Source organism: Lotus japonicus, chromosome 6 (genome assembly GCF_012489685.1).
Source record: "Lotus japonicus ecotype B-129 chromosome 6, LjGifu_v1.2".
Classification (NCBI taxonomy): Eukaryota; Viridiplantae; Streptophyta; class Magnoliopsida; order Fabales; family Fabaceae; genus Lotus; species Lotus japonicus.
In genome coordinates this window covers 20,419,314-20,541,338 of record NC_080046.1, presented here as the reverse complement: position 1 = coordinate 20,541,338, position 122,025 = coordinate 20,419,314, and the positions used below count along the sequence as shown (strand labels likewise).

Genomic DNA, 122,025 nt, shown 5'->3' with positions numbered 1-122,025 from the left:
CACGAAACCAAATTGTTGATCAAAATAAGATGTTGTTACTTTAAGAACTCAACGTCTCAACCTGTTGCACCACCTTATCTAGATGTGACATTAGCCTATTTGACAAACATGAATAAGGATATTCATACCTACGTTAGCCTGTTTGCATTTCTAAATTTAAAATATCCAACATCCGATATGTCAAATAAACTAATGTTGGAGATAAAATCAATTATGAGCTTAATTTTCTTAAAATTACATTTTCAGTATGTGAGCTAATTCTAGTGGGAATACCAAGTCTTGTTCTCCCCATATAATTTGCATAGGCTGCATCATTGAAAAGTTAAGCCATTAAAACGTTAGACTACAAGAATGCATGTCGTAAAATTAACTCAATAAAAAAATTCAGAAGTAATAAACAAACCTGGGTTATCTAAGAAAGATTAGACAATTTTCTATCTTTATGCAGTGCTTGGATTAATTTCTTCTTCTCTTGCCGGTATTCTGGACACATCACCTCACCTGCAAGGGAATAAGGCCACCTTAGCTTCAGAGAATTTTACTAAAAGGGTAATTCCATGTTTGTGATATCCACATATGGGTAGACTAGACAAAAATGTAATAAATAAGTAGACTATAACTATATGCATAAAAGTATTCTAGAATTGATAGACACAATGGAGAGAAGCTTTTATGAGCGGTGGATTGTTATGAGTTTTCGACCGACCGAGATGGTAACGTTAGGATGATGCAAGTAGTTTGAGTTTTCGGCTGACCGAGAGGGTAACGTTAGGATGACACAAGTAGTTTGGATTTTCGGCTATCCGAGAGAGTAACGTTAGGATGATGCAAGTAGTTTGACGAAATCCAAAGAGAGACACACCAGCAATAACTCAACCAGTCAGTGGCATCGACGTCTAGATGAATCCCCTTTTGACCTCATTAGTAAGTCCCCTAATTTCCTTCCCAACATAAATGTAATCATACAATTTTCTCTCTCATGCATAATTCTAATTTCACCATCCTCTCCTTCACAAAGGAGCTCTCAAAACTTGTCTAGAGTGTAGACATGTTGATAAGAATTCTTAAGGCATAGTAATATATATTATGCTTATCAAGTTTTATCTTTATAACTTTTTTTTTATAAACAAGTAGCTTCATGAAGAAAGATAAATGACACCCTCTAGGAATTGATCCCTCGACCTTCCTCTCCCCAACCCATATGTCACTCGCTCTTCCCACTTAAGCTACCATTTGGGGACACTTTCTTCCATAGTTTAGAAAGAGACTTCTTCTCACAATCTCCCACTTTTTTATAATAGTTGTGAAGACAAAGAAAAATGGAGGAGAAAAATCACTATGACAATTATGCGTTTTAAATTTTTCCAGAATTTAAGTTTATTTCTAATTTACAGTTTCAAGATATACCGGTCAATTGGCTTGCAAAGAAGAAAGAGATGGAGAAAGGGTCATATGATGTATGGTAAATATTAATCCGAGGCTTTAATTTCTAATAAAATCAATGGTTTGGACTTTGGAGCAAGTTAAAGTTAATCCTAGAGTTAATTTTTTTATAAGCACTCCTACCCTCACGAAACCAATTGTTGATCAAGACAAGATGTTGTTTTAAAAACTCAACTTGTTGCACCACCTTATCTAGATGTGACATTAGCCTGTTTGACAAATTTGAATAAGTATACTCAAACCTATGTTAGCCTGTTTGCATAACTAAATTTGAATATCCAACATCCGATATGACAAATGGACTAATGTTGGAGATAAAATCCAGTGAACCTCGAACATTGTACCCAAGGAAGAAGAAAGCGGAAGAAAACATAATAGAATTGTGTGAGAAAGAGAGACACATTAACCCCTATATGATGAAGCATAACCGTCAAAATTGTATTTTACATGTGTGTTTATTGGAAATTTGTAGTTTTAAAAATTGAGAGTTTCACAGTTTGATGTCAAATCGTCCGGTGCGAACGACACACTTTAAAGTGCGAAACAACACCCTAAAATACGTAACATATGCATTTTGGAAGTGCGAGCAAAACAAGTAATAAAGATTTTTTAAAATTTTACAAATTTAAGAGTGACATGAATAAGGTCCCGTTTGGGAAAACAACTTAATTAAGCGCTTATGGTCATAAGCACTTATGATTATTCATAAGCTATTTTAAAAAAATTATTGAAATAAATTGAAAAAAAACTTTATTTAAGCATAAACTCTTTTTCATAAGCTACTCATTTCATAAGCTATCCTGTAGCTTATGAAAATAAGCTCAAAACAGCTTATGCTAGGCTATAAGCTGTTTGCATAAGCCCTCTTAAACACAAACATAAACGTATATGCTATTAGATAAACTCTTCCAAACGGAGCCTAAATGAGGTGAGACCCATAACGAAATTGTCGTATTTATTTGTATGAGCGGGCACGCGCCTGCCCCTCACTTCACTTTGGCTTGTACCTGCTGGCTTTGATCATGTCATTGTCGTTCCGCCGCGAATGAAACAAGACCGCACGTGTGAAACCGACTCCCTGTTAACAAACAAATTCTTATGCTGAACTGGACTCCACAAATTCTTCAGCAGTGTAATTAAATTAGATAAGATAATTAATAAACTAGAAGAAAAATGGAGATTAATTAATTGATTAATTAGTAAGTAGTATATTTATTAAACTCTGTGTGTGTGTTTAAGTTTGGTGTTAGTGGAATGGAACAGCCACCACGAAGGAAGGAACTCAAGTACTGAACTTAGCAATCATGAAGTACTGTTTCTCCTTATCCTCAACTCTCCCTCTCTGCATTCTCCTCACTCTCTGTTTTCACAGGTATTTCTCAATTTCTCTTGCTACCATTTATTTGTTTGCGTGTTTCGATCATCTTTTCTGGTTAATTGCACAATTCAATCCAAAACACATGCTGTTGATCTTATGGTGGGTTGCTTTTTCAATTCTAAATATAGAAACTATCTCAGAACACTGTATGACAAAAGCTGGTTTGAATGCTTGTCATATTTTTATGGTAATCAGGGTCTTGGTCTCACTTTGTCTTTAGGGCTTTTACTACATGAAGTCAAGTCCTCAAGCATAAATGTTATTTTGACTTTGATTTATGGATTTTAAGAGGCAGAAACTCTGTATAGAGTGTGTTTGGTTCTTTAGTTTTTTACTGAGAATAATTGATTCCAGCATCTATCATGATTATCATCATATATATATATATATATATATATATATTGAAGTTTGAATTGCTATATTAAGTAAGGTGATGTCACAAGATCGAACCCCAGAAAGTCATTTGTTGGGAGGGACAGTCACCGTATCCCAAACAAGTTAACACGTGCAAGGACAAAAAAATGACAAACCCTTCAATTTGGAACTGTGTTTATTGAGTAACTTTATATCTAATAAGAGTGCTTCAATTCTGTCCAAACTGATAGATTAAATTGAAGAATTTAGTAACTGTACATTGATAGTCTAAACAAATTTTACATAGAATATCTTGCCTTCTTGGTCCTTTTTATTTCTTTTAAATTTTAACTTAATTATAATATGACAATATAGTCAAATACGATGGCGTATCGGTGTAAAACTTGTTTACACTGTCAATTTTATGGTTATTAAACTATAAATTGTATCTTTATTTGGTCCTGTTATTATTTGCATGACATTAGACAAATAAGTTGATTTATGTCTAAAAAATTGTCAGTCTGTGTTATTTCAGTGTGTCATCTAAAAATGTATCTGAGAGTGACCTACAACAAGCTACCATCCCACCAAGAGGTTGGAATTCCTACGATTCCTTTTGCTGGACAATTTCCGAAGAAGAATTCTTGCAGAATGCCGAAATAGTTTCTCAGCGTCTCCATGATCATGGATACGAGGTATAGGTTCTCTGAGGAACCTTATGTTAAACATGTGAGCACTGCTTTCATTTAGATATACTCATTGTAACTTCGCTTCAAACATTTGTAGTATGCTGTGGTGGATTATCTATGGTATAGAAGGAAAGTCAAGGGTGCTCATCATGATTCTCTTGGGTTTGATGTGATTGATGAATGGGGGAGGATGATTCCTGACCCTGGAAGGTGGCCTTCTTCCATAAAAGGGAAAGGGTTCAGCGCAGTAGCTGATCGAGTACATAGCATGGGTTTGAAGTTTGGTATTCATGTTATGAGAGGGATAAGCACACAAGCAGTCAATGCAAACACCCCTATCCTTGATACAACAACGGTATTGCTTTGTTTCTGCTATACTTGTTTATATTTATTTCTTGCTTTTTATTCAAGGTAGTTTAATTTAATGGATGCCCTATCTTGCACATTTGATCTAAATGAAACATTACAAGTAAGATATCAGGATATTATTTTACCTTAATCCAAAGCTTCTTATCGACCTTTGGTTTCCTCCTCTTTTGATTTCTTAGGGAGCTGCTTATCAAGAATCTGGTCGAGTGTGGCGTGCAAAAGACATAGCAATTCCGGAAAGGGCTTGTGGATGGATGTCTCATGGTTTCATGAGTGTAAATACGCAGTTTGGAGCTGGGAAAGCTTTTCTGAGGTCCCTTTATGAGCAGTATGCTGCATGGGGTGTTGATTTTGGTACTTCGACAACTATTTTATAGTCTGTTTAGTATATTCTATCACAACAGATTTATGTGATTGACAACAATCATGATGATTTTAAACAATATTGTATCAGTCAGCTTCACCAACTTTGGTTAAGTGAAGCATTTTGTACTTTCTTTTGCACATTATTTCTACTGTTTCACCAACAGTGTAGTTCTTCCTTCCTTTCGCATTAAACTTGAAAGATTTTCTACTTCCCTTGCAGTGAAGCATGACTGTGTATTTGGCGATGACTTGGATTTAAATGAAATAAGTTATGTATCTGAGGTATTCTGCAGTTCTGCCTCCCCTCCACCCTCTTGTTATTCTCAGCAAACTTAGGGGGCTAGTTCGCCCCATTGAAATTTGTTATATTATGGAAGATTCATCAGCAAACTTTCCGTATGACACATTATTCCAGGTTTTCAGGGAGCTAGGTCGCCCCATCGTATATTCTTTGTCTCCTGGAACGAGTGTGACACCAGCCATGGCCAAGGATATTAGTGGACTGGTCAATATGTACCGTATAACAGCGGATGACTGGGATAATTGGGGAGATGTGAAAACTCATTTTGATGTAACAAGGTGGTTAAATTGTTGTATTTTAGTTTAAAATACTCGTATTTTAGCACCTTGCAATTATGTTGCTCTCAATCTGTGATCTCTCACCATATCATATTAATTTAGTTCATTTCATTCTGGATCAGGGATTTTTCAACTGCTAATATGATAGGAGCTAAAGGTTTAATGGGGAACTCCTGGCCAGATTTGGACATGCTACCCTTTGGATGGCTAACTGATCCAGGTAATAAGGCTGTGCTGCAACTTTTGCTCGTACATGTATGAATATCATGAACCTTATGCTTTTAATCAGTTAGTGATACTGTGAAGGTTCTCAATTAGGGGTTTAAGGTTCAACAATCCTAACAGATAGTGACCAGCAATGTACCTATCGACCAAATCACTTCACTTATTCATTATTCATTTCTCTTTTTCTATCTTCTACCCATCTTTATTATTCTATATATTATTTCATGTGAAACAAAAACCCCTGGGATTGTGAATAATGATCTTGAGCTATACCATGATTCCATTCTATTAAAATGAGGACATTGCTGGTGCTGTGGTGCAGTAAAACTGTTTGCTCCTCGATGATGTTTACAATCTCATATCATAGAAATTCATAAAAGCTGTTTGAATTTGAACTTATGAGATATGACGCTGCATTTTCACCTCTTTTTTTGTGTAAAGGCTCAAATGAAGGTCCACATAGATACACTAATCTCAATCTACAAGAGCAGAGGACACAGGTACTCATAAAAGCATAACTGAGTTGCTTTTGCATATATTCATATGTTAAATGTGCTTATAATTATTATCAAAACACACTGAATGAATGTATTCGTATCCCTCAGATGACCCTGTGGTCTATGGCAAAGACTCCCCTTATGTATGGGGGGGATGTACGGAAGATTGACTCGACGACGTATGATCTTATCACAAATCCTACCCTTCTGGAGATTAATTCTTTTAGCTCGAATAATATGGAGGCACGTGATCTATATAACCTTTTTTTTGTGTTGAGAGGGGGGATAATAATGTTTGTCAAATTAATATCATATTTCTTTTGCTGCATTGACAGTTACCTTATATCAAAATCCTGAAGAGTGAAGATCAGGATCTTGGAAGGCAAATGAGAAGAAGCTACAGAGAGAAGGAAACATCATACAAATATTCATTAGGCCTCACTAGCTGTTCGGAGTCAAAGGCTAGTGGTTGGACCAGTGAAAGTTATAACGGATATCTTGAAAGAATCTGCTGGAAAAGGAGTTTCAAAAACAAGCATCTTGCCCCTTTCTGTGTTCAAAAGAGAGAACTTAACTTGACCTTGTAATCTTGCTTCATCTCTCTGTTCTAATTGCCTAACTTTAATTTGAGTATTTATGTTGTTTTTAATAACAGAAATTGTTATATTGATACTGATATAGCAAAAAGGAGAGTATGTATCACGAGGATCGTCAACGTGGACATCATTTAGTTGCAGCCAACCGGATAAAGTTTTGCTTGGATGCTTCTCCAAGACGAAAGCTTAGTTCTCTAGAGTTTAGGAGATGTACATTTTCTCCCTGCAGATTGGATTCAAATCAGGTATGTTATAATCAGCTAGCCAATGTGTAATTTTGGAGTTCTTCTCCGGGGAGGATATAATTCCAAACCATATGCCTGTCTGTCTACATGAAATGAACTTTAGATTTGCATTTTATTTAACATTTGTGTTCTATTGGAAGTTGATTTATGTAGTATTTTAACAGATGTGGGAGTTGAATCCTAATGGGACCCTGGTAAATAGTTATTCTGGCTTATGTGCAACTATGGAGTCTGTCAAAGGTGATTTAAATTTGTACCATTTTCTACAATGACATAATTCATGAAATTTGTTGAGTTTGTCTTGGTTTTTCCTCAAGTTTATTGTTAAAAATGCAAGCTGGTAATTTATGCAGCTACTATTACTTCTGGGGGTTTTCGCTCTTGGATCGCTACAGGAAGAGCAGGTTTGTTGCTCACAAAAGCTATAGACAACTCTAGGGAATTTTATTGTGTTTTCTGCAACTCCATTAAACAACAAAACTGAAATTGACTGATCATGGGCATTTAAGTACTTCAAAATATAAATTGTATAGTGGCAAACTACAAGTTACAAAATATTGGAAAATAAGAGAGAATGAGATGGGGTGCTGTTGTACATAAAGTTATAAATGACGTGACCTGGTGATAATGTAGTACATAAAGTTAGTATGAAATCAATATAGAAATACAAACTTCAAATATAAAAATAATAAACTGAGCATAGTTGGCTACACATATGCAAGTGTTAGAATTGATTTTCAGTTGACAAAATCAATTTTTGGGTGTTTAGATGTTTAATTGCATAATCGATTATAGCTCGAAAATCAATTATGTGATGAAGCTACAAAGAAATATTATATTTTCTAATTCCTAGTTTTTGTATATCTTAACTTTGTAGGAAAAGTCTATGTTGCTTTCTTCAATCTAAGTGAACAAAAGGCGGTGATGTCTGTGCAGACATCAGACCTGGCTAAGGTTCTTCCAGGCAAAGACTTCAGTTCTTGCAAGGGCAGTGAAATATGGAGTGGAAGTGACACAGTAATAATGCAGGGGACGTTATCAAAGGCAGTGGAAGTGCACGGAAGTGCACTATTTGTTTTAAATTGTGACTAGTTTGGCCCCAAAAAGAGGACGGAGTTGGTTCACTGGTACCACCTTTCGGACTTCATGGTATACTCCAGGGATTGACAAGTTCCTATCCCCCTACTAATAGTTTAACACGCTCTTTGTTGTTACTATGAGGTCCCGAAGCATAGGGAGATTTTACCCGTTGTTGTCAATTAGGGGGTTTGTGGACTTTTAATCCTCTCCACAGTGCTTTTGGGTTAATATGTTTCACGTGATGTCAATTTGAACTTGTCCGAGCCGTTCAATTACGGTCTTATGATGCAATTGCATTCTCTGATCCAATTGTTGTTTTTGTTTTTGTATTCATGATTTATCCAGTAGGTTAGGCTGGTTGGTTCTTTGCACCTAGTGTTGGTGTTGTTAGCTTAACCGCAAGGAGCGGGTGCCGAAGGCAAAGCTAGCGATTGAGTGAAGTCGGCTGGATCACATCATTTTCATGAAATAGATTGGATTAATGGATAAAAAAAACAATTTCATAAAATCAAATGTTACTATTCGATCTAATAAGAGCATTCTAGTAAAATTTATAAAAGTTTATATTTCAACTTTTATTACCTATTTATATTATTTAGGTAGAATAGTGCCTATTAAATTTTAGTCATAAAATGTCAGAAATTCAAGCAAAGGGTGAAATTCAAAAAACGGAAAGGGAAATCTATATGGGAAGATATTCACAAGGTTACATATTTTTCAAATAGATTGGATTAATCTTAGTTTGAATTAAGAAAAAAAACAATTTCATAAAATCAAATGTTGCTATTCATTTCAAAAACAGTGTTGCTATTCGATCTAATAAGAGCATTCTAGTAAAATCTGACATTTTATTGCCTGCTGTAAAAAAAAAAAGGTAGAATAGTGCCTCTTAAAGTTTTTAGTCATAAAATGTCAGAATTGGAAAAACAGATGGGGAAATCTATATGGGAAGAAATTCACAAAGAGTGGGAAGTAAACAAGATCATAATCATAAGAGAACTGCCCTATGAAGCACGCGCCGACACGCGGACGACACAAACACGATACCGACATACCATGACACGTGTCTAACACATTTTAGGCTATGTACAATAGTTTTTCCATTCAACACCCTCATTTTTCACTTTTTACACTCTACATCATCTTCTCTCTCTTCCACCTAATAATTCTGTAAGGTTCAAACTCATCATATCGTTTATCATGTTTTGAATGATAACAATTTCAAAGGTATAAATGAAATACTAAAAATTTCATATATTGTGTATTTCAGAAAATATCATGTCTTATCATCCATACCCGTTATGTGTACTATCCATGCAAAAATGCAAAATCTGCAAGACAGTTCAAACCCTGAAGAGTTGGCCAAAGTCAATTTTCTAGTCACAAGACAGTCTGAGGAAAGAAGACCATCTAAGGAAAGAAGACAGTCTAAAGCAAGAGGACCTTCTAAAGGATCAAATAAAGTTTATCAAACGGAGCAAGCTGCGAAGTCTACAGATTAAGTGTCATCTTCATATTTGGAAATATCTTAGACTACTTGGTGAAGAAGAGATCAAGGATCAAGCCAAACAGTACAAGCTAAAGCATGGAAGAAATTTCAGTGCATCATCTGAAGCCACTGTGAAATGAGGAGGAAGAAGAAAGAGTATAAAGCTTGAGCTAGATAGTTCAAGTCATAAGCATGGAAGCACTGCCATGGGATCATCATCGTCAACCGATCAAGCTAGTAGAAATGAAGCCAAAGACAAGTCTCGCCAAACAGTTCAAGTTAAAGCGTGAAAGGATTTTCACGGCCTCATCATTAAACTGTTCAGACATGGAGAAGGAAAGTCAAAGCTTAAGTCAGACAGTCAAAGCAAAGGCGCGAAAGATATTTCATGGCATCATCACAAACTGTCCGAAGAAAGAGCTAGACTGTTCAGACTACACTATGCAAAGTTTCATTCGTCTGATGACTACCGTCCGATGGGTACTGTCATCATCCTACCGTTCAGGACAACGAACCGGGAAAATTCAAATTGAAAATTCAAATTGAAAATATCTTCTGATAAAAAAGGACTTGTCAAATCAGCTTAGAGAAGAAGCAAAGAAGGTCACGTGATTTCTATCTCTACACTCTCCAATGCACGAATTACAATGTTGTCATAAAAGTACAAAAAGGAAGAGAGAGAAAGTACCACTTTGAGAAAAAAGTCAAGGAGAGCAGGTACAAGATATTTAATGCTCAAGAAAAGAGTTGTTGGAGCAACGGTTAGAAAATTGAAAGGCTCTCAATGTGCCAACACATCACTATCCACTAGAAGCCTTGAAGATATAAAAGGAAGACTTGAAGACTTGTAAAATAGAGAGAGTGCAGCACAATGTAGATGAAGAGAAGAAAAGAATGGAGAAATCACTTAGCATTCCATCCATCCTTCATTTCAAGTGATCTTCATCCTTTGAAGAAAAGTTAAGAGTCAAACACTTATTCTTCTCAACCATGTACTAGAGAACCAAACTTTGAATCCTCTTCAAGTACTTAGCACTCAAAGTATTGAGCTTAAGAGTCATATCTTAGAAAGAGAGCACAGATCCAAAAGAGTCAAATACTCTCTCAAGCCTCTCTAGATCTAGAACACAAAGTTGCCGAAGAGTCAAATCTGTCCAAAACACTTTGTAGTTCATTTGAGCCGAGCTGTCTACCCCACTCTTGTAAGAAGAGATCATGTTGAAGAAAAACATCTTGCAAAATATTGTTTTAGGAGAAGTCCTGATAATACTTGTAAGGAGGCGTCCTGATAATACGTTGGAGGAGATGTCCTTAGAATACATGGTGGGAGAAGTCCCTGAGAATACTTGTTGTGGGAGAAGTCCCTGAGAATACTTGTTGTGGGAGAAGTCCCTGAGAATACTTGTATTGGAGAAGTCCTTGAAACTTGCTAGTGAAAATCTTGGTGGTGGTCAAGTACTGGACGTAGCCCAATCGTTTAGGGTGAACCAGTATAAATCCCTGTGTGCTGATCGTTCTGTCTTACTTACTGTTTAACTTCCGCTGCACCGAACGGTTTACGAAAAGTCATAAAACGTTTTCTTAAAAGAACTAATATTCTTTTCATAAAACAAAGTTTTTAAAACGTAAATTTCAAGTACACAATTCAAACCCCCCTTTCTTGTGTTACTTATTTGCATCTCAAATTCAACACACATTCAACTTTTACTCACTAAAAATGGTTTTATTTAATAAAATTTTACACCCTACCCCACAACTTTTATTTCATATTCTTACTTTTTTTTTATGTTTTTGCTTTTGTGATTATATATTAATAACAATTATCGATTTAAATTAAATTAAAATAATTAAGAGTTAATTTTTTTTATGAAATTGAATTCTATAGTTGTTGGGATTTTGGAAGTTGAAACGGTAATTGGTAGAGTTTTGGGTGTTAAAAGGGTTATTGTTGGGATCCATTTCACTAAAAATATGTTTATAGCTACAAACAAGAGTTTATTGGAGGTTAAATAGAAAATCTAGAGGGGAAAAATGTCGTTTTTTTTCTGTGTCCAAATCAAATGAACCAAGTCTCTATTTATAGAAAAAAAATGATGATTTTTGGTGAAAAAAAATTAATTTACTACGAAATAATTGACCCCAAATAATTAGGATGAGATAAGAATCTGGAAATTAAAACAATCAATGAGATTTTGCCATGTGGGATGACTGAGACCAATTTACTGTTCATTCAACATGTTGAATGTTACACACCCTATTCAACTAGCTCATTGGAGCAATTAAGCTGTTGAATCAACAGGTATTCAACATGCCCATTGTGAGAGCATCTCCAATGCTAGTTCTTAGTTCTTAGCACTATTCATGTGAGCCCGTACTGCCACATGTGCTTAAGCAACTCTTTGCAAATTTTGCACCCAACATAAGTTCTTAGCACTATTCATCCGGTCCCACAATACCATTATAGTAATATTTTTATTTCCATATAATTTTAATTTAAATTTAAATTTAAATTTAAATGCTAATTTAATACTTAAATTATATGAATGAGAGAGAAAAAATTAATTTTTTATGCTAAGAACTCAAAAAGTAAAACTTCTTATATAAGAACCCAGTTCTTATTTTTAAGAACTAAGAACTCCACGTCATCTCCTTCAATGGTTAAAAACACAGTTCTTAGTTCTTAACTAAAAAATAAGAACTAAGAACCTTGCATTGGAGATGCTCTGAGTAGTCTTAGAAGTGTTCGGATAAAAATTACTTTTTTGGCTAGGACACGACGCAAACACGGCTGAGACACGACTTTGATATTAAGCCGACACACCTTTGTTACTGGACACATGGGTTCCGTTCTGTGTTTGTCGTGTTTTTAAGATGGAACAGAACGAGACAAAATGCTCCAGGAACGGGACACTTTGGTTCATTGGAAAAGGGTGGAACGAAAGGGAACAGAACATAACACTCTCTTAAAACTTTTGCAAGTTCAAAAATACCCCTAATTTATATTTGAAATTTTATGTATCTAAACAGTTTAAAATCACTTATAAAATTGAAAGTACTTATTATATTTGTAGACAAAGATAAATGAAAATCTATTTTTTCAAAAAAATAACTTAAAATAAAATCAATTATTTTTTTCAAAAGTAAAATCACTTTTTGTAAGCCATGATAAACGAGTCAATTAGAGTGCGTATAATTTAACTTATTTTGGAAAAATTACTTTTTAATAAAAAAATCACTTTTAAAATAAAAAAAATCACTTTTTGTGTTTGTTTCAGCTGAAGCTGAAAACAGATTATTTGAAACAGTTACTTAGCTTATCATGAAAACCTATGATGATAGATGAGAGGAGATAAAAAAGTGATTTTAATTAGAGTAGTCAAACACGAATCAACTTAATTAAAATAAAATCAATTATTTTTTCAAAAGTAAAATCAGTTTTTGTAATCAATGATAAACGAGCCAATATAGTGCGTTTAATTCAACTTATTTTGGAAAAATCACTTTTTGTGTTTGTTTTCGGTCTGAAGCTGAAAATAAATTATTTAAAACAATTACTTTAGCTTATAATGAAAATCTATGATGATAGATGAGGGGAGATAAAAAAAAGTGATTTTTAATTATAGTAGTCAAACACGAATCAACTTATGTTTTTCTCAAAATCTCTTAAAAAAATTATAGTTAAAAATCAATATTTTTTAATCTAAACAAACACACTTAAAATAGCTTAAATAGATAATTATGTTTCTGCTTTTTTTAATAGCATACTAAAACAACTTAAACAATATATAAGTGATTATTTTAAAGAAATAAGTATTTATTTCATGAAGTAAGCCATAACAAACGGTTTCTATACATAATGTTTAATTGAGTTCAATTTGTTTTTCTCAATCAAATATTAAACATGCAGGGTTATATATGTAATTAAAATCATGGTTCTGTTCTATTGACTTGGAAAGTTACCAAACACAACACATATAACATTATTGTCCTGTTCCATCATGTTCTGTCCCGTTCCGTTCTGTTCTGTTCTCTTCCGTTCCATCACCAAACGCTACCGTAGTGTTATTAATTTTAATTTTTATTATTATTTAAGCTTAATCATATTTTCTGCCTTAAAAAAATAATAAATTAAAAATAATAAAACCTTAACTAAACGCACGAACGCTTCTTCTCTCATTCTCCTTGCGCGTTTCATCTTCCTCTGCCAGCGGCAGGTTTCATCTTCCTCCTCCGCCAGCGCCGGCGTTTTCTCTGCCGACGACAACGTGCACGTCAACCGCCGTATCCTCCTTCCTCCTGGTCTTCACTGTCGCTTCCCTTCCCTGTTACTTGCCAAAGGTAAGACTCTATCACTTTATTTTGTTTACACTCTTTGATTTTGCTTGATAGAGAAAGAGAGAGAGAGAGAGAGAGAGCATAATCTGATTATAATGAGTTGGAACATATGAATTTGTTTATTCTGAAACGATTTTAATAGGACTTCAGGTCGTGCAATCCTCAATTTGAACAAGACACTCGAAGAAAAGACTGAAAATCATGGTTGAATTGGATAACAGTAGCGAGACTAGGGTTGAAGATGTGGCTTGGCTTTGCTCGCTTTCGGAATCAGAGATTGTAAGTCTCTTGTTCATTAACAGTATGGATCACATCATTGTAATTGTATTAGATATTATTTTCTTAGTGTTTGTGCTTCACTTTAAATAAGTTACTAGGTTGAGCTCTAGGGAAAAATTTTCAGTACTCGTGGAGGATGGAATCTTAGGTGCTACTACCATTCATTCACATTGTTGACACTTACTCATGTGTGGTTAGTTATCCATACTTTTAAATTTTTTGAAAACTGTCACTTTTACACTAAAGGAGTACCCAATCTTCAGTACTATGCCATTCATTACTCGGCAAAACAAGGCACCGGCCGGATAGAAGCTCGTTAGGTTAGCTGAGACTAGGGGATTTGACCCTTAGGGTAGGGCTGGGCTTCAGACCCTTTGAATAGGGCGCTTTATTTATTCCATCTGGCCTGCCTTCGAGATGGTCGTTTACACACGAGTTGGTCTCGTTAAGAAGGGCGAGGAATTTGAGTCAATCAATTTTTTCCTTTCCTTGGGCGAGTCAGATATACCTTGAAAATTAGATTGATTGCATATAGGTTTGTTTGAGCTCTAGGCATTTACTAAAAAGTTCTATGTCAGAATCATGCTCGTAATTACAATGTATGGACGAAATCACGCTCTTAACATTTTTTGCAGTAATTTCTTCTCTTTGGAATGAGGTTTTTACGTGTTGAATGAAAATTGTGTGTGCCCCTTCAGCGTGAAGGACTTTCTCTTTGTTCATTTTAGGAGGCAAAAGTTTTGAAGCAGTATGCTATTTTTGTTGTCCTGTGGTTCATTTGATTGAATAGGATGTGATAGGATACCTGGACCCGTAGACAATGAGAATCAGGGAGAGGTGTTGGGCTAGATTTCAAAAAGGCCCACTACATGGTTGGTTTATTGTAGAAGAAGGAAAATAGGAATCTTGGGTATGAAGGGAGAGGTTAAGGGAGTGTGTGAGTCAGTATGAGAGTTGGTTAGGAGAGACTCTTCTCTCTGGTAGGAGCTGGGGCTCTCGGTAGTGCATGCTCATCTGTAATTGAGCTTTTGCTCTACTTTCGTTCAATAATATTCTCAGTCCCTTCTTTTCATCTCTGGTTCTATCAGGATGCCCACTATTTTTTAGGATAGTTATTTGCCATTCGATTAATATATTTGAGATAATGTTGCATTTACGGCTTCTCTATAGTGCTTGTTGTTGTTTCAAGTTGCAACGGAGTTGACATTACTAACTTTTGATATTCAAAATGTGATATTTCTGGAGTAGTTGATGACCCGTTACAGTTTGCTGGGTTGTGTGTGTTTGAGGAATTTTGAGTGTGCCCACTTAAGTTGTTTTTCATGTAAGTTCATAACTTTTGATATTCAAAATGTGAAATTTCTGCAGGATATGCTCATTAGCTTGAAACTGTTGATCATTCGGCGTGCAAAAATGATAGGCTGTAAGGAATTGGCTAATAAGTTTGACCTTAAGATGCTTCGAGTCATTGGTATGCTGCAGTGCTTTTGTAAAATTTCAGATGCATATTGTTCCATGATCATGCCTGCAAAATCTTATGCTTTTAAGAGTTTCATCTTAGTGATATGTCTATTACTTTTTTGGTTTTACTTTATTATATGGTTTTGATCCTGAATGTGTGAGGCACAGTTCAATATAAAGCAAAGAACAGAAGGAGTATCCCTGGTATTGGGAATGTAACAAGAATTAAGTTACAGCTCAGTGTTCTTTGCTTGCTTCTCTTGAAATCAAAGGACTCTTGCTTATCCTTGGTTATGTATTGTCCTGACTGATTGTTGCTTAGACACAATGAATTGCTGAAGTATTATGGTCAAAATTCATAACCCTCCCTGATTTGTGCCTGCAATTTTTAATGGTTGAGAATTAAAATTGAATTGGTTTCACTTTTTAACTGCATTTGATTGGAATTCTTATTATCAGGTGCATGAATCCAATTCTTGCCTTAGTAGCTAGCTAGATGATATATGGTTACTGGTTATTAAACTAATTAAAAAGCTGATTTTTCTTACCACATGAACCTTGATGCAGCATTTGTTTTGATGGAACATCTCAAAGCAGAGGTAAAAGATTCCTCACTTATTCCAGATGTGGTGAAATCTACCGCGTTTTTAGAGGCTTGCAACTTGTTGCAATGTAATAATGAGGTTGCTGCAAGTATTGACGAGCTAAGTATGAATGTTGGTGCTGATATACAAACATTTCTGAGAAGGTACGTTATCAAGTTCATTTAAGGCTTAAATAAGTTTTTGGTCCCTAACCTTTACTAAATGCTTGGTTTTCATCCCTCGCCGGAGCAAATGTGGGTTTTAGTCCCTAACCTTTGCCAAAAAATTTGGTTTTCATCCCTCCGGAGCTCTGGGTCTATGCCGGAGCTCCGGTGGCTCATGTGGCAATGTCACATGGGATTAATGAACTGACGTGGAATTTATTTTTCGTTTAAATTAAAAAAAATTAATTTTTAAAAAAGAAAAAACAAATCATTACCGTAAAAAAAAATCATTAGATCTGGATTAAATCAATTTAATTGAACGAATCCCACTTCAGATCCTATCATTCATCTTCTTGACCCACTAATTACCCCTAATCTCTTCATCTCCTCTCTCCCCACCTCTCACCATCGTTCCTTCCTCTGCAGTGACAACTTCCACCCCAACACCACTTATCTTTTTCTTCCGATCAGATTTGGCCCTTGTTCAATGAGAAAAAGGTGTAAGTTTCAAGCTTTTCAACCCAGAACAGATGAGTGAGTTCGATTTCTGGGTTTGTTTCCGGATCTAAGAAGAGAAGCACAAGATTAATATGAATTTGTTGGGGTAAGATGAAAGGTGCTCTCCTTCCTGGGTCGTGTTCTCTTCGTTTCTCAGTGGTTGTGTTGCGGTGAGAGCACAGATCTGGTGGTGGTGGCGTCAAGGATCGCAGTCGTACCTGTTGAGTTTGTGGCGGTGTTTGGCCATTCCGCTACGCCTGTTTCTGCAGATTTGGAAGAAGGGAGGGGCGGTGACATGCGGTGGTGGCAGTGATGGGTTTGCTGAGTTTGATGGGTTAAAAAGCTTGCAGCTTTTACTTGTTGAAGATGAAGGGAGAAGCAAGCCAGTGTGAACAAGGTAAAAGCTTTTGTAGTACTGTTACAGTTAGATTATGGTCAGAGGATTGGCGCCAGGATGGGTTATTCCATGGGGTATATTGTGTTGTTGTTGGTGTTGTTTAGATAGAGTTTGATAATTTCTGGGTTGGGTTTGTTGTTGGTGATAATTTCTGGGTTTGTTGTTGTTGATGGGTCCTTGATACTTATTATGAATTTCATGGGTTTCTAGCTATTAATGACTTAATTAAAATTAAGATAAGTAAGTTTAGATTTTTTTTATTTTTTAGAATTTAAAAAAAAATTAATTTTTATAAATTAATTAGGTTTTTTTAATTTAAATGAAAAAATAAATTCCAAATCAGCTCATCAATCCCATGTGGCATTGCCACATGTGCCACATGGGCCACCGGAGCTCCGGCGTTGACCCAGAGCTCCGGAGGGATGAAAACCAAATCTTTTGGCAAAGGTTAGGGACTAAAACCCACATTTGCTCCGGCGAGGGACGAAAACCAAGCATTTGGTAAAGGTTAGGGACCAAAAACTTATTTAAGCCTTCATTTAATGTTAATAAGAACCAAATATAAATCAGTAAGTAGTATTAATTTTTTTTGAAACCAAAAAGATTTTATATCATCAGAAAAATATGAAAAACCCTTCATAAGGCAAGAAGGGGAGGGAAGTCCAGCCAAAAAGAGGAACACAAAAACCTCCAAAGAGCATAAAACAGTTGCTGACCAAAAGAACACCCACATACATAAGACCCAAGCTGCCAAAAAACCCTATAAAAGCTGCAGAAAAAGAGAGCTCCAAAAGACTAGGAAAAGAGGTACCCATATCAACACCACAAGGACCCTAAGAGGAGAATATCGTCCTCAATTCTCCCTCCAATCAGTAGTATAAATTGTTGAAGTGATTGTATGTAAATTAAATTGTGTTGAAGTCATGTAGTCATGGGAGACAGATTAAAATGAATGTGCAAGTTGTTCTTCGTGTATGTCTATAGACTCTGGTATACACAATGTTGTTAATCTGGGATCACGAAAAATATCAGAAATCCAAAAATACACTATGCCCTCAGAGCGGGAAATAATGAAAATAGTGACAAATAGCGGATAGTGGTGAGCCCTAGGAGGGCTACGCTATTGCGCCGCGATAACCGCTATTTGGCATCACTAGTCTACCAATGGATTTACAGCATATTGTTCATATCTACATGAAAACTGAGAAGTAAAACACTAACCATAATACGAAGAAATTTCCAGTTCTCTCAACTCAACGGCTATGAAGGATGCACGACACTTGTCTATAAGTAAATTTTTTAGTGATCAAATAGAACTGAATAAACAGAAGAGAACGAAGCTAATGAGGTTAGGCTTTCATTTTATTTGCCTGATCTTTTACTAGAATTGTCTTTTGAAAGAATCATTTAGTTATTACATTTAGTATGTTATTATATCCTAGATTCCTCACTTGACGTACCTGTTCCTCTTTTCCTCTTGCTATCCCTCCTTTCTATTTCTTTCCATTATCAGTGCCAATCCTCCTTTACTTCCTTCTAAACTATCCGTAGGTACCGATTATGTGAAAATAACACTGTTTTAAAATACAGACTGGATCAGTGGTCTTATCTGTTAATCCATTATTGATTCAAGAACCAGGTTTTAAACCATTAAACCGGCTGGGAACCACTTGAACTAGTGTTAACCGGCATGTTTTGGTGCATGACCAGCTGATATAAGTTAGTCACAAGAAATTCCACAATGCCTTCGGGGGTAGTCAAACTGAGGTTCTAGTCATCACAAAAATGCTTACAAACCAACAGGCTAACAATGTCTTAGGTATATATATAATTTGGCACACTAGTGAAATATTATAATAAAATACTATTTAGCTGTAAGTTTTAGTTATGTAGTCATTATTACTACCAGTGAGTAGCTGGTTCAAATAGCACTTAATCTGATTCCCTATAAGGCATTGCTTTCGAGTCTTGTGTATGGAAAACACCACTGGAAGAGGTAGTGCTTCCATGTTTCGCACAAGATTGGCTCATGTTGACGATACATGTGCTCTTATATCCAAAAAAACATTTATAATTGTTACTTGATTATAAATATATAGTGCTTTATCAATATGTTAGCTTATTGTTTAATATATTATATAAATTAAAAAAATATATTTTAAGCTTTAATCATTACCTGTTCAACTTTATTTTTATCACAGTTGAACTAATTATGAACTAATGCTTTCATTGTTTCAATTTCACATTTTAAAAGAAATGGATAATACTTTTTGTGATTTTGTGTAGGTAATTGCTTAATACAGTGTATTTATGGCAACTTTATATTTTTTTGCAGGCCACCAACTTCCAAAAGAAAGAAGCAGAAAGTTGTTAGCAGCGAGTAAAAGATTTAGCTGTCTTGGAGGTCTTGAAATTTCTAGCCTATCTTTATGAGGGATGGGGAGTGGTGTCTGGGTTGGGTTTGGAAGGGGGAATGTTTTTAGGCTTAGATGAGGGATGATGATGAAAGAAGAGGAAAAATTAGAAATTAGGTGGGAGAGGGGAAGAGAAAGTGGTGGTAGTTGAGAGAGAGAGAGCCTTCAAGCTCTTGAAGTTTTAGTATTTTTTAGAGTTATAGTCTATGATTATACTGCATTGTCATAATTTGACTTACCAATCAGGCTTCATATTATTACCAGCACTCAGGTTTATAGGATGGGTATTACTTTTTCGCATAACCTAAAATAGCATATTATTTTTCTCCGAATTGCACATTCAAAATCTGAATTGTCGGAAGTAGAAAACTTTACCCTCACGGAAGGAAAAAAATAGTTTTTTTTTAAGTTCAAAACTTTTTTCTAATGAATTACAATATATAAAGGCTTAATTAAGTTTTTAGTCCCTATATTTTTCCATAAATATGGTTTTTGTCCTTTGCCGACGTAAGTGGGAGGACCGGCCCCCAATTTTCGTACTTCTACCTAAAGTAAAGATATATCATATATATATATATAGGGAGCATATCAGGTGAGAGGAGTGTGCTATTGTGAGAGGTGAGAGGATTCAATAATAACCATCTGATTAAAATCAACGTTTAGGATTCAATCTAACTTTACAGATGTCATGTTCTTCTCTCTCATGGTAACATTTTAATCCCACGCGCGTGTTCTTCTTCCTTATCGAGTATCGACTCCCCTTCTTCCACGATTCCATTGCCAATTTTCCACCTTTGCCTTTCTCATCGACCTTGTTCTTGCTGTCACCGTGACACCGTCGCAACTCTCTGTCACCGACGCAACTCGCGACCACCGCGAGGTGGCTGCGCCGCGCTCCGCCGTGTCCGGAGTTCCATCACGCACCGGCTTTGTCGCCACTGCCCTTCGCCGCTGCTCCTCCCTCGATCTCGTTCTCTGCTACTGCCAAGCCAGCCAAGGTTCCCCTCTGCCTATCTCAGGTCCTCTCTTCCATGTAGGCTAGGGTTCAATTCGTGCTCAGGTTTGAATCTGGGCTTTCATGCTGGGTAATTGTTGAATGCGCAAGTCAAAACAGAGGAGAAGAAGAAATTTGAACGTCGTTTGAGAACCTCATAATTTCTCAAATCCCTTAGTTACAGTTCTTCATCTATCTTAATTGAAATTGCATCTTGATACACAAAATTGAAAGTGGGGCTTCATGGATTCGTTGCTGATTGGGGATCTTTGATTTCTAAGCATAATATCATCATGATTTTGAGTATACTGTTTGATGAATTGCAACCCACATGGTGGGAACTGGGAAGGGGAAGCTGCAGTGTAAAAAAGAAAGGGAACGGGAGAAAAAGGAGATGCGCGTGGGTTAGCAAAATTAGAATCAGTAATGTGACGTGGAGTACATTAAATTTGATTAAATCTGAATCATTAATTATAATCTAACGGTTGTTATTGATTACTCTCATCTCTCACCATAAACAACTCTTCTCACCTGATATGCTCCCTATATATATATATATATATATATATATATAGGGATTATTACTATTCAGCCTTCCTACTTCCCCATCTGGCTCTGATACCAAGAGGGGGTCGGAAGCAGAAGGAGGGGGATGAGAAGAGGATTAAGAGAAGTAGGACGCCACCACGGAGGGGCTTTTTGCAGAAAATTAAATTGCAGAAATTAAAAACAGGAATTAAAACAGGAGGCTCAGCCTTCCATAAACCAGAAATTAAAAACAGGAATTAAAACAGGAGGCTCAGCCTTCCATAAACAGAAAAATAAAACTTGAACAAGATATATATTACATAAACATAGATTACAAAACTGAAACTTAAAAACTGAAAAACTGAAACTTAAAAACTGAAAAGATTGAAAGAAAGGAAAACTGAAGGAGAACTTACAGAAGGAATTCTCTCAATGTTTCTCTCTCTAAACTCTCTATCTAAGCTCTACCAAACTCTGATTAACAAGGTTCAGAATGAGCCTATTTAAAGAAAAGATTGGACACTGTTTGAATAGTTCCGGTAGACGGTACTATTTGACTGACACTATTTGCTACAGTAAAAAGTCAATTTTACTGTTGCTACAGTACAAAAATTGAATTAAGAATAAAATGATTACAAGACGACAAACTTAGCAGAAGTCATCATCATCTGATTCTGTGGTTTGGACAAAATCTGACGACCCAAGAGAGGATGGCTCGGAGACTTTGTGTTGAGGGGCCTTTGAAGATGAGGCCTGCTCAATTGGCTCCTTCAATAATTGAAGAGCAGATTGAAGATTTCTTAGCAAGTCTTCTTCTGTTGAAGCTCCTGCAAGGGCCGCTGTGATGTGGGCCTTTTGATTTAGCAAGAGGCTGGTTTGCGGACTTGCATGCTTGAGATATTTCTGGTTGTTTTTGAACCATTGAATTACTTTATCCTTGTGAGCTTTGGAAGCATCAAAAGCCTTCCACCACTTGATGAGGGCATGTTTGTTGAGAATTGGTTGGGGTTTGGCTTTAAGACCGTACCTCCAAGAGAATACCCAAGAAAGGGAAAAGATTGTATAAAAGTTTAAACAATCAGGATAATTGTTAAACTCTTTGTCCCAATGTTTCAGGAAAAGATTGTATCCCTCCAGAACTTCAGGGGGAAAGATTTCAGTAGTTGGACCAAAGAAGCTCCACCAGGAATGGAACCAAATTGGAAAGGAATATTTGTTGGTCCATTTGAAGTAAATGAGCCAAGAATGCTTGAAATTTTGGTTTTGCAGGCCAAGGATTGTAAATTCCCAAGCTTTGATGTAATCCCAATAATTAAAACCTATAGGGTCAAAATTCTGGGAAAATTTTCTGTAGGTGTTTGGATTAGGTCCAAAGTCAGTGGGACGAAGGACACGGAGAATTTGGAGTGTGGAGTGGGTAATTAGGGAGTTGTCATTTTTATCCCTAAAATGCTTAATATCCACACTGTTTGTATCAACCAAGATAAACTCATAGAATCTCTGGGTTTTGTTTGGGTGGATTGGATCAAGATAACCAGGGAAAAGTTTAGTACCAATTTTATTGGCGAGGTTCCCTCCTGAATGGTCCCACCATTCTGGTTCAATCAAGGTTTGGAATTTGGAGATAGTTTTGGTCAAATATTCCGATTTTGGGTTAGATTGGGTAACTGGGCTAGATTGGGCAACAACAACAGGTTTCTTTCCATCATGAGTTGCTAAGCTTTTTGTTCTTTCAATAAAAGATTGGAGGGATTGGGGATCTAGGTCATCATCTTTATCAGCGATGCTGGCCCAAGATTTATTCGGAAGTTTAGTGAGGCCTTGAGGTATTTCATCTAAGCCTAATTGTTTGAAGGCGAGGAATGTTTCAATGGGCAAAGCATAGTCAGCTTTGGTTTGCTTTGGTTGTGATGATTGGATTTGAGCAGTGGGCTCAGATTTTTGGGCAGTGGGTCCAGATTGGTGGGCAGTGGGCCCAGATAAGATTAAAGAGTCAGAGATTATAATACCTTTGCCTTTTTCTCTGCCTCTTCCTTTTCCTCGGGAGGAGGATCCTCCTCTGGAGGACATCTTAAGACCTTCCCTGCAAATACTCACGAGTAAGAAAATCAGGGAGAGAATTGGTAGATCCTTTTATATATTCAATATCAAAGTCAAAAACACTTAATATAGCTTGCCATCTGGCAAAGATATGTTTTGAAGCTAAGTTTTTGACATCTTTTTGTAAGATTTCTTTCGCGGATTTACAGTCCACACGGACCAAGAATTTTTGATTAATCAAATCAGATTGAAATTTTGAAATAGATAAAACGATTGCTAAAACTTCTTTCTTGACAGTAGAATAATTCTGCTGAGCAGGATTCCAATGTTTTGAAGTAAAAGCAATAATTTGTTCCTTGTCAAAAACCTTTTGTTTCAAAATACCACCAAAGCCAATATCAGAGGCATCAGTTTCAATAATTTTGAAAGCTTGAGGGTTAGGGAGATAAAGACAAGGGAGATTCTTGACACGAAGTTTGATTTGTTTGACCACATTGGTATGAATATCGGACCAAGGTGGAGGATCCTTCTTGAGTCTATCATGAAGGGGTTTGATTATGGTACTGAGTTGAGGACAGAAGTCCGCAACATAATTGAGACAACCCTGGAATCTTTGTAGTTGGGTTTTGTCAATGATTTGATCAGGGAATTTATCAGTGAACTCGATGGCTCTATTGATAGGAATGATGGTTCCTTGGTGGATATTGTGACCAAGGAATCTGATTTTGGTTTGGAACAAACTGACCTTTGTCTTGGATACGGCCAAGCCATTCCTTTTGATTACAGAGATGAACGTATTGAAATGTTGATCTAAAGTTTGGGAAAAGATTAAAACATCGTCAATGTAGACAATAGTGAATTTGGAATAAGGATTGAAGATTTCGTTCATAATCCTTTGGAATTCAGATGGGGCGTTCTTTAGCCCAAAAGGCATAACGTTCCACTCATACTGCCCAAAAGGAACAGTAAAAGCAGTTTTATACCTATCCTTCTCTTGCAATTGGATTTGCTAGAATCCAGATTTCATGTCGAATTTTGAAAAGACCTTAGCATCATGCAGTCTGGCTAAGAGATCTTTCTTGTTGGGGATAGGATATCTAATCCAACAAAGGGCTTGATTGAGAGGTTTGTAGTTGATGACTAACCTAGGGGTTCCCCGTTCTATCTCAGCTTGCTTGTTGACATAGAAGGCTGCACAGGACCAAGGGCTCTTACTCCTGCGAATAAGTTTCTTTTCAAGAAGATCATTGATTTCCTTTTGGCAGAAATGAAGAAGTTCTTCATTCATTTGAATAGGCCTAGCCTTGGTTGGAATCTGTTTGTCTGAAAAATCTTTTTCATAAGGAAGTTCCACCATATGGCTCTTCCTTTCCCAAAAAGCGTTGGGTAGATCAGAACAGATGCTGGATTGAATATTTTCCAAAATATTCTCAATCCTTGATTTGACAGAAGGTTGTTGCAATTGAACCTCAATAGTTTTGTGAGAGATTTCTTCCTTGAGGAAGTTGATCTGCTTCTCCTTGTAGGATATGACATTCAGAGTTTTTTCTATGGGGGGTTCAGAGAATTTGAATAAAATTGGCTGTCCAAGGTGCTGGACAGTAATGCCATCTACGTCAGTATTATAGGGGAAGAGCTTCTTAATGAAAGGGGTTCCTATAATGATTTTTTGACTCAAATTCCTGACTAACAGAAAAGGAGTTTCAATTTCAAGACTACCATTTTTGATGATAGCTGAGGGGATTTTATACTTGATCTTTAGTCTAGATCCTTCAGCAGCGCTGAGCTTCTTAGTAGTTTTCTCAAAATATCTGGTGGGAATGAGTCCCTCCGAAATACAACTGGAATCTGCCCCTGTGTCAAAGAGGGCAGGGATTTCGAGAATAAAATCTCCTATGAGGATTTTGACATGGATGAAGAATTTCTGAATGGTGACCTGGTTAATATTTTCCAGAAAGTCTTCGCAATTGTTGTTAGGAGCAGGATTGGAATCAGGTACAGAAGAATCATCTTCCTCATAATTTCTAGTCAGTTTCTCCAAGATAAGCTGCTGACTATTTTGGATTTGTTTGAGACTTTTAACCTCAGTCTTAAGGGAATTGACTTCAGATTGAAGGTCTTGAATAGTGACGGGTTTGACCGTAGATTTCTCAAGACGCTTGAAAGTATCCCTAAGATTGAATTTATTAGTGGTTATAGGACTTTTGGGAGGCCTATCTTCAAGAGTAGACCTGAGGCGTTCCAAATAGATTTTCTTTTCCTCAGGATCAGGGATAGAATTAATGGCCCTGAAGAGTAGATCTTGTTCATTGGTCAAAGTGTTGATAGACAAGGTATTGACGGAGGATGATGATTGAGAATCATCATTCTGAATTTGATTTAGGTCTTCAGAGACCTCATAATCCGAAGGATTAGATTCTTCTTCATCAGAAGTTTGAATGAGAAGATTGTTGATCTTGTCTTCGATCTCAGGTTCAAGATGAAGCTCAGAGATTCTCTTTTTGAGTCTGCAATACCTGCTAATATGGCCCGGCTTGCCGCAGTTGTAGCAGGTAACATCTTTTCCTTGAGAGGGTCTAGTCTCAGGAGGATTCTTAGGAATTTGCGAAGATTGGGGTTTTGATCTAGGCTTGGGTTTCCTATGATCATTCCTGCTAGATCTCTTTCTCCATTGTTGTTTGGGAGGAGGATCTTGCTTTCTGGGTTTAGGTTTCTTGGGACAACCCTGAATACCAAATTGTTCACAGAAAGTACCCAAATCCCTGCGATTCTGAGACTTTTCCTTAGTGAGTTGCTGTTGGATTTTGTCATCCTGACATATCTTGAGAGCAACTCTTTGAATGATAGCTATGAGCTGCCCATAACTAAGGGTATGATATGGGATTTCTCCCCCCGGATTTTGGCTTCTAAGTTTCTCACGAACTTTGTCGCCAAAAGATTTAGGAAGACCGGCCAGGAATTTCTCTTTCCAGAAGGCTTGTTGGCTGTCTTCACGGGTGTAAACCCTGGTCAGGAAGGTATCCTTATACCACCTGAAATCACCCAAAGATTTGCACTTAAGATTGGACAAAAGATCACCAGATCTGTCCTTGATGAGGGAAGGATCTCCAACAAAATGTTGGGCTATGGTAAAGATTAAGGAGTTGACAGCATCAGAGATGAATTTGCCATCTTCCATGATAGGATTACCTTCTTCATCAGTCTTGACAGCAGTCAAGATCTGATCCTTTTCGTCTTGAGTGAGATAATTATCCCACCAACCTTTGAGCTGGCCACAGAAACCAGCAACCAATACTTCAACTATAAGAGATTCAGGACAATTGTTGGCGGTAACATAGGCAGTGGCTACCATAGTCATATTTTGGAGGATCTTGGTGATACCATACTCATTTTCACCATCAATGTTCCATTCATAGACATTGTTGGCACTGAAGCTTTTGAAGTTTGAAGACTCTTCTAAAAGAAGATCAGGAGCAGTAGCTCTAGGATAATAGAGCTTGGTTTCTTTTCTCCACTGATTCTTAGAATTGTGAATGACAGTGTTGATAGGAACACTTTTGACAGTTTGATCATCAGATTGAATATCAGAATCAGACTCAACCTTACCATCTTCAATATTGTTTAAAGAAGTAGAGGTATTACGAGTAGAAGTTCGGCGGATTAAAGTCTCTTTAGGAGGAGCAGGAGTCGAAACAGTAGGATCGGAAATAGTTTCAGAAGTTGGTTCCGGGGTTGGTGTTGGAGTTTCCGGGACAACTTGTTTGAGAAGCTGAAGTTGCTCAACCACCTTTTGGAGGAGCTCATTGTCAGATTCCTTTTTAGCCCGAAGAGTTTGAGCCGAGTGTCTGGAACGGCTACTGATTTGAAAAGGTTTGAAAAGAGGTTTCTCAAGTTGACATCCTTTAGGGATATCAAGATTAGAAGAGGAAGGTTCGATCTTGACCTTTTCTTTACCTTTCCTGGAAGAGGAATCCTGCGATTGGGATTCTCCAAGAATTTGAAGATACTTATTGGTATAGTTGGATTGTTCCATAAGGTCTTTGATGTCTTTACCAGTGACATCACCTTCTTCTTTCCTAGTCTTGAAGGGAGAAGCTAGGACAGGTGTAGATTGGGCTCCTTTAAGAAGAAAAGGAGTTTTAGGAGGTAGATTTGAAAGGGTTTCTTTTCCATCCTTATGCTGCCATTTAATCATGCCAACTTGGAAGGGGTAAGATTTCCTATTCTTATTGGCGTAATCTTGAAACCATTCAAAAAAGAAGATGTTTTGCTGGGTTTTCTCAAGGAACCCATAGAATTTTTCTTGGATCTTCTTTCTCTTTTCACCCTGATACTTTGCCAAGAACCATTTTCTTTGCTGAGTCCATTGGTCAGAGTAAAAGTCTGCTCGGATACCTTCTTTGTCAATGACAAATTCGGAAGTAATTGCTCCAATGAAATCAGAAGTCTCTCCAGGGGTTTCTAGAGAAGAATACGTTGGAGATAAGGTGGATTGATGATCTTCATTACTCTTGTCATAGGTAGTTTTGACAGGAGTAGTATTGACATATCCAGCTAAATGGATAGTAGATCCGTCATGAGAGAGGGAAGGTCGAGCACTAGACTCAGGCTGGTTCCTTCTAGTCATAGAAAAAGATCTTCTAGACATGGCGGATTGGAAATCATTTGTGGATGTCCTAATAGATCTAGGGATAGAGAAGGAATTTCTCCTATCAAAGATGAGATCTACTTGGCCAGATTGGTGTTGGATGATTTCACGAAACTCAGGAGTTTCAACAGGTTGGGCTGGAGTAGCCTTTTCCAAAGACCATTTCTCTGGAAGGGTGATATCACTCCATTGGATGGTTTTGGGAACAATAACGTTTGCCTTATCATAATCTGTAAGGAAAAGAGTTGTTTCTCCAGATTTCTCACAATTGGTTCGCAAGAAATAAGATTTGATAGAGTTCATTACCTTGTATTGAACCCTGTAGATCAAAGAGATTGGTATGGAATCTTCTTTCATATCAAGGCCGTGAAGCTTGATATTTAGGAAGAGAACGTCAAGGATGTTTTTGTCTTCCAGACTGACAGTTAGATCTGGAAAGCAATTGAAAAAGATTGGTCCATTACTCAGGCTGGTTTCAACCGTTCCTAAGAGGGAGTCATGGAATTGATTATGTCTAATATCCCTAAGACAAAGGAGTACAGCGATGTCAAGAGATTTCCTGGTTAGGGGTTTAAGACCAACTTGAACACTACCTATATGAAGATAGTTGAAGTTCTTGCTGATATGTTCTTTGATGCTTTTCTCGGAAAGCAGATGGATTTCTTCATCATCAGATCTGAGCTTGTAGGTTTGCTCAACGGTTTTGATAATGAAATCTGATCGTTTGAAAAAGGATCCGTTTGGTTTGTAGATCTCAGCATGAGAAATTTTTGGAATTTCCCAGTTGTCAAGATCTTGATTGATATCTTCAAAATGAATTTCTTCTTTGAAGACAGATTTGGATAATTGATTGGATTGATGAGGATGATCGATAGAAGAAGAAGAGGGTTGGGAAGATCTGAAAGAAAGCTTAGAAGAGAAAGAGCGAAGCATCAAGAAAGATAGATCTTCCTCACCCGTAAGTATCATCGCCATCACCTGGTTCTATAGAAACAGATAAATAAATTAGAAATATAAGTTATGTTCTGTATTGTTCTTAATAGTTGAACAGTATAAATCTGGATCAGACTTAAGCTACCACAAAAAGAAACTAAACAAGGACATTAAAAATATTCAGAATTTAATAACATGTCTGTAGTATGGCCAATATAGACTTACTGCCACACAGGGACTTACTGCCTTCAACGCCTCCGCTACAGAGATGATCATAAGTCTGAATAGTAATAATCCTAGAAGGTTTTCAAAAGAGCTTTCATTTTAGTTTAGTTCAAAGTGTACTACCAGTCCAGATCCCGACCATAGTGCTTAATTATAAAAGAACAGAACAGAGAAATAACTTATATCTAACATATTTAGCATGTTCCTACTTCCCCATCAGGCTCTGATACCAAGAGGGGGTCGGAAGCAGAAGGAGGGGGATGAGAAGAGGATTAAGAGAAGTAGGACGCCACCACGGAGGGGCTTTTATACTTGATCTTTAGTCTAGATCCTTCAGCAGCGCTGAGCTTCTCAGTAGTTTTCTCAAAATATCTGGTGGGAATGAGTCCCTCCGAAATACAACTGGAATCTGCCCCTGTGTCAAAGAGGGCAGGGATTTCGAGAATAAAATCTCCTATGAGGATTTTGACATGGATGAAGAATTTTTGAATGATGACCTGGTTAATATTTTCCAGAAAGTCTTCGCAATTGTTGTTAGGAGCACTGATGGGGAAGTAGGTAGAGCTTAACATAGAGTTTCAACCAGGCTCTGATGGAGAACTTACAGAAGGAATTCTCTCAGTGTTTCTCTCTCTAAACTTTCGACCCCCTCTTGGTATCAGAGCCTGATGGGGAAGTAGGAACATGCTAAATATGTTAGATATAAGTTATTTCTCTGTTCTGTTCTTTTATAATTAAGCACTATGGTCGGGATCTGGACTGGTAGTACACTTTGAACTAAACTAAAATGAAAGCTCTTTTGAAAACCTTCTAGGATTATTACTATTCAGACTTATGATCATCTCTGTAGCGGAGGCGTTGAAGGCAGTAAGTCCCTGTGTGGCAGTAAGTCTATATTGGCCATACTACAGACATGTTATTAAATTCTGAATATTTTTAATGTCCTTGTTTAGTTTCTTTTTGTGGTGGCTTAAGTCTGATCCAGATTTATACTGTTCAACTATTAAGAACAATACAGAACATAACTTATATTTCTAATTTATTTATCTGTTTCTATAGAACCAGGTGATGGCGATGATACTTACGGGTGAGGAAGATCTATCTTTCTTGATGCTTCGCTCTTTCTCTTCTAAGCTTTCTTTCAGATCTTCCCAACCCTCTTCTTCTTCTATCGATCATCCTCATCAATCCAATCAATTATCCAAATCTGTCTTCAAAGAAGAAATTCATTTTGAAGATATCAATCAAGATCTTGACAACTGGGAAATTCCAAAAATTTCTCATGCTGAGATCTACAAACCAAACGGATCCTTTTTCAAACGATCAGATTTCATTATCAAAACCGTTGAGCAAACCTACAAGCTCAGATCTGATGATGAAGAAATCCATCTGCTTTCCGAGAAAAGCATCAAAGAACATATCAGCAAGAACTTCAACTATCTTCATATAGGTAGTGTTCAAGTTGGTCTTAAACCCCTAACCAGGAAATCTCTTGACATCGTTGTACTCCTTTGTCTTAGGGATATTAGACATAATCAATTCCATGACTCCCTCTTAGGAACGGTTGAAACCAGCCTGAGTAATGGACCAATCTTTTTCAATTGCTTTCCAGATCTAACTGTCAGTCTGGAAGACAAAAACATCCTTGACGTTCTCTTCCTAAATATCAAGCTTCACGGCCTTGATATGAAAGAAGATTCCATACCAATCTCTTTGATCTACAGGGTTCAATACAAGGTAATGAACTCTATCAAATCTTATTTCTTGCGAACCAATTGTGAGAAATCTGGAGAAACAACTCTTTTCCTTACAGATTATGATAAGGCAAACGTTATTGTTCCCAAAACTATCCAATGGAGTGATATCACCCTTCCAGAGAAATGGTCTTTGGAAAAGGCTACTCCAGCCCAACCTGTTGAAACTCCTGAGTTTCGTGAAATCATCCAACACCAATCTGGCCAAGTAGATCTCATCTTTGATAGGAGAAATTCCTTCTCTATCCCTAGATCTATTAGGACATCCACAAATGATTTCCAATCCGCCATGTCTAGAAGATCTTTTTCTATGACTAGAAGGAACCAGCCTGAGTCTAGTGCTCGACCTTCCCTCTCTCATGACAGATCTACTATCCATTTAGCTGGATATGTCAATACTACTCCTGTCAAAACTACCTATGATAAGAGTAATGAAGATCATCAATCCACCTTATCTCCAACGTATTCTTCTCTAGAAACCCCTGGAGAGACTTCTGATTTCATTGGAGCAATTACTTCCGAATTTGTCATTGACAAAGAAGGTATCCGAGCAGACTTTTACTCTGACCAATGGACTCAGCAAAGAAAATGGTTCTTGGCAAAGTATCAGGGTGAAAAGAGAAAGAAGATCCAAGAAAAATTCTATGGGTTCCTTGAGAAAACCCAGCAAAACATCTTCTTTTTTGAATGGTTTCAAGATTACGCCAATAAGAATAGGAAATCTTACCCCTTCCAAGTTGGCATGATTAAATGGCAGCATAAGGATGGAAAAGAAACCCTTTCAAATCTACCTCCTAAAACTCCTTTTCTTCTTAAAGGAGCCCAATCTACACCTGTCCTAGCTTCTCCCTTCAAGACTAGGAAAGAAGAAGGTGATGTCACTGGTAAAGACATCAAAGACCTTATGGAACAATCCAACTATACCAATAAGTATCTTCAAATTCTTGGAGAATCCCAATCGCAGGATTCCTCTTCCAGGAAAGGTAAAGAAAAGGTCAAGATCGAACCTTCCTCTTCTAATCTTGATATCCCTAAAGGATGTCAACTTGAGAAACCTCTTTTCAAACCTTTTCAAATCAGTAGCCGTTCCAGACACTCGGCTCAAACTCTTCGGGCTAAAAAGGAATCTGACAATGAGCTCCTCCAAAAGGTGGTTGAGCAACTGCAGCTTCTCAAACAAGTTGTCCCGGAAACACCAACACCAACCCCGGAACCAACTTCTGAAACTATTTCCGATCCTACTGTTTCGGCTCCTGCTCCTCCTAAAGAGACTTTAATCCGCCGAACTTCTACTCGTAATACCTCTACTTCTTTAAACAATATTGAAGATGGTAAGGTTGAGTCTGATTTTGATATTCAATCTGATGATCAAACTGTCAAAAGTGTTCCTATCAACACTGTCATTCACAATTCTAAGAATCAGTGGAGAAAAGAAACCAAGCTCTATTATCCTAGAGCTACTGCTCCTGATCTTCTTTTAGAAGAGTCTTCAAACTTCAAAAGCTTCAGTGCCAACAATGTCTATGAATGGAACATTGATGGTGAAAATGAGTATGGTATCACCAAGATCCTCCAAAATATGACTATGGTAGCCACTGCCTATGTTACCGCCAACAATTGTCCTGAATCTCTTATAGTTGAAGTATTGGTTGCTGGTTTCTGTGGCCAGCTCAAAGGTTGGTGGGATAATTATCTCACTCAAGACGAAAAGGATCAGATCTTGACTGCTGTCAAGACTGATGAAGAAGGTAATCCTATCATGGAAGATGACAAATTCATCTCTGATGCTGTCAACTCCTTAATCTTTACCATAGCCCAACATTTTGTTGGAGATCCTTCCCTCATCAAGGACAGATCTGGTGATCTTTTGTCCAATCTTAAGTGCAAATCTTTGGGTGATTTCAGGTGGTATAAGGATACCTTCCTGACCAGGGTTTACACCCGTGAAGACAGCCAACAAGCCTTCTGGAAAGAGAAATTCCTGGCCGGTCTTCCTAAATCTTTTGGCGACAAAGTTCGTGAGAAACTTAGAAGCCAAAATCCGGGGGGAGAAATCCCATATCATACCCTTAGTTATGGGCAGCTCATAGCTATCATTCAAAGAGTTGCTCTCAAGATATGTCAGGATGACAAAATCCAACAGCAACTCACTAAGGAAAAGTCTCAGAATCGCAGGGATTTGGGTACTTTCTGTGAACAATTTGGTATTCAGGGTTGTCCCAAGAAACCTAAACCCAGAAAGCAAGATCCTCCTCCCAAACAACAATGGAGAAAGAGATCTAGCAGGAATGATCATAGGAAACCCAAGCCTAGATCAAAACCCCAATCTTCGCAAATTCCTAAGAATCCTCCTGAGACTAGACCCTCTCAAGGAAAAGATGTTACTTGCTACAACTGCGGCAAGCCGGGCCATATTAGCAGGTATTGCAGACTCAAAAAGAGAATCTCTGAGCTTCATCTTGAACCTGAGATCGAAGACAAGATCAACAATCTTCTCATTCAAACTTCTGATGAAGAAGAATCTAATCCTTCGGATTATGAGGTCTCTGAAGACCTAAATCAAATTCAGAATGATGATTCTCAATCATCATCCTCCGTCAATACCTTGTCTATCAACACTTTGACCAATGAACAAGATCTACTCTTCAGGGCCATTAATTCTATCCCTGATCCTGAGGAAAAGAAAATCTATTTGGAACGCCTCAGGTCTACTCTTGAAGATAGGCCTCCCAAAAGTCCTATAACCACTAATAAATTCAATCTTAGGGATACTTTCAAGCGTCTTGAGAAATCTACGGTCAAGCCCGTCACTATTCAAGACCTTCAATCTGAAGTCAATTCCCTTAAGACTGAGGTTAAAAGTCTCAAACAAATCCAAAATAGTCAGCAGCTTATCTTGGAGAAACTGACTAGAAATTATGAGGAAGATGATTCTTCTGTACCTGATTCCAATCCTGCTCCTAACAACAATTGCGAAGACTTTCTGGAAAATATTAACCAGGTCACCATTCAGAAATTCTTCATCCATGTCAAAATCCTCATAGGAGATTTTATTCTCGAAATCCCTGCCCTCTTTGACACAGGGGCAGATTCAAGTTGTATTTCGGAGGGACTCATTCCCACCAGATATTTTGAGAAAACTACTGAGAAGCTCAGCGCTGCTGAAGGATCTAGACTAAAGATCAAGTATAAAATCCCCTCAGCTATCATCAAAAATGGTAGTCTTGAAATTGAAACTCCTTTTCTGTTAGTCAGGAATTTGAGTCAAAAAATCATTATAGGAACCCCTTTCATTAAGAAGCTCTTCCCCTATAATACTGACGTAGATGGCATTACTGTCCAGCACCTTGGACAGCCAATTTTATTCAAATTCTCTGAACCCCCCATAGAAAAAACTCTGAATGTCATATCCTACAAGGAGAAGCAGATCAACTTCCTCAAGGAAGAAATCTCTCACAAAACTATTGAGGTTCAATTGCAACAACCTTCTGTCAAATCAAGGATTGAGAATATTTTGGAAAATATTCAATCCAGCATCTGTTCTGATCTACCCAACGCTTTTTGGGAAAGGAAGAGCCATATGGTGGAACTTCCTTATGAAAAAGATTTTTCAGACAAACAGATTCCAACCAAGGCTAGGCCTATTCAAATGAATGAAGAACTTCTTCATTTCTGCCAAAAGGAAATCAATGATCTTCTTGAAAAGAAACTTATTCGCAGGAGTAAGAGCCCTTGGTCCTGTGCAGCCTTCTATGTCAACAAGCAAGCTGAGATAGAACGGGGAACCCCTAGGTTAGTCATCAACTACAAACCTCTCAATCAAGCCCTTTGTTGGATTAGATATCCTATCCCCAACAAGAAAGATCTCTTAGCCAGACTGCATGATGCTAAGGTCTTTTCAAAATTCGACATGAAATCTGGATTCTGGCAAATCCAATTGCAAGAGAAGGATAGGTATAAAACTGCTTTTACTGTTCCTTTTGGGCAGTATGAGTGGAACGTTATGCCTTTTGGGCTAAAGAACGCCCCATCTGAATTCCAAAGGATTATGAACGAAATCTTCAATCCTTATTCCAAATTCACTATTGTCTACATTGACGATGTTTTAATCTTTTCCCAAACTTTAGATCAACATTTCAATGCGTTCATCTCTGTAATCAAAAGGAATGGCTTGGCCGTATCCAAGACAAAGGTCAGTTTGTTCCAAACCAAAATCAGATTCCTTGGTCACAATATCCAACAAGGAACCATCATTCCTATCAATAGAGCCATCGAGTTCACTGATAAATTCCCTGATCAAATCATTGACAAAACCCAACTACAAAGATTCCTGGGTTGTCTCAATTATGTTGCGGACTTCTGTCCTCAACTCAGTACCATAATCAAACCCCTTCATGATAGACTCAAGAAGGATCCTCCACCTTGGTCCGATATTCATACCAATGTGGTCAAACAAATCAAACTTCGTGTCAAGAATCTCCCTTGTCTTTATCTCCCTAACCCTCAAGCTTTCAAAATTATTGAAACTGATGCCTCTGATATTGGCTTTGGTGGTATTTTGAAACAAAAGGTTTTTGACAAGGAACAAATTATTGCTTTTACTTCAAAACATTGGAATCCTGCTCAGCAGAATTATTCTACTGTCAAGAAAGAAGTTTTAGCAATCGTTTTATCTATTTCAAAATTTCAATCTGATTTGATTAATCAAAAATTCTTGGTCCGTGTGGACTGTAAATCCGCGAAAGAAATCTTACAAAAAGATGTCAAAAACTTAGCTTCAAAACATATCTTTGCCAGATGGCAAGCTATATTAAGTGTTTTTGACTTTGATATTGAATATATAAAAGGATCTACCAATTCTCTCCCTGATTTTCTTACTCGTGAGTATTTGCAGGGAAGGTCTTAAGATGTCCTCCAGAGGAGGATCCTCCTCCCGAGGAAAAGGAAGAGGCAGAGAAAAAGGCAAAGGTATTATAATCTCTGACTCTTTAATCTTATCTGGGCCCACTGCCCACCAATCTGGACCCACTGTCCAAAAATCTGAGCCCACTGCTCAAATCCAATCTTCACAACCAAAGCAAACCAAAGCTGACTATGCTTTGCCCATTGAAACATTCCTCGCCTTCAAACAATTAGGCTTAGATGAAATACCTCAAGGCCTCACTAAACTTCCGAATAAATCTTGGGCCAGCATCGCTGATAAAGATGATGACCTAGATCCCCAATCCCTCCAATCTTTTATTGAAAGAACAAAAAGCTTAGCAACTCATGATGGAAAGAAACCTGTTGTTGTTGCCCAATCTAGCCCAGTTACCCAATCTAACCCAAAATCGGAATATTTGACCAAAACTATCTCCAAATTCCAAACCTTGATTGAACCAGAATGGTGGGACCATTCAGGAGGGAACCTCGCCAATAAAATTGGTACTAAACTTTTCCCTGGTTATCTTGATCCAATCCACCCAAACAAAACCCAGAGATTCTATGAGTTTATCTTGGTTGATACAAACAGTGTGGATATTAAGCATTTTAGGGATAAAAATGACAACTCCCTAATTACCCACTCCACACTCCAAATTCTCCGTGTCCTTCGTCCCACTGACTTTGGACCTAATCCAAACACCTACAGAAAATTTTCCCAGAATTTTGACCCTATAGGTTTTAATTATTGGGATTACATCAAAGCTTGGGAATTTACAATCCTTGGCCTGCAAAACCAAAATTTCAAGCATTCTTGGCTCATTTACTTCAAATGGACCAACAAATATTCCTTTCCAATTTGGTTCCATTCCTGGTGGAGCTTCTTTGGTCCAACTACTGAAATCTTTCCCCCTGAAGTTCTGGAGGGATACAATCTTTTCCTGAAACATTGGGACAAAGAGTTTAACAGTTATCCTGATTGTTTAAACTTTTATACAATCTTTTCCCTTTCTTGGGTATTCTCTTGGAGGTACGGTCTTAAAGCCAAACCCAACCAATTCTCAACAAACATGCCCTCATCAAGTGGTGGAAGGCTTTTGATGCTTCCAAAGCTCACAAGGATAAAGTAATTCAATGGTTCAAAAACAACCAGAAATATCTCAAGCATGCAAGTCCGCAAACCAGCCTCTTGCTAAATCAAAAGACCCACATCACAGCGGCCCTTGCAGGAGCTTCAACAGAAGAAGACTTGCTAAGAAATCTTCAATCTGCTCTTCAATTATTGAAGGAGCCAATTGAGCAGGCCTCATCTTCAAAGGCCCCTCAACACAAAGTCTCCGAGCCATCCTCTCTTGGGTCGTCAGATTTTGTCCAAACCACAGAATCAGATGATGATGACTTCTGCTAAGTTTGTCGTCTTGTAATCATTTTATTCTGTAATAATTCAATTTTTGTACTGTAGCAACAGTAAAATTGACTTTTTACTGTAGCAAATAGTGCCAGTCAAATAGTACCGTCTACCGGAACTATTCAACCGGAACTATTCAAACAGTGTCCAATCTTTTCTTTAAATAGGCTCATTCTGAACCTTGTTAATCAGAGTTTGGTAGAGCTTAGATAGAGAGTTTAGAGAGAGAAACTTAGAAGTACTCCTTTGTCTTAGGGATATTAGATGACACTGAAGAAGAAATTATCCTCATCAATCCAATCATTTATCCAAATCTGTCTATGAATGGAACATCGATCATCCTCATCAATCCAATCAATTATCCAAATATGTCTTCAAAGAAGAAATTCATTTTGAAGATATCAATCAAGATCTTGACAACTGGGAAATTCCAAAAATTTCTCATGCTGAAATCTACAAACCAAACGGATCCTTTTTCAAACGATCAGATTTCATTATCAAAACCGTTGAGCAAACCTACAAGCTCAGATCTGATGATGAAGAAATCCATCTGCTTTCCGAGAAAAGCATCAACGAACATATCAGCAAGAACTTCAACTATCTTCATATAGGTAGTGTTCAAGTTGGTCTTAAACCCCTAACCAGGAAATCTCTTGACATCGCTGTACTCCTTTGTCTTAGGGATATTAGACATAATCAATTCCATGACTCCCTCTTAGGAACGGTTGAAACCAGCCTGAGTAATGGACCAATCTTTTTCAATTGCTTTCCAGATCTAACTGTCAGTCTGGAAGACAAAAACATCCTTGACGTTCTCTTCCTAAATATCAAGCTTCACGGCCTTGATATGAAAGAAGATTCCATACCAATCTCTTTGATCTACAGGGTTCAATACAAGGTAATGAACTCTATCAAATCTTATTTCTTGCGAACCAATTGTGAGAAATCTGGAGAAACAACTCTTTTCCTTACAGATTATGATAAGGCAAACGTTATTGTTCCCAAAACCATCCAATGGAGTGATATCACCCTTCCAGAGAAATGGTCTTTGGAAAAGGCTACTCCAGCCCAACCTGTTGAAACTCCTGAGTTTCGTGAAATCATCCAACACCAATCTGGCCAAGTAGATCTCATCTTTGATAGGAGAAATTCCTTCTCTATCCCTAGATCTATTAGGACATCCACAAATGATTTCCAATCCGCCATGTCTAGAAGATCTTTTTCTATGACTAGAAGGAACCAGCCTGAGTCTAGTGCTCGACCTTCCCTCTCTCATGACGGATCTACTATCCATTTAGCTGGATATGTCAATACTACTCCTGTCAAAACTACCTATGACAAGAGTAATGAAGATCATCAATCCACCTTATCTCCAACGTATTCTTTTCTAGAAACCCCTGGAGAGACTTCTGATTTCATTGGAGCAATTACTTCTGAATTTGTCATTGACAAAGAAGGTATCCGAGCAGACTTTTACTCTGACCAATGGACTCAGCAAAGAAAATGGTTCTTGGCAAAGTATCAGGGTGAAAAGAGAAAGAAGATCCAAGAAAAATTCTATGGGTTCCTTGAGAAAACCCAGCAAAACATCTTCTTTTTCGAATGGTTTCAAGATTACGCCAATAAGAATAGGAAATCTTACCCCTTCCAAGTTGGCATGATTAAATGGCAGCATAAGGATGGAAAAGAAACCCTTTCAAATCTACCTCCTAAAACTCCTTTTCTTCTTAAAGGAGCCCAATCTACACCTGTCCTAGCTTCTCCCTTCAAGACTAGGAAAGAAGAAGGTGATGTCACTGGTAAAGACATCAAAGACCTTATGGAACAATCCAACTATACCAATAAGTATCTTCAAATTCTTGGAGAATCCCAATCGCAGGATTCCACTTCCAGGAAAGGTAAAGAAAAGGTCAAGATCGAACCTTCCTCTTCTAATCTTGATATCCCTAAAGGATGTCAACTTGAGAAACCTCTTTTCAAACCTTTTCAAATCAGTAGCCGTTCCAGACACTCGGCTCAAACTCTTCGGGCTAAAAAGGAATCTGACAATGAGCTCCTCCAAAAGGTGGTTGAGCAACTTCAGCTTCTCAAACAAGTTGTCCCGGAAACGCCAACACCAACCCCAGAACCAACTTCTGAAACTATTTCCGATCCTACTGTTTCGGCTCCTGCTCCTCCTAAAGAGACTTTAATCCGCCGAACTTCTACTCGTAATACCTCTACTTCTTTAAACAATATTAAAGATGGTAAGGTTGAGTCTGATTCTGATATTCAATCTGATGATCAAACTGTCAAAAGTGTTCCTATCAACACTGTCATTCACAATTCTAAGAATCAGTGGAGAAAAGAACTATTATCCTAGAGCTACTGCTCCTGATCTTATATATATATATATATATATATATATATATATATGAGGAGACATATTAAGTGAGATGAATGTTTTATTGTGAGAGATGAGAGCAAGAAACTACAACTGCTAGATTAATATGAAGGGTTCAGATTTAATTTGTAATTGAAAGAGTCACGTGACTCTCTTGCCCCCTGTTTGCCAATCACACACTCATGTTTGCATTTCACTTTCCAGTAACCTTCTCAAACCCTCACGCGCACGGGAAGACTGCTAGGTAGCGCCGCCCCGTTCTTCTCCTTCTCTTACCCGTACGATTTCCAGCCTCCTGCACACCATGGCTGTTTTGCCTCTGTTTCCAGCAACAACGAAGCAAGTCCGATTTTCCCTTCTCTTGTGGGATCGGAAGTCACCCACTTGTTTTCCCATCACCGTCGCTGTCCTTCCCACCCACCCACGTTGAGGAGACATCACTGAATTCTATCACCCTCTAATGGGATTAACCCTCTAATGGAAACGAAAACAACCCATATGCTAATTTCAATTGATTTCTAAAAGAACCTCTGATATTGATTTCAATTGATTTATTGGGTACAGAACTGGAAAAGATTGGACAATTGATTTATTGGGTACAGAACTAAGCCTTGCCGAAGCACAATCAGGCTCAACTGCCGCCAAGACACACCCATCCACCAACATCAACACCCTAACCAAAAACCCAAACCCCTGCAGCAGAAACAAGGCGACCCCAAAACACCTTGGCTGAGAAACCCGAACACAATGATCAAGGACGCTAGTGAAGCGTGGAGGAGAAACCACGATGAAAGGATCTCGGAGGCACACCCATTGAGACCAACACACAGTGTGTAACACCCCGATTTCGGTGGCGTCACTTTAGTAACCAAAGAAATAACTTAAGCGGAAAAACGTGAATTATTTTTTTTCGATAATGTAAGTAAAGACAGAAAGAGATGAAACTCTAAAACGAAGATAACAGAACTAATATACAATATGATTACAGCCCCCACTGTAAGTTGTAAACCACGTCACGAGTAAACCTCCAGTGACGGAAAGTAAAAGAGAGTAACGCCCGTAGGCAAAAGTACAAACCAAGGTAAAAATACTGTGTCCGCAACACTAAACCTCAAAATCTGAGAACAAGTTGGCCCAGCGGCCTAAGAAAAGACCCCCTAAATCCAACCAGCTCTCTGTGATCTCCATAGGAAACCACACAAAAAGCTACCGGTAGGAAACTACCCTGTCCCCAAAACTGAAGCATGACGGTCAGAGCATCGACACTACTCCTACACTAATCCCATCTCGAGTAAGTTGCTCGGTGGCCAGCGGGGTCGACCACCCCTGAACCGTAGTCCTCCTGATCAAGCTTCTTCAACCTAGTTTCCCCTGAAGGGTGAACCATCGTGAACCGGTCCGCCATACTCAACTGACAATGGCGTAGTCCGCCCAAACACACACAGAAGACGCGAGGGTCAACTCCAAAGAATTATATAAATAATAAAACCAGATATATAGGGTAATAATTATTTAGCCTCTCAGGCTTATACGTTTAGGGATAACATCCTAGGGTTGCATATATCACAATGAATATAAAGATCATAATAACAATTAGCATGCCTCAAGTAGGATAAACAGGTACCAATCACACTCAGCAACTAAGTCAGCATGTATGTTGCATGAAATGCAATGCTGGGTAACAAAATGCATTCCGGAAGAAGGATGGACACCGTCGAGTCAGCCCTAACACCGGCCAAAGTGGGACCATTCCGCTCGGGCGCCTCTTACACCACACAAAAGTAGTCAGATCAGCAGTGAACCCGTAGGTCTGCCATTCCGTCTGCTACTAAGGACCACCGTAGTGTCCTAAATATGGAAATCCGGGTCTTATGACCATTTTGGAATCCACCGAGGTCTGGTATCACGCCGTGTATTAACCTCAAAATGAGTGCATGAATGCAAGTGATTAGCCAAACAACGTCTCCGACCTCACTCGACACGTCGTCACATGTTCTAGCTAACTTATTGTCTCTAAAAAGCCTACCCTAAGGCAAACGTCGATTCTGCGACAAAATGAATTAATCAAAAGAAGAAGAAGATACTTTGGAACTCATGGTTCCCGGCTAAACTTTAGATAGCCAATCAATAAACTGCTCATCGAGCGAAAAGGTACCGAAGTACTTGGAAACTTATAGTCTCCGGCTAAACTTTAGATAGCCAAACAATAAACTACTCATCGAGCGAAAAGAGTATCAACATACTCGAAAACTTGTAAGTTCCTCAAAACTTGGACTCGACGACACTTATCATATCTCCAAGACTAATATTCAGGCTCTAAGCTCTTATCTAAAGTTGTTATCATTGTTCAAGGGGTTTAGAGATTGATTAATGTCTTATGAATTTTCTTTGAGAAAATAGATTTCGTTTAGTCTTATGATACTTCCTATGAGTTTCAGGGATCCCCTAATCCCAATTAATTTCTGAGAAGGTCTCGATCCATTAAAATATAACAAGGTCCGAACTTCGTTCGTCCTTTCAAACTCTCTCAAAATCTCATAAAAATTCGGCATGACTTGCCCGTAATCCTCACTTTCCAGAAACATAGGCACGAGTGGAATAGCATCATGAAACAGCTCAACCAATAGGCATAAACAGCATATTCCAACACATCCTAAGTTAACCATGTAGCACATAGCATGTGAATCATTTAGCACACAATATCATGGCATCAAGTACTCAACAAGTGCGGCCGAAGCCTCAGAAATCATTTCAGACATTTAGCAATTAGGTGCATAACACATAAATCAAGTCGAATTTCATCGACACCTAAAGCATTATCTAGTAATTCAGAGAGTAGCCCTCACCTGTAACTCCTCCAGCGTTTTCCTCACAACCTCCTTCACGTTCCTCGCCTTGATCTCCAGGAAACTCCTCAAAAGAACCTTAAGCCAAAATCACAGAAATCAACACATTGAGTCAGAAACTCAGCAAGCAATAAGTCCTAGGGTTACACGGTACATTACAAACTCTGTGGTACGACAATCTAACGCGTTAAGACAAGTTTTCGAAAAAGTCGGATTTCCTCCCCCCTTGGTATAGCTCTCGGCCACTTTCCTTAATTGGGAGGGTCGATTTTTCTTCGATCAAACTTGGTTCCTAGGTTAACATACGCCGTAACTAAGACGGTTCTAAGCTCAGAAAAATTTTCGGATCCAAAACTGATATAGGGGTAGTTTGGTCATTATTTTTAGCTCAAAATTTCAAAATTGGATTTTTGAAAAACAGATTGGATGGAGACGTCCACAACGACGTTTATGACGACAAATCCTACTAGCACTAAGCCAAGTCGATAGATTAGAGCTTAAAGGTTGCGACTTTACCGAAAAATGGGTATTTAAGGTAGAAATTGATCCCGGCGGCATTTCGTCGACATTTGACAAAATCTAATCCGCAGAACACGCTCAGGAGCATGCAGGGAAGAAGTTTAGACACTGAAATCAAGCTATTTGGACAATTTTACAAAAAGCTCCAAACTTTGAGCTCAGAAAAACATGGAAAAAGTCGACAGATCTGACGATCAGAAGTGAGATATAGTTTACCTACCTCAAGGTCTTCGATTAGCAACGATCGGTGAAGAAAACGGGCAAAGATTCGCGAAAATCCGGATCCTCTCTTTCTCTCTAGCTGCTCACGGTTTTTGGGGGAGGGAATGGGTGATTTTTTGGCAAAAATCTAATTTTTGAGCTATTTATAGATTTTGGAAAATGCGGAAAAATGATTTTTTTGCGATTCCGATTTTTCCTGCGCGTTCCTCTGCGCATTCTAAGATAGGTTCTGGCGACAGAATTCCAGAACTCAGAAAAGGATTCTTGGAGTTAAACCAAAAGATCCAAAATCGGCATAAGTCGGTGTAAGTCGGTTTATCCCGAAAAACTACTTTTTGCAGTGATCGTCGGATGAGAAAACTTCCTTCTGAAGAAAGATTGGGAATGACGAGAGAAATAGGAGAACGCGGGTGGAATCTTCATTTGCAGCTCCGAATAGAAAAAATCTTCATCGTCTGTCGATCTTAGGTTTCTCGAACTATCAGGGATTCCGTTTCGGCAAACTTCCGAGAATTGGAATTTGACGTTCGTACTTTCCAGGATTTCGCATCGAAATAATTGTTTAAGGACGGAAAAGAGAAGTTCTAACATTTCTCTGAGGATTTTTGGAATTAGTTTCCATCATGTCCTAAAGCGTAAATTAACTATTCACTAATACCTTTGACCTAGGATTAAGCGTATGTTAGTCGTGCTATAACTCTTATCGGTTTTTCGATAAATTCTTGGACTTTTCCTGAACCTTTTTCCTTCACAAATTTATCTTAATCAAATAAACTCTTTTATTTTATTCACTTATCCAAAGCGTTAAAACTTGGGCCTTACATTACTACCCTCCAAAAAGAAAGTTTCGACCTCGAAACTTATGGTTCAGTAAAAAGTTCTGGGTACTGTTCCTTGATATTTTCCTTCAGCTCCCACGTCGCATCGCCGGTGTCCTTGTTCCAAATAACCTTCACTAACTCGATCTCTTTACCCCTCAACTGCTTTATCCTTGTGTCACCAATGCTGATTGGCGGTGTCTCGAAAGACTAGTTATCCTTCAACTCAATGTCATCCAGCTCGATAACATGTGTCGGATCAGCAATATACTTCCTCAGTTGTGTCGCATGGAATACATCGTGAATGTTTGATAGAAAAGGCGGTAGTGCGATCTGATAAACTACCGGTCCTACACGACGAGTAATCTGATAAGGTCCAATGAACTTTGGCGTAAGCTTTCTTGATTTGATTGCTCGACCAACTCCTGTAGTCTGAGTAACTCGCAGAAACACATGATCTCCCTCTTCAAATTCCAGGGTTCTGCGCCTTTGATCTGCATAGCTCTTCTGTCTACTCTGAGAAGCCTTCATCTTCTCTCTGATCTGTTTAATCTTCTCAGTCATCTGTTGCAGAAGTTCCGGTCCTACTAACAAATTCTCTCCATCTTGATACCAACATAAAGGTGTTCTACACTTGCGGCCATACAAAGCCTCATACGGTGCCATACCTATGGTCGTATGAAAACTGTTGTTGTATGTGAACTCAATCAGTGGCATTAGGGTATCCCAACTGCCCTTGTTGCCTAACACGCAAGCTCGTAGCAAATCCTCCAATGATTGGATAGTTCTCTCTCAGTTTGCCCATCAGTCTGTGGATGATAAGCAGAACTTAATCTCAGCCTCGTTCCCAAAGCATTATGAATAGCTCCCACAAATGTGAAGTAAACTTCGGGTCTCTATCGGAAACGATACTTGTTGGCACTCCATGAAGTCGCACAATCTCAGCTATATAAATCTCTGATAGCTTATCCACGTTGTACGTAGTTCTCACAAGTATGAAATGAGCCAACTTAGTCAATCGATCCACGACTACCCAAATCGAATCATATCCTTTTTGAGTTCTTGGCAACGCCACGACAAAATCCATCGATATGCTATCCCATTTCCATTGAGGTACATCCAAGCTCTGTAGCATACCTGAAGATTTCTGATGTTCCACCTTCGCCTTCTGACAGATTAAACATGCAGCTACATATCCTGCCACTTGTCTCTTCATCCCTGGCCACCAAAAATTCACCTTCAAGTCCTGATACATCTTTTTCCTTCCAGGGTGAATGCTCAACTTGCTTTTGTGACCTTCGTCCATAATCAACCTCCTTAAGTCAGGGTTGTTAGGTACGCACACTCTATCCTTGCATCGCAGGATATTGTCACTCCCTACCTTGAATTCCGGGTCCTTACCCTGAATTACTAAATTCTTATTTTCCGAGTAAAAATTCATCTTGTAACTGTTGGTCTCGGATTTCTTCCATCAATCCATTGGTGATCTTGATCGTCCCAAACTTCAGTTCTCCCTCAGATGCTCTCACATCTAAGCTCAAATCTCAAAATTGTTCCAGCAGTTGCAGCTCCTTAACCATCATTGATGAGATATGCATCTTCCTGCTCAATGCATCAGTAACGACATTAGCCTTTCCAGGATGGTATTGTAAGGTAAAATCGTAATCCTTGAGAAATTCCATCCAGCGTCGTTGTCTCATGTTCAACTCCTTCTGGTCAAACAAGTACTTTAAGCTCTATGTCGTCCTGCTCGACCACTCGTGTCGGTTCTATGTTGGAAATAACATTGGTTGACGCTACGTGCAATTGCACAACCTTAACCACTTGATCCTTTACTTTTGTTCGTCCAAAAATTCTGCTTAAACTCAGTACACCTCTGGCATTCCAGAGTGAATGTTCAACCTGTCCTCGTGATCTCCACTCATGATTCAAAACTTAACTCAATCGCTCTATAACTCATAGACGAACTATTCCCTTGGAATCTACTAGTCCATTAACGTCGATTCCAACTTCGTAACTATCCTCATTCGCACCATGAAATCAATCTTCTACTTAGTCATCACTCAAAGTAAAACTCGACGTGAGTCTTAATACCTTGTGCATCGCTAGACCCAATCCCTTTTAACATCCATTCATCAGCAACTTATAAGCTAATCACCATCTTAATATCTTACAATCCATTATTGTCATCTCCCCTTTTTCGAGACTTCCCTTACTTGAACCATAAAACCAACCTTCACTTATTCACAACCCACTTTACAATTACCTAAAATCCTTAACACTTCCCCCAAATCCGAACTTATTCCCTAGAAGATCAAACCATAGCTGTACCTCAGGAAACTTAACTAGTCATTTTATCATCCGATCCCTCAACATTCGGAGGTTTAACTACAATCATTAATGCCAACACCACTAAATCTCTGATTCGAACATGATTTTCACCTCCCAAGGTCAATCTTAACCCTTAAATCCTCACTTAACTTAGTGAAATTCACTTGCTAACCCCAGCATGCAATATCAGAATCCATAACAAAGTTCCATTCACTCTTAGACTCTAAGAAATTTGTCCACATATAACAACCTCAAGTATTAATCTTAATACTAACTCTTTATTTCCGTAACTAGATCGTCCTCCCATCAATCCGATACTTAGTCTCTCGATCAAAACCTGACAAACCTTGAGTCCTACGCACTTAAGACAAGAATTCATAGACTTAAAACCTAAACTTTCACCACGTTTGGACCTCAAATGTCCTTTAATTCTTCAATACTTCTTAAATGAATATCCATTTCTTAAACTATAACTCCTCCCCAAAGGAAATCAATTACTTAACAAAAACTTTACTTCCCGACTCCACTAATCCTCGATTCAATCAAATTAATCTTACCAATCCATCTATCAAAGTCCATTGCCAGTTCTGATTCCGAATATCACCCCCTCAATATTAAGTTGATCAGGCCTAATACATCGAAGGTGAAGATTTAGAAAAACCCACTGGAACAGTAGATGAGTTCCTAACATCCAGTAGTCACAGAGGTCTTGATATTAAATCCTCAATGATGCCGCTACGGAACTACACACTCTCGACACCATACATATACTATCCATACGGAATCTCCCTGAGATTCATCCTTCAGCTTCTAGCTTCTTGTTAAACGCATCGGTGCAAGACTACTTTCTAGGCTTAACGTGTTATTCTGAACCTCGTGTAACTTCTATAGTTTAAACACAAGCAACGGTCAAATAAAGTATTATTAGGCGTAATAACTATAAAGTCAATGCTTAAACAATTTAAGTAAAATTGGTGCGTGGCATGTGCTACGAGAGTAATGGAGCGTATTATACTAGAATGAGAAGGAATAGTTAGAAGGTTACCATCGTTTGTGCGCTCTCCTCTGACTAGTCCGTCAGCTCCCTCGCCGCACGAGACATAGACTCCTCCCCGTGCAGCAGGATGTCTTCCTCTTACCGTAGGCACAGATGGCTCAACCCTGGTTACATTGCAATCCTTGGCTTGATGCCCCGGGCGATTGCAGTTAAAACATAGAGGTCTCCCGTCTGGACACTTGTTAGAGTGGTGCCCCACCTTCTTGCACCTGTAACACGTTACTTGCTTCCTCGCCCCTTTAGATTTGGCAGGAAGTTTACCCTTCATCTTGTTGTCAGACGGTCCCGCTTGGAACGTTCTACAGTTCACGGCCAAGTGCCCTATCTGGTTGCAATTAAAACATCGAGGCCCTTGGTCCAGACATGCATTAGCATAGTGTCCATTCTTTCCACACCTGAAACATGTCACCTCAGGATGTGCCGATTGGCTTCCTGCCCCTGGAGTGGCAGTAGTGGAAGGCTTAAAAGAGCTTGGGGGTAAAACCCCTCTCCTTCGGATGCTGATACGGCCCCAAATGACGGTACTCCTGAGAACCTGACCTCACTGGTCCTCCAGTTCCAGCTCGGTCCAACCTACTTTGCTGGTACTGGGACGCCTCGATTAGCGGTTGAGGTTGCTCACGTGCCGCCTCCTCAGCGCGTCTGTAAGCATCCTCAGTAGCCTGATTCATCATTGCCTCAATCATGGTAGCTATTGCCTTCGCCATACGGTCAGGGCTTACCATCCTATGCATAGTCAAACAAACAGTTAGTACTCATCATCGGATAGCATCTAACATACTATACAATATGATTAAGCAATAACTTCAATCAATTCTAAGCGACAAATCGCTTGGCAGACAATCAATTTTTACTCTTTGCAGAGTCACACAACCTAGCACAGAAGACCTATTCCCCAAAGACTCCCGAAAGACTCGACAAGCTCTGATACCACAATGTAACACCCCGATTTCGGTGGCGTCACTTTAGTAACCAAAGAAATAACTTAAGCGGAAAAACGTGAATTATTTTTTTTCGATAATGTAAGTAAAGACAGAAAGAGATGAAACTCTAAAACGAAGATAACAGAACTAATATACAATATGATTACAGCCCCCACTGTAAGTTGTAAACCACGTCACGAGTAAACCTCCAGTGACGGAAAGTAAAAGAGAGTAACGCCCGTAGGCAAAAGTACAAACCAAGGTAAAAATACTGTGTCCGCAACACTAAACCTCAAAATCTGAGAACAAGTTGGCCCAGCGGCCTAAGAAAAGACCCCCTAAATCCAACCAGCTCTCTGTGATCTCCATAGGAAACCACACAAAAAGCTACCGGTAGGAAACTACCCTGTCCCCAAAACTGAAGCATGACGGTCAGAGCATCGACACTACTCCTACACTAATCCCATCTCGAGTAAGTTGCTCGGTGGCCAGCGGGGTCGACCACCCCTGAACTGTAGTCCTCCTGATCAAGCTTCTTCAACCTAGTTTCCCCTGAAGGGTGAACCATCGTGAACCGGTCCGCCATACTCAACTGACAATGGCGTAGTCCGCCCAAACACACACAGAAGACGCGAGGGTCAACTCCAAAGAATTATATAAATAATAAAACCAGATATATAGGGTAATAATTATTTAGCCTCTCAGGCTTATACGTTTAGGGATAACATCCTAGGGTTGCATATATCACAATGAATATAAAGATCATAATAACAATTAGCATGCCTCAAGTAGGATAAACAGGTACCAATCACACTCAGCAACTAAGTCAGCATGTATGTTGCATGAAATGCAATGCTGGGTAACAAAATGCATTCCGGAAGAAGGATGGACACCATCGAGTCAGCCCTAACACCGGCCAAAGTGGGACCATTCCGCTCGGGCGCCTCTTACACCACACAAAAGTAGTCAGATCAGCAGTGAACCCGTAGGTCTGCCATTCCGTCTGCTACTAAGGACCACCGTAGTGTCCTAAATATGGAAATCCGGGTCTTATGACCATTTTGGAATCCACCGAGGTCCGGTATCACGCCGTGTATTAACCTCAAAATGAGTGCATGAATGCAAGTGATTAGCCAAACAACGTCTCCGACCTCACTCGACACGTCGTCACGTGTTCTAGCTAACTTATTGTCTCTAAAAAGCCTACCCTAAGGCAAACGTCGATTCTGCGACAAAATGAATTAATCAAAAGAAGAAGAAGATACTTTGGAACTCATGGTTCCCGGCTAAACTTTAGATAGCCAATCAATAAACTGCTCATCGAGCGAAAAGGTACCGAAGTACTTGGAAACTTATAGTCTCCGGCTAAACTTTAGATAGCCAAACAATAAACTACTCATCGAGCGAAAAGAGTATCAACATACTCGAAAACTTGTAAGTTCCTCAAAACTTGGACTCGACGACACTTATCATATCTCCAAGACTAATATTCAGGCTCTAAGCTCTTATCTAAAGTTGTTATCATTGTTCAAGGGGTTTAGAGATTGATTAATGTCTTATGAATTTTCTTTGAGAAAATAGATTTCGTTTAGTCTTATGATACTTCCTATGAGTTTCAGGGATCCCCTAATCCCAATTAATTTCTGAGAAGGTCTCGATCCATTAAAATATAACAAGGTCCGAACTTCGTTCGTCCTTTCAAACTCTCTCAAAATCTCATAAAAATTCGGCATGACTTGCCCGTAATCCTCACTTTCCAGAAACATAGGCACGAGTGGAATAGCATCATGAAACAGCTCAACCAATAGGCATAAACAGCATATTCCAACACATCCTAAGTTAACCATGTAGCACATAGCATGTGAATCATTTAGCACACAATATCATGGCATCAAGTACTCAACAAGTGCGGCCGAAGCCTCAGAAATCATTTCAGACATTTAGCAATTAGGTGCATAACACATAAATCAAGTCGAATTTCATCGACACCTAAAGCATTATCTAGTAATTCAGAGAGTAGCCCTCACCTGTAACTCCTCCAGCGTTTTCCTCACAACCTCCTTCACGTTCCTCGCCTTGATCTCCAGGAAACTCCTCAAAAGAACCTTAAGCCAAAATCACAGAAATCAACACATTGAGTCAGAAACTCAGCAAGCAATAAGTCCTAGGGTTACACGGTACATTACAAACTCTGTGGTACGACAATCTAACGCGTTAAGACAAGTTTTCGAAAAAGTCGGATTTCCTCACCCCTTGGTATAGCTCTCGGCCACTTTCCTTAATTGGGAGGGTCGATTTTTCTTCGATCAAACTTGGTTCCTAGGTTAACATACGCCGTAACTAAGACGGTTCTAAGCTCGGAAAAATTTTCGGATCGAAAACTGATATAGGGGTAGTTTGGTCATTATTTTTAGCTCAAAATTTCAAAATTGGATTTTTGAAAAACAGATTGGATGGAGACGTCCACAACGACGTTTATGACGACAAATCCTACTAGCACTAAGCCAAGTCGATAGATTAGAGCTTAAAGGTTGCGACTTTACCGAAAAATGGGTATTTAAGTTAGAAATTGATCCCGGCGGCATTTCGTCGACATTTGACAAAATCTAATCCGCAGAACACGCTCAGGAGCATGCAGGGAAGAAGTTTAGACACTGAAATCAAGCTATTTGGACAATTTTACAAAAAGCTCCAAACTTTGAGCTCAGAAAAACATGGAAAAAGTCGACAGATCTGACGATCAGAAGTGAGATATAGTTTACCTACCTCAAGGTCTTCGATTAGCAACGATCGGTGAAGAAAACGGGCAAAGATTCGCGAAAATCCGGATCCTCTCTTTCTCTCTAGCTGCTCACGGTTTTTGGGGGAGGGAATGGGTGATTTTTTGGCAAAAATCTAATTTTTGAGCTATTTATAGATTTTGGAAAATGCGGAAAAATGATTTTTTTGCGATTCCGATTTTTCCTGCGCGTTCCTCTGCGCATTCTAAGATAGGTTCTGGCGACAGAATTCCAGAACTCAGAAAAGGATTCTTGGAGTTAAACCAAAAGATCCAAAATCGGCATAAGTCGGTGTAAGTCGGTTTATCCCGAAAAACTACTTTTTGCAGTGATCGTTGGATGAGAAAACTTCCTTCTGAAGAAAGATTGGGAATGACGAGAGAAATAGGAGAACGCGGGTGGAATCTTCATTTGCAGCTCCGAATAGAAAAAATCTTCATCGTCTGTCGATCTTAGGTTTCTCGAACTATCAGGGATTCCGTTTCGGCAAACTTCCGAGAATTGGAATTTAGCGTTCGTACTTTCCAGGATTTCGCATCGAAATAATTGTTTAAGGACGGAAAAGAGAAGTTCTAACATTTCTCTGAGGATTTTTGGAATTAGTTTCCATCGTGTCCTAAAGCGTAAATTAACTATTCACTAATACCTTTGACCTAGGATTAAGCGTATGTTAGTCGTGCTATAACTCTTATCGGTTTTTCGATAAATTCTTGGACTTTTCCTGAACCTTTTTCCTTCACAAATTTATCTTAATCAAATAAACTCTTTTATTTTATTCACTTATCCAAAGCGTTAAAACTTGGGCCTTACACATTGTCATGATGATAACAACTGAAACCAAGATCCACAAGAAGATCGAAACAAGGAGAGAAACACCAAGACGAGGGGGGGCCAAAAGGGGGCCAATCCCATGATTTGAAGGGGGAGCATCATCTTTGAGCAACACAGGAAGCCAAGGACACTAGATCTCGAACCAAACCAAAGGGAATGAAGAACCACAACACATGACGATCCAGGGGTGTATAGCTCGTCGAAGCCAAGAGAAGGGGAGAGGGAGACTAAGCGAAAGGTGAAGGATAGGAGGGGGTTGCCACCGCGCCGGAAAGAGCGACACATAGACCACCCAAGGAAACCCTAGCCGCACAAGAAATAGGAGAAGGCTAGAGAGAGAAAATTTATAGAGGGAGCATACTTCTACATAGAGTAAAAATATATATGTTTAAGGGGAATTTTTTTCAACTAAATGTTTCCCCTCTCATTCCCCTCACTTCTAGAGGGGCCACAAAAGTAAGTTGTGAGGGGTTTTGGTTCCCTCAATTCCTGATGAAAGAAAATGAGAGAAGCCTCGTAGATGGTCAAGAGCCTAGAAAGAAACCCAAACACTGCTATAGGACGCGTCATCGTCGCAACTTGCAAAATGGGAAAACATAGAAGAACCTCTGCCTTCACCACCACCCTAAACTTACCGACACAACTACTACCGCCAGCCGAGATTCAAACTAAGCCTAGCCAAAGCACCATCAGGCTCAACCGCCGCCAAGACACACTCACCCACCAACATCAACACCCTAACCAAAAACCCAAACACCTACAATAGAAATAGAAAGACCCTAAAACACCTAGGCCGAGAAACCCGAACACAACGATCAATGACGCTAGTAAAGCGGGGAGGAGAAACGCGGCGAAAGGGTCCCAGAGACACACCCATTGAGACATACACACAATGTCACGACGACAACAACTGAAACCAAAACCCACAAGCAAATCGCAACAAGGAGCGAAGAGAGCAACACAAGGATGAGGGGAGACTAGAAGGGGGACGATCCCTGATCTAATGTGGGAGCGTCATCTTCGAGCATAACAGGAAGCCAAGGACATTATGTCTTGAACCAAACTGGAGGGAACGAAGAACCACAACAGTTGACGATCTAGGGGTGCAAAGCTTGCCAAAGCCAATAGAAGGGGGAGAGAGAGACCAAGCAAAAGGTGAAGGATAGGAGGGGGTTGCCACCGCATCGGAAAGAGCGACACATAGACCACAAGAGAAAAGTTAGAGAGGGAGCGTACTTCTACCTAAAGTAATTAAGTGTGTGTGTGTCCCCTCCCATTCCCCCAACTTTTGGAGGGGACACAAAATAAAGTTATGAGAGGTTTTGGTTCCCTCCATTCCCTTCCCCTCCTTAAAGTTGAATTAATTAAACAAAATAAGTTTTAAATAACCCCTCCCCTCCCCTCCATATTCTCCTCCAACCAAACATTATTTAAGGTTACAATTGGAAGGAAAAAGTCTTGTCTACACTTTGACATGGAAATGAGTGAAGAAAGGAGAATGATAGGAAAAAAAGAAAAGAAGATGCTTAATTTTACGAATGAAAAACAAAACTAAAAAAACTAAAAGAGCATATTTCGAAAAAAAACAAACTAAAAGAGAAGAATACACGTGATTGGTAGTATAACACATCCTAAATAATTGCAGTTTCAGTTTGTATTGGGGCAAAGCACGAGTTATAATGAGACACATAAAATTTATTGTGTTTTGAAAAGTGAAAATGAAGTGAAAAATGGTAAGTAATGATAACAATAAGAATAAAAGTAGGATGATGAAACGGACTATTCACCTATAGAAAAGCATTAGGGTTCTGCGTAATAACAAATTAAACAGAAGAGTTCAACTTCAAACTACAAAAGCATTTCGGTGCGTGCTGTGCAGATCAGAGAGAAAGCGATGGGAGTGTTCACATTTGTTCTCCGCAAATCCGGCAAGGAATGGAAGGCTAAGCAGTTTTCCGGCGACATTCAGGAATCGTCTCCGTCGACCTTCGAGATCCAAAGGAAGCTCGTTAAGGCTGTTCAAGCCACAGATTCCTCCGGTGCAGTTCGGACCTCTTACTCTCTTGTTTCCCCTTCATCTGCCGTTTTTCAGGTCCTCATTTTTCACCTTCACTCTTTATTATCATCATTTCCTTATACATCTGGATCCCTTTGTTCATATTAGCGCTTTGGTGTATCTCAAGTTGGCTTCTATTATCTTTTGTTTTTCCCTTGGGATTACGTTTTTCGTTATAATTGGGTTATTGCATGTGTTTTGATAATTTGTTTGATGAGGAGGGGATGGTGGACTTTTCTCTTATGTTAGACACTCGATGAATGAGAGTGGATCTGGATGGTACCACTTGAACCCACAGATAGTTTGATAAGCCATACATGTTTGATCCTATGGATTCGAGTCTCGCCGGTAGAGTTGGATTCATTTTGATGTAGATTTTTCCAACTCAAATATTATTGGACACCTCATGTGGAGGATACTAGAATTTGGATCTTCCATGTGTTAATCTCACCTAACAATATAATGTCCATTGAAGTGAAATTGAATCGTGATATTTTATCACATTTATGATGAAGTATTTATTGTATTTTTGATTGAGTATGTGTTTGTCACTTTAAACCAAAAAATGAGCGGATCTTTATTATAGATTGAGTTCAAAGACTATTTAACTGCAAGTTTGGAATGATATCCAAACACACTTAGTGCTGGGGGCATAATATAAAAGTTAATGCACTTCTATCCAAAGTTACACTATGTAGCTTCTTGCTATAATAAAAATAACAATTACTAGTTTGTAAAAGCTAAACCAAGTACTCTACTATTGAAGGAATGCCATTCATCAATTTGGAGGTAGATTTTCATTTTCAAACATCAATTGAGTGTGTTTGTTTCAAATTTTATTTGTTCATTTGTACCTAATTGGCCATTTATTGTATAATTTGAGCATCCTTGATACCTGAAAATAATAAAAGAACTGTCTAAATTGTTACTATACAAATCTTTGAAAATTAAATGGAAAACAAAAATAATGTGACATATTTGTAATTAAAAGTAAAATAAGAAAAATAAAATACATAGCATTATGGCTGTTTGCTTAGAGCAATGAAACCAAAACCATGAAGACCTCACCTTACACTTCCAAACTTTTCCTCAACCTCCTTTCTTGATGGCTTATATATATTTTTATTTTATTTAATCACAAGGTTGATCACTAATTAGCATCGGTTAATTGTTTTCCTCAGGTCATTGTGGGTGGAGCAGTCATTATTGGAGGTGGTGTAGCTGCTGCTCCTGCAGGAGGTGCTGCCCCAGCCAGTAACGCTGCCCCCGCTGCAGCGAAGAAAGAAGAAAAAGTTGAGGAAGAAGAGGAGGATGATGATTTGGGGTTGTCACTCTTTGACTAGAGGTTTTCCAGTTCTTTGATTTTTATGGAAGCATCTTTATTTTTTTGTTGGAGTCATGTATTGGTTTGCATTAGATTAACATAAACTCTTAGAACCGAGCCAATAAAAATACTAATTTAATGGTTTACTATGCCAAATCAATTTTTTTGGTTGGAGTCATGTATTCGTTAGCGGCCTCTACTTAGCCGTTAGCATGAACGTAGTAGGTGATGGTGATGAAGCAATCAATTGAATGTTTTTCGATTAGACATAATCCCACATATGCTTTCCAATTGTTCTATCCATGAACATTGAGATGAGGTATAATACCTAAAATGTAAGGAACGTGATGTGAGATTCCTAGAGAGAATGAGAGCGTAACCGCTTTAGAGAGAAAGTAACTGAATTTCAATCTTGTTATTTCTCAAATGAGCTAAGAGAGTCCTTTACAATTGGTATTCATCCCCTATTTATAGATGTGGGGTTGGGCTTGGCGCATCTAACCCTTCCTAATGAGCCAGTTGGGCCTCTAGGAGGAGGCCCAAGTCCCTGGTCCGCTCGTCGCCCTAAGCTGGCGCTCCTGGGCGAGGGACCCTGGGGTCTCGCCCAGTCCACCAATGAAAACATATCTCGATCTATAGTGATCGTTTCCGGTATGCCGAAGGATACACAATATTCATCTCTTCCTGCGTTCTTGACTTCAAGAGTATCACCTCAACCCAATTCGGAGGAAGGTCGGTGAGTTAAGGGAAATGAAGGGTATTGAAGGGTGAAGAATCAGGGTTCAAACCCTGGTGAAGAAATTAATTTACTAACAATTAACAACTAAAATTTGTCTATGAAAAAAATTTCAAACTACTTTGAAAAATAATCTACTCCCACTAATATGTATGATGACCTTAAGAAGATTCAAAACAAATTTGTTCAATCAGTGATAAATACTGCAGGGACACAAAAAAAAAAAAAGGAGGTGTTGAATTGTGTGTTTGAAAACGACATTTTTAAACAAATATTAGTTATTAAATTTTTTTTCACAAAAGAGTTTGATGCAATAGATAAGATATGAGCAATAAAGAACTAAAGCAAATAAAAATCACACAAGAGATTTATCCTGGTTCACCCTAAATGGATGGCCTACGTGCAGACCTTGATATCTATGAAGATTTTTCACAATATTCTACAAGACTTCTCCTCACAAGTATTCTAAGGGACTTCTCCTTAACATAGATTGTCCATGGCTTCTCCTAAATCCGAAATAAGATATTTCTTTTACTTAAATCTCTTCACAAAGAGGGACGTAGAAAGTTTAGGATCTTGCTACTATTTTTGCGTGCGGATATAATATTTGACACTTAAGAATATCAAAAGTAATTTACAGAGGGAGTAAATGTGTAAGTTCTTTGAAGATGTTGAAAGAAAGATTTCTTAAGGCTTTAAGCTTTTTCCTTGCTTTTCAAATCTAAGTATGTTCGTTGGTTCTTCAGCTCTTCAAGTCTTCAAATAATACTTCTCACTTTTGGTCAAGAGATGTTGCAACCAACCTGTGGCACATGCGCTTAGATCATCTGAGTGAACGTGGGACGATGGAACTACATAAGAGGAATCTGTTGAAGGGTGTTCGCAGTTGCACAATTGAATTGTGCAAGTATTATGTTCTTGGGAAATAGTGTAGAGTTCGTTTCAAGACCGGGCAGCACAAGCCCAAGGGAATCTTAGACTATGTCCATTCTGATGTCTGGGGGCCTACAAAAGAGTCCTACTTTGGAGGTTTCAGGTACTTTGTGACATTTATTGATGATTTTTCTCGTAAGGTCTGGGTTTATTTTATGAAATATAAATCTGAGGTCTTTGCCAAGTTCAAATTGTGGAAGACAGGTTGAGAATCAGACAGGGAGAAAAATAAAGTATTTGCGATATGATAATGGAACTGAATACACTAACAAGAAATTCATGCTTTTCTGTGAGAAGAATGAAATTTAGAGGCATTTTTCTGTGAGGAAGACACCACAACAGAATGGTGTTGCAGAGAGGACGAATTGGACTCTGATAGAGAAGGCAAGATGCCTTCGGTTGAATGCTGGTCTTTCAAAAGGCTTCTAAGCAGCAACAATTAATATGACGTGCTATCTAGTCAACAGGTCACCACGAGCTTCGTTAGATGGAAAAGTTGCAGAGGAGGTGTTGGCAGGTAACCCCATTGATCTTAATAATTTGAGAATTTTTTGGTGTCCAGCATATGTGCATATTTCCAGTGAGGATCAGTCTAAAATCGACCCTAAGTCAAAACAGTGCATCTCTATTGGCTGTAATAAAGGTGTGAAGGGATACAAGTTGTGGGATTCGGTTAAGAGGAAGGTGGTTGTCAGCAGAGAAGTTGTATTTGATGAGCAGTCGATGTTGAAACAGTCAGATGTGACAATTGTGCCAGATACTGAGGTAGAAAATTCCAGTCAGGACAAGATTCAGGTGGACATTGAGGAGACACTAGTGAGTCTTAGGCAGAATGTAGCCCAACAGTAGAATGAACCAGGCTCAGATTTAAGTGGAGTACAAGATTATACACTTGTGCATGATAGGGAGCCCCGTCGTGTTACACCTCTAGTGAGATATGAGTTTGAATACTTAACAGCATATGCCCTTCTTACTAGCTCAGGAGACCCCTCTACTTTTCAAGAGGCTATGGATAGCCAAGAGAAAGATAAGTGGATGGATGCTATAGTGGAGGAGATGGAGTCCTTGAGAAAGAATGAGATTCAGCTTCCACATGGAAAGATAGCTATTGGTTGCAAGTGGGTGTGTAAGAAAAAGCCAGCAGTAACAGAAAAAGAAGGGGGAAAGTTCAAGGCTCGCCTAGTTGCAAAGGGGTATTCACAGTAGAAGGGGATTGATTATGATGAGATTTTCAGTCCGGTGGTTAGACACACTTCAATCAGAGCAGCATTAAGCAGGGATATGCATTTTGAGCAGATGGATGTGAAAACAACTTTCCTCCATGGTAATCTAAAGGAGCAAATCTATATGGAGCAGTCAGAGGGATTCAGTGAAACTGGACAGGGCAGACTTGTTTGCAAATTGAAGAGGTCTTTCTATGGCTTGAAGCAGTCTCCAAGGCAATGATACAAGCGATTTGATTCATACATGTTCCGGATTGGCTACAGAAGGTGTGACTATGATTGTTGTGTTTATGTGAGAAGCCTTAATGATGACTCTTTTATTTTCCTGTTACTTTATGTTGATGATATGATGATTTCTGCCAACCATTTACATGATGTAAATGAGTTGAAGACCAATTTGGGTAAGGAGTTTGATATGAAGGATCTGGGTGCTGCAAAGAAGATTCTTGGGATGGAAATTCACAGGGACAGAGGAGCCAAGAAATTATGGTTGTCTCAAAAAAGCTATGTTGAAGGTGTTTTGAGCATATTTGACATGAGCAAGAAAAATCCTGTGAGTACTCCATTGGCGAATCACTTTAAGCTCTCTTTGGAACAATGTTCGAAGACAAACTCAAAGATTGAAGGTATGTCAAAGATTTCTTATGCTAGTGCAGTTGGTTGTTTGATGTATGCTATGGTTTGCACTAGACCAGATTTGGCACAAGCAGTTAGTCAGGTGTGCAAGTTCATGTCCAAGCCAGGGAAGCAACATTGGGAAACAGTCAAGTGGATCTTAAGGTACTTGAAGGGTACAGTGGATCGCGGTATCATGTTCAACAGGGAGCAGGCTGTTGTTCCATCAGTTGTGGGATATATGGATTCTGACTATATAGGTGATCTGGTTGACATGAGGTCTACAACAGGATATGTCTTTACTCTTGCAGGGGGACCTATATGTTGGAAGTCATCATTTCAATCCATTGTAACTATGTCTACAACTGAGGCAGGATACATGGCAGTAGTTGAAGCTGCCAAGGAAGCCTTGTGGCTTACGAGGTTAGTGAAAGTGTTGGGTGTTGAGCAAGGTGGAGTTCAGTTGCAATGTGATAGTCAAAGTGATATCTATTTGGCCAACAATCAAATGTATCATGCCAGAACAAAGCATATTGATGTGAGGTTTCACAAGATCAGGGAGTTGCTTGCATCTGGGCAAATACGACTTGAGAAGGTTCATACTTTTGAGAATGCAGCTGACATGTTGACCAAGCCAGTCACCAGTGACAAATTCAAGCATTGCTTGGATTTGTTGCATGTCTCACAGTGTTAAGAAGGTGGGGAGCACAATCCTGGAAATCAGGATTCAGGAGCTGATCAGTTGATCTTCACGAGAGTTTGAGAATTCGCCAAGATGGAGATTGTTGGGATTGACTCATAATCTTATCAGTTATTTGAATTTGATTTTAGGGGATTGTGATATGGGTTTAGAGGGACTCTATCTTATCTTATGGGTTTAAATAAGATTCTATCTTATCTTATGTGTTTAGATTATCTTATCTTATAATACTAGAGTTAGTAGTGTCCTATAAATAGATAAGGTCCCTAACCCTAAATGTAAGTACTTCATAACACATTGAATGAAAAGGAGCTATAGCTACTCTATAGCCGCAGAGGTAGCACAATTGGTCGAACTGCGTGAACAAAGCTTTCGTGTGTTTCTCTCTACTCTGATTTGTATTCGTGTTGTTGTCTAACATATTGCAATGTGAATTTTGTAAGGGCTAGAACCCATTTCCCAAACTATGCAAGATAAGTTTAGACAACATGTGCTCAATCACATTGAAATGGAAAAGCACATACACCTCGAGTGGTTTGATGTAATATTTCAATTTAGCAGATGAGAAGTACATATATAAACACAACTTCTCTATCGAAGTGTACCCAATTTCTACACGAGTGAGAACTCTACTCAAATAGTATATTGCCTTTTCCAGTACATCTTCATTTTCTTGCACGAACATACTCCCCATAGTCTCGTCAAATGCCAAGATGTACATGATGGAGGATGAGCGGGGGTGGCATTGCTCGATAAATGATTGCGGCGGCGACACAACACAAATTGAACAGGGAAACATGATGGAGAATATGAAGTGGGTGGGTTTTTTCCGTGAAGATTATGATTCAGATTCAGAAGACATGAGAAGATGAGAATAGAGAAGTGTGTTTTTTCAGAACGAGTGAAGCTTTCAGAATATGAGATTAGGAAAATGAGCCACGTGAGTGAGTTTAAGTGCGAGAGTCCTGCTGTGCCATCGTCCAACAAGTACAGTACGACCATTTTCACCATGTCTCCTTTTCTCTGCACTCCTGTTGCTTGCCTTACTCACTCGGGCATTAAGCCGTCAGATTAGGGCAAGCGAGTTCACTCTGATCTCGAGGTTTTAATTTGGTCCATTTATTTAAATCTAATGGCTGAGAGTCATTCTCACATAAGGGTTTTCTCATATGAAACACCTTCATTAAACACACACACATATATATATATATATATATGTGTTAACCATCTTAAATCCAATTTAGTTAACTAAATATAGTTAAACTAATTTGGTCAAGCAAAAAGCATTTCGAATTGTAGTTTATTAAAATGAATTATTGAATCAGGTAAAGGTGCCCAAAGGATAGGTCAAGTGTAAGAGCTGGTAGACATATGAGTTGGGAAAGAAGTGGTCTAAGGATTAAAAGAGCTATAGTTTATTTTTCCAATGTACTAAAAAAATTCGAGTAAGGATTACATAGCACTCACACAATGAATTGGGTAAGGATTTGTTGAGAGATACTTACTCTTCAATATGATCTCTGGGCCTTGAGAGAATTTTTCTCATGCCGGCTGAGAAAATACCTTGGGAAAAAATACAATAAATTTGGTTCACAATCCATTCAAATAAAGAGCAATCAAAACCCTTCATCTTTGATTTAACCAATTACAGGACCTATGGTGTATTAAATCATAACTCTCATATCTTCATGAGGTTCCTTCTTAAAAACTAGGCTTAATTGCACTTTTGGTCCCCTAAGTATCACAATTGTGCGATTTGGGTCCCCTATGTTTAAAACGAGCGATTTACATCCTTAATGTTTCAAAATGTGAAAATGTTACCCCTCCGTTAACCCTCCGTTCAAATCATTGACGGAAGTTAATGACGTGGCACTCATTAATCTACTTGGCATTACTTAGCTTATATGGACAAATAAAATAAAAAATAAAAATTAACCTATGTTAAATAAAACACACGTGAAAGCCATGGGGGATCACAGATGCATTGTTCTCTTCTTCCCCCATCATTCCCTTCTTCCCCATCGTTCTCTTCTTCCATTAACCCGAACCAGAGAAGCTTCATCACGTCCCACAACTACGCAATCTGAACTCACGATGGTGGAGGTCGTCAAGCTTCATCTTCGACCTCCATTGGTGACGTCGAAGCCAGTGTGCGAAGGAGAAGACTCTGTGACTGTGGGGTTCAAGCTCCATTGGTGACGTCGTGGTCAGATGACAACCCGGGAAGGCGATTCTTTGGCTGTGGAATGTATAAGGTAACTCCCAGTTGCTTCTCCTTTAATTAATTTTTGAAGATTGAATGTATATAAGTGCTGCAACTATTTTGATGAACCCTAATTTTCGAAATTGGGTATTTTCAAGTGACGGGAAAAACTGCTGCAACTATTTTGTTTGGTATGATGGTGAAGGTAACGCAAGGGACATGAAGATTATTGCTGGGTTGCTTGGAAGAATTGAAGACATGAAGAGGAAGGATAAATCCTTTGTTAGGATTGCTGTAACTGTTTGGGTCATTAGTGTGGTGTTAGCCTTTGTTCTTGGCATGCTATATATGAAGTATTAGTCTAGAAAGTGTGTTTACTTGTCATGTAATGCACCATTTTGATGAAATGTAATGCACAATGGGTTATGTAACTCAAATTCAATGAAATGCACAAGGTTGTTCGTGGCATTTGTTCTTGGCATGCTCTCTAGAGCTTCCTTTCATTGATCTTATAATCATCATAATGTCATCATATACTCCATTGTGATGCGAGAAGGTACTGTCTTTTGCTGTTTTTGGATGCGAGAAGGTACTGCATAATCTTTGCAGATTTTTCCTTGTCATCTGTGGGATTTTTGTTACAATTCCTGGCTGGTAGTGTGCTTCTGGTTGTGTTTGTGTGATACATTCATTCTGTTTGCTGATTGGAAATTGCTCAAGTGGCTGAGAGCATGTGGATCTTTATTTCCTTTGGCTGGTTGGGTATCTTGAAGTATTCATTGGATGTAAAACTTTGTGCTGTGGATCTTTTTGGTTTGCTCAGATAAAACTTCAAACCTTCAATGAGTGAGATTATAGGCTTGTCTCTATATTCCAGGATGGCTCTATTGAAGGCCTCGCACATGTTGTTGACTTGGAGATCACATTGAGGATAGGTGCTGAATGCTGACCTACTCCACATCTTAGGTGGTATTTCACACATGTCTTTCCAAGCTTCTTCATTCAATGTCTTCAACCTCTCCATGGCCCTATCAAACTCTGGCTCCGTGCTTGCTCTTGCTGCATCCCAAAGTGCTCCTTTCATCTCCTCACCAGGATACTTTTTCCTCCAGTTGCCATACAAATGCTTGACACACAACCTGTGGTCTACACTGGAAATCATCTCCTGCAAAGTAGGCACCAAGCCCTAGCAACAACAACATAGTAGATTTAATACAATATTATATGCAACTTTCAGCAAATATAAAATGAGTTGTATTTAAGACAACTTACTTTTTGTTGATCTGAAATGAAACACCAGGGTCTACGCTGAATTCTGTCCAAATCAGACAACAATAGTTCCAGAAACCAAGTCCATGACTCTTTTGTTTCAGCTTCTACCACAGCAAATGCTATGGGAATCATCTGGTTGTTGCGATCCTTTCCCACAGCACGAAGCAACTGCCCACCATATACACCCTTTAGGAAACATCCATCCAATCCTATCAAGGGTCTGCATGTGGTTGCAAAGGCAGTTTTACAAGCAGCAAAGCATACATAGATCCTTTCAAAAACTGGACCAACTACCCCAACTGTGCTTTTAATAATCACTGTGCTGCCTGGGTTACTCCTTAGGAGTTCATCTGCATAGCTCCTCAGATGGGAATACTGCTCAGAGATTGCCCCTTGAATCATTTCAAGTGCCCTGACCTTTGCTCGATATGCCTGGAATCTGGTTAGAACTATGCCCCACCTTGTCTTTGCCTCCTCAACCAAAGCTTTCACCTTCAGTGTGGAATCATATAAATTATCAGAAAGAAAATATAGCTGCCAAGCCTCTAACAAAGCTTGAATACAATTCACAAAACTGAATCAGAATACAATCGAATACAATTCACAAAACTGAAATTGTTTTAATGGAATTATCTCATGAAGTAAAAATCACCAGGAATACAAATCTAAACCCAATTCCAAATTCCATAACATAAATACAATCAAGGAACAAAAGCTATGTAATGATGCGGGAATGCCTAAGCTCTCACCTTCAGTGTGGGGGAATGCCTAAGAGTAGCAACAAACTTTTTTGCAATGTAACTGGTCCTGGCTTGTCTATTTTTTGATGTCCTGTGGCAAGTATGGTCAGGCATTAGTGTCACAATCTGGAAATAGGTCTTCTCAGAGTACTTTGCTGCCCTTATATGGAATGGACACCCTTTCAAGCACTTAACTACAACCCTCTTGGAATCATTCTTCTCAAAATGTATACTCTTCTTATTCTGCAGTGCATATTCCTTCACAGCAGTGATAAAGATACTCTTAGCAGTGAATATTTGCCCCTTCTCAAGTTTTATCTCCACGTCATCTTCACTAGGCTTAAATCTGGGAAATTTTCTCCTTTCAACCTCATCATCATCATCACTACCAGGTGGGGTTTCTAAATCATCACTGTCACCATCTTCATTCTCAAAATCATTAAATTCAGCCGGATTGGGATTTAAAGAAGCTTGAACAGCCTGTACTACAACAGATCCATTTGGTTGAGATGGTAGGCTAGCAGTCCAATCCCAACTCTCATCATAGTCACTATCATCCAAGCTAATGGCATCAGATTCCTCCTCATCCTCAGATGCTTCATAATCTTCATCAAAGGAATCATCATCATAATCATCAAACTCACTGTCAGAATGTGCTCCCAGATCATTCACCTCCACAGATTTTTGCTTCTCCTTCACAAACTCATCAGAATTCTGGGTATCCTTCTCACCATCCTCCACAATTTGCACAAGCACCTCCTCCACAGATTGCACACCCACTTTTATAGCACTTACAACCTCATCACCATTCTCAACCTCACTAGATCCTTGTGTGTTCACCCCAATTATCTCAACAGATAATTCCCTCTCACAATTCACTTCAACCCTGTCACCTGGTATAACACTGAGAGGCACAGTATGCATCCAATGCTCAACAAAGAAATCAACCTCATCATGCCCCTGAACATCTTTCAGAAACTGGAACACATCATTATCATCATTAAAGGGTCTCCTACCATTGAACAAGCCCAACACAGGATTTCTATACCACAAACATTTTACAGAGGTAATGTCATAACCCAGTGCAGTTACCACGTTGCCCACTTCTATGGAGTTAATTTGATCACTATCCCGGTTCGGTAGAGATTTACAACTACCCCCCACATATTCAAACCTAGGTTCTTCCACAAAATACCCTCCATGCCAAATATGAGCTGTCACTGAGTTCAATCCAACAGGCCTACAATGGTAAATTACAAACAAACTTATTAAACATGCAATTTATTTTCTCATGAAGTAAAATAAACTGTACTTAACAGTGCTATGAAATAGTTTAGTGTTCTATGGATCTTATGTCCTTGTTTAGTGTTATATGAAATAGTAGGAAGTTGCAAAAAAATGAGTCTATTTCTTAACAGTGCTTAGAAAAATATAAATAGACCTCAACAACCTTTGATATTCTAGAATGTCTAAGTACCATGGTTAGAAATATGATGAGTTGTCGTGTTTAGAAGAAAAGTGATTGTGAAAGAAGTATCAGTTTTTGTGAATGGACAAATGATTTTAGAAAATTGAAAATTATTCCCAACACTCTATTAACCTTGGTGGGTGTAGAACTAACAACCATTCATTGTGCTAAAATGATGACAAACCTGATGTGTGGGGTGTGTGGACCACATATGCTTAGTCAGAATTGGAATAAAAAAGGGGTCGCATGAATAATGTGTAGGAGGGGATGATATATTAAAATTATGACAAACCTTCACGGAGAACTAACAATCCTAGCAAGTTTTAGAAAGAGACAGAACATAATGGATAGGGAGAACCACAATACCTGAAACGCATGTGTGTTGGAATCTTCTCCCCCGTAATCAAGAAAAAGGCGGTCTCCTCGCATGTGTCTTCAGGGACCACATGTTCCTTTCGACTTGGAATCCTTCCTCGTGCGCTACTCGGTGGACTACTCGATCCTCCACGCGTTTTGGGACCACTTGCCATTGTTGAATCTCAAAGCTTCACCGTTGGATGAAGAAGAAGCTTCTTCACGCTTCTACTCTCCTCTCTCAGATTGCACTTCTATTCTAGGATAGGATTTGGGAATTTAGGGTTACAAATTTGTATTTATATGGGCTTGGGTTTTTTTTTTTCTTTTCTGATTCAGGTTACAATTATTTTTCTTTTATTTTTTAACCGTTCCACGTAATAAATCAAAGCCATGTAGGCATCTGCCGTCAATGATTTGAACGGAGGGTTAACGGAGGGGTAACATTTTCACGTTTTGAAACATTAAGGATGTAAATCGCTCGTTTTAAACATAGGGGACCCAAATCGCACAATTGTGATACTTAGGGGACCAAAAGTGCAATTAAGCCTAAAAACTAATTAATTTTTCCCTTGATTGTCAGATGGACCATAAGTTGCTACCCAAATATATCTGACCTCAAAGCTTAGCATTTGTACTTTATTCTTGTCTCCATGTGATTGCTGCATAAAGTGGGTTCAATGCTAAAATGGAGAGCAGTAAGATAGACCCAACCATTTATACATACCAACATTTTTTATTAATGATAATACATGACAAATTGACAACTGCAGTCCATTTGAGAGCCAGTAACAGTTTACAACTAGTTATCTCTCACTCGGAACAAGAGAAAATACAGTCCTTTTCTTTTGACAGAAAAAGAAGCTTATTCATACAAATTTCTGAGAACATTTCTATGATTCTATCCCATAAGATTAAGAGATGGTTAAAACATACACGAAACATGAAAGGAAAAACACCTACCAATACAAAACAACTATAATCCCCCACCATCTATTGGGAGCAAACACTCTGAAGATACCGTCTTTCTTCTAGTCACCATATCCATGCTTACAAACCATCTCTAATTTTGGTGGCAGCACTTACTATACTTTGAATAAAATCACATTCGTACCTACAAAAATAATATATATGCAAAGCATTTGATCAAATTCATTTTGCGCACGATTTTCATTGTCTTCTTATTAGTCCATTTTATTTATTAAACAAGTTATAAATTATGATTGACTAATCAGTCTTCACAAAAACAATGTGTCTTACAAAATATAAAACTGCATTGCAATCTATTTATAATATAGTAATTGTGAAGCGCGCAATGTAGCGCTGCCAAATCATCTATCTTATACTCACATAAGTTTGCCACATCAGAATTTTTAATTACGTGTCATTGCATCTCGTACATTTTACACAACATACTATCAATTGAACCCTTGCCATTTCTATGCGCCGTTTTTTGCGTTCTTCTCTTTTCCCCTCTCCAGCATATCGAGCATTGATTCAAGACTATTTCTTTAGGGGACGCGCCGATCTAGAATGCCACCTCCTCTTAGCTTGCCGCCACTTCCATTCTCTCACAAACTGAGCTACAACCACCAAATCGCTTGCACAACCTCGCGCGACCTTCACCCAGCGCTGCCTTCGTTTATCCAGCGCCGTCGCCGCCTACTCTCGCCGGGACAAACACCATTGTCGTTCACGCATCTGGTTTGCTTCTTTGACGTTTTATCTCTTCCTTCTCTGTTTGAAAATGATTTATCATGCTGATGAACAAATTGTTATTGTTATTCTTTTGTTAGTATGTTATGTTGTCTATTACCATTATGTACAGTGAAGCTCTGAGATGCTTGACAGTTTTGATACAATTAATTTAATTTGGAATGAAATTGAACTTGATCCCAATCTTTTCAAATTCTTTTGTTATTGTTATTCTTTTGTTAGTATGTTGTCTATCTGGTGTGGCTTATGGCAACAAGGAGGTATCATTCTTTCTTATCAAAACATATTTTCCTTTGAAAATTGACAGCCTCTTTTACTTGATGCACGCTACATGTTGCTAATTTGCTATGCGATTGGCAAATCTTAAAACCCGACCAATCCACATCGAGCTCAAGGTCTTAATGAAGGTAATATTTCTCTCTTCCATTTCACTTACAGTTGATCTACTAATCTATGGCATTTTCACATTTCTGATATAATAAGTGGTTGTGTGTGTTTCAGTTTAAGGATCTCAGGCTAGAACCCACTCAGGCCTTCACGAATCACGATGATGATCAGACGAAGATGTTGTTTGCTCTGATCCACTTCAGAAGATGCCTACTAAGATCCGACGCTTCTTTTGAGACTCCCTTCTAAGGTTTGCATTCAACTTTTACATCTATGATTGCCCAATTTTGTATTTATAATCACAGCTTCATTGTTTGATCACTGAATCCTCGCATTTGAGCTCTTATATGAAGTATCCTTCCTCTAATCCGAATTCTCTTTCTCAATTCATTGACATTCTTAATAAGAACATATGTTGTAATCCTTTTTACTTTTCTGAATACCTAAACCATGTAATATTCAGGTTACTTGTGAATGTCACGATGAAAAACCTAGATTGACATTAAGAAACTTGGATAAAAGTTTTAGTTCTCATTATTCTGTTGCGCAGGAAAAACCCTAGCTCCTCAACCAGATGTTGAAGAGACTGCCAAGTCGAAGAATCACACCGCTCACAACCAGTCCTACAAGGCACACAAAAACGGCATCAAGAAGCCCAAGAGGCACCGCCACACTTTCACCAAAGGGATGGATCCCAAGTTTCTGAAAAATCATAGGTACACTAGGAAGCACAACAAGAAGGATGTTGAATCTGTCACTGAAGAAGAGTAAAGTGCTGGTCAGTGGTCACTGATGGAGCTATTTGGATTCTTAGCTTAGATTTCTTATTCAGGCTCTATATGTTTTGTTTTGTTTCAAACCTATCTCTGTATTACAGTCATTTTCATGGTTTGTTCTGAATCCAGACATAATGGAATGGTTGATTTGATAACATTATTGTTCTATTTTGTTGAAGACATTTAAATTTTATCAGAGTTTTAGTTCCCATATTAAATTGAAAAAGGAAAGCTCAAACTTCCTTTCATATCTGTGTTTGTATTGCTATATATGTTTGTACTGCCACGACGTAGAAATTAGAAACCCACATGCTTGCTACATATGTGTGTTTGTACTGCCATGAAATTTCTTAAAAACCAATGCTTGGATAAGGAATTGCAATATAGGAGCCAAGAGCATCCACTATAGGAGCAAAACAAAAAGCAAGGAAGGGCAAAAGTGCAAACAAGGCCTCAACATAACATATAATAGGACATAACTTTAATTAACTGTCATTTTTGTAATTTAGACATTTTAACTTTTGAATGTTGCACATGTCATCTTCTACGACCTTACAAAGGTTGAAATTCAAATTCCCTTTCAATGACCTATTTGCTCTTTTTTGCTCTCTTCATATCATATCTTATTAGTTAAATGAAAAATGATTCCATTCAATACATGTACAATGATATGATAAATGAAAATTTGTTTCAAAGTCATTTAATTTTCTTACTTCTAATATATTAAGATTAATTAACTAAAGTATAGCTATATTTACAAGACTGCATGTATCACTTTTGACTCTAACAAGAGAAATAATTCATTTTGCCAACCGCGCATCGCGCGGGTCTTAGTCTAGTTTAAAACAAACTTGAAGTTTTTTTTTTGAAAGACACATAATACAACTATATCTCACAAAATTCATTGTTAACAAATTGAGTCACATATAAAATGATAATTAGCATACCAAAATACATTTTAAAAAATTCAAGACCTTCTAATAAAACAAGGAAATCTATCACATTGTTAACATGTTTAAATAAAAGTAAATGAAATTAAACATATCACATACCCGCTATTTTTCTTGTACGGGAAAGCATTGAAGCCGCAGACTTGGTGCAAAGCTGACCTCCAATTCCTGACCACATCATCTCCATACCTTGTTTCATGTTTAGTCATAGCCTCTCCATAATTTCTATTTTGATATCTTACGTCAGAGGGCTCCACCTTATAAAAGACAGGCCAAACTAGTTGATTTTTCTTCTGTTTGCACTCAAGAATCTTCACAACTTCATCAAGACACCATGTGGAATTTGCAAAGTGTTTAGAGAAAATAATAATTGAAAGTCTTGAATTTTCAATTGCCTCCATAAGAATTTGTGAAATGGAGTCCCCTCTTTCCAACCCTCGATCATCCATGAAGACATTGAATCCCGCTTGATGCAAAGCATCAAAAAGATAACGTGTAAAGCCGTATCGAGTGTCTTCTCCTCGAAAGCTGAGAAAAATCTGGTATTGATCCTTTGTATATCCCACACCTTGAGGCCGGAGGAGGAATGTTGAATAACGTTTGGCAATTAAGGTCCTTGCTTCTGCTACCTTTTCACTGTACCAATCAGAATTCTGGTCACAAATCTTTTCTTTTAATTGCAGGTTGATCTCTGATAGGAATTTATTCACTTTGTTTATCCCCTCCTGAAGTTCTATCTTGAGTGTAGCAGCTTTGCGTACTGGGTCACCACAAAAAGCTATCAAGTCAACACATTTTATTCTAATTAGTAACCTTATTTTATAGCAGAGTTCCTTATGTAACCAAGGTATATTTATTGAGGAAGATTCCACATCATGAGATTGGAGAGAAAATAATGCTGGTTCGTATTTGGCAATTAGCAACCTTGCTTCTTCTATCTTCTTACTGTACCAACCAGATTCCATCTCACAATTGTTTCTATCGAATTGTTGTTCGATCTTATTTAAGAAGTCAAGCACTTCATTTTTCCTCTCGTGAAGATCGTCATTGTATTTATCTTCTATACGACTATTTTGTCTACAAAATGCAGTCACGCTCATAACACAAGAATGTATGCCCATCAACGATGTAAATTCACAGCAACCTTCTTCATGTAAAGAAAGTGGTACCATGGTCATATTTATTGAGGAAGATCCCACATCACTTACCATTTGGAAAGTGAAATTTGGGCCACGCTTGGCACGCACCTTCCTTATTCTTGATATTATGTTATTGCACCAAACAGAGTTGGGCTCAAGACTTCTTTCTTCTATTTCTTCCATTTCTGGTCTGACCTCATTTTCCAAGAAAATTTTCACTTCCTTTGTCCACTCCCAAACTTGATTGAATTTTTTATTTGGAAAAAACGATGCTATCCAATTGTCTTCATGTACCTTGAGACACAAGTCCTGGTACTCACAGAGGACTTGTAGATATGACGAATGGTTGAAATTCTGCTCCATCATCTAACTTGATGTACTTTCTTCTAACTAGTTAGTGAGCAAAGGAAAATAATTAATTTTCTTACTGCATGTTTGATAAATTACATATATATTTAACCGGAATCGTGTGTGATGATTAAGAAGCTTAAAATGGTAGCTTCTCATATTCCAAACACTATTCTAACAATCCAGAAGGTTAACCAAACATACTAGCTATTCAAGTATGTTACGTTTGAAGATCATTTTACAATTGAATCTAATACTAAAATTAGTTCTAGAGACACATTTCTTTGAGTATGTAGATTCTGAGTGTTAGAAATGAATTTAAAAAAAAAAAGACCGATGAAATCATGCTATATATTAACTAGAAATGGTGATCTTTCTACTACTTTTGGAAATGATTTGTTTTACTGAAGCGTTGATGCATAAACCAAAATTATCACAGAAATATGCTATTAACCAGAGTCCAGAGCAACATTAGAGTAAATTATGCAAGATCACATGCGCTTGAAATGATCGTAACATGAGAAAGATATATATTGACTGAGTAAAATAAACATGATCTTTGATGTGAATGAAACATCAAAAAAAAAAAAAATGAAATTGCTTGAATACCAATATACCATAGTTCCCAGAACCTGTAACCGTACATGTCATAGCATAAGAGAGATGAATGGAAGTTTAACTCACTCCAAAGATGTTGCAAATTAAACACCAAATCAAAAGATGGATCGATCTTTCTACTCCTTTTGGATTGATTTTGACCGAATTTCTCACAGAAAGATGCATAAGGTGGGAAGTGGGTGCGCGATGTGCTAGTTGCAATATATAAACATATATGTGTTTGGTGGTTAATGAAATATTTCATTAATATGTAATATATATTATGATAATGAAGGCATTGTTCATAGAATTAGTAAACAAGGTATGGTTTTAATAATTATATTATAATAAACCAGCGTTGCAAGTGATAACGGTTTGCAGTTCTTCAAGGACTTCATGAATCAAACTACCTTTCTTTTGTCCAATGTCCATATCAATTAATCACAACATGTCTAAGGCTAAATTTCTCGAAAGATGCCAATAGCAAACAGACAAAAAAACTGCAGAAATATGCTAATTGGTGGATAAATTAACATATACTCCCTCCGTTCCCTATTATAAGTCACATTTTTTGAAAAATTTTTGTTACAAAATATAAGTCACTTTCTAATATCTAGGAAGCATTAAATGAATTTTTCCAAGTTTACCCTCATATTTAATATGAAAGAGATGATAAACTTTAGAAGTATTAACTTGGAGAGAGAAAATAATAGGAAAGTAAATAAGGGTAATCTAGGAAAGTAAATCATTTTTTTTACAAATTTATTACTAGTAACTACTTTTCTTAATCTAAGAGAATTAGTTATTTGTGACTTATATATAGGAACGGAGGGAGTATATATATATTGATGTCATCATAACATAACAATGAATACTTTGCAATCAATAGTTTGGAAAAAATTAATCTAAAGATGGCTGAACGAGTAAAACATTGACCTTGGGAACACCACTATGGCCATAAAAGAAGTCTAAGTTTGAATTAACACAAAAAATGTTAAGTAGAAAACTTAAATACAAGCTACGTGTCATTTCAACTAGCTTAAAACTTATTTAACTAGCTTAAAAGCTCTATAAAAGTGTTTGGTGAAAGAGCTTATTTCAGTAGCTTAATGTTTTAAGTTATAAGCTATTTCAGATAGCTTAAAGCTTATAGCTATATATTCTCATTTTTATCCTTATTATTCTATTAAAACTCCACCTTTAACCTTAAGTGTTTTTTACTAAACCTATTTACTTATCGGTTATCGCACTTGTCTCATATGCACGCACACAAATAATTTTATATTACAAATTACAAATTATTATTTTTATTCTATTTAATTTAATAAAAATATAGAAAATTAAATAAGTAAAAATTAATATTATATTTTTAAGATGATAATAACTTGAGTGAAATTAAAATATTTATAATAATTTTAATATTAATATCATATAGGTATTAATGTGAAAATAAGTAATGTTAAATATAAAAAGAATTATACAAGTATGTCATTTTATGTCATTTAACGATTTCAGCTTGTCTAACAGCTAGTTTTACCAAACACTTTTATTCCAATTACGTAGCTTTTCAGCTTTTAGCTAGCTTTCAACTAGCTTTTCAGCTTCAAACTTGCTTATCAGCTAGGCGTGTCAAATATAGCCACAGTTTCATGCATGTTTTTACGGTTGTCTAATCACAACATGATACATAGGCTGAAACACCAACCTACGACCACCATAACCCCTCTCGACCTCATCCAAGCCAACCAATAATCAGAACCCCAACACCAGGCTCGGCCTTAAAAAACTTTCCTCCTTCCAGTCCACTAATCTAAACACCACATAGACATTACCACGAACTCACAACAACAACACCTCCACATGCCGCATAAGAAGAACAATTTGATTGAAGATGCTTCTTCAACTCCCTAATTGCATTCTCCTCAACATACTAGACCTTATCCATGGCATGGATGAGATGGATTGAATCCAGTAATGATATATACACACCTCATTTTTTAAACACTTTATTTTCACCTATTTCTATTTTTATCTCTCTCCTCTTATCATATCACATCTCATATTTTCTCTCTCTTACTTTTTCTTTTCTTCCTATCTCTCTCCTCATTCCACCTCTTTCCCCCTCTCTTAGAGGTGTGAAAGAAACATTATTCGATTGAATCTGATACATCAGCCCATTTACTGCCTTGTGCAGTGTGAGAAATTGAAGTTGATATCTAGTAGTGGTTTTTTTTATCTTGTGATGGGTTAATGATTGATGTGTTATGGTGTCAAGTCAATGATGGGAAATTCAGCAACACTCTAACAGATCAATGCATAGCGGATAATTAATTTCCTCAACTTCTTGAATATGTGAGGATCAATAACAAATAATGCAACAACTAAAATTACAATAACAATAAAAGAGACACCAAAATTTTTAACGTGGTAAAAACCTTCTCAATGTGAGAAGGAAAACATCCACGGAACCAAGCCAGTAATCAAGCTCCACTATGATCAAATCAGGTTACAAGAGAGTCTCAAAATATAGCACGAATCGTGCACAACATTAATTGGCCAAACAACAAAGCAACAACTATGAAATAGAGAACCAAGAAAACCAGAAAAACCAGAATTTCGCTGCTACTGTCCGACGCAGTTTTCTCCCACCACAGGAAGCTTCTCGTCAATCACACCGTTCGGATTGAACAACCAGATGTCACGAATCTGCTGTCCAAGTTTCAGCCCGATCGGACGGTGAACAAAGGCGTGGCAGCAGATCTAAAAACGATGCTCAGACTTTGTGCGAAAATCCTTTTTCTTCCCTTCTCTCTCACTTTTCTCTTTGCTTATCTTGCCAAATAAGACCTCTCTCTCAAACCTAGCTAACCCCTCTCCACTTGTTTTTTTTTTGATCGCCTCTCCACTTGTTTAAGTGAGACAAAGTGGGCCTACAAATTTGGGTCTTTCTCCACATAGGAAGGGAGCCCAAGACCCAACAAATCTCCTCCTCACAACTATGTCGAGAGGATCGCCAAACCGGCGATCTCACAACAAGTTTCTAACTTGCTTCTAGGAAATGTCTTAGTCATCATATCAGCACCATTATCATCTGTATGAATCTTGGCAAATTTCAACAACCCGACATCCAAAGCATTGCGTATCCAATGATACCTCACATCAATGTGTTTGTACCTAGAATGAAAAGTTGGATTCTTACCAAGATTAATAGCACTTTGACAATCACAAAACAACAAGTATTTGTCTTGCACAAAACCAAGCTCCTGCAAGAATTTCTTCAACCAAATTAATTCCTTGCATACTTATGTAATGGCAATGAACTCTGCCTCAGTAGTGGACAATGCAACACACCTCTGCAATCTGGATTGCTATGCCACAGCTTCCCCTGCAAACTTAATCAAGTAGCATGAAGTGGACTTTCTGGAATCAATGTCTCCAGCCATATCAGAATCAGTATAGCCCACAAGGGTAGGTTTATCACCTCCAAAAAAAGATACCTCAAAATCCATTTCACAGCATTCCAATGCTCTCTACCTGGATTAGATAAAAATCTACTGACTGTACCAATAGCATGCGCTATATCTGGTCTTGTGCACACCATTGCATACATCAAACTACCCACAACAGATGCATAAGGAACCTGTTGCATATATGATTTTTCAGCTTCAATTGAAGGACTCTGTTTAGCACTCAATATGAAATGAGGAGCAAGAGGAGTGCTTACCGCCTTAGCCTTCTGCACATGGAACCTCTGTAGCACCCTTTTAACATAGTGTTCTTGTGACAACCAAAGTTTATTCTCTTTTATATCACGCATGATTCTTATACCAAGAATCTGCTTAGCAGCTCCCATGTCTTTCATGGAAAATGACTCGCCCAATTGCTTCTTTAACCTGTCAATCATGGAAATATTTTTCCCGACAATAAGCATGTCATCAACATACAATAACAAGATAATAAAATCATCATCAACAAACTTTTTAATAAAGACACAGTGATCAGAAGTAGTATTCTTGTAGCCTTGCTCACACATAACTGACTCAAACTTCTTGTACCACTAACGCGGAGCCTGCTACAAGCCATATAAGCTCTTTCTCTACCTGCAAACATAGTCTTCCTTGCCTTCAACAAGAAAACCATCAGGTTTCTTCATGTAAATCTCTTCCTCCAAATCACCATGAAGGAAAGCAGTTTTTAAATCCATTTGCTCTACCTCCAAATCAAGAGTAGCAACCAAACTCAACACGGTTCTAATGGATGAAATCTTCACCACAAGAGAAAAACTCTCATTGAAATCAACACCCTTTTCTCTGTCTGAAACCTTTCGCCACCAATCTGGCTTTATACCTCAGAGATGTAGAATTACTTTCTTGCTTCACCCTGTAAATCCACCTGTTTTCCAAAGCCTTCTTGCCTTTTGGCAATTTCACCAAATCAAAAGTGTGATTATCATGCAAAGACTTCATTTAATCTTGCATAGCGTCCAACCACTTCTTCTTTTCGTCACTCCCCATGGCCTCTTGAAAACACTCAGGTTCACCTCCATCTGTCAAGGTAACATAATCATCAGAAGAATACCTGGTAGATTGTTTCCTCTGCCTATTGGACCTCCAAAGTTGAACTTGAGGTGGTTCAGGAGCTTCACCAAGATTCTCATCTTGTGACATCTTATGTTCCTCTTCAAAATCATCAACAAGAACATCAAAATCATGTCCAAGCTGCTGATTACCAACATCATCATGTTGCTCATCATTCTGAACATTATTCTCAGCAGTACCCAAATCATGAACAGGTGTCCTAACTAGATCAACATCAGACAAACTATTATCTCTCTCAGTTGTAGTCTTCTGCATCTTATCAATGTCTTCAATGATTTGGTCTTCCATGAACTTCACATCACGGCTTCTAACTGCCTTCTTCTCAACAGGATCATACAGCTTGTAGCCAAATTCATCTTGACCATAACCTATGAAGATCTTTCATCCTTTGAAACATGCACATATGCCCTGCAACCAAAGACACGCAAATGATCATACCTGACATTCTTGCCAAACCAGATTTTATCTGGCACATCTGCATTCAAAGCAACTACAAACTAAGATTAATAACATGCACTGCCGTGTACAATGCTTCACCCCAAAAGTGCTTAGGCAACTTTGCTTCAGAAAGCATACACCTAACTCTCTCAATCAAAGTCTTGTTCATCCTCTCCGCTAAACCATTCAGCTGAGAAGTTTTAGGAGGAGTCTTTTCATGTCTGATACCCTGCTACTTGCAATAAGCATCAAATGGTCCACAATTCTCACCACCATACGAATGAATTTCAGCTTCTTTCCTGACTGTCTCTCCATACATGGAACTCTTTGAATTTCTCAAGAACTTGATCTTTTTAGTCTTCAAAGCATACAGCCAAAGCTTCCTGAAACAATCATCAATAAATATTACAAAGTAAAGTGCACCACTAAATGACTTTACCTTCAAAGGGCCACAAACATCAGAATGCACCAATTCAAGCAACTCTGACTTCCTTGAGGGATGATGCTTCTTGAAGAATACTCTAGTCTGCTTACCAGCCATGCAATGAGAACATCTCTCCAACTCTACACTCTTCAATCCTGGAAGCACATCCTTTTTAGCTAAACAATTCAGCCTATTTTCACTGATATGACTAAGCCCGCGGTGCCACAAAGAAGCCTCCAAATCCATGGCGTTCACACTATCTCTAGCAACCAATGCTTTAGTCCAATACAATTTATTAATTTTCTCCCCTCTGGCCATAACCAAGTTACCTCTGGTGAGTTTCTATTTTCTAGAACCAAAGTGATTATCATAACCACCATCACCAAGCATATGCACATATATAAATTAAAGCGAACATCTGGAGCATGTTTGACTCCTCTAAGCAACAACTGCATTCCCATGTTGGTCTGCAAACAAACATCACCAATACCAACAACCTTAGACACACCATCATTGCCCATCTTCAATACTCCAAAATCACCAGAAGTGTAAGATGTGAAGAAATTCTTCCTTGGTGTAACATGCAGTGTAGCAACACTATCAATTATCCACATGCTCTCATCTGATGCAAGATTGACTAAATCATGGTCACGGAGAATAATCAGATCATCACAAGTAGCAGTAGTAACACGGTCATCATCATCATGATCCTTCTCTCTCTACTTACCCTTGTTGCCTTTGCTCTCCCGTTTCCATATAAAACAGTTCTTTTTCTGACTTCTCCCCTGTTCTCAATAACAAGTACCTCGGAATGAGATGAAGTACCTTGTGCCTTCCTTCTCATCTCCTCATTAAGAATGCTGCCCTTTACATTTTCAAAAGAGACAACACCATCTGGGCATGAATTAGTAATTGAAACCCGAAAAGTTTCCCAAGAGTCTTGTAAAGTATTCAGTAGCCATAATCCCAACACTTCATCATCAAACTTGATGCTCATTCCTGCAGTTGATCTCGGAGCCCCTAAAAATCATTCAAGTGATATGAAATAGAAGTCCCCTCCTTGTACCTCAAATTCATCAAGGAATTCAACAAATACAATTTATTATTCCCTAATTTAGAAGCATACAAAGATTTAATCTTCTACCACAAGGATCTTGCAAGTTCCTCACTAGCAATGTGATTGTAAACATTGTCTTCTACAAATTGTTGAATGAAACCACAAACCTGCTGATGTTCAAAACTTCATTCCTCACGAGACATGTCTTCTGGCTTCTTAGTAGAAAACATAGGACGATGCAACTTCTTCTCAAATAAAAGATCCTTCATCTTGCCCTTTCACAAGTGATAATTAGTTTCATTCAAACAGATCATTCTATTTGTATTTGCCTCCATCGTTTAAACAAGTCAAACATCCCCTTAACTAAAGAGCTCTCATGCCACTCTGATGGGAAATTCAGCACAAATAACAACAACACTCTAACAGAGCAATGCACAACAGTTAATTAATTTCCCCAAATTGTTGAATCTGTGAGTAGCAATAACAAATAATGCAACAACTAAAATCACAATAAAAGAGACACCAAGATTTTTAATGTGGTAAAAGCCTTCTCAATTTGAGAAGGATAACATCCACGTGACCAAGCTAGTAATCAAGCTCCACTATGATCAAATCAGGTTACAAGAGAGTCTCAAAATATAGCACAAATTTGTGCACAACAATTGATCAAACAACAAAGCAACAACTATGAAATAGAGAACCAAGAAAACCAGTAAAACTAGAATTTCGCTGCTACTGTCCGACGCAGTTTTCTTCCACCACAGGAAGCTACTCATCAATCACACCGTTCATATTGAAAAAACGGATGTCACGAATCGGCTGTTCAAATTTCAGCCCGATCGGACGGTGAACGAAGGCGTGGCGGCAGATCTACAAACGCTGCTAAGACTTTGTGCGAAAATCCTTTTTCTTCTCTTCTCTATCACTTTTCTCTCTGCTTCTCTTGCCAAATTAGACCTCTCTCTCTCAACCCTAGCTGACCCCTCTCTAATTGTTTAAGGGAGACAAAGTGGGTCTACAAATTTGGACCTTTCTTCACATAGGATGGGAGTCCAAGACCCAACAGTCAATGGCTAGTATCTTCTTAAAATGAACAAAAGGTTTTCCTGAATCCCTGAATGTCTCTCATTAAACGTGCCATACTTCTGCAATCTGAATTGCTCCCAAAAGTGAGAGTATGTTTTAAATTAAAAGGATGGTTACACATCCCTATTCCTTTGTACCTATATATTTGGACACTTGTTTTCTCATTGCCTAAAAATGGGAAAGGATGGTATCATGTAAAGAACTAAATGCTCTTGTAAAATAGCTTCCATTTCTTTCTGGGTATTATGCAATGCAATTTTCATCTAATGGTTTCAATAGCATCTTAAGATGAATTATCAGGGAAGCAAGTAGAAGAAATAAAATTTAATGTAGAGGTACTTGGTTTCACAGAATAACTCAAACATGTTGTTGCAATTGACATAATCACACTCTTTAACATATCACTAGCATGTTGATAGAAATAGCAAGCATAACAATTAATTTGATACAAATCCATTGACTGCATATTTGTTTTTGCATTGCGTTCAATTCCTCAACGTAATGGAGGTGCATCTAGTCTAGCTTAACCCATGATTGAAAACCCGGTCTGTGATTAATCTTATGCGGCCACTGATACCTGACTTCCTAAGACCCGGAACGGGAACGGTTGATGGAAGGGTGGTGGTTGGAGAACTAGTTCTCGGATTCGATGGAGGAGAGTAAGAGCGATTGGCGGCGAAGAGAGAGAAAGTGTTTGCATAGCCATAAACCTTTCATAAACCTCTCAGAACCGGAGGAAGATTCTCCGAACACTTGTTCCAGTATCGTTTTCTGCTACTCCTATTCCTCCTCATCTTTGACTTCGACTTCCTTTTCCTTTTCTTTCTCATTCTGACATGGTGAAGAAAGGTTGTTACTTTTTTTCTTTTTTTTTTTGAACACAAGCTACTTTTTTTTGGGCCAAATGTGGCTGCTAATGGGTCAGATTTACTATGTTCTTAACCGACCCAATGCTTAGGTTTGGTGAAAATATTGGACTCTAGCATGATTTAATTTCGGGTAAATAGTCTAGTTGGTCTCTAAATGTGCCAGGAGCCTTTAAGTTGGTTCTTAAACTTTAAAAATTCATCTCGCAATCCTTGAAAGTGGCAGATGTCAGTCATATAAGTCTTTGGGGATTAAAATCATTTACGGACATTAATGGAAATGTTGAGATGAAGTTTTTTTCCATGCTGGAGTGTCCACGTGTAAAATGAAAGTTGGGGAAAAAATTAACCTCAATCTAGTCCCTCTTTAAATTAACACAATCTTCACCTTCTTCATCTTCATCTTGTTCATCTTCACCTTCTTTATCTTTTTCAAAAAACCCAGAACTCCACCTCGTCCAACCACCACTCTAGCCACCTCCCCATTTAAACGACCTATAACCTCCACCACGTAAACTACCTGGTTCAAGTTCTCCGGTCACCACCCCCTCACTCCTCCGATAATCATCGAAATCAGATCTAGTTCTTAACCGGAATACACTAGTGAGACATAAACAGACCCTGATCTGGTTCATTTGGAGACCCACGAACCCAACTCCATGTTCCTTTTTTCCGTTGAAACCCTCAGCATTGACAACTGCTGCGCTCTCCACCGTTATCGAAACCCCACCTCCATCGAAACCCAGTCCCACTCAACAGCCCATCAAGCAGTACATCCCCACCCAAGAACATGTGTTCAATGACAAAGGCTAGGATCGGTGGTGAACTCAATGGATGTCTTTAGTGTTGTCGCTTGGACGCGGAAAACCAGACCTCAATTAAGATTGAGATTGATCAATGGCGAACTCGCCAGATGAATCGTCAATGTTAAGCTTCTGACTGAGCCCGTCCATGTTAAGCTAGAGAACCAGACCTCAGTGAAGATATAATCTCAGATTTGTGTTTGAATCCCTAAAACCCAGATTTGTGTAATGAGAGACAAGATTAAATAGAGAAATACTTGACTGAATTTCTCTCCCTACATGTATGAAACATACATTTTCTCTCTACTATACTTCATGTGGATTGTGAAACTCTTCTAATATTTTACTTGTGCGCTGCTTTCCATTCTGGGTTTGGTTATGAGATTTATATTGTTCTGTGCTGCTAAGGACTGTTTGTGCTATGATGAGTTTCTCACTCTGATTTTACCGCCACAATAATGGAGTTTTAGAAAGAAGCAACATCATAGATGATGTTATTTTCTTGAATATCTACGTTGTTGTGGTTCCAAATGGATTAGTTGTTGCGGTATTATTTTCTACTTTGTTGATGATGATTTCACGTTTTGTGAAGAATGAATTGACCTTGTCATATTTTAAAGTTTGAATTTATGAAAATTTTCTAGAGATAATAATGAAGGAGATGAACATGATGAATGTTGTTGGGGTTTTTTTTTTTTTTTAAATAGAAACCCAAAAGTATAATTAGGAAGGACTAAATTGACGTTAACTTTTTCCCCAACTTTCAATTTACATGTGGACACTCTAACATGGAAAAAAAAGTTCCATCTCAGCATTTTCGTTCAAGTCCGTCAACAATTTTATTTTTGATAGATTATGTTGTCTTTTCTCATCCTTGAAGAAACTGTTGGGGGTTGGGGGTTGAGTTCTTATGTTATGATAGCTAAATCAGTGGGTGTTGGGATTTATTTTTTATTTCTTATTTTTTATAGACCTTTCTTTGTACTATTTGGTGGGGTTGAAGCACCCCTTGTGCTTCCTTAGTAATTCAATTCGTTTGGCTTTCCAAAAAATGTTTTTTTAACCCCATGGACAAATTTGACCGACGCGACGTCTGCCAATTTAAGGGATTGCATGATTGATTTTAAAGTTTAGAGAACAACTTGAATGTGCCTGACACATTCAGTGACCATAGAAATTAGATGGTAGGGACTAAAACTAAACTTAAATGTAAAATAAGAGATTAAAACTTATTTAAACCATCTTTAAGTTACATTATGTATTCTACTTTTTTTTTTTGCAATGGCGGGCTAGGTCCCCAACAAAAAAAGGCTAAGAGTCAGACCAGGAGAGACGAGGACACAATTTCTAGACAATTCTGAGAAAGTAACCTATGACACTCCTCTATGGGAGAACATATGTAATGTACGGAAAGAAAACTTATGTCCAACATGGGCTAAGCTAAAAATTCAGCTAGGAAAAGCATTGTCAGTACAAAATTTCGTAAACATTTATCTTGAGCTAAGCCTTCATTATGACACGACCAAGACAATTGTGAAATGTGTTGCTGCGTGGTGAAGATGAGTGTCTCCTGGTGTTCGCACGGGAAAGGAAGAAGTTGATAGGAACTGGTAATCCCTATCATAGCATAGTTAATACGGTTACCTGACCCTTCACCCTGCAAATCCCTTTATTCCCTTAGCTCACCAAGTGAGCTACTGGGTTTTATGATATCATGAATTGAAAAGAAAGAAATAAAATTTATAAAGGAAATAACAACTAAACTAATTAGAAACAATAATTTATTTTCTAACTGTTTAAATCCATAAGGTCCAATTTTTAAGAGTAGTATACTTGGGAAAATCTTTAATCTTTACCGCACCCGAATCCAATAACGATGTCTATATTAGTTGAAACCAACAAGTAAATAATTAAAAACGACTCGATATCATTTTCCTATTTATTTATTTTTGTATGTGGACTGGTATGGGCTTACCAGCTTTGTAACTTAGTGGGCTTAGGCATTTCTGTAATCATTGGGCCAGGCGACCCATGACCCGAACGGGTCAAAACACAATCATATATATAAAGGACACCGCCCAAGCGGTGGGGGATCCAACGCATTTTCACTCATTCTACTTGATTCATTTTACTTTCGCTCTCTGATTTGCTTAGCCCTGACTCTCTGTGTTCTAGGCCGGAACATTGGCGCCCACCGTGGGGCCGACAGAATTTTTCCTAGGCTTCATTTCTCACAGAAATGGTCACTCGATCTGGAGCGAACGGAGAGAGGAACCAAATCCATCAGGATAATGTTCCTCTCGATGTTCTTCAATGGATCATGGACGATCTGAATGATCTCCGCCAACATAATCAACAATTGCAAACTCAACTTGCTGAATTGAATCAAGTTAGGGGCTCGCAGGAGGGCGATCGAAGAATGGCAGAAACGGTCGTGGACTTTCAACCGTTCACGGATGAAATTGCAAACACCACTGTCCCAGATAATTTGAAGACACTTGTTCTCGATTCGTATTTTGGAGATTCTGATTCAAAAGAGCATTTGGTGTATTTCAACACCAAAATGGTTATCGTAGGCGCTTCAGATGCGTTGAAATGCAAAATGCTTCCTTCAACTTTCAAGAAATCGGCGATGACTTGGTTTACTACTTTACCGCCTCGCTCAATCGCTGGATTTATGGATTTGTCTGCTAAGTTCCTGTCTCAGTTCTCAACTAGCCGCGCCCAGAAGGTAACTCCGGAAGCTTTATTCAACATTCAGCAAAGGCCTAATGAGAGCCTTCAAGCATTCATGGGGCGTTTCAATCAATTTTCAGTTCATTTGGAGGATAAGATGCCAGAGATTTGCATAGCCGCTTTTGAATTAGGACTTCAACCAGGCAGTCTGAACAGTAATCTAAGTCGTAAGCCCGTGGAAACGATGGCTGAATTGCGCAACAGGGTGCAGGGCTTTATTCGTGAGGAACAAAGTGATCGCATAAAGAAAAACCGTAAGAATGCGGCGGTTACCGGCCAGCAACAGCAAGCGGATTCGAAGAGGGCGACGGTTAACGATCAGCGTTCGGGTGGAGCGGTTTCTAAGGGCGAAAGAGGTTACAATAATTCAAGTCGTTATGATAACCGCTCCAACTTTCGTAATCGTGCTCAACCCTATGGAAATCGTGGATATGGGCATTCATTGACGTGGACTAGAAACCAACAGGACAGGTCGGTCCCACTTGCAGTTAATTTGACAGAGGCTTTGCACATGTGTTTGGAGGCTAACACGATTCGTTTTCCGAAACAACCGAAACGCCCACCTTGCAACGTGGACAGATCTAAGTGGTGCGAATACCATCGCATCGCGGGGCACAATACCGATGATTGTTTTACACTAAAAAAAGAAATAGAGGCTTTGATAAAAGCAGGATGCATGAAACAGCTGGAGGCAAGAAAAGAGTCTGATGGAGCTGGAACTTCTACCAAGAGAGACGAAGCTGGAAATGAAATTCAAGAGTCAGAAGAGCCCAAAAAGCAAGTGGGAGGAGAAACTAAGGGGCGAATCCATTCAATTTTTGGCGGATTCAGAGGCGGAGGAGTGACAAATTCTTCGAGGAAAAGGTATGTTCATTCTATGAATGCAGTTTATGCTAATGATTAGGGAAGCTGGGGAATCAATCAGCCCGATATCACTTTCACTGTCAAAGATTTTGTGGGAGCGCAACCCCACGAAGATGATCCCATTGTGGTAATGCTAAAGATTGCTGATTATGAAATTGAAAGGGTGTTGTTGGATCAAGGAAGTTCAGCAGATTTAATTTATGGGGATGCTTATGAGAAGCTTGGGCTTACAGAAGCTGATCTATTGCCGTATGATGGGGCGTTAGTAGGATTTTCGGGTGAAAGAGTGTTTGTCAGAGGATATGTGGAGCTCAACACGGTATTTGGCGAAGGAATAAATGCAGAGTCTTTTGCCATTAAATTCTTGGTGGTGAAATGTACGTCACCGTATAATGTGCTTATAGGAAGACCTTCATTGAACAAACTTGGTGCGATTATTTCAACGAGGCATTTAACAGTGAAATATCCACTATCGAAAGGGGGCGTAGGAATTCTTAAGGCTGATCAAGTGGTTGCAAGGAGGTGCTATTCTGAAAGTTTCAAGCAGTATGGTCACATGGGGAAAAGAGCTGTTAAGGAGGGACACAGAGTTTATGGAGTTGACATTGATCAGGAAGGAGTTTGTTTGGATCCAAGAGAGGGGTTTCTGGAGCATAAGATGACTCCCGAAGAAGAAACAAAGACTGTCAAAGTGGGCGAACGAAATCTGAAGGTTGGAGTGAATTTGACAGCGATTCAGGAGGCCAGATTGACACAGTTATTAGCAGAGAATATGGATTTGTTTGCTTGGAGCGCTCAAGACCTTCCCGGAATTGATCCAAATTTTATATGTCACAAATTAGCATTGAATCCGGGGGTGAAACCAATTGCGCAAATGAAAAGGAAAATGGGCGAAGAAAAAGCGCAGGCAGTGAAGGCGGAGACCAACAAATTGATAGATGCGGGTTTCATAAGAGAGGTGAAATATCCAACATGGCTAGCGAATGTGGTAATGGTGAAGAAGAGTAACGGGAAATGGCGGATGTGCACAGATTATACAGATTTGAACAAGCATTGTCCAAAGGATTCTTATCCTCTTCCAAACATTGATAAATTGGTTGACAGGGCTTCAGGATTTGGAATGTTGAGTTTAATGGATGCCTACTCTGGGTACCACCAAATTCGAATGTATGCGCCCGATGAAGAGAAAACAGCTTTCATGACGAATCAGGCGAATTATTGTTATCAAACTATGCCGTTTGGGCTTAAGAATGCAGGAGCTACTTATCAGAGGTTGATGGACAGAGTTTTTGAGGGTCAAGTGGGGCGCAATATGGAAATTTATGTGGATGATATGGTGGTCAAATCAGAAGAAATGGGTGGACATTGTCTAGACTTAGCTGAAGCTTTTGGCGAAATCAGAAAGCATAACATGCGCCTTAATCCGGAAAAATGCTCTTTTGGGATTCAAAGTGGGAAATTCTTGGGCTTTATGATTACCAGAAGAGGGATTGAGGTTAACCCTGACAAGTGTAAAGCAATTCTGGAAATGCAAAGCCCGACATCAGTAAAGGAGGTGCAGAAGCTAACAGGAAGGATTGCAGCTTTATCAAGGTTTCTACCTTGTTCTGGGAGCAAAGCGGCACCATTTTTTCAATGCTTAAGGAAAAATAGAGTGTTCCAGTGGACAGATGAATGTGAACAAGCTTTTCAAAGTCTCAAGGAGCATCTATCTAAGCCTCCCATATTGTCAAAGCCAATACCAGGTACACCTTTATCGGTTTTTATTTCTATATCAGATAATGCTGTCAGTTCTGTTCTATTACAAGAATGCAAAGATGAGTTGAGAATTATATATTTTGTGAGCCACGCTTTACAAGGGGCTGAGTTACGATACCAAAAAATAGAAAAGGCTGCACTTGCCTTGATTATATCCGCCCGTAAATTGAGGCCTTATATCAAGGTTTTCAAATCAAAGTCAAAACTGATTTTCCTTTGCATCAAGTGTTGCAAAAGCCTGACTTGGCAGGGCGAATGGTATCGTGGGCTGTTGAGTTGTCAGAGTTTGGCATTGTATTTGAAAAGAAAGGTCAGGTCAAAGCTCAAGTGTTAGCAGATTTTGTCAATGAAATGTCTCCAGAGGTAAAGGTTTCAGAAGAGGCGGAATGGATTCTGTCAGTAGATGGATCATCTAATTTAAAAGGCAGTGGAGCTGGAGTGGTTTTAGAAGGACCAGGTGGAGTGATTATTGAGCAATCCTTGAAATTTGACTTCAAAGCAAGTAACAATCAGGCAGAATATGAAGCAATTATAGCTGGAATAAAGTTGGCCATTGAGATGAATGTTCATTGTCTCGTGATCAAAACTGATTCTCAGCTGGTTGCAAATCAAATTAAGGGAGATTATCAGGCGAAGGATATTCAATTGGCCAAGTATCTAACGAAGACTCAAGAGTTGATGAAACGCATGGACAGTGTACAGGTGAATCATGTTCCTAGAGAAGAAAATACCAGGGCTGATGTTCTTTCCAAGCTAGCAAGCACAAAGAAGCCGGGCAACAACAAGTCAGTGATCCAAGAAACTTTGAAAAGCCCGAGCATAAATGAGGATGATGTGGTTATGGTAGCAGGAGCAGCGCCTCCAGATTGAATGGATCGGATTAAAATGTGCTTAGAGGCAGATGGGGCAGATTTAGCTTTATTTTCCAAAGATCAGGTGCGTGAAGCCAGTCATTATGTGCTTTTAGGAGATCAACTTTACAGGAGGGGCGTAGGAGTTCTATTGTTGAGGTGCGTTACACGGGATGAGGCTGACAGAATTATGTTTGAGGTTCATGAAGGAGTTTGTGCAAGTCATGTAGGGGGAAGGTCTTTGGCCGCAAAAGTGCTTAGAGCGGGATTCTATTGGCCAACTCTGAAAAGTGATTGTATGGGGTACGCTAAGAAATGCGAAAAGTGTCAAATTTATGCTGATTTGCATAGAGCACCTCCAGAAGTGTTAAGTTCTATGAGTTCTGCGTGGCCATTTGCTATGTGGGGCGTAGATATTCTTGGACCGTTCACTCCTGCAGGGGCTCAGATCAGGTTTGTTCTGGTGGCTGTTGATTACTTCACAAAGTGGATTGAGGCAGAATCTATGGCAAAAATTACAGCGGAAAAAGTCAAGAAGTTTTACTGGAGAAAGATAATTTGCAGGTTTGGTGTCCCAGCAACATTGGTGTCCGATAATGGAACGCAATTCACAAGCAGAATAGTCAGAGATTTTTGTAATGAAATGGGGATAGAGATGAGGCTTGCTTCTGTTGAACATTCGCAATCTAATGGCCAGGTAGAAGCGGCGAACAAAGTAATTCTGAATGGCATCAAGAAACGCTTAGGTGAGGCAAAAGGTTTATGGGCTGACGAATTACTGACAGTAGTATGGGCGTACAACACGACACCGCAATCCACTACAGGTGAAACACCATTCAAGCTTACGTATGGTGTAGACGCAATGATTCCAGTTGAGATCCAGGACATGACTTTCAGGGTTGCAACATATGATGAGAACGAGAACCATGAGAACAGGCTGATAGACTTAAATTTGGCTGAGGAAGTAAAAACAGAGGTTCGCTTGAGGCAGGCCGCAGTAAAGCAAAGGTCAGAAAGGCGCTACAATACTAGAGTGGTTCCAAGGCACATGCAAGTAGGCGATCTGGTATTGCGCAGAAAGGCTAAAGGTCCAGATGATTCAAAGTTGTCACCTAACTGGGAAGGTCCCTACAGGATTCTGCGTGATTTGGGACAAGGGGCTTATCACTTGGAAGAACTATTCGGGCGAAGGATTCCGAGAGCTTGGAATGCACAGCACCTGCGTTATTATTACAGTTGATTCGCCCAGTGTGTGGAGCATTGTTGTTTTAGTTTGTTTTGTTGTGTTGAAGACTATGTGGTGTGTTCTCCTATGATTTGTATGTTTGTGTTGTAAAAACTACGTTTGTTTATGTGTTAAGACTTAGTGTGACGTGCTCTTTTCTCTACCTGAAAAGGAGAGTTTTTAACGAGGCGTTACACATTATAATGAATAACAGGTATGCACTCTTTTCTCTACCCCAGGCGGGAGAGTTTTTAACGAGGCATAACCTTTTAAAAAAAAAATATTTGCCTTGATCCGCATGATATTTTTTCTTATTTACAACTTAGGTCTATCAATTGGGCGATGTCAGACAATTGAGAAAGAGTAAGTCTCTTAAAACTAGAGCGTTTGACCACGAATTCATGAGCACAGCCTTAATTTGGATTCAAGCTTGTCCAAATTGAGCACAAGTCTCCAAGCGAGCAAAATTTTATACTCAGAAAGATGTTAACTTCTGAGAAATTGTTACTTTTGATTAAGTTCAAAATTGCAAAGGCCTTGTGAATTCAAAGAATAGTTGGTAAAGCAATATCAAACATCTTGATTATTGTATAGCAAAGTCAACACTTTGGGCTTAAGAAATATTTGATATAGTAATATCATTTGTCCTTTACAAATTGCGTAATACAGCTGACGTTTGGAAAATGAAGAAGAAAGGTGCAAGGTACTTGAGCAGTGAATAATTTCATTCTTTCATTGCTTCACAAAATTTCATTCTTTCATATTTATTATATCTTTTGAAGATTCAATCAATATCGTAATCTTTAGCCTTAATAGAAGTAGTTAAGTGCATGATACAAGAAACACAATAAATCGTTATGGTTTCGATTTTAATCTTAGTGTTTACTTATAAGTGTATTTTCCCTATAAGTTAAGAGATATAATTTGCAAATGTTAAATAGGAAGAGGGCTTATAGGAAGAGGACTCAGAGTTTTCAGGGAAACATGAGCATACTTAATATTACTGGATAAAAGGAGAGCATTACAAAGGAAATAAACAAGAAATGAAAACATAAAGGGAACAGAAATTAAAATTGTTCAGAACATTGAGGTAGTACACACATAACTCCAAATTTTTCCAATTGTTCTTGGCGAAGGATCAATGGCTTTCTCCTTCGCCCTCTTTGTTGTTGTTGTTGTTGTTGTCTTCTTCATTTCTTTTTTCTTCTTCTTCTTCACCCTCATCTCCTTCTTCTTGGTCAAAGTCCGGAACAACAAGTTTTCCATCAACAACACTGGCATATGTGTAAGATCAAGTTTTGATCTAGTAGTACAACTCTATGTTTTGATGATTACAAGTTAACCTTTTGATATGAACAATTGTGGTACTCTAACGTGTTTTTCTGAGTGTGCTATTTACAGGCTCTGACCTCAACTCAATCTCACACAAATCAGAAGCACTGTGTATAAAGAGCGACCCAAGCAACGCTTTCGCATTCACCATGTTCAGTATGAACAGTGGAAAAGCTTCAGAAGTTCTGAAGTTATACAAACTCTGATGTGGACTCAGTCACTAGAAGTTCTGAAGATCCAGAAAGTCTGATAACCAAGAAACACTGAAGGCTCAGATATTCTGATGGTGTAGAAGACTCTAAAGATCCAGAAGCTGATTAGTGAAATTCTGATGTCCAGAAGCAAGATACTCTGAAGACCATGTACTTCCCTCTGAGTTCAGAATCAGAAGAAACAATGGTCAGAGGATCTGGGCTTTCCCTCTGACTCTGATCAACCGGCTTCACAAGTTCCAACATGAAGCTTTCCCCTGATCAGAAGTCTCCTAGGTTTAAAGGTCAAGTCGCTATCTAAGTACAAAAGCAACTGTACCTTCCTGACGACCTACCTAACAGTCTCAGACACAGCAGAAGCTGGATTTTCCAGAACTGCCCTCCAACGGTAGCATTTCCCATGCAACGCTCAACCCTAATCCTTGGAGTATATAAAGAGGCTGAAGACTAAAAGAAGCGGCTAGAAGCATTCACATACGCGCAAGACAAATTCAAATTCTTCTAAGCTTTCTTTCATCTGAAATTCATTGAGTTTACTATTAGCTTTTTAGAAGCAAATCTCTTGTAAACAATTCTTTGATAAACAGTTTGTTTAGTTCCTTTAGGAGATCAAGGTTGATCGGATCCTAGAGAAGACTAAGAGAGTGAATCTTAGTGTGAGCTAAGTCAGTGTAATTGTTAGTCACTTGTAGGTTTCAAGTGCAGTTGTAACTCTTACCTGATTAGTGGATTGCCTTCATTCTAAGAAGGAAGAAATCACCTTAACGGGTGGACTGGAGTAGCTTGAGTGATTTATCAAGTGAACCAGGATAAAATCCTTGTGTGTTTTTCTATCTCTTATCTTTAGCACTTAAGTTCTCGAAAGATTTGTCAAAATCTTTAAGGTGGAAGCCTTATCTTGAAAACGTTATTCAAACCCCCCCCTTTCTACTGTTTTTCATACCTTCAATATGCATTGCTACCTTCAAAAGAAATTGGCAAGGTTGGATTCAAAAATTTAATTTGTTCATGAGCTTTGGCAAAACCTTTTTCAAATTGCTCTAGAATAGAAGACTTCAGGGTGATAGCATCAGCGGCATAAGCAGAATTGGATTTCTTCAATCTTTCATTCTCGGAGGCCAAAGTAGGGGTGTACAAGACCCGATCCTACCCGCCGACCCGTTCCGGCCCAAGCCTTTAGGGCCGGGTTGAACCCGGCCCGATCATTAAAAGAGACCGGGTTCGGGTTGATCTTTGAGTTACCCGACTTCGGGTCGGGTCGGGTTCGGGTTGAAACTCGGGTCACCCGGCCCGTCCCACATATATATTTGATAAAATCTTAATTTGTCATAATGATTAAAATGTGATACATGGTGCTCAAATTTATCTTATCATGTAGATGAAATTAAAATGTTTAACATTTACCTTATGAATTAAATTAACTATTGACACTTTCATGCTCTAACAAGAGAAAATCATGTGTGTGTATTATGCATATGTGAGACAAGTGAAGAAATGATCAAACAAAATGTAAACCTCTCAAGTGCAATAGATTATGAAAGAATTGAATTCTTTCAAGTTATTTCTTCTAAAAAATGGTTCCAACTTATAACTCTTTTAGTATGTTATTATCTTTAAATTTTACAATTAGTATCAAATAGTCTTAAACTTATTGTCCCTCGGGTCAACCCGGTCCCGTCCTACATAGACCCGTCCTAAATTGGACCCGCATAATGTCGGGTTGCTTCGGGTCTAGGGTCGGGTTAGGGTTAACCAAAACCCGTCCCAACCTGTCCCTTGTACACCCCTAGGCCAAAGTTTGAGTCTCCGCCTTAATCTTTGTCATTTCTTCTTCTTTCTTCTCCAGTAGGGATTGGCCTTCTTCAAAGGCTTTCTTCAAACCTTCATTCTCCTCAAGCGCTTTCCTCAACTTTTCCAGTTCTAAAGCCAGGTCAGCGGCTTTCTTCTCATTCGCCTTGTTAGATTTCTCTAACATCTGCACTGTGGACTTTAGGTTGGCATTTTCCTTCAAGTCTCTTAGCAGCGGAAATCCCATCAAAGCCATGGGACTCTAACTCGATCATTTTGGAGATTGCGGATATCTCCAAGCCTTTAGTCATTATGGCTTGACAAGCTTCCTGAAGCCCAATCTTCCTGATCTTCTCTTGATCTGCCCCGAATACCAAGCTAGTCTCCACCAAAGAGTTGAAATTAACTTTGGAGTCCCACAGAGAAGTAACTTCTTCGGAAGTTAACTCTTCGAATTCCTTCAAAGTGTTTTTCCAGGAAGGGGGTGGAGCGCTTGAGGATCCATGTTGTTCACCGCCAGCAGATTGGGTTTTAACCATGAACTGCGTCAGGGAAGATTGAATTGGAATTTTGTCGGAAGGAGTTTCAGTAGTCTTGATTTTTCTTTTTCTTTTCTGGGGGCGAATAGTATCAGTTTCTGAATGGCTAGCTTCAGGCTCTGTTAGCGACTTTGCGGGCGAAGGATTCTTCTTTAAAGCCTCTTGCTCGCGGCGGAATCGGAGGAGGTCAGATTCGGATAAACGAGCCATTTCAGCTGCAGGATGAACAAAAACAAAGGCAAAGTTAGAGTAGGAGGATAAGTAATGTATAGATGCGTATAGATGCAGGCAAAATTCTTACAAAATCCTTACCAACGAAAGCACTCAGTTTTCTTTCGCTATAGGCATCATAGAATTCAGACAAGTTTAAGTGAATGGAAGACAAGAAATCAACATCCAACTTTTCTGCGGTCGTTAGAGCTGAGTCAAGCAGTTTGTAAACTTTTTCAGGCTTATTGGTCCAATAAAAAGGGAATCTGGGGCTATTGTCATCAAAATAGAAAATATCCTTACACCTCTCCGTCTCTTTCACTTTGAAAAACTTTCCTTTCCAATGCTTATAGTTACTCCTAAAGAGAGAAAACAAAGAGCTTCCTCTGGCGGACGAAAGACAAATATGTTCACCTCTCACCTTCATGCCGGCAGTTTCGAAAAAGTAGAAAAACTTGTTACATGTTGGCTCGAAGCCGAGACAAGTGCATAAAAGTTCAAAGGCTCGGAGGTAAGCCCAACCATTAGCAGCAAGCTGAGTGGGGGCGATGTTCATTAAGGTTAAGGCGGAACATGCAAAGTCGGGTAGAGGAAGTTTATACCCTAGATCGGCGAAAATGGTCTCAAAAAAATAGGTGTGGTTTCTTCCTTTTGAATCAGCACTACCAAAACAACATGGCTCATCAGAGGCGCATGGAACTATATCTAGATATTTATCATCGCCATCTGCCCTAAAAGTATTTTCATCTAGCAGTTCTTGCACTTTCACAGGCGTACAAAAATTGGAAAACTTTTTAGTAACGGCGGAGGAAACGTATATTGGGTCAGCAAGGTTGGGATCCCTACGGGTCCTAACGGCTCTTCGGGTATTTGAGGCAACCATTTTGAGGGTTATTCTCCTGAAAGCGAAAGGAAAAGGGAATTATGTAGAGTTCAAAAATTAAGTTTTATTGGTGAAATCAGGTGCAAGTGTGAGTAAAAAAGTTTGGTTGACGGGTGAATTAAGCAGGAGTGGTATGTTAACTGGGTCTGGTAGTGATGAAGTAAGGAAGAATTATCCTTTAGCAGAAAGCAGAAATTGGAATTTTATAAGTGCTTTTGCAGAAAGTAAAAGGATAAAGAAATAGCGAGAGGAGGTTAAGAAAAGGGAAAAGCTTACCGAAGTTGGATGAGGAAGAGAATTGGAGATGAAAGAGACGATCTTGAAGAAAGCTAAGAACAGCGTGCAGCAAATGGACAAATTGCAGAGAGTTTTTGAGGGGTTGGAGCGTATTAGTAAGAACAAGGAGAGTGGTTTGGAATAAGACAAGGTATCGCTTATATAGGAAGAGTACAGCGAACGAAAGGGCGCAATTTTGGGGAAGGACGAACGCGTGATTTCACGTTTTCAGTCACGCATTAAATGCTAATGCTTTATGTCAAACCGGCGCATCTTTTCAATTGGAACGTCTCTTGAGGGAAAACAGTAAAGACCTTTTGGTGAGTTTTAAATTTGAATTTATATGTGATGAATGTTTGTACAGACTTATGTTTTTAGTGGGTTTTAATGACAGAGCGCAACGTCTGGCATTGGTTCGCCACACGTCGCCTTTAATATGCTTTACATTTTTTACAAGTTTCAAAATATTTTCATATCTATCCTATGTGACAACAGCACAGGTAATGATGGTCTCGTACAGTGAGCCAGATTGCAGAAATGACAGGCAAAGATTTTGTTCAAGATCTGACAACTAAGGCAAAGCGAACCATTCTAGCCCGGGCGCACACATATAGCCACAAGAATAAAGGCGAAGCCGTTTTATTGTGTTGTAGTTCTATTGTACTTTTGTTAAGAGCCTGCGAGCTCATTGTAATTTTGTGATTTACAGGGCGTTAGAATTACACTGTGGGCTTTCCTATTAGACACATTGCGTCTTAAAGAAGACTTTAAGACCAGGTGTCTTGTGGGCTTGTGGACTGGTATGGGCTTACCAGCTTTGTAACTTAGTGGGCTTAGGCATTTCTGTAATCATTGGGCCAGGCGACCCATGACCCGAACGGGTCAAAACACAATCATATATATAAAGGACATCGCCCAAGCGGTGGGGGATCCAACGCATTTTCACTCATTCTACTTGATTCATTTTACTTTCGCTCTCTGATTTGCTTAGCCCTGACTCTCTGTGTTCTAGACCGGAACAGTATGCCATCCACGTCCCATCTCATCTCTTTTATGTCAATTATTTCAATCAAAAGATCTGCTATCATAAATCATAATCCTGCCAACATGGGTTGACACAATTGACTTCAGATTCTGAGTTGAACTCTCACCTCCTCATAGGTCGAGAGTTCGACTCCCCTTAGAGTAAGTGAAATCCCAATTGGTGGGCAACGTTCCTCGGGGAGATCTTCTGACACTCATACCCAGGAGTGAGCCCTTACTGACCACCCTAGCATGCCATTCGCACCTTGCCTGGTAGTCTGGAGGTGTTTTTTCTCTGTTATACCATTTTTTTTTACCAAACAAAAAAATCATAATCCTTATCTTAATTGTATTTAAACTCGTCCCCAAAAGATAACTCAAGTGGTAAGAGTTGAGAGACATGTGAATTGGGAGGGGAAGGTCTAGGGATCGAACTCCGGAGGGTGTAATTTATATTTTCGAAGTACGAAACAAAAAATTGTATTTAAACGATCACGAAATATATCAGGATTCTTTAATCTCTATAAAAAAAAAATAGAAATAATATAATTTTTCCATCAAATCTAGAAAAGGCAATTAAATTTAATCCTTTTATAACAATAAGTTGGTCTATATAATTTTTCCATCAAATCTAGAAAAGGCAATTAAATTTAATCCTTTTATAACAATAAGTTGGAAAGTAGTTAGTTCAAATGATACCTGTTTAATTTTTCTTAAGTAAAGTTTCAATTTTAAGTTTTGTAGATGAAAAAAAACACTCATTAAAAGAGTTAGTCCCATCAAGGTATAGTGCCCAAAATCAAGGTATGGTACCCAAAATGAGATAATTCAATAATAAAGAAGCATGTACAAATTATAATTTTGATGTTATTTTATCGTAGTGATGCAACGTTTCATTCTTAGAGACATGAGATTTGTAGGTTGTGTTTTTTTAGGCTTTGTGCATCCTTCAATCATGGTCATTTTGCGCGCGTCTCAATCATCATCGTTCATCTCTATAACTGAACCATTTTTCATTAAAAAACAAATTTCATGAGATACAATTAATTGAATAGTAAAATGAAATGTGAAAATGTAAAATTTACCTAAAAAAAATATAATAATCATCTATTAAATTACTCAATGCGAGTATCATACTCAGAGGCGGATCCACCGCCTGGCGTGCCTGGCCCTATGCCCAGGCTCTAATAAAAAAAAGAAAAAAATTTCTTTGGACCAGGCAGCTTTTGGGCCAAAAAAAAAAAGAAGAGTATGGGCAAAATTTAAAAGGTAGGTCAACATTTAGGGACTTAATCATAAATACAATACTCTTCAGAAAAAGGAAGGGGAAAAAAAAGATCCATCGATGATTGCTGCTTTGCTCCTTTCTCTCTGAGGTAAAACCTATTTGACTCTGTTGATCGCTGTTCAGTGTTCACCTCTGTAAGACTGTAACTCTGTTGATCGGTTGTGTTGTGTGAAGCGGTGGGTGGGTGAGTGTGTGAGGCGGTGGGTGAAGCGGTGGTGGGTGGGTCATATGTGAGTGAAGACAAGCGAGTGGTTTCGCCGCTGTACAGGTCGCTGTGGCTTGTGGGTGAGCTAAGGGAGTGAGGCGGTGGCTCATGGCTGAGTGAGTGAGGGGGCGGTCGTGGGTGAGTGAAGAGAATGGGTGAGACAAAGAGTGAGGCTTGCAGAGTTGCTGCTCGAGAAGATGGTGGCAGTTTGGTAAGTCAGAAGTGAAATTGAGATGGGAAATTGGGAAAGGGGAACAGTGAGAAGGGAATTGGTAACATGTGGTTTAAAAATTGGCTAAGATGGGAAAATGTGTGGCTATCACAATATCACTTATCTGGCTATGGAAACTAAACTATTGCTTATTGGATTGGGGATAGCCTTTATGGGGGAAAGGCTCGAGACTTGAACTTGAATTGGAATGTGGCTACTAGTTTTTATTTTTATTTTTATGGAAATGTGGCTATTAGTTATGAAAATTGGAATCTGATTATATTTAATTACACTTTATTGTGAGTGGGTGGGTGGAGGACTGGAGGTGGTTCTTTTCCCATTAAAAACATATGTGCATTAGAGCATTGTTCCGTGCTAGAACATAGAGAGGAAGGGTAGTACCCAAAGTGTGAGGAAAGTGATGTGAATGCTTAGAGAGAGAAACTCTAACCGCTTAGAGAGAGAAAATATAACTGAATTTCAATGCTATTATTTCTCAAATGAGCTAAGAATCCGTTACAATTGGTATTCCCCTCCTATTTATAGAGGTGAAGTTGGGCTTTGGCGCCTTTAGTCTGTCTAAATGGGCCAGTTGGGCTTCGGGAAGGGAGGCCCAAGGTCATGGCGTGTCCTACGCCCAAGGTCAGGTCTCCTGGGCGAGGGACCCTGGGGTCTCGCCCAGTCCACAAGTCCACAAGACACCGAGCTCGAAGCATGAGAGCTAAGTGTGTCTTTAAGCAAGAAACAAGGCGATAGCCCTAAGGATGCCGACTAAAACTTAAAAACTTAAAATCTAGAAGTGAAAAACGATGGCCAACATGGCCTGATAAATAAAGCCTTTTGCAATCGACACTTTGGACCTTCAGCTGCGCCCTCTTCTTCCGGGCGACCCCAGTCCACAAGCAGGCTTGTGGCGGCTGCTTTTAGTCCGCCCGCCTCAGCATAGTTATGCACGTGCCTTGAATCGTGACACTCTGTCGCGTGTTGTGTCCATCCCACGCGTCGAGCCTTGAAGTGACGCCAGGGTCAGTGAACCCATAGGATCTCAACCGCTACCTTTGACATGTCCCTTCCAGTCACGTCACAACTTTGACAATTTGAATTTTAACCAATCGGCAGCAACCGTTGCAACTTTTCATTTAATGCGTCTTTCTCAGTCCCTAGAATTTCGCAACTGCAATCATGTCATTTCCTGACGTCATGGGGCACAACCTCTCTTTTTTCTCCACATCTCTCGATAACCGTCCACAACTTCTTCCTACACGTTCCCTTCTACACGTCACTCCCCGCTTATAACAGCATTATCTCACTAACCCCTTTCGTTCCTTTACGATTACGAACCTTTGCTTCTTCACCATTACGCGAACTTGTCCAGTGTCAAAATTACCTTTATTCCTTGCAATCCCTCTGCAATGACTCCAAAGCGCCAGACCAAAAGTTCCAAACGCAATGTCGTCGCTGCCACCCCTCTCCGGTGCGTTCCTCCTGTTCTCCCGCCCCCTCCAGAAGGCGTTCTTCTTGAAGAAAAATACGTCATTGCCTTCCGAACGAGGACTTGGAAATCTTTAAGTGCTCCCGCCGCGAGGGCTTTGCCCGCCGGGACAATGCCTAACCAACAGTCAAGTTTGGAAAAAGAATCGTCCATTTGGGAGATTTCCACAGAATCCAGCGGATTTTGTCATGAGAAACCTCTTGACAAGTTTCTGTATGTCAGTGCCTGCTCACCCCTTGAACGCCCTTGGCTTCGTCCTAAAGATGACTTCGTGGGTGCTCCTCACTTCTTTTATGTGTATGGGTATATGTTCACAAATTTGAAGATTAAATTTCCTTTTTCCCTTTTTATCTGCTCCGTTCTTCACAATATCAATGCGGCTCCTAGTCAACTTCATCCCAATAGTTGGGCCTTCCTCCGGTGTTTCGAAATTCTCTGCGACGCGATTCACCACGAACTTGAACCTTCGACCTTCTTTTATTTCTATCGCGTATCTGTCCAGCCCTCCCCGCAGCGCAGCTGGGTTTCCCTGGAAGCTAGGCCTGGTCGTTAGCGCTTCAACCCTATCTGGCCTAGCATCACCGTCGAATAAATTTGAAAGGCGACAAGACGTCTCTGTTGAGAATCCAGGCGAGCGGAAAACGGCCCCTTGGCGAGGAGGATCCTCGCCCTTCCCCGAAAAGGTTGAATTCCAGCGAGCCTTCAGGGACGATTCCAGCCCAACACGGTCTTGTCGACCGCTCACTTTCCCATCCAACAGTTATCTCGTCGCCGCTTGGTCCAAACCTGACGTCTTCCGCCAACGCCCCTCCTCCACCTGCTCATACTTCCACCCCCTTCTCAGGGTCCGTGAGTCGGGGATTCCCGTATTCTTTAACTTTGACATCAGCCCAAATGGCGCGAATGGATGAAGTTGTTAAGTAGCGTGGTTTGGATAATGTCTCTGAAGGGGCTGTGGTGGGAGTGCTCCACGCGTTCCACTACTATAGGCGCTCCGCCCAGGATGCTGACGAATTACGATCCGAAGTGACGTGCCTCCGCGCTCTCAATTCTCAACTTGCTGAGGATCAAGAAGTGCTCGCCGCTCAACTGATCGCCAAGGAAAACTCCTTTTCCAAAGAGCTAACCGAGCAGTCCGCTCGTGCTGAAGTTAGCTTAGAGTTTCGAGATAGGAGGATTTCTGAATTGGAGAAAGCTCTTGCAGAGCTGCGGCAGGAGGCGCAGCTAGAATCGAGCGCGAAAGCAGACCAAATAGCTTTGACGGAGGTCGACCTTGAAAACCTTCGATCTGACCTGGCGAAGAAAGATGATCTTCTATCCTCAGCGAAGACTCAAGCCCATCTTGACGCGAAGGCCTTAGAAGAAAGATTGAGGTCAGAGGCTGCTGTTGCTGCCGTTTCTGAATGCGGCCGAGGCTTCTTCCTCGCCAAAGCCCAAGTCAAACATCTTCATCCTCTTATTGATCTCAGCCAGATGGGGGCATTTAAGAGGGTTACACCCACAGGATTGGTCGGGCCCGACGATCCTCCAGGCTCCGTCGCCGAGCGTTTCCTGACGGAAGAACACGTAGATGTAGGATCACGCGCTTACCACTACGCCAAAACCAATTGGTGTTAGTGAGGGCGCAACGTTATTTCTTATAGCGTAGCAGACAGCGCCCCGTTTCGAATGCTACCTGCAGGTAGGATGCTGGCCCACCTGGACCCAACAATCCCCCCCCCCAGCACCTGCCAGCCAAACTAGCTGCACAACATGCCTTCCGTGGGATTCGAACACGGGACCTGGCTCTGATACCACTTGTAGGATCACGCGCTTACCACTACGTCAAAACCAATTGGTGTTAGTGAGGGCGCAACGTTATTTCTTATAGCGTAGCAGACAGCGCCCCGTTTCGAATGCTACCTGCAGGCAAGATGCTGGCCCACCTGGACCCAACAGTAGAGCCAACTCAAAATGTTAGGAGTCCTTAGATTATCTTTGTTGTCTTTGTACCAAGGGTCTCCTTTTTAATCAGAGTATTACTCCCAGCATCATGTCTTCCTCGCCTTCTTTGCCTTCTCTGCCATGGCGAGGGATCTGTCCCTGTCCTTCCTCGCGATTGGCGGGCCGAGCTGACTTCGTTGGTCTTCTGTCCCCATCCCTTTGTTGCTTGCCCTCCCTCTTGTTACCCCTTCCTTCTGCTCTTTTCTTTCCTTCATTCCTGGTCTGACGATGAGTTTCTCCCTTTCCTGCCTTCCGAGGGGGCCAAGCAAATGCAGGCGGCTCCCCACAAACAGTTCCTCTTTTCCCCCAATTGAAGAGGTCAACGTTATCTTCTACTAGTTCACTCAAGCGTTGTTCTTGTTCCTTGGTGAGTCTGGGCTCGATTTCCAGTATTCCTCTACTGGTAGCGTTCATGTCCCAGTTCTCGTCATACCACTCATTATCTTTTTGAGCGTAGAGCTTGCCTTCCCTTATCCTACGGGATTCTTCGCCCTGATTCATCCCCTTCCTTTCGTCGCCGTCGCTCTGGCTCTGTTCTCCCAAATGCTCTTGTTCACCTTCACTGCCTTTAGACGTCCCAATCTCGTGGCACTTGTGCCCGTCGCCAGCTCCTTTTCTGCCATACAGGTTGAGGCAATTGCTATGGCACTTCCTCGCCCCCTTTTGGTCTACTGCCAGTTTCTCTATCCTTCCGCAAAGTAGGGGATACTTTACTGCAAGGTGGGCCGTAGATATCACTGCATGGAGGCGATTTAAGGTACCTCGCCCTATGATGACGTTATAAGCTGCCGCGACTTGTAGGACCAGATATTTTATCCTCAAGAGCTCGGCGTCCTCGCCCACTCCGAAAACTGTATCCAACTCTACGTAGCCACGTACCTGAACTTGCTTCCCGGAGAAACCTACCAAACTTCCCGTGTATGGCTTTAAATCATTGTCCGTCAGCCCCATCTGTCTGAATGCGTCCTCATAGATTATATCCGCCGAGCTGCTCTGGTCTAAAAGCACCCTCTGTACGTTGAAACATTTTATTCTTACCATTACTACTAACGGATCGTCCGTATGGGCCTTGATTCCCTTGAAATCTGCGGTCGACATCACTATGTCTGGATGTGGGCACCCAAATGGTCCTGGATACACCTGTACCGATGCTGTCGCCCCCACTGTTTCCCGGCCCGCCGCCGATACGTCGTTGCAAACTTCGAAACCTCCAGCGATTGTGTTCGTTGCTTCAACCGTTCCTCCGCCCTCGCCGCTATCAGCTTCTTCAAATTCCTTCCCCTTCGCCTCTTGCGGCAGTTTCGCCCTGATCAGCTGCCTGATTCGACCCTTCAGCATGAAACAGTCGGTGGTGTTATGGCCCTCTAAGTTGTGGTACTCACACCACCTCAGCGGATTCCTCGCCTCGCTTCTGGGGTCCTTTCTGCGCTCGCCGACTCTGTTCATGTTCTCAATTTCCGCCTCGAGAAGTAACTTTGCTAACTCCTTATTTGAGCATCCCTACGACCTCATTCGCTGGCTTACCTTCGCTTCTCGGCGAGGGCACCAGTGCTTTCTATCCCTCATTTTCGGGCGGAGTAGCTATCCTTTATTCTTCTTTATGAACAGGTCAGCTTCCTCAAACCTCTGCTCGCGACTTGCTTCCTTGTCTTGTATCATTTTCCTTGCCAGCGACACATTTGCCGCTCGCTCGCCCTTCCTCTTGTGCGCTTCAATTTCCTCTTTTAAGATGTAGTCCTGCGCTCGGGCGCGGACTTCCACCATTGAGCATGCCAGCTCCCTACTCAGCTCGCAATAAAATTCTCCCCGTGACAGACCGCCTTTGAAAGCACACACGCACACGCGTGGCTGCAATTCCTCGAACCTCGCGGATATGGAACTGTATCGTTTCACATATTGTTTCACGTTCCTCCTGCCGAATATCAAACAGATCCTCGATCGTTCTCGCAGAGAAATGGTCAAGGAATTTTGATGAGAAATCGCGTAACTTAGCTATGGATCCTGGAGGCAGATTCGTGAACCATTCCTTTGCTGCGCCTCGAAACGTTGACGGAAGCATCCTGCATTTCACAGCGTCGGAAACCGCGTACTTCGCCATCTTCGCATCAAAACGAGACAGATGATCCTTTGGACTGGTTTGTCCGTCGTACGCCTCCAACACGAGGTTCGTCATGCCGTCCGGTACCGTCACCTCTCGTACAGCCGCCGAGAAAGGCTTGGTTCCGGTCGTAGCCGCAGCTTCCTCCTCCTCTTGATTCCACTGCCGGAGGTGATAGTACTTCAACTGCTCCTGTAAACACTCATTTTGCATCTTCAAGTCGCCACTTAGCGCTCGACGTGCTTCTGCACAGCGATTTCTATCGCTCCTTGCGGTGCGCGAGGAAGAGACGTCGTTGCCACGTCGTTGGCGAGGCGTCTTCATCAAACTTCGCTAATGAAAACAAAAATTCCGCCAAAAACCTTCGAATTACGGAGAATCTCTTAGAGGATCGAACTTTTCGAAATCAAATCGCAATAACCCGAGAACCAAGTCCGGATGAGGAAAATCGTACAGAAAAGCAAGCTTCACTACACTGAATCACAATCCACATAGTCTGGGAATAGAAATCTACCGATCCCCACAGACGGCGTCAAATGTTCCGTGCTAGAACATAGAGAGGAAGGGTAGTACCCAAAGTGTGAGGAAAGTGATGTGAATGCTTAAAGAGAGAAACTCTAACCGCTTAGAGAGAGAAAATATAACTGAATTTCAATGCTATTATTTCTCAAATGAGCTAAGAATCCCTTATAATTGGTATTCCCCTCCTATTTATAGAGGTGGAGTTGGGCTTTGGCGCCTTTAGTCTGTCTAAATGGGCCAGTTGGACTTTGGGAAGGGAGGCCCAAGGTCATGGCGTGTCCTACGCCCAAGGTCATGTCTCCTAGGCGAAGGACCCTGGGGTCTTGCCCAGTCCAAGCATCTCCAATGCTAGTTCTTATTTCTTAGTTCTTAGCACTATTCATGTGGGCTCGTATTGCCACATGTGTTTAAGCAACTCTCAAGCAATTTTGCTCCAACCATGAGTTCTTAGTTCTTAGTTCTTACCACTATTCATTTGGTCCCACCAACTACATTATTTATACTTTTTATTTCCATAAAGTAATAAAACAAAACTCATAAAGTAATAAAGTAATTTGGATGAGAGAGAAATAATTAATATTTTAAGCTAAGAACTCAAAAAGTAAAACTCCTTATATAAGAACCGAGTTCTTATTTTTAAGAACTAAGGAGTCCATGTCAGCTCCTCCAATGGTAAAGTTCTTAGTTCTTAACTCCAAAATAAGAATTAAGAACCTTGCATTGGAGATACTCTTATTAATCTTATTGTATTTGTTTGTTAGTGTTGGCTTTTAGTGTTTTTTTATTTAACTCTAAAAGTATGAGGTTTTTTTCGTAACATTTACATTAGCTAAGTATGGTTTTTTGACAAATCTCAAACTACTGTATTATAAAAAGAAAGTAGTTACACCAAAACCAAATCTTATCCTTCTAGTAATAAGAAGTTATACCAAGTGTCGAACATTAGAAGAAAGTTTTATCAACTAACTTATTGCATCTAGCTACCAAGGTTTTTTCTTGATACAACAATGAAAGAGGTAACAATATCAAAGCAATCTTCATAACTAGCAGAATTAGGTAAGTTAATACTTAATCCTGTACTAGTGTAACCAAACTTTTGTTCTTCATTAACTAGTGCTACTTAGAAAATCCAAGCTTCATGGTAAAATTAAAAGAATGATGAAAGTAAACCTCATACTTAGACTTAACATAAACCAGTATACTTTTGTTGGTAAAATGACGATTTTTTTTCGGTTTATAACTTTTTATAGATTGTGGTGTATTAATTTGCAATTTTAAAATTTGCTCAGGCTTCCCAAAATTTCTCATACTCAAAATATTTTATGAATACCACAGAATTTACCCATCATTATGATGTCGATGTTCTCACTTCAAACAAAATTGCCTCATCCGAATAATGAAAACATAAAAGAGAGAAATTTTTTCCATGCAGGGAGAGTTGTAAAAGATTTTTACACACCCCATGATAAATCACCGTGTTTGTTTGTTTGAAAAGTCACTTATATCAAATGGCGGTATAAGAAGGGAACTCCAAAATCAAAACCAAGAAAGGGTCTAAAACCAAACTCTACGTCTAAAGGAATAAGACCTTGACCCTGGTGTTTTTTTTTGAAAAGGACCCTGGTGTTACTTGATATAACTTTGAAAGGTTTTTGTTTGGTAGTGCTTATAAACCCAAACCAGACACAGGGAAGAAGATCCCATCGCCGATTCATTTGTAAACCGTCATCGTTTCCACTCCCTCGCAGCTCAGCTACTTAACCGTTGTTTTGTTTATCTCTCTCTGCTTTCAACACACAAAAAACCTTCCACTTTTCCTCAGATCTTCATCTTCCTCCTCCTGGTACGTATGTTTCTCCAATTAATTGTCTTTTCAGTTTCAAAATCAATAGAAACCCAAAACGGTAATTTCAAATTACACAGCAATCCTTCACTGTAACGGAAATTTCAAAATCAAAAAATTAAATGGTCCTTGGTCACAATTTAGATTAGGTTAGTTCGTAGAATTGTGCCTACTTTAATTGACTTATTTTGCTTCTGGGAAAACTTTAAATTTCTAAAAAGAGCTTTTTTTGCAAAGCTTTTTCTTAATGCAAAATGAATTTGGTAATCCAAAAATGGCAAGTTCTGTACCTTTTTCTTTCTTTCTTTTACTTTCGGTAGTATTTGCTATATTTGCATATAAACTGCCGCATGGTTTTCTTGAGGGTCATTATCATGTTTATCATCTTTTGTCAAAAGAGATCACATGAGATGAGTTGTTTAACCTCTCGAGTTATTGAGGAGGTTATTGAGGAAATGCACATGTTATTCTTGCATATGATTTGTTTTACTCATTGCCTTTTAGCAAGGGGTGCTAGCTAAATTTTGTCCATTTGCTGTTGCTTCTAGGCAACCTCTTGCGCGTTTATGGTCCGATAAGTTTCTATATATGGTTTGTAGAAGGCTTTCATAACTAGGACTGAAGTGATCGGACTTGAGAATCCCACTGGTATATTGAGGATTTGGGGTCATGTTGAGGGATATTGTATTGCGAACGTCAACGATATAAACTCTTTCGTCGAGTAGTTATCCTTTATCTTCTTTGACATTTGAATCATTATCTGGTTCCTTCTTTTAATATATCTTGTTCTTCATTTTTTGTTTCTTCAGCAGGACTTTTATTCGTTTGACAAGCATATCTGTTTCTTATACGGAGGATATGTTCCTTGGTGAAGCATAGCTTGTACATATAGTTTTGTGAGAATAAAGCTAGAGAATTTCCGAATATAAATGGGGATCAATACTCGCAGGTCTGATCATTGGTGATATCTGACTTTGTTATTTTGTTTGCGATGAGAAATTTTTCATATGCCAGTTAATGTCAGTAACACCATTCAAGTGTCATTTCTTTTTCATTGGCTGCAGTCTTACTACCAGAAAACCAAGTGAAATTATGAGGCTCTTTGTGACAACTTTTATTGGAGTGGTTTTCGGCTTCTTTATAGGAGTATCATTTCCCACATTGTCAATAACAAAGGTGCAGACTGAGTATCTTCTTCCTCCTTATGGGTCATCTTTGCGCTCAAGTAAAATTTTCAATGATTTTATGTTATTGGACTTAATAATCCAATTCTAATTGTGCATAGTAATTTGCAGCTGAATCTTCCTTCTGGTCTGCTTCCCTCCATTGATCTCTCGTACCTTGAAGACAGATATACAAGTCGACATGCTTGGTCTTTTATAAATAAAAGTAACAGAAGTCCATCTGTAGATCACTCATCAAATGATACATCAAAGGTACATATCGTATTCTATCATCATTAATAAGGACTTTTTTAGTTCCTGGATTTACACGGATCTAGGAAGTTGATGACTCTATACCCTCTATGATTGAGAAGAAATAATATTGTTAGCCTTCTGTTACTAGAAGCTCCCATTACATGACATTTTCATATTTTTACGCATTAGGGCTTCCTGGAAAGATTTTAGTTTTTATATTATTGGGTGTATATTCATCAATTTCTTTGTCCTTTTTTATTGTTTCTCTTCAGATTTGGGTTCCATCAAATCCGAAAGGCGCAGAAAGATTACCTCCTGGGATTGTTGAACCTGAGACAGACTTTTATTTGCGTAGATTGTGGGGTAAGCCCAGTGAGGTGTGTATCCTAAAACTGTTTATAGGTTCAATGTGGTAACAATCTCCAAATGTCCTAAGAAAAAACTTCTTATTTTTCATTTTTTTACATGGGGAGGAATGGAAGCTTAGATAGCTGTCCTTTTGCATGCGTGGAGCCGTGGAAATAATGTAGCTAAATACATATTAAGGGCCTTTTAAGTGTTATACGCTAGTTAGTGAAATTATCAAAAAAAGTCTTTGCATATATTTGTTAGGTAATTTACTTGTTAATGGGAAAGAAACATAATAAACCAAAGTGGATGCGGCATTTGACTAAGGTGGTACCTGCAGGATTTAACGTCCAAGCCAAAGTACCTTGTAACCTTCACTGTTGGCTATGATCAAAAGCATAATATTGATGCAGCTGTGAAAAAGGTCTTAGTCCCTTCCTCTCTCTGTTTGCACATGCTTATTTATGTGTCTTTTAACTAAAATTGCTTGAACAGTTCTCAGAGAACTTCACAATCCTTCTATTTCATTATGATGGCCGAACCACTGAATGGGAAGAGTTTGAATGGTCAAAGAGGGCTATTCATGTGAGTGCTCGTAAACAGACCAAATGGTAAGAAAAAATGTGTTTTCTTAAATTTTGGATGGTAGATTTTTATTGTGGCTTTTTTCTGTTGATAGTGTTTACCTAATTTTAAAGTGGTTTGCTATTTCATTTTTGTTATCATATGATTCATATTGACCATTTAGTTGTTTTCCATCCTAGGTGGTATGCCAAGCGGTTTCTGCACCCTGACATTGTGGCACCATATGACTATATATTTATATGGGATGAAGACCTGGGCGTTGAGCATTTTAATGCAGAAGCGTGAGTATTTAATATGGGAGGGATACTTTCTAAAAGATTTTACTTTTATATTGAAGTTTCATATTACCCTCTTATTTCAAGTGCAGATACTTAAAACTAGTGAGGAAGCATGGCTTGGAGATTTCACAGCCTGGTCTGGAACCTAATAAAGGATTGACATGGCAAATGACAAAAAGAAGAGGTGATAGTGAAGTCCACAAGTAAGAATGAACAGAGTCCTTTGCTAGTTTTCTTGAGGTTGATTTTATTTAAAACGATGTGCATTAACTGTTTATTTTCTTGGATTTCTATTAGAATGACAGAGGAGAAACCGGGATGGTGTTCTGATCCTCATTTGCCTCCTTGTGCAGCGTAAGTAACTGCTGATTATTAATGTTGTATTATCTAGTCCAAGGTTGTCAAAATCAATATCACTTTGGATTGGGAGGGGATTGAAAGATCATGATCAAAATCGTAGTACAGAATGTAACATCCTAACTATAAATGCAAAGTTATACACACACATGCATAATCGAAAACATAGATTAGGAAAAATAACCTCTAAATCACAATAAACATTTAATTAAATTTCAATTGAAAATTCATAGTTTCATAAGTTACATAAGTTTTTGATAACACATAAAACTAAAACATGAAAGAAAATCCAACTTCTTCAGTCTTCACCCACAGATAGACACCAGAGAGGCTTGAAATAGTGACAAACAACAAAGACCAAAATGCTCAATTCTGTGACAAACAACAGATAGAGACTCCGGAACCTGCGAACCAGAGAGCCTTGGACCAGAAGTGTGAGGGAAGAACCAGATAGCAATTGGTTGGGAAAGATGGGTCTCAATTCTCGAAGATGTATTTATCGAAGATTGGGTGTAGGAACAATGAGGAGTTGAGGTCATGGAGCAGAGACAAGGGTTTCAACCTGGTCAGATGACCCAACCTGGGTTGTATGTTGGCTGCAAACTCATTCCAACACGCCAATCCTACTGTCTTACGTGTCTGCCTAGGGATCCTGAACAAGTCATCTAGATAGAAATTTCTGGTGGGAACAAGATCTTATTGCAAGGGGAAACTTGTAGGAATGTGAAATCATATATCGACACCTGATTTTAACAATGGTCTGGTCTACCAAGCTGGTAATACTGCAGTAAAATGGTAGAGTCCCGTCTTAAGTGGTTTGAATGTGTGGAGAAGACTTGACGAACCACCGGGAAGGAGTAGACTTGATGGATTCCGGTATTTTGGAGTTGACTGAGAAAAACTATTAACCAAACCATAAGATTTGGATATCAATTATCATTAGATTTGAATCATGACAAGGTTATTTCATCTTGTAGTCAAAATCACATAGTGGAAAAAAGCTTTGGTTGTTGTTTGTCTGGTCTACATGTATCTAATTCACTGTGTTTTTCACTGTATATCAATGCAGGTTTGTTGAGATTATGGCTCCAGTATTTTCACGTGATGCATGGCGTTGTGTGTGGCATATGATTCAGGTTGAATGGTTACTCCTATTTGTTTTTAAAGATGAAAAATGGTCGGTTGTCTAGTGATATTTCAAGCACTTGATAAATTATAACAGTACCACTCTTGTCATTGCAGAATGACTTGGTCCATGGGTGGGGTCTTGATTTTGCTCTTAGAAGATGTGTTGAGGTGAGTACATTCAGGCATTTTTCTCAAATTATTTAATTTCTTGACTACTTACTTAAATAGTGTGGCCTTAGCCGAGCCACACCAAAGAAATGAAGAAAAAAGAGAAGTTTACAATCTACACATGCTATGTAGCTTTAACGATATTTTTTATTTTATATAGCCTGCTCATGAGAAGATTGGAGTTGTTGATTCTCAATGGATTGTTCACCAAGGTGTTCCCACACTAGGGAATCAGGTAATTTGTTTACCATGATTGTTCTTTTTATACTTGATAATTCTACATTAAAATGACGCTGTAAAATGCCTTATTAATTTTCCTGTTATTTGCAGGGTGAATCGAAAACCGGTGGGAAACCATGGCAGGGGGTATGTTTTGCACGTTTCATGTTATGCAGCTTCATTTCATTATGTATTATTCATTTTGATTACTTCCCATGTGAATGTGATTATCTGATATGGTATTTGGCTTCTGTTTCTCACATTCTATTGAACTCATCAAGAATCTGTATTATGATGTAATCTAATGAACTTCAACTATGAAATTTGTTGATTTTTCCATCTTCTTGTTACCAGGTGAGGGAGAGGTGTAAAAAGGAGTGGACCATGTTCCAGAGTCGGTTGGCCTATGCAGAAAACGCGTACTTCAAGTCCATTGGAGTTGATCTTTCTAACTCCACTGCTCATTAGGGTACAACAGCCAGTGTTGACTTTTGTATTTAAAATATACTCATGTAACATCTGTTACATTACATGCCATTAATATCTAGAGTCCTAGCTAGGGGACCAAACTTTGATTCAATGTAGCATTGAAGTTCTGAAAGTGAGTAGAAGTTAAATATTGCGGTGTAAGTAATTTTGAAAATGATACCATTTCAGTAGGAAATGAAAATTCCTGTCTCCCTTAATTGGAATTGGCATGAAGCTCTTCAGGTATGAGCATCTTTATCCATCACATTCACTAGAGTGTCTACACTTTATTTTTCACAATTTTCCATTGTGCCACATCATCTAAACCACTTACTAATTTTTTACTCCAACCCAAAACCTCTTAAAAGTTTCTCTTGTAGATCCCACAATCAACTACATACTTTAGGGGATTAAATGATAAGCAAATATAATAATATTTTATATGAACATATTTATGAGAGACACATGAGAGAGAAGTGTCTACACTACCACACCCAAATTAGACATGGTGGAAGAACCATTTCTCTCCAATGGTGTGAGACACTAGTGGGAGAGTCTCTTTAGAGAGACACTCCTATTGGAGATGCTCTTAGATCACTGAAAAACTTTAGTAGAAGACAATTAAATGAAATATTGTTGGTCATTACTGTGTGGATAACTCAAATGGTAAGAGTTAGGGACATAAGAGTTGGGTGGGATGAAGGGTGAAGGGTCCAGGGTCCGAACTATGAGGAGGACTAATTTACTAACATTACTAATAATTAACATTTGTCTATTTAAAAAAAATTGTGGATTTTGAAGAAAGAATTAATTTTGATTTCGTATCATATTGGAATAATTTTTCTATTACATGGTATCATAAAATAGTTGTATAAGATATTTGACGTATTTTATTTTATTTTCATCCATTATTAACTATCTAGATATATATGTTAGTCTTTTTCTTTGAAAGAGATATTATGTTAGTCTTTGCCTTAGGAAATGTTTACATCAACAGTCCAAAGAAAAACATGTTGAGAAAACAGAAAATGGAAAGAGTCATATGATCAAAATCGTATGGAAGGCCAGTCAGATACGCGGGTTCTAAATTTCTCATATATATATATATATATATGTGGTATCGTTGCGTGTAAGTTATGACATGTAAATCTGTTGAACTTTCTAGTTTCTAGATTCTTCTAATGATTGTAGTGGAGATGAAGTCTTTGCGTCACTATATTTGAATAGATGAGTATACTGAATTTTTTTCTGCTATAGAACTATTGGTTAAGGAATTTGTTCCAAATACTAGGAAAAGCACCGGTAAATGCCTGACCATTAAGAACATGTCAAATATACATAATAATTAAGGCCAAAGAGATACAGGCAGCTGATTTAGTTAGTCAATCTGCAATAATAAATTCAACTTTGTCGTACTTGGTAGAAATTAACTCAAGTTGAATTAGTAGAGATTAGGATATGGATCCTCTCAATTGTAAAATAATAAGTAATTTTATATGATGCGAATTTGGGTTTTTGTCCTAGCTATGCCGGAGGATTGTTTTGGTTCTAGACCTCTTAGCTCTAGCTTTGGCATGGTATGGGACAAAAGTGGAGATTGTTTGTTTTATGCATCAAAGCTAGAGTAGGTGCATTTTGACCCAGCAGTGGCAGAAGGCATGGTCTTGCAGTGGGGGTTGAGTGCCACACAAGATTGGCATTGAAGGTGGAACTTTTTGAGATCGATTGCCTTCTAGTCTACAATTGTTTTGTTCTTAGAGCATCTTCAATGGTAGGAACTTATTTTGAGACTTAACTCAATTTTTGTGGACCTAAATTGCCACATAGGATATAAGACACCCATAAGGTCTTCATGCACATTTCACTCTAGTGGTTGAGATCTTATTTTACTTTTGACTGGACCCACAATACCCAATATATTTATATTATTTATTTCCCTCCCTAATTTTCACTTTGGTTATGGTATTGAAGGAGAGAGAAAAAAATATTATTTTATTTAAGATCCCACATTTGAGAGTACATGAGCTAAGGCACGGATCTTAGCTTTTACTAAGATCTCATGCCATGTAGGATAACTCCAATAGTGAGATCTAAAAAGATCCGGATCTTATTTTAAGGTCCCAAAATAAGGACTCCATTGGAGATGCTCTTAAGAGATTGGCTCGGATTTTTATACAATCGTTGGATTTCAATGATATGGTGCCACCGTTAATATGGACCACACGATATATTTCTCACCGCTCATCTTGTTGAAATCAGACATTCATCTCCTAGATTCAAATCGTTTGTAGTTCAGTCCTTAACGAATTAAATATTTTTTAAATCCCTAATTTCACTAATTAAAACTATTATATGATCTGATATAAACCTTAATGTCCCAAATATCTTTAAATCCCTAATTTGACTGATTAAAAGTGCCATGATATTATATAAACACTATTTATGTCCCTAAATATCATTTTGTACCCTAATTTTCAAAATCCATTGAATTGAAACAAATCTGGAGCAAGATGGAGATTGTTCCTCCCAATTGGTATGATTCCCCGAAGGAATCCCAAACCATGAGTTCGTTGAATCGAAAAAAACTTGAGCAAGATGTATATTGGTCATCCCAGCTCGTATGATTCCCCGAAGGAATTTCACGAACAAGATACACATTGCTCGTTCCCAGCTCCCCGTAGGAACGAATGCCGGCAAAGGAACCACGTTGCACATTATAGTGCATCACCAAGTAGGGCATTGTTAATAATCATAGAACATTGTCCAAAGGGGGAGCGAGTGAAAATGCGTTGCAAATTACATTGATCCGAAGACATGTAAATTAATTAAAGGAAAATACTTCTAGAACTGTTATTCCCACCCCCATGTCAACTTATTCCCCTCCCATTAAAATGGCAAGAAGACTAAAATACCCCTTAAAAAATCTTTCCCTTTCCATCCCTTTCCTCCCACCACCCCTTCTTCCTTATACCTCCTCCCATCTTCCTTCTTCTTTCCTCAACACTTCCCCTTATCCTTACTTTTTCTCTCACAACCCACCCTCCTCCTCATTCTCCATTTCCACCGCCTCTTTGCACTATTCACCACCGCCAGCCGCCCTTTACTTCATCGTCGCCGCCATGAGCTTCGCCCTCGCCTCTAAGGTACTGCTCTTGATCGATTCAGCTCGTTTCTGATATCGTTCGCACTTTAAAGTGCGTGCAGTTTAAACTGTGATTTGGTTTGAACGCACTTTAAAGTGCGTCAGCTACACACTTTAAACTACGTTAACTACGCACTACAAAGTACGTAGCTCACGCACATTAAAGTGTGTAGTTTACGCACTTTAATGTGTGTAATTGACGCACTTGAAAGTGCGTGTCTTGCGCACTTTGAAGTGCGAAACGTAGCAGATTGCAGGCTGGAAAAAGTTGTATGGTTGTTTACCCTTTGCTTTTGCCAATGTAGAATGTATTAGGATGAGTCTAGTTAAGTCCTATGAAGTTGACAAGCCGGAAGAGAAGTCGTTATCTAGGAAACTAGTAAAGACAGAGGATGTGCAAGACGAGCAACTTTTGTGGATTATACTCAGGCTTTCACCACAGATAAGGTAACTTACTGCTTATGTTTATGACAATAACAAATTTAATCATAAGTGACCTTGTAATGACCAAATTGTATGTGCTTGTAGGTTTTTGTTTCTCGGGATGAAGTATTGGAGTGAGCTCGTAATCTTGGGAAGCAACAAAGATATGTTATTGTAATCATGAGGTATGATAATGGTGGTGGTAAGAGGAAGGGGTGTACAAAACCCGGACCGACCGCCAACCCGTCATGGCCCGTAGCTTTAGGGCGGGGTTGGGGTCATTGCGACTTGGCCCGTTTCATAAAACTGGACAATAAGCCATGTCCTTTTAGGAACCCGACTTCGGGTAGGGACGGGTTCAGGTTGAGCCTCGGGTCACCCGGCCCGTCCCGAATACATAAATTAAAAGAAATAAATAGTAATATTATGTAGTTCACGTTACATGTACACTATTTATTCCCTAATTTTCTTTTTAGGATTTTTTTAATTTTGTTGTTGTAAATATATAGTGTCTACTACATTCTATTACAGCTCAAGGTTGTACCATACCGCGCGCTGTATTTTATTCCTTGGTTTTAGTCCAGTGAAAAATAGGAAAAGTGAAATTTGTGTTTGTTTTGGTAGATGATGTAGCAAATAATTAGAGTACTGAGCTTTTTAAAATATTACATGCCTCAAGTATGCCATTCTTAAAAATGATCATTAAGTGTTAAAAATCTCAGTATCCTTCGAGGCAACCCGGTCTCATCTTATTTAGACCCGGTCTTAATTAGACCCGAGCACTATCGGGTTCTTTCGGTTCTAAGGACGGGTTAGGGTCCACAAAATGACCCGATCAATATTTAGGGCCGGGTGAGGGACAAACATAACCCGTCCCAACATGTCCCGCGTACACCCCTAAGAGGAAGACCTTTATGATATTAGGATGTGAGCGGGGCGACAAATATGTTCCATACAAGGAAGTCTTAAAACGTTAGGGAACCGCTACTAAGAAGTTTGATTTTCCTTTAAGACTTCAAGCATCCGCAACCAAGGAAGGGTGGAAGGTGAGAGTGATGAATGGATACCACAATCATGAGAGATCATAGACCTTGCTTGGCCATCCATATGTCAGTCGCCTTTCTAGTGAAGAAAAGGTCATGCTTGGAAAATGGTTGACAACAAGGTTAAGCCAGGGAACATGTTGCTTGCATTGAAGAATGTCAATCTTGATAATCTCACCACCATTATACAAGTTTACAATAAGCGCATGTCATACATAAAGTCAAAGAGGGAGCCTTTAACAGAATTGCAACACTTGATGAGGATGATGGAGGAAGACAAGTACACCTACTTTGTTAGGAATGGAGAGCATTCCACAGTGTTTAAATCATTATTCTGGGCGCATGCAGTTTCAATCTAGTGGTTTAATCAATTTCCTATTGTTGTGTTGATAGATAACGCCTACAAAACCAACAAGTATAGGATACCATTGCTCGAGATGGTGGACATGACATCAACTGGTGAAACCTTCACTGTAGGTTTTGCATACCTATGCAATGAGCGTGAACCTGAAGTGACATGAGCGCTAGATAAATTTAGGGGGTTGATACTTAAGGACGATGATTTGCCGAAGGTTATAGTAACTGATAAGGACAGTGCTTTGATAAATGCAGTTACAACCACACTCTCCACCTTCACTCATTTGCTATGTCAATTTCACATTGCGAAAAATGTGACAAGAAAGTGTAAGCTAACTGTGAAACCCAAAGAGCTATGGGAAGAAGTTGGGGATGCATGGAGTGATGTGATGTATTCAGCATTCTCTGAAAGAGTTTGATGCTAATATGGATTACCTGCGTTCTCTATGTGGGTATGATTATGAGTTTATGCAGTAAATCACAACTCATTGGTTGCCTGAGAAACACAAATTCGTGAAGTGTCACATTGATGAATTCATGCACCTAGGGAACACAACGACTAACAAGTATTTTCTTGCATTTATTAATGATGTTCATCAAATAGTTCTTACTTTGATTTCATTTACTTACTACTTTCTTTAACATTCAATAGGGTGGAGGGTGCACATTCAACTTTGAAAAGATGTCTCCAAGATAGCAAATGTGATTTGTGCGTGACTTGGAATGCTATACATAGGTGCACTCTTTTGCAGCACACAAAGATGAATGAGAATTTTCAGACCATCATATTCATATGAGAACAAAGATTCAATGAGAAGTTGTATGACAACTTGTAGGGCCTTGTGTCAAAGAAAGCACTCCAGTTGAACACAAAGGAGAAAGCGCGCGACAGTCAATGCAACTGTTTTATTAGGAGAACACACGACCTGCCTTGTGCATGTGAGATTGTTGCGTGCGAGTCCATACCACTTATATCCCTAGATGTACATTGGAGGAGACTTACAACAACAACTGCACCGGATGAATCCGAACCGACGTTGGATTTGAGCATTGTCACTGAGTTTGAGGTGATGGCAAAAATGTTTGAAGAAACAAATGTTTAAAGAAGGCAGATTATAAAAGAAAAGCTTCGAGAGATTACGTAATATTTAATATTATTAAATAAATAAGTATGCCCTAAGCCGGGTCTTATAGGGAATACTAGGGTTTATACTTGAAAACCTTAGACTTAATGATTAGATTTATTTATATGAAGAATATTCTTGATAGAGGAATGTCTTGTAAACTTTCTGAAACTCAACTTCATTATTTTAGGCCAAGGTAAAGGCACTCAGTCTAGAGGTCTTTATCGCTTTCCTGCATGTCTTTTATTGTTATTGCTTGTGGTTGATAATATAAATAAATCTTATCATTTGATTGATAACATGCTATTTTGACATTGATATTTTTCGAGGCCATGATATTTTTGATATTGATATATAAGCTTGCGGATATTATTTTAGGACTTGGATATTTTGAGAATGGAATATGACTGACTTCATGGTATGTGCATCGTAGAAGTTGAATGTCAATCCATGGTAGGTTATTAGTAGTGAGGCTACTAGTTCGGTGTTCGTGTGATTATGCCAATCCATGGTAGGTTACTAGTAGTGAGGCTAGTAGCAATGTTTCCATGTGATTTTCCACCTTGTGAGGTGTTTTGAGAAAGTGGCAGACGTTGTAAACGACAATGAGTGATTAAGCTTCACCCTCATTTTGCTGAGGAGCTGTGTTTGTCCCACCTTTTGTATGGATGGTGTTGTTATCCCAATCATTTTATTTTGTTAACGGGTTGGCCTTAAGTGTGCACGCATACCTAAACTAACCCTAGGATATGGATTTGACTTGATAGTATATTGTCGACTTAAACTTAAACATTACAACATGTTTTTTTTTTAAGTCTTATGTGTTGGAATTGTCCCTTATTTTCTTGCTACCTGTTGTTTGGGCGGCTATCACCATCTTTGTAAGACCTGGATTTTCAGAACAAGCTAATTTCCGACTCACGCGTAGAATCAGTGTAAGCGTGACAGGAGTTTGATATTTGAGAAAGATTAATGAAGAATAAAGTTCAGGAATTGCTTGAGGAATGTTGCGTAGTCATTTTAGGAATTAGAGCGAGTCGTCTGCACACCCGCCTTATGGCAAGCGTGTCCAGAATAGGCTAATTTCGCTTTAGAGCAACGTTTTAAGTGAGATTTCGAATCCTTGGAAAATTTAAAGATTTTCTTTATTTTTCCTTCGACCAGCGTTTCATTTCGGAACTCTGGACTGTACGCACGATAGTATTCACTTTTCGGAAGTCCGACGACGCTAATTTCCTTGCTTCGAAACCCTAGATTCGAGCGATGGATGAAGACTTTTTCTATTCGGAACTTCTAACGAAGTTTCCGTCCGCGTTGCCAGATTTGTTTCGACATTTCCAATCTTTCTTCAGAAGGAAGTTTTGTCGTCTGAGCATCACAGCAAAAAGTAGTTTAACGGGACAGATTAACTTACACCGCCTTTGGGATTTTAGATATCGTTTTTCCCAAATCATAGATAATTGTTTTGAGTTCTGGAATTCTGTCGCCAGAATCTCTCTTAGAATTCCTCGGTGGACGTGCTGCAAAAATCGGAATCGCGAAATTTTCATTTTCCCGCGATTTCACCTGCCTATAAATAGCTCAAAAAAGCAAAATCTCTTCATTCTCACCCATTCAAGGCCGCGAGCAAGGAGAGAGGAGGAGAGGAGAAATTTTCGCGAAAACTTGACCAATCTTCGTGCAGTTCGTCCCTACTTCTAGGTATTGAGGTAACTAGCATGAATCCTACCTCTGTTTACTGTTTCTGTTGCGTTTCTGAAGTCGTTTATGTGCTCACAGTTTTGAGCTTTTTCTAAAATTGTCCGATTTCCTTGATTTCTTGGTTGGGTTATGTTCCTTATGTTCCCATGAGTCTAAAACCTCTGTCAGTAATCGCCGATTGCGATTCAGTTGTCCAAGATCTGAAAAATTGATTCAAAACCCCATTAGTCGCACATTTCGAAACTTTATTGTCGAAAAGTTGTAATCTGACTTCGTGCCTTTAGGATTTGTTGTCACGGATGTCATGAGGATCAATGCTGTCAAATTTGTTTTCCGAACTGATAACTTTGAAGTTTTGAGCCTTTATTTTGGACCAAAATGCCCCTGGATAGTCGTATTTCGACCCGATTGTCCGAGAATTGTTCCGACAATTTCTTTGCCTTAGTTTTACCCTAAAACTACCTTGTGAATTGATTTAGATCGAAGAAAAAGTTCGAAAACCCTATTTTCCATAGTGGCCGAAACCTAATTGCTTGGGTACCGTGTCCAAAAATAATTTTTGGGTCTCTATGACCTGAGCCATTGCGTAGCTCTTTCAATTGTCGAAATTTTGGCGCCGGTTTCGTGTCATTCTGAGTTCTGTAGCTCGAGTTATGCTCGTTTTAGCGAACGAAGTCTCTGTTGTCAATTTGTGCCTAAATAGGAACTCTGAAGCTTTAGAGGCTTTCTTTACGATTTCGATTAGTATTAGTAGATCGTGTTGCTCCTAGTGAAGCTTGTGTTGATGATTGTGTTTTCTTTGTTCTAGGTTCGCAATTTCCATGCCCAACTTCTACTCACGAAGGTAAGGGTAACTCGGTTTTAGAGCGTCTTTGAGTCTTGCATGCTTTTATCGCACTGCCTGTGTTTGAGATGAAGATGTTTATATTGATTGGCAGATGATTATGATTATTATGCTGAATTTGGAAAATGTTTTCTGAGAGGCTTCGGCCGTTTACTGGTTTCTGTCGTTACTGCTTCCTAGTGGATGGAACATGTGGTTACTTTGGATTGGTCCTTGGGTGGGCTTTGTTATTGTCTGACTTGGCATATAGGGCTTGAGTCAAGTGGCGATGAGGAGGTGTGTCCTATCATTGTCCCATCTTGCGAGGTGCTAAGTGGCGATCAGGAGGTGTGTCCTATGATTGTCCCGTCTTGTGTGACGTTAAGTGGCGATTAGGAGGTGTGTCCTATGATTGTCCCGTCATGTATGACGTTATAAGTGGCGATGAGGAGGTGTGTCCTATCATTGTCCCGTCTTGAGAGACGATATTGATCGATCCATTTTGTTAGCAGCATATAGTTGCATTATAGGGAACTAACACCTGACCCTATGTTGTTGGATTTTCGTATTGGTTTATTGATATCTGATTTGATGTTACATTGTTGAGGTTATTATTATCTGAGTCCGATTTATGTTTAAGTTGTTGATATATGAGTTGAGTTATGTTGCTAGTTATTTACCATGCCAGGTAATTAAATTCGAACAGCATGATTTTTCTCTTTTATACATGGTAATTGCATGGAGTTAACCCTTTCTATTTGCTACTTGTTGTTTGGGCGCTTAACGCTATTAGGCGATGGAGATCCTTCCGCCGAGGCATAGCTACTCGAGTTGGAGATCGAGTTGTAAGCGGTGGAGTAGAGGTATGAGAAGCAGCTTTGCTTCTCTTCTTGTGGATTATGTTGGAGTCTCTTTTACTTTATGAGAACTCTGTTATTAAAGTCTTGCTTCCGCCACTGTTAAAGTGCGCATGTTTATTCTGAACCTTACTTATGGTATTGTAAACTATTATTACTGTATATCGGGAAACAAGTTATCTAAATAAAGTTATGGTATGTTTCCAACCTTTTAGCCGAAGTGTTTAGTTGTTTTACAGAAAAAAAATTCCCTTGGTTTTTAGGGATTGCAGATTGGTCCTTAGACTTTGTTAGGTTACTAATGTGACTCCTCAGTTGAGAAATTGGGGTGTTACAATCTTAGTCAGAGTGCAAGATGTGGAAGGCAGTGTCCCACCCCGAGGCACGAGGAGATCTAATTCCTTCATGAGAACCAACCGACTGCGTGGAGGTTCCATCGTCTATCCCGTATGACTTACGACGGTTAGATGCGGGCATTACGATGAGGTCAATTTGACAGATTGTTGATGTTCATTACCATTGTGGGATACACTGCTTCACCGTTCCACCTAGAGCGATGTTGTTTTCTGCTATCAGCTCTGACGTACAGTCGAGGAGAAGATCTGCTAGAGTTGTCACGCCTAATGCCAGTCCATTGAACGACCACGATGAGACTATCGAGGGTTGGCTGTATCGCGGAAGGTAGTGGAGGACTCACCTGGCTAGAGCGGAGCATGATGAGGAATAAGTATCTGTGAGTCATAAGATATCTACGGGTCCCCACATGTAATGGGATTGAGGGTTGTCCTTGATCGAGTCTGTTGCCTTTTATCCAGTTTTGATTCCTTCCATGTAGTATCATCCCGCGTGGTGACTTTGGAAATTTGACTTGGTTATTTCTATTCATGGATAATTTCCTTTGAGACTTTGAACTTAATGGTTAAATTTTATTTTCTTCAATTTTTCTGCTGCATTTATTATCTGTATTTCTTTTGATTTTACGATTTTAGCCCTTGAGAAATTGGGGCGTTACATTTTCTCTTCTCCGACAGATACAGTTATGACATTCTAACTTTTTTATCGAAAAAAGAATTAGTTTCACCAAATCACATCCCCTTTCACCGGGATTCCACTTTACTCAAATAGATTCCAGCCATGAAGACGTGAAGCTCGGTCTAATTACGTTGAATGGTGAGGTTCGGGCTTCGTCCATACTATCTCGACATCACGGTTTTGTACTAGAAAACAAAGACAAAAGTAATCCATTCAAGAAATGCGTTTTTTTTTTCTTTGACAGAAAAATATATGTGAGAGCCTGATAAGAAGCGCAATTATTCATCTCGGTAAAAAACACATAAGATCCATTAAGGAACGTTATCCTATTTACTTTTCGTAGAAAGACATAAAGATGCAGGTAAAAAAAATGCAATTTGATCATCTCGATAACAAGAGATAATGGCGAAGTGTGTGTTTGTTAGGTTGATTGATCATTTCCAACAAATTTTGCCTTCAAATTTTAATGAAAGTTAAATTTTAAATTGTCATTTATTTAGTATACATTTATTTACATTTCAAAATTTATCTATAAAGAATGAAAAAAAATTAGTTCTAGAGATTCCACAAATTGAGAAATAAAATGGATGGAACAACTTTTAGTCTGAAATTTTCAAGAGTAAAATGAAATTTCAGTGATGACAGTCAAACATGATTCCCAACTGAGATACCACAATACACATCCATACACCCAATTAAATTGAAATTACATGGATTGAACGAATGACGCAGTGCTGAAAACTAATTAGAAACATGTTAATTATCATGAATTGAATATACAAATCAAGAAAAAAGGCAATGTCATCTCCAATTTTGTTCCACACTATTAAACCAAACAGAGAAATAGCAATTGATTGATTAATTTTAATTCCATCCACTATGTAACATAGCTCTGAGCCAATTAATCCTAGTTATTCTATGGAACGACATAAAGGGCAAGTGTTGTGTTTGTTGTGAAACCATTTCTCCAAGCAGCCTTTATGGAAGAAATGCTTACAAGGCAATTCACTCACCTCCTGATTAGCTTCAAATCCACACAGACACACACAGCAGCAGCACTCTGTGGTAATGGACCTGTTGCGGCGGCACAAGGACTTGTAGTGTGTTATTGACACCCTCCTTCCTTTTTCCTGTGAAGTACTCTCTTGTTCATCATCAATATCTGGAGAATAATGATAATAGGAATTATTGGCACCGAATATTACTTGGAGCATGGATCTAAACATGTTCTTCAACAGAGCTACTGATAGAACAGTGTTCATCACAAGCAAAGGTAGCACCCCTTCTGATGGACAAGGGAAGTTTGACAGACCCATGATAAAAAATTTCACACAATTGGCTTGATATGCTAGAGAAGGAGTGAATTCATAAGGAGGAAGAAGGGAAAAAAAAAGAGAGTTTAGAACTCCAGCAGAGGAAATGCAAGGAGATAGAGCACTGCTCTGGACAGAGCAATAACACCTCAACACACATAGCACTATTATATACAACAAATCATAAAGGTAATGTTTGGTAGAAACTTAATTAATTAAGGATAAGAAGCAAAATATTGGATTTTTAGGGCCATGAACTTTCGATGTAATTTTTCCATATACGGGTTAAATTTACTTTTTCATCTTTATTAAATTATTGATGTGTTTTAATTGTAGTTTTTATTAAACTTTAATTATTTTGTTAGTCTATAAAAAGTTGTTTCCATTAGTATAACTGCCTTCATTTTTACATGAGTCTAACTTATTTACCACTAAATCAACTCCTTATTATTGAAATTGAACTATTGAAAAAGTATAAAATTATGTGTTTTTTATTTATCATTTCTCATGAAGGATTCAGCAATAATCTTTTAATTTTCTAAAGTTTAAATTGAATAAATTTGGTAATAGAAATTAAATAAAGTAGTATAAATATTAATCGGACAAATATGAATTCAATCCTTTCTTATTGTATCAAATCTTAATCAAGGTATGGAGCAAAAAATAAAGCATATAAGAAATGGATATACTATTTTCTTGAAAATCAAAACTGAAACATAAACAGATTTGGAAAGCCTGATAATAATCTATATACTTTATAAAAGAAAATCCTTATCCACAAAAATTTAACAAATGACACTCTCACAATGATTTTCCTCCCACCCCTCTCTCTGGCTGACAAGTGTCACAGCCAGAGAGACTTTCACACATTAATTATACAAACCTATTTTCCTATAATTTTGATTCTTTGTCCCCTATTAAATGACCTCTACCAAATAGAATTCATGCACAACCCACCAAGAATTATATTGGATTTTTCTTTTTCTTATTTAAAAAAATGAATTTATTTTCCTTAATGGAGATCTGATATATATTATTTCCGAAATTAATTTTTAATGATTAAAATAGAATAGTGAGATTTGAATTTGAAATAAATAATGTCATGATGCATTTCCTTTGATTTAGGTGGTGATGCCCATCATTGACAACCTTAATTTTGCTTGACTTTTTGTGTTTAATGCTTGACTTTTTTTCATTTAAAATATAAATTAAAATTGATTCTAATTAATGCTTGACTATTATTTGTATGAATTAGAGTCCAATCAATGCTGTCCAATTTGAGCTAACTCGAATGGAAAAAAAATTCCCTTATGTTTAGTCATCATATTCAAATTATCCATAAAAAGTCAGTACAATGAAAAAAAATATTATACTAAAAAGTCAATGAAATATTATTTTCACCTTTTCTCATCATTAACCCTAATTCCAACTCAACTATAAATACTCCCTTAAGTTGCCCCTCTCCTCCATCATTCCAATAGTTTTATAACC

General features: G+C 38.8%; 8 protein-coding genes and 1 long non-coding RNA gene across 14 annotated transcripts; 6 read left to right on the top strand and 3 right to left on the bottom strand.

The window, feature by feature from the left end:
- Positions 1-2,656: 2,656 nt before the first annotated feature.
- Positions 2,657-8,130, top strand: LOC130724006 (uncharacterized). The gene is made up of 14 exons (XM_057575163.1): positions 2,657-2,815; positions 3,711-3,870; positions 3,962-4,219; positions 4,413-4,587; positions 4,820-4,881; positions 5,015-5,178; positions 5,301-5,398; positions 5,845-5,903; positions 6,009-6,143; positions 6,236-6,483; positions 6,582-6,741; positions 6,906-6,981; positions 7,095-7,145; positions 7,619-8,130. The coding sequence occupies exons 1-14, from the start codon at positions 2,748-2,750 to the stop codon at positions 7,831-7,833; spliced, it is 1,929 nt and encodes a 642-aa protein (XP_057431146.1). The 5' UTR covers positions 2,657-2,747; the 3' UTR covers positions 7,834-8,130.
- A 5,343-nt stretch (positions 8,131-13,473) lies between these two features.
- LOC130724555 (uncharacterized) lies at positions 13,474-19,729 on the top strand. 4 transcript variants are annotated; one of them, XR_009014567.1, is made up of 6 exons: positions 13,474-13,648; positions 13,788-13,924; positions 15,293-15,395; positions 15,953-16,133; positions 16,560-17,028; positions 19,364-19,729. XR_009014567.1 is itself a non-coding variant. In XM_057575819.1 (5 exons), the coding sequence occupies exons 2-5, from the start codon at positions 13,847-13,849 to the stop codon at positions 16,669-16,671; spliced, it is 474 nt and encodes a 157-aa protein (XP_057431802.1). In that variant the 5' UTR covers positions 13,474-13,648; positions 13,796-13,846; the 3' UTR covers positions 16,672-17,256. The 4 variants fall into 4 exon arrangements, 3 of the variants coding, with proteins under 3 accessions (XP_057431802.1, XP_057431801.1, XP_057431804.1); XM_057575819.1 differs by lacking the exon at positions 19,364-19,729 and having other exon boundaries at positions 13,796-13,924; positions 16,560-17,256; XM_057575818.1 differs by lacking the exon at positions 19,364-19,729 and having other exon boundaries at positions 16,560-17,255.
- A 33,696-nt stretch (positions 19,730-53,425) lies between these two features.
- LOC130726464 (60S acidic ribosomal protein P3-like) lies at positions 53,426-55,193 on the top strand. The gene is made up of 2 exons (XM_057577726.1): positions 53,426-53,694; positions 54,840-55,193. The coding sequence occupies exons 1-2, from the start codon at positions 53,497-53,499 to the stop codon at positions 54,999-55,001; spliced, it is 360 nt and encodes a 119-aa protein (XP_057433709.1). The 5' UTR covers positions 53,426-53,496; the 3' UTR covers positions 55,002-55,193.
- A 6,110-nt stretch (positions 55,194-61,303) lies between these two features.
- On the top strand, positions 61,304-61,860 carry LOC130722559 (uncharacterized). The gene is made up of 2 exons (XR_009014013.1): positions 61,304-61,444; positions 61,551-61,860. It is a non-coding gene; the product is annotated as an uncharacterized LOC130722559 (long non-coding RNA).
- Positions 61,861-62,010: 150 nt separating this feature from the next.
- On the bottom strand, positions 62,011-71,580 carry LOC130722558 (uncharacterized). The gene is made up of 5 exons (XM_057573316.1): positions 71,227-71,580; positions 65,239-66,340; positions 63,414-64,644; positions 62,665-63,156; positions 62,011-62,578 (listed from the first exon to the last, which is right to left on the bottom strand). Exons 2-5 carry the CDS (start codon positions 65,400-65,402, stop codon positions 62,108-62,110), a joined length of 2,358 nt encoding a protein of 785 aa, XP_057429299.1. The 5' UTR covers positions 65,403-66,340; positions 71,227-71,580; the 3' UTR covers positions 62,011-62,107.
- LOC130725078 (60S ribosomal protein L29-1-like) lies at positions 65,915-68,100 on the top strand. Its single transcript, XM_057576334.1, has 2 exons — positions 65,915-65,924; positions 67,880-68,100. Exons 1-2 carry the CDS (start codon positions 65,915-65,917, stop codon positions 68,098-68,100), a joined length of 231 nt encoding a protein of 76 aa, XP_057432317.1.
- Positions 69,121-70,377, bottom strand: LOC130725077 (uncharacterized). The gene has a single exon (XM_057576333.1). The coding sequence runs from the start codon at positions 70,375-70,377 to the stop codon at positions 69,121-69,123; it is 1,257 nt and encodes a 418-aa protein (XP_057432316.1).
- Positions 71,581-103,458: 31,878 nt separating the features above from the next.
- Positions 103,459-108,984, top strand: LOC130723948 (uncharacterized). 3 transcript variants are annotated; one of them, XM_057575095.1, is made up of 16 exons: positions 103,463-103,750; positions 104,299-104,471; positions 104,560-104,699; positions 104,815-104,926; positions 105,046-105,186; positions 105,441-105,545; positions 105,857-105,940; positions 106,012-106,127; positions 106,281-106,382; positions 106,469-106,582; positions 106,677-106,733; positions 107,806-107,872; positions 107,979-108,032; positions 108,193-108,267; positions 108,363-108,398; positions 108,606-108,984. In XM_057575095.1, exons 3-16 carry the CDS (start codon positions 104,680-104,682, stop codon positions 108,717-108,719), a joined length of 1,197 nt encoding a protein of 398 aa, XP_057431078.1. In that variant the 5' UTR covers positions 103,463-103,750; positions 104,299-104,471; positions 104,560-104,679; the 3' UTR covers positions 108,720-108,984. The 3 variants fall into 3 exon arrangements, with proteins under 3 accessions (XP_057431077.1, XP_057431078.1, XP_057431079.1); XM_057575094.1 differs by lacking the exon at positions 104,299-104,471 and having other exon boundaries at positions 103,459-103,750; XM_057575096.1 differs by lacking the exon at positions 104,299-104,471 and having other exon boundaries at positions 104,563-104,699.
- Positions 108,985-119,818: 10,834 nt separating this feature from the next.
- Positions 119,819-120,661, bottom strand: LOC130724415 (probable E3 ubiquitin-protein ligase XERICO). Its single transcript, XM_057575639.1, has one exon. The coding sequence runs from the start codon at positions 120,535-120,537 to the stop codon at positions 120,133-120,135; it is 405 nt and encodes a 134-aa protein (XP_057431622.1). The 5' UTR covers positions 120,538-120,661; the 3' UTR covers positions 119,819-120,132.
- Between the last annotated feature and the right edge of the window lie 1,364 nt (positions 120,662-122,025).

Coding starts and splice junctions, on each gene's coding strand:
- LOC130723948 (XM_057575094.1), top strand. CDS start 104,680: ATGGGGATCAATACTCGCAG. Junction 105,941..106,011: donor TTGATGCAGCTGTGAAAAAG/GTCTTAGTCCCT, acceptor TTGCTTGAACAG/TTCTCAGAGAACTTCACAAT. Junction 106,128..106,280: donor GCTCGTAAACAGACCAAATG/GTAAGAAAAAAT, acceptor TTTCCATCCTAG/GTGGTATGCCAAGCGGTTTC.
- LOC130724555 (XM_057575819.1), top strand. CDS start 13,847: ATGGTTGAATTGGATAACAGTAGCGAGACTAGGGTTGAAGATGTGGCT. Junction 13,925..15,292: donor CGCTTTCGGAATCAGAGATT/GTAAGTCTCTTG, acceptor AAATTTCTGCAG/GATATGCTCATTAGCTTGAA. Junction 16,134..16,559: donor ATACAAACATTTCTGAGAAG/GTACGTTATCAA, acceptor CTTCCTCTGCAG/TGACAACTTCCACCCCAACA.
- LOC130725077 (XM_057576333.1), bottom strand. CDS start 70,377: ATGGAAGAAATAGAAGAAAGAAGTCTTGAGCCCAACTCTGTTTGGTGC.
- LOC130724006 (XM_057575163.1), top strand. CDS start 2,748: ATGAAGTACTGTTTCTCCTTATCCTCAACTCTCCCTCTCTGCATTCTC. Junction 5,179..5,300: donor ACTCATTTTGATGTAACAAG/GTGGTTAAATTG, acceptor ATTCTGGATCAG/GGATTTTTCAACTGCTAATA. Junction 5,904..6,008: donor TACAAGAGCAGAGGACACAG/GTACTCATAAAA, acceptor CGTATCCCTCAG/ATGACCCTGTGGTCTATGGC.
- LOC130724415 (XM_057575639.1), bottom strand. CDS start 120,537: ATGGGTCTGTCAAACTTCCCTTGTCCATCAGAAGGGGTGCTACCTTTG.
- LOC130726464 (XM_057577726.1), top strand. CDS start 53,497: ATGGGAGTGTTCACATTTGTTCTCCGCAAATCCGGCAAGGAATGGAAG. Junction 53,695..54,839: donor CTTCATCTGCCGTTTTTCAG/GTCCTCATTTTT, acceptor TGTTTTCCTCAG/GTCATTGTGGGTGGAGCAGT.
- LOC130722558 (XM_057573316.1), bottom strand. CDS start 65,402: ATGGCAAGTGGTCCCAAAACGCGTGGAGGATCGAGTAGTCCACCGAGT. Junction 64,645..65,238: donor CCAACACACATGCGTTTCAG/GTATTGTGGTTC, acceptor TTACCATTGTAG/GCCTGTTGGATTGAACTCAG. Junction 62,579..62,664: donor TCATTTCAGATCAACAAAAA/GTAAGTTGTCTT, acceptor TGTTGTTGCTAG/GGCTTGGTGCCTACTTTGCA.